At 50.8% G+C, this 105,142-nt stretch overlaps 45 protein-coding genes across 45 annotated transcripts; 26 read left to right on the top strand and 19 right to left on the bottom strand.

Moving 5' to 3' along the window:
- Positions 1-1,725: 1,725 nt before the first annotated feature.
- ALTATR162_LOCUS5696 (uncharacterized protein) lies at positions 1,726-3,208 on the top strand (the record flags this gene model as incomplete). The annotated part of the gene is made up of 2 exons (XM_043313315.1): positions 1,726-1,786; positions 2,037-3,208. The coding sequence occupies 2 exons, from the start codon at positions 1,726-1,728 to the stop codon at positions 3,206-3,208; spliced, it is 1,233 nt and encodes a 410-aa protein (XP_043169250.1).
- An 824-nt stretch (positions 3,209-4,032) lies between these two features.
- ALTATR162_LOCUS5695 (uncharacterized protein) lies at positions 4,033-5,258 on the top strand (the record flags this gene model as incomplete). Its single annotated transcript, XM_043313314.1, has 3 exons — positions 4,033-4,068; positions 4,159-4,262; positions 4,319-5,258. 3 exons carry the CDS (start codon positions 4,033-4,035, stop codon positions 5,256-5,258), a joined length of 1,080 nt encoding a protein of 359 aa, XP_043169249.1.
- A 762-nt stretch (positions 5,259-6,020) lies between these two features.
- Positions 6,021-7,480, top strand: ALTATR162_LOCUS5694 (uncharacterized protein; the record flags this gene model as incomplete). The annotated part of the gene is made up of 2 exons (XM_043313313.1): positions 6,021-6,164; positions 6,758-7,480. The coding sequence occupies 2 exons, from the start codon at positions 6,021-6,023 to the stop codon at positions 7,478-7,480; spliced, it is 867 nt and encodes a 288-aa protein (XP_043169248.1).
- Positions 7,481-8,326: 846 nt separating this feature from the next.
- On the top strand, positions 8,327-10,147 carry ALTATR162_LOCUS5693 (uncharacterized protein; the record flags this gene model as incomplete). The annotated part of the gene is made up of 3 exons (XM_043313312.1): positions 8,327-8,621; positions 8,668-8,916; positions 8,970-10,147. The coding sequence occupies 3 exons, from the start codon at positions 8,327-8,329 to the stop codon at positions 10,145-10,147; spliced, it is 1,722 nt and encodes a 573-aa protein (XP_043169247.1).
- Positions 10,148-10,211: 64 nt separating this feature from the next.
- On the bottom strand, positions 10,212-10,662 carry ALTATR162_LOCUS5692 (uncharacterized protein; the record flags this gene model as incomplete). The annotated part of the gene is made up of 2 exons (XM_043313311.1): positions 10,212-10,427; positions 10,504-10,662. 2 exons carry the CDS (start codon positions 10,660-10,662, stop codon positions 10,212-10,214), a joined length of 375 nt encoding a protein of 124 aa, XP_043169246.1.
- A 431-nt stretch (positions 10,663-11,093) lies between these two features.
- Positions 11,094-12,314, bottom strand: ALTATR162_LOCUS5691 (uncharacterized protein; the record flags this gene model as incomplete). Its single annotated transcript, XM_043313310.1, has 4 exons — positions 11,094-11,312; positions 11,362-12,090; positions 12,142-12,224; positions 12,272-12,314. 4 exons carry the CDS (start codon positions 12,312-12,314, stop codon positions 11,094-11,096), a joined length of 1,074 nt encoding a protein of 357 aa, XP_043169245.1.
- A 1,531-nt stretch (positions 12,315-13,845) lies between these two features.
- Positions 13,846-15,642, top strand: ALTATR162_LOCUS5690 (uncharacterized protein; the record flags this gene model as incomplete). The annotated part of the gene is made up of 1 exon (XM_043313309.1): positions 13,846-15,642. The coding sequence occupies one exon, from the start codon at positions 13,846-13,848 to the stop codon at positions 15,640-15,642; it is 1,797 nt and encodes a 598-aa protein (XP_043169244.1).
- A 2,767-nt stretch (positions 15,643-18,409) lies between these two features.
- ALTATR162_LOCUS5689 (uncharacterized protein) lies at positions 18,410-19,511 on the bottom strand (the record flags this gene model as incomplete). The annotated part of the gene is made up of 2 exons (XM_043313308.1): positions 18,410-19,273; positions 19,320-19,511. The coding sequence occupies 2 exons, from the start codon at positions 19,509-19,511 to the stop codon at positions 18,410-18,412; spliced, it is 1,056 nt and encodes a 351-aa protein (XP_043169243.1).
- An 889-nt stretch (positions 19,512-20,400) lies between these two features.
- On the bottom strand, positions 20,401-21,147 carry ALTATR162_LOCUS5688 (uncharacterized protein; the record flags this gene model as incomplete). Its single annotated transcript, XM_043313307.1, has 1 exon — positions 20,401-21,147. One exon carries the CDS (start codon positions 21,145-21,147, stop codon positions 20,401-20,403), a length of 747 nt encoding a protein of 248 aa, XP_043169242.1.
- Positions 21,148-22,448: 1,301 nt separating this feature from the next.
- Positions 22,449-24,966, bottom strand: ALTATR162_LOCUS5687 (uncharacterized protein; the record flags this gene model as incomplete). The annotated part of the gene is made up of 2 exons (XM_043313306.1): positions 22,449-24,381; positions 24,434-24,966. The coding sequence occupies 2 exons, from the start codon at positions 24,964-24,966 to the stop codon at positions 22,449-22,451; spliced, it is 2,466 nt and encodes an 821-aa protein (XP_043169241.1).
- A 1,571-nt stretch (positions 24,967-26,537) lies between these two features.
- On the bottom strand, positions 26,538-27,949 carry ALTATR162_LOCUS5686 (uncharacterized protein; the record flags this gene model as incomplete). The annotated part of the gene is made up of 3 exons (XM_043313305.1): positions 26,538-27,291; positions 27,339-27,817; positions 27,875-27,949. 3 exons carry the CDS (start codon positions 27,947-27,949, stop codon positions 26,538-26,540), a joined length of 1,308 nt encoding a protein of 435 aa, XP_043169240.1.
- A 643-nt stretch (positions 27,950-28,592) lies between these two features.
- On the top strand, positions 28,593-29,057 carry ALTATR162_LOCUS5685 (uncharacterized protein; the record flags this gene model as incomplete). Its single annotated transcript, XM_043313304.1, has 2 exons — positions 28,593-28,862; positions 28,929-29,057. 2 exons carry the CDS (start codon positions 28,593-28,595, stop codon positions 29,055-29,057), a joined length of 399 nt encoding a protein of 132 aa, XP_043169239.1.
- A 324-nt stretch (positions 29,058-29,381) lies between these two features.
- On the bottom strand, positions 29,382-30,996 carry ALTATR162_LOCUS5684 (uncharacterized protein; the record flags this gene model as incomplete). The annotated part of the gene is made up of 2 exons (XM_043313303.1): positions 29,382-30,053; positions 30,106-30,996. The coding sequence occupies 2 exons, from the start codon at positions 30,994-30,996 to the stop codon at positions 29,382-29,384; spliced, it is 1,563 nt and encodes a 520-aa protein (XP_043169238.1).
- Positions 30,997-31,864: 868 nt separating this feature from the next.
- Positions 31,865-36,874, bottom strand: ALTATR162_LOCUS5683 (uncharacterized protein; the record flags this gene model as incomplete). The annotated part of the gene is made up of 2 exons (XM_043313302.1): positions 31,865-32,762; positions 32,811-36,874. 2 exons carry the CDS (start codon positions 36,872-36,874, stop codon positions 31,865-31,867), a joined length of 4,962 nt encoding a protein of 1,653 aa, XP_043169237.1.
- A 1,110-nt stretch (positions 36,875-37,984) lies between these two features.
- On the top strand, positions 37,985-39,094 carry ALTATR162_LOCUS5682 (uncharacterized protein; the record flags this gene model as incomplete). The annotated part of the gene is made up of 1 exon (XM_043313301.1): positions 37,985-39,094. The coding sequence occupies one exon, from the start codon at positions 37,985-37,987 to the stop codon at positions 39,092-39,094; it is 1,110 nt and encodes a 369-aa protein (XP_043169236.1).
- A 6-nt stretch (positions 39,095-39,100) lies between these two features.
- On the bottom strand, positions 39,101-39,893 carry ALTATR162_LOCUS5681 (uncharacterized protein; the record flags this gene model as incomplete). Its single annotated transcript, XM_043313300.1, has 3 exons — positions 39,101-39,518; positions 39,576-39,684; positions 39,770-39,893. The coding sequence occupies 3 exons, from the start codon at positions 39,891-39,893 to the stop codon at positions 39,101-39,103; spliced, it is 651 nt and encodes a 216-aa protein (XP_043169235.1).
- Positions 39,894-40,447: 554 nt separating this feature from the next.
- ALTATR162_LOCUS5680 (uncharacterized protein) lies at positions 40,448-41,515 on the top strand (the record flags this gene model as incomplete). The annotated part of the gene is made up of 1 exon (XM_043313299.1): positions 40,448-41,515. One exon carries the CDS (start codon positions 40,448-40,450, stop codon positions 41,513-41,515), a length of 1,068 nt encoding a protein of 355 aa, XP_043169234.1.
- Positions 41,516-41,842: 327 nt separating this feature from the next.
- On the top strand, positions 41,843-43,144 carry ALTATR162_LOCUS5679 (uncharacterized protein; the record flags this gene model as incomplete). The annotated part of the gene is made up of 1 exon (XM_043313298.1): positions 41,843-43,144. The coding sequence occupies one exon, from the start codon at positions 41,843-41,845 to the stop codon at positions 43,142-43,144; it is 1,302 nt and encodes a 433-aa protein (XP_043169233.1).
- Positions 43,145-43,769: 625 nt separating this feature from the next.
- ALTATR162_LOCUS5678 (uncharacterized protein) lies at positions 43,770-44,489 on the top strand (the record flags this gene model as incomplete). Its single annotated transcript, XM_043313297.1, has 1 exon — positions 43,770-44,489. The coding sequence occupies one exon, from the start codon at positions 43,770-43,772 to the stop codon at positions 44,487-44,489; it is 720 nt and encodes a 239-aa protein (XP_043169232.1).
- A 565-nt stretch (positions 44,490-45,054) lies between these two features.
- On the top strand, positions 45,055-45,775 carry ALTATR162_LOCUS5677 (uncharacterized protein; the record flags this gene model as incomplete). The annotated part of the gene is made up of 2 exons (XM_043313296.1): positions 45,055-45,248; positions 45,301-45,775. 2 exons carry the CDS (start codon positions 45,055-45,057, stop codon positions 45,773-45,775), a joined length of 669 nt encoding a protein of 222 aa, XP_043169231.1.
- Positions 45,776-46,031: 256 nt separating this feature from the next.
- ALTATR162_LOCUS5676 (uncharacterized protein) lies at positions 46,032-46,512 on the top strand (the record flags this gene model as incomplete). The annotated part of the gene is made up of 2 exons (XM_043313295.1): positions 46,032-46,405; positions 46,458-46,512. The coding sequence occupies 2 exons, from the start codon at positions 46,032-46,034 to the stop codon at positions 46,510-46,512; spliced, it is 429 nt and encodes a 142-aa protein (XP_043169230.1).
- A 615-nt stretch (positions 46,513-47,127) lies between these two features.
- On the top strand, positions 47,128-48,054 carry ALTATR162_LOCUS5675 (uncharacterized protein; the record flags this gene model as incomplete). Its single annotated transcript, XM_043313294.1, has 1 exon — positions 47,128-48,054. The coding sequence occupies one exon, from the start codon at positions 47,128-47,130 to the stop codon at positions 48,052-48,054; it is 927 nt and encodes a 308-aa protein (XP_043169229.1).
- A 110-nt stretch (positions 48,055-48,164) lies between these two features.
- ALTATR162_LOCUS5674 (uncharacterized protein) lies at positions 48,165-49,858 on the bottom strand (the record flags this gene model as incomplete). Its single annotated transcript, XM_043313293.1, has 2 exons — positions 48,165-48,351; positions 48,402-49,858. The coding sequence occupies 2 exons, from the start codon at positions 49,856-49,858 to the stop codon at positions 48,165-48,167; spliced, it is 1,644 nt and encodes a 547-aa protein (XP_043169228.1).
- Positions 49,859-51,670: 1,812 nt separating this feature from the next.
- Positions 51,671-52,657, bottom strand: ALTATR162_LOCUS5673 (uncharacterized protein; the record flags this gene model as incomplete). Its single annotated transcript, XM_043313292.1, has 1 exon — positions 51,671-52,657. The coding sequence occupies one exon, from the start codon at positions 52,655-52,657 to the stop codon at positions 51,671-51,673; it is 987 nt and encodes a 328-aa protein (XP_043169227.1).
- A 1,784-nt stretch (positions 52,658-54,441) lies between these two features.
- On the bottom strand, positions 54,442-56,083 carry ALTATR162_LOCUS5672 (uncharacterized protein; the record flags this gene model as incomplete). Its single annotated transcript, XM_043313291.1, has 2 exons — positions 54,442-55,614; positions 55,673-56,083. The coding sequence occupies 2 exons, from the start codon at positions 56,081-56,083 to the stop codon at positions 54,442-54,444; spliced, it is 1,584 nt and encodes a 527-aa protein (XP_043169226.1).
- Positions 56,084-56,476: 393 nt separating this feature from the next.
- Positions 56,477-57,013, top strand: ALTATR162_LOCUS5671 (uncharacterized protein; the record flags this gene model as incomplete). The annotated part of the gene is made up of 3 exons (XM_043313290.1): positions 56,477-56,613; positions 56,665-56,771; positions 56,817-57,013. The coding sequence occupies 3 exons, from the start codon at positions 56,477-56,479 to the stop codon at positions 57,011-57,013; spliced, it is 441 nt and encodes a 146-aa protein (XP_043169225.1).
- Positions 57,014-57,291: 278 nt separating this feature from the next.
- ALTATR162_LOCUS5670 (uncharacterized protein) lies at positions 57,292-58,353 on the bottom strand (the record flags this gene model as incomplete). The annotated part of the gene is made up of 1 exon (XM_043313289.1): positions 57,292-58,353. The coding sequence occupies one exon, from the start codon at positions 58,351-58,353 to the stop codon at positions 57,292-57,294; it is 1,062 nt and encodes a 353-aa protein (XP_043169224.1).
- A 211-nt stretch (positions 58,354-58,564) lies between these two features.
- On the top strand, positions 58,565-60,233 carry ALTATR162_LOCUS5669 (uncharacterized protein; the record flags this gene model as incomplete). The annotated part of the gene is made up of 2 exons (XM_043313288.1): positions 58,565-58,642; positions 58,692-60,233. 2 exons carry the CDS (start codon positions 58,565-58,567, stop codon positions 60,231-60,233), a joined length of 1,620 nt encoding a protein of 539 aa, XP_043169223.1.
- A 1,388-nt stretch (positions 60,234-61,621) lies between these two features.
- ALTATR162_LOCUS5668 (uncharacterized protein) lies at positions 61,622-63,184 on the bottom strand (the record flags this gene model as incomplete). The annotated part of the gene is made up of 1 exon (XM_043313287.1): positions 61,622-63,184. The coding sequence occupies one exon, from the start codon at positions 63,182-63,184 to the stop codon at positions 61,622-61,624; it is 1,563 nt and encodes a 520-aa protein (XP_043169222.1).
- Positions 63,185-63,519: 335 nt separating this feature from the next.
- Positions 63,520-64,576, top strand: ALTATR162_LOCUS5667 (uncharacterized protein; the record flags this gene model as incomplete). The annotated part of the gene is made up of 2 exons (XM_043313286.1): positions 63,520-63,628; positions 63,675-64,576. The coding sequence occupies 2 exons, from the start codon at positions 63,520-63,522 to the stop codon at positions 64,574-64,576; spliced, it is 1,011 nt and encodes a 336-aa protein (XP_043169221.1).
- A 504-nt stretch (positions 64,577-65,080) lies between these two features.
- Positions 65,081-66,784, top strand: ALTATR162_LOCUS5666 (uncharacterized protein; the record flags this gene model as incomplete). Its single annotated transcript, XM_043313285.1, has 1 exon — positions 65,081-66,784. One exon carries the CDS (start codon positions 65,081-65,083, stop codon positions 66,782-66,784), a length of 1,704 nt encoding a protein of 567 aa, XP_043169220.1.
- Positions 66,785-67,418: 634 nt separating this feature from the next.
- ALTATR162_LOCUS5665 (uncharacterized protein) lies at positions 67,419-68,961 on the top strand (the record flags this gene model as incomplete). The annotated part of the gene is made up of 5 exons (XM_043313284.1): positions 67,419-67,597; positions 67,651-67,656; positions 67,718-67,744; positions 67,803-68,507; positions 68,559-68,961. The coding sequence occupies 5 exons, from the start codon at positions 67,419-67,421 to the stop codon at positions 68,959-68,961; spliced, it is 1,320 nt and encodes a 439-aa protein (XP_043169219.1).
- Positions 68,962-69,414: 453 nt separating this feature from the next.
- Positions 69,415-71,106, top strand: ALTATR162_LOCUS5664 (uncharacterized protein; the record flags this gene model as incomplete). The annotated part of the gene is made up of 3 exons (XM_043313283.1): positions 69,415-69,799; positions 69,863-70,095; positions 70,147-71,106. 3 exons carry the CDS (start codon positions 69,415-69,417, stop codon positions 71,104-71,106), a joined length of 1,578 nt encoding a protein of 525 aa, XP_043169218.1.
- An 84-nt stretch (positions 71,107-71,190) lies between these two features.
- ALTATR162_LOCUS5663 (uncharacterized protein) lies at positions 71,191-72,333 on the bottom strand (the record flags this gene model as incomplete). Its single annotated transcript, XM_043313282.1, has 1 exon — positions 71,191-72,333. One exon carries the CDS (start codon positions 72,331-72,333, stop codon positions 71,191-71,193), a length of 1,143 nt encoding a protein of 380 aa, XP_043169217.1.
- A 721-nt stretch (positions 72,334-73,054) lies between these two features.
- On the top strand, positions 73,055-78,215 carry ALTATR162_LOCUS5662 (uncharacterized protein; the record flags this gene model as incomplete). Its single annotated transcript, XM_043313281.1, has 7 exons — positions 73,055-73,160; positions 73,222-73,301; positions 73,358-74,093; positions 75,088-75,520; positions 75,573-76,186; positions 76,238-76,455; positions 76,503-78,215. 7 exons carry the CDS (start codon positions 73,055-73,057, stop codon positions 78,213-78,215), a joined length of 3,900 nt encoding a protein of 1,299 aa, XP_043169216.1.
- Positions 78,216-78,304: 89 nt separating this feature from the next.
- ALTATR162_LOCUS5661 (uncharacterized protein) lies at positions 78,305-80,109 on the bottom strand (the record flags this gene model as incomplete). Its single annotated transcript, XM_043313280.1, has 5 exons — positions 78,305-78,397; positions 78,453-78,698; positions 78,749-79,370; positions 79,419-79,846; positions 79,897-80,109. 5 exons carry the CDS (start codon positions 80,107-80,109, stop codon positions 78,305-78,307), a joined length of 1,602 nt encoding a protein of 533 aa, XP_043169215.1.
- A 1,421-nt stretch (positions 80,110-81,530) lies between these two features.
- ALTATR162_LOCUS5660 (uncharacterized protein) lies at positions 81,531-82,820 on the top strand (the record flags this gene model as incomplete). Its single annotated transcript, XM_043313279.1, has 1 exon — positions 81,531-82,820. One exon carries the CDS (start codon positions 81,531-81,533, stop codon positions 82,818-82,820), a length of 1,290 nt encoding a protein of 429 aa, XP_043169214.1.
- Positions 82,821-83,031: 211 nt separating this feature from the next.
- Positions 83,032-85,121, bottom strand: ALTATR162_LOCUS5659 (uncharacterized protein; the record flags this gene model as incomplete). The annotated part of the gene is made up of 2 exons (XM_043313278.1): positions 83,032-84,936; positions 84,987-85,121. The coding sequence occupies 2 exons, from the start codon at positions 85,119-85,121 to the stop codon at positions 83,032-83,034; spliced, it is 2,040 nt and encodes a 679-aa protein (XP_043169213.1).
- A 2,447-nt stretch (positions 85,122-87,568) lies between these two features.
- ALTATR162_LOCUS5658 (uncharacterized protein) lies at positions 87,569-89,258 on the bottom strand (the record flags this gene model as incomplete). The annotated part of the gene is made up of 2 exons (XM_043313277.1): positions 87,569-88,970; positions 89,032-89,258. 2 exons carry the CDS (start codon positions 89,256-89,258, stop codon positions 87,569-87,571), a joined length of 1,629 nt encoding a protein of 542 aa, XP_043169212.1.
- Positions 89,259-89,471: 213 nt separating this feature from the next.
- ALTATR162_LOCUS5657 (uncharacterized protein) lies at positions 89,472-90,937 on the top strand (the record flags this gene model as incomplete). Its single annotated transcript, XM_043313276.1, has 3 exons — positions 89,472-90,029; positions 90,103-90,466; positions 90,783-90,937. 3 exons carry the CDS (start codon positions 89,472-89,474, stop codon positions 90,935-90,937), a joined length of 1,077 nt encoding a protein of 358 aa, XP_043169211.1.
- Positions 90,938-91,670: 733 nt separating this feature from the next.
- ALTATR162_LOCUS5656 (uncharacterized protein) lies at positions 91,671-93,581 on the top strand (the record flags this gene model as incomplete). The annotated part of the gene is made up of 5 exons (XM_043313275.1): positions 91,671-91,775; positions 91,821-92,007; positions 92,071-92,275; positions 92,327-92,776; positions 92,825-93,581. The coding sequence occupies 5 exons, from the start codon at positions 91,671-91,673 to the stop codon at positions 93,579-93,581; spliced, it is 1,704 nt and encodes a 567-aa protein (XP_043169210.1).
- A 586-nt stretch (positions 93,582-94,167) lies between these two features.
- On the top strand, positions 94,168-95,721 carry ALTATR162_LOCUS5655 (uncharacterized protein; the record flags this gene model as incomplete). The annotated part of the gene is made up of 3 exons (XM_043313274.1): positions 94,168-94,609; positions 94,659-94,996; positions 95,158-95,721. The coding sequence occupies 3 exons, from the start codon at positions 94,168-94,170 to the stop codon at positions 95,719-95,721; spliced, it is 1,344 nt and encodes a 447-aa protein (XP_043169209.1).
- Positions 95,722-96,072: 351 nt separating this feature from the next.
- ALTATR162_LOCUS5654 (uncharacterized protein) lies at positions 96,073-98,049 on the top strand (the record flags this gene model as incomplete). Its single annotated transcript, XM_043313273.1, has 1 exon — positions 96,073-98,049. One exon carries the CDS (start codon positions 96,073-96,075, stop codon positions 98,047-98,049), a length of 1,977 nt encoding a protein of 658 aa, XP_043169208.1.
- A 579-nt stretch (positions 98,050-98,628) lies between these two features.
- Positions 98,629-101,064, top strand: ALTATR162_LOCUS5653 (uncharacterized protein; the record flags this gene model as incomplete). Its single annotated transcript, XM_043313272.1, has 1 exon — positions 98,629-101,064. One exon carries the CDS (start codon positions 98,629-98,631, stop codon positions 101,062-101,064), a length of 2,436 nt encoding a protein of 811 aa, XP_043169207.1.
- Positions 101,065-101,474: 410 nt separating this feature from the next.
- ALTATR162_LOCUS5652 (uncharacterized protein) lies at positions 101,475-103,638 on the bottom strand (the record flags this gene model as incomplete). Its single annotated transcript, XM_043313271.1, has 8 exons — positions 101,475-101,613; positions 101,678-101,718; positions 101,783-102,091; positions 102,147-102,691; positions 102,747-103,104; positions 103,169-103,264; positions 103,336-103,505; positions 103,560-103,638. 8 exons carry the CDS (start codon positions 103,636-103,638, stop codon positions 101,475-101,477), a joined length of 1,737 nt encoding a protein of 578 aa, XP_043169206.1.
- Positions 103,639-105,142: the final 1,504 nt, after the last annotated feature.

The following is a 105,142-nucleotide window of genomic DNA, read 5'->3' as shown; positions in this document are numbered from 1 at the left end:
CTCATCCCCTACAGCCTCTAGACCTAGCTCCTTTTAGCGTACTCAAGTCAGAGTATAGAGCTAGGATCAGAGCTCTATCTACCCTTGATGACGCAGCTCCTATAAAGAAGGAGCGCTTTATATCCTCTTATCATCAAGCTCGAGAGAAAGGCCTATCTGAGCGCGTTATTCGAGCTGGTTGGAGGGCTACAGGCCTCTGCCCATACAACCCTTCTATAGTCCTCAACTCCTCTCAGGTTTCTGCTCGTCCTATTACTCCTCCATCGCCTGCGCAGCCTCAACCTCCTGCAGATCAATCCTTCTCAACTCCAAGGAGGGCTCAGGATCTATATAAAGCTCAGCAGCAGCTTCTGCAGTCAGAATCTCTCTCACGGAGCACACGCCAAGTGCTTAGCAAAGCAGGGAAGGCTATATCTCTATCAACTACTCTCACAGCTCAACTACAAGCTGAGAATCAACACTTAAAATATCAACTAGAGCAACTTCAGAGTAGGCAGACGAGAAAGAGAGCCAGGGTTGATCAGAATGAGCGCTTCAGCAATGCTGAGAGTATTAAGGCTGCGATAGACAGAGCAGCAGCTCAAGTTGCGCAGTCATCAACAACGGAGACAGAGAAAATTGCAAAGGCTGCAGCAGCTCAAGCTGAAGCTCTTACTCTAGCATCTATGTGTACACAATTTCAAATATAAGCGTTGTTGTTGAGTTATCGCGTGTTGAGCTGGGTGGGCGCATTCACGCACGGTGGGCGCAAACTAGGGGTGGACGCAAACTAGGCCCCCGAGCTTATCATCAGCAACCTTATGAGATTTAGGCGTCATTCTCGGGAGCCTTGGAACTGGAAAGGGTCGGCCCGACAATTGTTGTTACGAAGGCGTCCGCGAAGATAGTGAACCTAGACGGTATGGAGTGCATAATCTGTGGCTCTGACCTCAGTTCGCACGGTGTACTGACTGTTCCTTGCCATCACACCTACTTTAAGATATGTTTATAGCATTGGGGCTAGCCGTAAGTGCTCATACTGTCGAACCAAGCTGTTCCTAAACCCGAATATCGTCCTAAGCATGTTGACGGTCTGCGTAACTACGAAGTAAAGATGAACTGTCTTGAGTGGATCATGCTCCGGAGACGCTGTATTGAAAGGTTAGTTGCTTGGTTCGACATCGAAATGACGATGTAGCAGCGGTATGAATTGGAGACAAGAGACTCATCTCTATCCGCGAACGAAGTCGGTATCTTGTTTCCTCTTAATCGGTTTGTTGACCACATGATCTGCATTGAGTTGAGGGTTGATAAAAGTCCAGGAAAGCCGTCTCTCTCACCTGCATCCGAAACATGCATGATGAGATGATTTGAGAAGCATAATGTAACATGTTTGGTCTCAGTTTGTTACTATAGAGAAGCTTTAAACTGCAGGCGTAGTTGGTTCGCGATCTTCTCAGATATGGCTGGAGAAGAGTTTGCGGGTTACTGCCTGACCTAGACGTGAATTTTAGTACTAAACAAAGATGCTTGAGCTTCTCTTATCCTTGCTCCTGCCTGATGCGTATTAATCACGTGCGGGGTGCAAACGGGCTGCCCCACTCACTCGCTTCCACCTAAGTATACTTGCAGTTCAGCAAACGCCATGAAGCTGATGCACCCCCAATCTCGACCCTCTCAACTCCACTCCACTGTCAAAATTACCGACAGCAACATATCGTAATCAATCCCTGCGAACGCGCAGTCATGTCCGCAGAATCTGGCGAGTGGGTGCCACTGATAAGCCATGCGCCTGCAAGCGCAGAAGGTACGTTATAGACTACAGAGAATCTTGTTCCTGATGAGTTGTATCCCAGCTATACTGCACCCTGGAGGTATAATGAGTGATATAAGTTGATAATTTATTAAGAAAGTTACAGCGTATACCTTCAGGGTAAGTTTGGTATTCAGGGTACAACTTACAAAGAACGAGCTCACTCATACCTGAGTCTCTGAACGACGCAGGAACCAGTGCAGACAGGCTTTCAGATCTCTCGAAATTCGACTAACAACCGCAGTATATCAACGTGTGCGTTCGCGAATACGTAACCTGCAAGACTTGCGCAAGTTCGGACAGGGCCATAAGAACCTCAACGACGCACTTCCCAGAGCGCCTGTAGAACTCCGCGAGCTTGAACAACAGCATTTCCCAAGTCAGTCTCACGCCTCCCGTCTCGCAAGCATGAGCGATGGAGATATTGATCAAGAAGCCGAGGCAGCACGACTGTGGCTATTAGGTATGCTCGAATACCGGGACAGAGCCATGAGCCGGGAACACGAGTTAAGGATGTTCAGAAGCGCTGTAGAAAAGCAGGAGAATGGTCGACAAGAGGACTGGAGTGATCTGGAACGGCTCTACATGACACTTACAGACAGCAATCTCGTGTCGCCGGAAGCGCGATTGCGAGCAGCGTTCATGGTTGTGTTTCACCTTAACTATGCTGAACGTCAGGAACATGTTAGCAAAGCAGGTGCAGAACTTATCGAGCGTCTGCAGCGTTCATCTGGCATGGATGCCGAATTATTTGAGACGCGTGAGAATATCTTTGAAAGGACTCAATCTACGAACGTCGACCATTTCGCATGCGCCATTCCACTTTCTCTTCTCACTGACACGGCTAACAATGCCTCCATTGTCGATGACAACGCTGGCTGCTGTCCCATCTGCCAAAACCCATACACTTCCCTCATAGATCGCCCAATCGAAGAGCTGTTAGCTGACTATCCTGTACGAATAAAGCACTGCGGCCATATCGTTGGCAAGGCATGTCTTGAGCAGTGGATGAGAACACCGAAGATTGAAGAAGCGAAATATCCGCACCGCACGTGTCCATTATGCCGCATCAAGATTGAAGGTGTGGAATCGCCTCCGGTACCTACGGAGCTGTTGGGTCATCTGAAGACCAACCGACGAGCCATGGAAACAGTGAGAGAACTAACGTACGGTTATGACATGGACCGGGAAGAGCGCCTCAGCACCATCAGCGCTTGTATGAGCGAGGAGATTGCCTGCACACAGCTACTATCTGAGATAAGATGGATCGAGAGCGAGAAGAAGGACGTTGGTATGTTGGAGGATAAGCTCGCGAGTCTGGAGAAAGAAAGGTGGGCTTGGGGATTCAGAGGAGACGGCATCTGGGCGAAGCTGAGAGAGGAGTGGATGAACAGCGGTGTCGTCCGAAGGGGCTGAGGAGAACGATAGTAGCGTGTCTGCATGTCGCCGAGCATTTTTCGTTCCCATCTACAGTAATGTTCAGCGGAAAACACCTCAGTATAGGCCCCGACGAGAATATGAGAACCTCGTAGCGATCAATAAAGGGCCGAACAAACTACCCGTATCTACTAGCTCTTGGCTCTTGAGGCAGTGCAAGTTGATGAGGCATTTTCCATCAACACATCTGAGCCTCTTCCGAGCATTTATCAGGCTTCACGAGGATACTCGCTCGACAGCCAAGGATTGATAGATCGACATACCAAATGTTAAAAACAACGCATCACGAGGACGGACATCCCCGCATGTTCGAATATCGCGCATAAGGTCGGATCTGTCAAGCATAGCTCCACTGAACCCAGACGTTTCGTAAAGACGCTGCGACAACTCTGTCCTACGGGTACACAATTGCTTGTTTATATATGATTTCTGGGCCGAACGCGTTCTCTATGCAAGTCACGACGTCACGTGCCCCACTATGACCCTTCTTTTCTCCACGCTCCCCACGCTCTAGACCCCTCAACAGTTGCACATTTGCGCATCACAATGATCTAGGCAATTGAGGCTGAGTGCATAAACCAATAGTATGTGGCACGGGCAGCCCCTTGATTGGTTTCACTTCATGCACGTTGAGAGGGCAGATGACGTAGTGGCTGTGATGGTCGCGTGTGCCGCCGCTTATGGCCATGCTGGGCATGGCTTGGCCTATGACGATGTACAATTGATGCAAAAACAAACATAGGGTGCTCATCTTTCACTACTACATCCCACGCGGAAACCCATTCTTTCACAAAAAATCAACAATGAGCGTTAACATTATTGACGTTGGCGTCAGCAGGGTACGTAGTGTGTCCCTTGCATACTCCCGTCTTGTAGATGCCGCTTGTCCCGAGCAGTGACGAGACTCTTCGCTAACACCTTCCCCACAGATCCTGGGAGCTCGAGCGGATCAAGAAGACCGTTACATCACCTTGACACCGGGTTCGCTGAAGTCACGGAAAGAGCTCGCTCTCTTTGCGGTATATGATGGCCAGTAAGTAGCATCGAGTAACACCGAGTTGTGGCTTTAGGCTAACGGTTCGACCACAGTGGGGGTACGGAGACTGTAAACCACGTTGCACAGCATCTTCACACACACCTGGAACAACATTTCAGCAACCCCAAGGCATCAAATGCGGCTGAGTACAAGCATGCGATACAATGTGCCCTGCGAGCTTTAGATCGCGATCTAGACCGTGACAACCTTGACGGAGGCTCAACCGTCTCTCTCGTACTCATCGATACCAAGCAAAACTTGCTCATACAGGCAAACTTAGGCGACAGCCATGTATTCTTCGCAGATCACGAGCCGCGATCTCCGCAATCGTTATCGCCCGAATCTCCCACGCGGGTTGACTCCGGCACGGGTTCCATGAGCTGGAATGTGGAGGCACTAAGCGTGGAGCATGCACCAGACAGCCCATTGGAGAAGAGAAGAGTGGAAGAAGCAGGTGGCGAGATCAACTACCGGTCCGGTATTGCACGCATCGGCGGCGTGAGTATGTCGCGCGCACTAGGCGACTTGGACTACAAGAAGCCTCGCGTTAACCGTCTAGCGGGCCACGACCTTTCCGATCTAGTTGGCGTAGAAACTGGCCTTGCACCAGGAAAGACTGCGATTCATGATTTGGTATCAAACAAAGCGCATTTCACCGTTCGGACTCTCCATGGCCAATCCCTTATCCTCCTGGCGTCAGATGGTGTCGGTTCAGCGAAAGAGGCGGAGGAATGCACAAGGCTAGCAGTTGACGGGTGGCAATCTGGGAAGGAGGCGAAGGAAATTGCCGAAGAGCTGACTTCTAGAGAGGGGGAAATGAAGGGTGCAGACAACTGTACCGTCATCGTGGTTGTGCTGGATACGGAGAGTAAGGGACGCCGGAGCATAGACAGCGGGAGGAGGAGTATGGACATCGGTATGGAGGGAAGCGGATCAAGAAGAAGGAGACGATCAAGTATTGCTAGCCTGAAGGACTGGATACGAGACCGCTAGGTGTTCGACATGATCCTACAACTTCGGGCACAAACTGGGAAAATCTTCAATTTCCTTGGACAAGGATGGAGTAGGTAGGCTCGATTGGCCTGGTATGATGCAGCACAGGCGTTCCGATTGAGAAACGGGGAACTTCGTAGCGCTTTACCATCATGGTACCAAAATATCGGCATTATTAATAGTACGCTGAGAAGTGGGCAGAAGTGCGCAACTTTACAACACCGCAGCTAGTCATTCAAACTGATTCAAATACCAGCTGCCCATGCTGACCAATTTTGCTCATGTACCAGCATATCGCGTTTTCGAACTGATCATCCGTCAAGTCGTTGCTCTCTTTCTCCGACCTTATCGCTGCTCACGTCAAACTTTCTCCTAGCCCCAGCCTCTTCGATAAGCTCTATATATCAATAAGTATGAGTGGTGGAGCAAGATTCGGCTACGCAAACAGTATTGTGTCGACACTTGATCCACAGGTGAAGCAAACTGAGTTCTTCACCTACAACTCTCGCTCTCAAACGTGAAAGTGACGTTACGAAAAACCCTTCTCTTTTACCTTCCACTCATAACTCTTCGCTCCGTTATTCTCAGATTCCTCCCCGCTGTCATCACCCTGCAACGGCAAAGGAGCAAGACTACGAAGCGGCTGTAGAGAAGGGCGCTAGGCTGTTGCAGATACTAACTGAACTGACAAAGACATCCCTTCAAAGCGCATTCAAGCACCCGGAATAATTGGCTCAACATAATTATCACCTTGAACTCCAAATGTATGACTTTGAGATTGGATGTGTCGCCGAAACGCTCCGTGACCTGAACGTAGATGACAAAATGGTGTATGATGGTGGAAAGAACGTCAGGATACACCATATCCACAAGAGGTTTAGGAAGTTAGAAGAAGAAGAATACGCTGTACGCCAAGGTTCATCGCAAGACTGAACATGTGCTAGCAAGCCATCAGACAGCATGTGGATACTTCTTCCAAGTCAGCAACCTGCATGCTGGGAGAGAGAACAGTTGAGAAGGTGACCATCTTTCATGCACCAAAAGGGGAATCTGTTTTAGATGGCCGAAAATGCTGTTCTATATCGTGTAGAGTCAGAGTCAGGTGAGGAAAGTGCGCTTACGATCACTTTTCATGGACCTCTCCAGGTCGGGGCTTAGATAGCGCGTGGATTGTTGACAGGTGTTTGGCATCATCAGGTCGGTTCACACGTCACGCATGCTTGTTTGTGCCCAGTGTATAAGAAGCTCATGCCTACAGCTAATCAGCATCACTTTCGGCAACACCGCAACCCGTTTCTGAAATGCTCACAATTAATTATCCGTCGTTATCCAACCAATCGCCTTCAGCCTTGGACTGCGCTATGGCTTACGCTACGGCTCGCTTCAAAGGCCGTGAATTGTTAAGATTGATGCGAGCCAGCGACAAGGAAGCCGGTCGATATCGCGGGAATGCAGACGAATCGGTTCAAAGCGAGTATCTGACTTAAAACGCATTCCAGCAAGAGGGGTGGGCCCCGTACCCCGACGATAACTACAACAAGGACGATGTTCTTAACCGGTTATCAGAGGCTCTAGAGATAGACAAGTCTAGCAATATTCATATTGGTCATCACCACAAGGGGTCTGACGTCCAACAGGGAAAGCCCACAACAAACGCACATTTTGACACTGTGATCAATCCTCCTGCTGGCATTATCGTAGTCGTGAACAGCCGCAGCCCCACGAAAAGCGTAGAGAGCGGAAGGGCGGACGAGTGGAGACAGGGAGATCAGCTACCTGATCTGAAATTCTGGTCCGATGTTGCCTACTTGCAATGGACCAGCGTCACAGATGAGTCCTCCGATTTACGCTACGTCATCCGATTGAACATTACGAATGAACGCACGAAAGCCGTTATCGGGCACATCATGACCCAACCCTCACTCATAGATCGGTACCCTATGTTCCCAGGTATCTCGTGGTCCTTATATGAAGATGAGGAAGTAGCTGCATTGCTGGGAACGCCAAATGGTATCGGGGTCGCATGGTTGCTCATACAGCATAAAGCGCAACTGGGTCACAAGATCGTGAAGAAGGTGACGCTAGTGTATAAAGACTGGTTATACCTTAAGGAAGGAAAGGTACCGACTCTGATATTCGAATTTGGTAATGTGGTTGCTGCTGAGAAGACGAAAGGCGAGGAATCGGCGGAAGAGAGGCTGCAACACATGAGAATTGAGTGAAATAGTTTCAAAGCTAGAATGAGAGTTGCTTGAGTTGCACGTCGTACTTCACTTCTGCTAGTTTCAGTTGAAAGCTAGCGCAGGGTAGCCTAGATTAACAGGTACATATAATGCACATGAACTGACGATGTGCTTGACATGATGACTGGAGGGTGAGTGCGACGGGTGCCGGTCGGTGTAGTCGAAGGTCCATGGGCTGAGTTATTCGTGGCCATGACAACATCAATTCAAGCGATTATAATCAGAGAGCATCTTAAGGCGATTTAGGTGGTTGTCGATATAGGTGAAGAGGAATGAGCAAAGAAGCGCTTTGTTGTTCCGCCCGATGGATGGCGAGGCTTGCTGATGACAGGGGGTGATCGGAAGCGAGATGCACCCCGCAAAATGCCGCGTCGTCATATCCCGGGGAAAGCTTCACACTTCTCTTCTTTTTGCATCTTTATCTTTCGTTTATACCCATTCTCTGGGCGCTTGTACTTTACCTGCTGCTCTCATCATACGGAACCTTCGATATCTCTCGCAAGCAATGCCTGATAAGCCGCACACTTCCACGGTACGAGCTGCATCGCACGCTCAATGTAAATGCATACACGGGATGGCTATGACGCCCTTACGTTTCCTAGCTGCGGAGGTGGGTTATATGCCTCGGCTTCGCGTACTAAAAACCAACTCTGTTTGGGTGAAAACCTCATGGATGCAGCAGCGAAATGCACGCCAAGCTAGACATGGCTTGCGGCGAAAGTGACTACTATTTTGACCTCGGGTTCGCGCCTGTCAGCGGTCAGAGTTGTATAAAGAGTATGGAAGACTACTATTTGTTCATGGTAAGGTTGTAGTACCATCAACATGTTTTCATCTTCTATATCCATTCTCGTTGGTCTCCTGCTTCTGTCGCTCGGCGCAACGTCCACCTGGGCAGACTATCCTTCCGGAGATGAGGTACCAACAGCGACTATTGATGCTGGAGTATTAATCGGAAAATCCACTTCACTGCCCTATGCACTTGGGCCAGTGTATCAGTATCTCGGCGTCCCGTTTGCATCACCGCCCGAGAGATTCTCTCCACCACAAGCTACTGTACCTTTCCGAGAACCGGTCAATGCCACAGCTTTTAAGCCAGCATGTATCCAACAATTTCGATGTACGTGACATCAGATGAACTTGCGAATATACGCTAATGCTTGTAGACCCTCTGTCGAGTTCACAATTCACACAAGCTGTCTTCAACAACCCACCACCCGAGGAGTCGGAGGATTGCTTATACCTCAATGTCTATGCCCCAGCGACTCCAGCAGGTGGTGCTGGCAGAGCTGTGATGTTTTGGATTTACGGTGGCTCACTTCAATTTGGCAATGCTGGTCAAGACACATACGATGGAAGTAGTTTTGCTGCTTACGAAGATGTCATCGTAGTGACAACAAACTACAGAACGAATGGTAAGCTGCTATCAAGGCTTCAAGTATAATATTGAGTTTCTAATAGCGCACAGTGTTCGGATTTCCTGCTTCACCAGAGCTGCCATTAGCGGAACGCAATCTCGGCTTTCTTGACCAACGTTTTGCTCTTGACTGGGTTCAGCGAAACATCCACGTCTTCGATGGCGATGCTTCCAAAGTTACCATCTTTGGAGAGAGTGCAGGTGCCTTCTCGATCGATGCATTACTGACAAGCTTCTCGAAAGATACGTCGCCGCCATTCCGGGCTGCCATTCTTCAAAGTGGGCAGTATAGCTATCGTGCTGCTCCTCAGACATCAAGCTTGCCCGCTTGGAACAACCTAACAGCGACCCTTGGTTGCCCAGGTACATATGAAAGCAACTTGACTTGTGTACGGGCGGCGAACGCAACAGCTGTGCGCAACGTCATCAACCAGAACTCGCTCGTGTTTAATCCAGTTACCGATAACACCACCCTGGTGACGAATCCAGCAGCGCGTCGCCTAAGTGGAGATATTGCACATATACCAGTGCTGGGAGGTACGAACGCCCAAGAAGGTCGCGTCTTCCAGGTCGGACAAACAAACGTCACTGCTTACCTCCAGGCGACCTTTGGTGTTGCTGCACCTTCTCTCATTCCCGCGATTAAAGCTGCATACCCAATCGGTAGCAACGGCCTTGGGAATGATTACGATGCAATCTCGCAAATTTTTACCGAGATCACTTTCCAGTGTCCGCAAGCACTATGGGCCAACGCGACCGCGTCCGTCGGCATTCCTACTTGGCGTTACTACTTTAACGCTTCTTTCATCAACACGCAAGCCTATCCGCAGCTTGGCGCATACCACGCCTCTGAGATTCCTCTCGTCTTCCGTACATACGAACGCGCAAACGCGACGACACAGGAGTACGCTCTTGCCCAATTCATCCAAGGCACATGGGCCAGATTCGCCAAGAATCCGTACGCTGGACCGGGATGGAACGCGGTCGGTACTGGGGCCGAAGGCAATGTTTTGGTCGGCGCCTACGATCTTGTAACGGGTGGATTGTACCAGAACCTTAACGCCACTGTGGTAGAAGGGGGTTGGAGCTTGGGTGTTCTCGGTGACATTGGGGACGTGAGAGGAAGTGGTGTTACTGTGTTGCCGCAGTCCGGTCTTGATTACAGATGCAGCCTCTTCAGGCCCATCTTTGAGGCTAATGTAGGTGCACAAGGCATGCCTGCTCTCTAGGGTAGAGCCTATGCTTTCGGTCTAAAGCAATGTCTAGATCCGTCAAATACCCATGTCACTCAACTTATCGCCCAGTGCTAACTTGTCCAACATCCACACCACTCCGATCCGACTCACCACCCTCATGCACACTCTTCTCTACACTATCAATCAAGCTCTCGCTGCCAGTTTTCGTACCCACACTGCTGCTTCCTTCGTACTCTTGCTTGGTATTCTGCGTCACATCTTCTCCGCGGCGCTGCTCCGAAGTACCTGAGGCGTTTTGCTGACCGGGTGCGGACTGCAATCGTAAGCAAGGTGTTGGCAAAACATAACCTCTGATAAGGGAAACGCTTCATGAACGACGATGGGCTTACCTTATCCATAGAAACACTCAGACCCGCAGGGTCTGCCGACGCACCAGTCTTGAACGGAACGCTCGAGTCACCCTTGAAGGTACCTTTGGTATCCTCGCCAGGGTTGACAGGATTCTTTGGCTGAGTGTTGGAAGATTCTTGGCTGGTTAAGGAGGACATATTCGGGCTATCTTTAGTGCGGCTTGTGGGAAAGAGTTTGTTGTGTAATATAATTGTTTAGTAAAGAATTCACTTTTTGATCAAGTTCTGAGTAGAAGCGTAGGGTATCCGATTGACTGTGATGGTTGGCTGAAGAGTAGTCTTGTAGGATAGCCTACTTATGAGCGATGGTGTAGATTCGACGTCATAGTGACTCAGGATAGGGATGTGGGTCGCAGTGGCGAAGGGGTCTCTGGTATGAACACGAAACATACGCGTGAGCTCGACTCTTTGTTCAATCAATCTCCCTTCCTTAGAACCTCATGTCATTGCTTGATTACCTCACTGCTGCTTGCCTTGGGCATGAGCTTCGATTTTGCCAGCATATAGTTCTGTCCCATGCACAATGGTCTATTACGTTCGACCCAATATTCTATACAGTCTACCCAAGTCTACAGCTTGCTCTTGCCGATTCCCCAGACCTCAGCTTGAGGGTTGTTCGACTTCTTGTTTATTGTGGCGCCCTCAGCGACCGGCTTCTCCCCGTCCTCGATGAAGAGCGATTGGTTCTGCTTCATTGTCTCAATAGCCTCTCGTTCGATACGGTTGATGAGCTCCTCATTGGTGGGGATATCGTGGATGAGGCCAATGACTTGGCCAGCGGTCCATACCTAGGTTTGTCAGCTAGCTGCACTCAGGAGAAGAATGGTGGCAACTTACACCAAAGTCCTTGTCTCCATTCAAGAAGACTTGACGTCCTCGCTTTCCGCTTACAAACTCAGCGACCTCCTCGAACTTGCCGGTTGTGCTGGTCTTCTCGACGTCGACAGCCTGTAGCGCGACCTTGTTTGCGAAAAGTCGCGATGTGTTCTTCCATCGCCTAAGTACGAGAGCGGTGTCTGTTTCTTGCGCATCGACGATGGCCTGCTTGATGTTGTGGTGGATGGGTGCTTCGATAGTGCACATGAAGCGCGTACCCATGTTGATGCCACAGGCTCCGAGGGCAAGCGCAGCGGCCAAACCCTGACCATCTGCAAAACCTCCCGAGGCAATGAAAGGAACGCCCAGCGACTGTCTGGCTCTGCTGAGCAGGATGAAGTTGGTAATGTCTGTCTCGCCAACGTGTCCAGCGCACTCGAAGCCATCGATGGACAGGAAGTCAACGCCAAGTTTCACCGCAGACTGTGCGTGTCTGATGGTGGTACACTTGTGCAGGATAATAGTGCCAGCGGCCTTGAGTTGCTTGATGACCGGTCCAGGACTGTTTCCTGCCGTCTCTACGATGTTGATTTTCTCCTCGATGATAACGCGGGCGTATGCGGCATAATCCGGGGGAACCATGGCAGGAAGGAGGGTCAGGTTGACGCCGAAAGGCTTGTTGGTCATGGTTCGGCATCGACGGATTTCCTTGCGCAGGTCTTCGGGTGTGGGTTGGGTGAGAGCGGTCAACTATGCTATCGTAAGAATGTGAACAACTGCGTGATAAGGTGCAACACGTACTATGCCCAAGCCTCCCGCGTTACTGACAGCGGAAGCAAGCTCAGCATATCCTACCCATTGCATACCACCCTGAACAATAGGCACTACAGACGTTAGTTGCTGGCTTTCAAAGTTGCGCTGATGAAGTTACCTCTGATGCCAAGGGCCCTCGTAAGCTCTGTGTTGAAAGGCATCTTGATTGTAGTCTATGGAAAACGGGTATTCAGAGGTGGGTGTGTGAGTGAGAGCTACACCTAAGCCTCAAGATGAGAAGATATCTGACACTCGGACGCGCGACGTTACGGCCGTTCGCGCCGGCTGGGGCATGTCATTCGTGTGGGGAAGCCATGTGCCTCGGCAACTCCAGCGCCGCGACACCAAACGCAGGTGCGCGTCGGTCGGCTGATTAGTCCTGCACCGACTCGTTCGCCGAATGATTCGATATCGCCGAGTCGCTCGTGATTGTCTGCTGGAACGCTGGCGTGCGTGGAGCTGTTGGCTTGTTGTTGCGAACGTGTCGGTAACGAGACTCAGTGCCGCGACGGGACATGCCGTTCCCCAGGCATTTTCACATGCATCTCGGCAGTGAACGATCACTCCAACACCACCGCCAACTTCTGCGTCCAAACACTCTTTCATCAGAACCAAACATCGGTGAAGAGGTCAGGCTATTTGCCATAGCCTACTTGACCTTCGGTTCTATCTTGCAATCAAGGACAACAACCACTATCTCTTGTGCAAATACCTTAGGTGAGGCTTTCACTAGATCTCTTGCGCATCCTTTTCAGTACCCAGTCTCCGCCTATCGCCTGCAAAGAATTAGATTGTGGCTATCGAGCCTTGCAATCTTGCGACGACTTCAGGTATGCTGCGGATGATGCAGTCGTCACACATGGGCGCAGTAACATGAGCAGATTCATTCATCTTGCGTTGCTTCACAGCGAGTGCCATCCTGTTTATATCCAGCCACATCCGAGCCTCAGTTTGGCCATTATCAACATCTTTCGATACTAATACTAGAGGTGAAGCGGACATGCGATGCAGCCTTTGTGTGGACCCGAGTTCATAGCCGCTTCGCGCTCATGGGTGGCCTTGTATTCGACAATAGCGACATGCCCGTGGATATTGATTCGCTGCAGGACATCCATCACAAAAATGCCATTGACTGTCACACCCGCCGGTGCAGGATAGCCTAGTACAAGCTCGCGCTTCTTTGTGAGATGAGAGATGAGAGACGGCAATACAAGAGCAGAGCAAAGGCAACGGTTCCGCAAAGATCTTGGTATGATTGCAGGCCACGTGGTCCTTGGTTCAGACTATTAAACATCTCTCAACGCACCTTCTAATCAGCCTATTGGACCTTAGCACTGCTATCCGAATTGCGGCGTTAGGTAGGACTAACACATTCTTCATCCGGACCTTCCTCAGTACGATACCATGCCAATCGCATTGTGATCGGTGTTAAGCCTTCGCTTAGAGTCGAAACTCCGCATTAGAAGAGTACATAGCAGTGCTGTTCAACCCGACGATTAGGCAAGTCCGTGCTTGGCAATGACGTAACGAGCCAATGACATACCCCGAGATCCACTGCATCGACAGGACTCGCTGCGGAGATTTTGGGAGGCCTACTTCCTTGGGGTCTCCACACACGTCACATATATGGACTACGATGCCGCGTCTGGGGCACCCAGGTAGAATTTCGAGTTCCGACTCCTACGATACACCATGTGTTGGCCCCTTCTTTTCGCTGCCCTGACCCAGGTCGTACGCGCTGCCTGCGCATCCGAGACATATGACTACGTTATAGTTGGAGGAGGTCCAGCAGGACTTATTGTCGCAAATAGACTATCCGCCGATCCCAATATCACTGTTGCAATTATTGAAGCTGGAGATTCAGCATATGACAACCCGAACGTCTCGTATGTGCCGAAGTCAATTACCGAGTATGGCCTATTCATCGGGACATCAATCGACTGGGGTTATATGACTGCTCCTCAGAAGTATGTGGGAAACACAAGCTTGAACTACTGGGCTGGAAAGGCATTGGGAGGCAGCACTACGATCAATGGAATGACGTACCTGCGCGCTGAAAAGGATCAAATTGACGCGTGGGAAGAATTGGGAAACGAGAATTGGAACTGGGATAATTTATTGGAGTATTTCCTGAAACAAGAGGGGTTCCAGGAGCCGAACGAGGTATTACAGCATGAAGGCGCCATCTTCAAGGATGATGCGCATGGAAGGACGGGAGAGCTTGCTGTAGGCTTCACACCATACCTAGTTGGCCAAGGGTTTGTCGATATCCTCAAAGAGACTTCCGAAGCCATAGGCTATCCTTACAACAAGGATGCGAACGACGGTAACATGCGTGGCTTCAACACCTGGCCTATGACGCTGAACGAAACTGGACCAACAAGAGCAGATGGAGCAAGATCGTTCTACTTTCCTGTTGCATCACGGCCGAATCTCCAGGTTTTCTTCAACACTACAGCTGCACGCATCATCTGGGACGACGAACAATCAGCGACGTCTGGAGTGGTTGCCTTAGGTATTGAGGTGATCGATGCTAGAAACGTGACTGATACTATCAGCGCTTCGAAAGAAGTCATTGTTGCAGCTGGGGCGATCAGATCACCAGCATTCCTTGAGCACTCTGGCGTCGGTAATCCTGCCATACTTGAGCCTCTTGGTATCAAGACTGTCAACCCGCTCCCCTCTGTTGGGTCGAACTTACCAGACCAGCCACAGAATGGAATAGTGTACAACTCGTCCACAAATTGGACGGGTTACCCTACCTTCGTTACATACCCAACAGCTTCCGACCTGTTCGGAGACGAGCTACCCGCGCTCGTGAAAGAGATTCGAGCCAATCTGAGCGCATATGCAGAAACTATCGTCGCAGACTACGCATCCAACACCATATCCGTCGAGACTCAGAAGCAGCTCCTGGAGCATCAAGTAGACCTGGTCTTCGATTCTGAAAGCACCGTTCCGTTAGCGGAAATTCTATGGGCGCCGACAGGCAATCAGATCATCGCACAACTCTGGAATCTGATACCACTTTCCCGAGGCTCAATACACATTCAGTCGACAGATGCAAACTCACCGCCGAGTATCGATCCAAACTTTCTACAGTTGCCCATCGATATTTATGTGCAAGCTGCTGCAGCAATCAGTATACGCAAACATTTTGCGACCTCACCGCTGGCCGAGCACACTGTAGGTGAGGTTTCGCCCGGTTTCGAAGCAGTGCCTCAGCATGCGAGCTGGAGGGATACAGCTTGGGAGACTTGGATCAAGAAGTCTTTGGGCGGTAACTCACATCCTGCGAGTATTTGCGCGATGATCAGTAAAGACCTGAGTGGCGTGGTAGATACGGAAGGCAAAGTTTATGGAACTGAGAATGTTCGGGTTGTCGATGCCAGCGTCTTTCCAACGCAGATTTCGGGGCACCTGAGTGCTTCTGTATACGCCATTGCCGGACGCATCGCGGATATCATCATCAGGGGGAGGTCAGGTTGATAGACAACGGTAATTACGAAGGCAATAAATCTTCCTGGCGCTTGCATACTTGAGACGGCAGGCGTTGTTCATTCGCGATTAGGCGTGCTGCAGCACCCCACTTTTCTACCCCAGGCAGCTATCTCACGTTATTGCCTGCCACAAGCAAGAGTTGTGCCGAAATCCGTACCTTTTGAAGGAGCAGCCCTGCTGCACATACCTGCAGTCATCATTTTTTTCAACATGTATCTGCATTTCCCGAGCTTGGTCTGATAGCATAATGTCGTCGTCGTTCATGACCATACCGCGTGAACTACGTGACCAGATATGCGAATACATCATTTTTTCGCCAGCTCAGCAGCCACGACCGCTTGATCAAACATTCGAAGAGTTAGTTGACGGGTATGTGACCTATGAATACCCAAAACAACGCATGACGACAGGCGCCATGTATCAACCACAGGAATTTGTGTCAAATGTGGAGAAGTTACTACTAGTCAACCAACAGCTGAGAGCGGAAACACTAAAAACGCTGGAACGATTGCGCAGCATCACCTACGATCTTGACATCATAATGGTCGATGATGTTGCGTTGGTAGCCACGTGGACCAACATTCCGGTTTTGACGACCAATGTCGAGCAGCTGAACGTTACATTGCGCATGACGGGCAAGTATAACTACAAGAAAAGGGAGGGAAGAGGCATTACGTGGCGAGAAATACCCCAGGATAGTAAGAAAAGCCCCAGGATACATTTTCACGACATACCAACCTAACCTTGTTCTTGTAGTCGACCACCAGATGTATAGTATATTCGATCGATTCGCCCAAGTTGGGCCACTCAGCGAAAGGAACGTGAAGAGTAAAAACAAGCATTTCACCATCAAAACTATCAATATCAACGTCGAGACACCGTCTCATATCGATCCTCCACGGTTCACTCGTCGTCAAGGTCTTGATCAAAATGAGGTTGGTCGGACCCTCGTAGACTACTTTGTTTGGTTTCTCCGATCTCGTCTGAATGGTAGTTGGCCATACGACACTGGTGTGGTATTTTTCGAGCACGTGGACGAGATTGTGATATATCATGATAGAGTTGAGATGGATCGCTGGGATGTAGCTGTACACCTTGCAGAGTATCCGGAATTGCGAGCGTCTCAGTGGAAGCCAGATTGTAGGAGAGAATCATGGCGGCTGAGGAAGTGCAGGGGGCTGAAAGTGCCTGAAGAGTATAGCCATATGGGCAATTCTTGAATCCGCGACTGAGATAATGTGCAGCAGATATCGTGATGACTCAGTATGAGATGGCGCTTTCATGTGACCATTCAAGACTGCACTTGAACGAGAATAGCTTGTACATAGGGGAGGGGAATGGATGGAAGCACCGATCATTCGGTTGCACAGCTGGTGATTGCTGGGGCTTCGAGCATCTGCAAGATGCATTTTCAGCTGGAGCTCATCTTGTAGCGAGACTAAGGCTCGAAGTACTTCTAATCAATATTAGCCTCTCAAACGAACTGCACCAACTACACGATGCAGTCTCAATATCATAATGCCATGATGCCATGTGATCCTCCTTCGTACCAGAGTCACTCTTTTGAGAGGCCGCACCATTACCGAACAATGTATCTCAATCGTCCGGCGAGCTATTGCGTTTAGCGATAGATTGGATCCCAAGAGCACCAACCACAATTCAGCTAAGAAAGCGAGCCCTTCAGGTGAACCAGACCCCCAACATCATTGACGAACGCGTCTTATTGACTCGTCTAGAAACCTGTCGTGATTCCGAGATTCGATGCAAGTGGTTTACTAGGAACCCCGTTTTCATTCATACGTGCGTACAACCCTAAGCTTCGTTATTTTGATATCCACGAGAACGACTTCGTCGCCTTCATCGACAATCTCAGTTTCGCTCAAGCTCCACCAGTTCCGCTCCAGGTGATGGACACAGCAGGATATGTAGTAGGTATTGTGTACGTTGACCTCTCGTTTCGATCCTTGAAATATTCTTACAGAACTGGTAGACCACATCATTGGACGATGCTCGCAGGGGCTAGCATGAACGTGGTGGCCGGTGTTGGAACTGCTGCTACAACCAAGACACGGACCCAGCGCTTTCTGGAGACGATAAACCGTGAGTACTTCGCGCCTCGCAGTCTAAAAGCTTCCATCTGTAAAAACATGGAACTGGAAGAGAAGCTTCAATACAATCTAGATAAGTCATCGTTAGCGTAAGTACGCTCTTACTGCATTGAGCGTCAACCTCTGACTCTGCAAAGGCCACTGGAGAGCAGCTCTTTACCCCAGACAACAGCACCACTGTCGTTCGATGTTCCTCCACCGATGGAGTAGCGCAATGCTCTCGATAAAGTGGCTGCAAAACAGATTGAACGGCGCATTAAGAAGAAAGAAGAAAATAACCACAGCTCACACTCCAGCATGAATTCTGTGTCTAGCGCCTCTAGCATAAGCTCCATCGAAGATTCCACATCAAAACCGCGCACTGCGCTTAACTGTAGACAAAAAAGGAAAGCTGACAAGGCGGAGCGCGAACGAGCAAAGAAGGAAGAGAAGAGATCCAGAAATCAAGACAGGAGAGAGGCGAAAGCTCATGGCAAACAAGGAAAAAGGGTGGGAAAAGACCAAAAGACGGTCGAAAAGGTGAAGTACATTGTCGTTGAGCCATTACATGCGCAAACGTAATAGGAGAGAGCAGAAACCTATATGATATATATCCGTTATTAACAACGTGATGAGGTGGCGTTATGACCTTTTTGTTTAACGACGCTTCATTTACCGATTTCAAGAAGATTTTTGGCCGATCTCCATAGCCCCCATTTACCAACCGATATGTCTTGCATGACTGACTGTAACCATGCCCTCACCACAGTTTCTTTCTCGCCGAGCCCGTCATACGCCATGCGTAGGGGGAAAAGTAAGGCAAAAACACCCTGCTCACCCCACATATCTTGCTGATGGTAGTTAACGCTGCGGCATATGGAAAGCGCCGCTACTGATATACGCTCTTGTCGCATTTGGTTTTCGTACGATGACCTCGAACCAACGTCGATGCTATCGGAAAATCGAAGAGCCAATATGATAGCGCCGTTGTATATCGTCATAGCGTTCGCATGATAGAAGGATTGGTAGTGGAAGACGGTAGACCAGGCAGGATGTAACACGCCGCACTCATCTTCGATTAGTGGTGTTGTTCGTGGCGCGGCAATCTCGTCTGGGGTGTGAGACGGATCAGATGTAAAACGCTCTGCCCAGTCATCCAAGCCGGCGACAATTCGATCGCAATCGAGAGAGAGATTTTGTGCCACAGCATTCCTTGTTTCTTCATTGACGTACGACGGTAGCTGATCGCGCACAACGAAAAGTCGAGGGCAGTCTGCGAGAATATCGAACAGAAGCTTAAGCCAGTCAACGCGCTCTGGATGCAAGCACCAAGGATCGTGTTTCCACTCAGCGTTTGACATTATCGTCGGCTTGCGCAGGACAAGAGCGGCGAATATCAGTGACGGGCGCGTCCTTTCCAGGACCATAAGACATGGGAGTGATGCCATAGCTTCAGCCCCTCGAAGTTCGAGGAGTCTCTCAAGTCCGCGAGCATGTTTTATCCAACCACCTTCGCTGTCTGAGACAAGAAACTGATAGCTGTGAGAAAAGGTGTACGCTGCAAAACATGCGACATACCTCAATGAGTGACATGACCATGACCGCCTCAAGCAGATCAAATGAAGGTGAAGACATCGATTCTTCCAAAGCTGAGTGCACGGTGTTGAGTGCACCACTGTACCTCTTGAACCCAAACTGGGTAATGGCTCTATCCTGGCGCTTGATACCAAAAAACAAGGTAGCGAGTGAAAGAAAGGACTCAGTTGTCATGATCCCAGGAGCAACACCTAGGACACCTGATTTCGGTAGAAAGTGTAAGAGAGTGAATGCAGTGAAGACATCATCGCGAGGAAGTGACAGTCCTGGATGAATCCGAGAATCAGGTTGCTGAACATTCGCTGGCGCCGTCGTCCTGACTTCGAGAGCAGAAGAAGCCGCGAAATCACGATCCTCAGGCAGAGTGGTATTGCCATGTCCGTCGAACTGGATGATTGCGATACCGCGAGGGCCACCACATGGTAGTCGCGCTTTGATGCATCGTTCGCACTGCGGCTTCGAAAGATCTCATAACGTCAACAGGCGCGTCAGAGCTGAGGCAGCTGGGACAGACCTACCACATTTTATGCGCCGCCTTTTGCAGTTATCGCACGCCTTAGAGCGACCGCCGACTCCGACCATGTGCAAGTTACATGTCAAGATTGGTGAGGTGATGAATGTATGAGGTTGGGAGATGACGAGTCACCCTTCGGATGGCGCGTGCGCGGCGCCATTTTGCCCCTCACCATCCGACGACGCGCCTTAGAAGATATACATACCCATTTCGGAGCTATCGACATAGACAAGCTACGCTGGTATTGTCATTCCCTCCTTTATCACCGGCTCCACTATCTGTTGCTACTACGTGAAAGGTACTTCGTACCCAGGCGATTCTATAATCTTGTACTCTGTAAAGAGACAACCATTTAGGCTCCAGAGCGCGGGCTGGACTTTCCGCCAAACGGGTTACAGCTAAGGATGCAGTTCCCTATAGAGGAGAAAAAGCTAGAAACGATTGGTGGAAGTAGTTGGTATATTAGTTTATCACTGCCAGCGACACTCCCTCTCTCCTGGACTGTGTACACAGCCCACGAACACCCTCCAGACGTCATTTCATCATGATTTAGACAGGCCCCTCCGCATCTTGGAAAGGTAACTCGATCTTGACGTCGAAGCCAAACATAGTGCTTTCAGCTCCATCAACCATGTTTTTCCCAACCCTGTAGCGTCCATACCGTACGAATCCAGCATCAACCGGCTGGCACGGGCCCCAATACACAATCTTCATGATCCACCTATCTTCCAGAGGGTCTTTGTAAAAGATCAGTTGCTTGCCCTGTCCAGAATCGCCTGTCATCTCGAGAAACTTTTGCCCACATCTTCTGATGAAGATATGGAAGAAAAGACACTCAGATGCAAGACATTCTTCAGGACTGTATCTGCCGCCCTGAAGTTCGTATCCCATCGGGTGAAGAAGAAGACATACAGCCAATATCTTCGTCCGTTTTGCGTGCTTTCGCATAGTGTGAGTGACTCGGGCCTTCAGGGTAGTGTGCTTGGGCTTGCCAGGTATAGAAATCGTGACTTGGGTAAGCGGTGTGCCATAGGCGTGTTCGGGTGGGAGCTCAAAACGCAGATTATCCTTTAACATACTGCGATCGAGTTTCCAGGCATGCTTGAGATTAAGGACTACTCGAACCGTCGATACCAGCCTCTCCATCTCGGAGTTAGTAGTGCGACAAGCAAGATATAGACCGCCGGCATCGGGCATGCGTCCATCAGCCAAAGCGTCAGTGAGGAGGTGACGGTAGACCTCGCGTCGTAACTCTGTGGGTAGATCGAAGAATCGGAAAGGGTCTTTTCTGGCCATGTCTGCAAACGTCTTGTCTGTGTTGAGTTGAAAAGTTTCTGTTAGGGATTTGGCATGGCGCTTTAGACCGAGAGAGTATGATTGCCGAGGAACCAGTGAAGGGCAAGTGAGTACACAACAGCTGAGGGCGATGCAGTGAATTTCACTTGGTAGTAGCGACCAATGTTCGTCACTCAGCTATTCTCAATGACTTAGCCATCGATCAGGAATATATTCCACCAGCATTGACCGTAGCCCCTTTCCATTCACCAACGGCGGTAACCCCTCCACAAAATCAAGGCAAATCGTCCATGCAGGATTCGGAGTCGTTCGACCAATGCCAATCCACCATCTCTTCACCTCGTCCCGTAGTTTCTCTTTCATCCAATGGCCTTCATTCATTTGATTTGCTCCAGTTCCGTACATTGGACTCGGAGGTGCTCCAAAAGTACCCAGGTCGATCATCAAACGATCGAGGTTGAAACGAGGTCGTCGGCTATGGGTCAGTGCATACGTATGTCCCAGTAAAATGCTTGAAATGTCGATACTAGCAAGCCACCATACGTCTCTTGTGGGAAGAGGGTAGTAATACCTTATGGTGAGAGTTGAGAGTTTTCGTATATGAAATGTTGCGTCGGAGATTTTCGACGGTACGAAATCATGTGTAATCTGGAAGCTACTCTTATTGCAGCGCAAAGACAAAGAAGGAAAACATGCCAAGTCTCGTTTATCTGTAGGGATACTTAGATTCGTAGACTGAACCATGGTTGCGTTTGAGAACCCTCCCAATCATCGTTCCACAATTCATCACTAACCCCACGGTCGCCAAACCTCCGGTCAAGCGCGCAATCGCATCCAAAGATGGCCAATGGACACCAAAGATCAAAGACCAAAGACCAAAGACTGAACAGTAATTCTTATACATTCAAAAAAAAAAGCCATCTATATCTATTCGAAGGATCTGTCAACGAGGTGACGATGAGTGTAAAACGCTGATGCCATAAATTCCCAATTGAGCGCCAAATAGATGTCCAGCAAATGCCCATGATCCCTACGATGTAGTATCCAGCAGACTATCTCGAAGTCTGGTAAAACGAAAAGAAGTAAAGTAAACAGGTATCAGTTGAGAAGGTACAAAACAAAAGGTAAAGCATGCTTATGCTCACTCCGCCCATGCTTGGTATGAAAGAAGTCGCAATAAAATGGCGCTCATCCCTCTTCTATACACGCCAGAAATACTGGTGTTCAGATATATCGTGTCAACACGCGCTTTGATGGTCATTGGTCGTGTGAGACCTTGTTGTTCCGTTTCGTCGTCTCGCTCAAGGCTTTTCCTTGTACTTGGCCATCCTCTTTACGGGATGGAGTAGCATACCCGGTATGCACATTCTCTTCTGCTCCAGCTCGCCGTCTGAGCCTGGCCCGCCGTCAATCTTTTCCGACTCTCCCCAGTTTTGTTGTACAATGGGCCAGTTGAGCCATCTTCGGTATAAATTACGTGGGAATCGCGATGCGTAGTACCAACTCCAGCCTTGGAAGTTGAACTCACGGTCGTGGTTGTATGGTGAGTCGGCTTCTTCGGTCCAGGCGCCTTGGCGGTGTTCCAATGCTTCGCCTGTGTCCTCGTCTACGGTCGATGCGGTATCGAAGATGGCTTCGGTGTAGGCAGCAGGCCAGTGACGGTCGTTAAAAATTGGGTGAGGCGCGTAGACGGCCTTCAAACCGTGTTGGAGTGCAACCGTTGATGGCCACATCTCAGCTTGCATACTGCGTCCAACCAAGTTCTCTTCGTGCATAGCCTGCAACATCTTCTTGCTAAACCGTACAACCGTGTTGATAAACGTCCGGCGATCAATCTCCTCGAAGATGGGATGTGTGAACCAATCGGCCTGGCCATCTTCCGGTGTGAAGATTGGTCGGATGTGTGGGAGGTAGTTCCAGATCTTGTCTTTGTAAGACCAGGTCGTGTTCCTCGGATCCCACATCGGAAGAAGGGTGATGAAGTCCGCAGGCTCAGCGACACCCCACTCAAAGTTGTCTTCCTCCATGGTTGTTGGTGGTGTAGGACCCAGTGGTTTCTGGGGAGGAATGGCCAGCCTCCATGGCCGTGGCCCCCAAACAGGTGGTGGGATGAGCGAGTTTGCTGATGCGTTAAGGACGTCTTTGTGCGTCTGCTCGACGAAAGATTGGTAATCGCCATGTACGCTCGGAAGATAGTAGCGCTTGTTGCGTTCCCACAATAGCTTCCTGGGTTGCTTGTCCGCGAACTCGCTAATCTTCTCGAAGAAATGATAGTGGTGTCCAGTGTATCTTGCGTCGGTTTCCCAGTTCCAGACGTAATCAAACTCGGGATGGGTAAGGCTGAACCATTGTAAACACATAAATTGTTGCCAATAGACCTGCCAGTCCATGACCTTGGGATACCATTTCGGAAAGATGGACTCTGACCACAGGATAGCGATGTCGCGTAGTTCCTCGGGGACGTTCTCTTTTAGAATGCGATCGTATTCATACTGGCTGTCGAAGATGGGCGCATCTCTGTCCTTTACGTGGACGTAAAGGTAGACCTGGTATTCACCGCCGGACTGAAGGGAGAGCTCAGAGACCATGGCACGAATAGCGGTGATATCGTTCTCTTCGTAGTTGTATCCAGTCCATGCACGGATGAGGATGGCTGTGCGGTGGTGGTACTTCTTCTCGCCCTCGTCGCGGTTCTCCAGGTTGCTTCGGCTCGTGTCTGTGGGGATCGCGAATGCAGATGACGCCACAGCGGGCTCGGGAAGGATGGTGCTGGGAATCTTTACAATTGGCGATCGAGCCTTTGGCCGGTAACGCTCCTTGTTGCGCTCGAGACAATCGTCCTGCAGCGCGCCCCAGTTTACCTGGGGCCACTCTGGAACTGTCTCTGGCGCCTTCCAGTCCTTGACCTCCTCTGGAAACTCATCGTCGCCATATCCGTACGGGCCGTATCGGGAGTATCGGTCGAAGCAAACATCGTCGTCCAATCCAATGACATCATACCCACCAGCGTATACGGGGGGAAAGTCCTCGGGGATGCCGCGGTAGACTTGGACCTCATCGTCAGTGCTCTCATTGAGCATCTTTCCTCGTGGACCCAGACAAGCTACATGTTCGCCGTGCCACTTCTTCTTCCATTCCGGAGTGTTGTACTTGGGAAACGGTTTGTATGCGATCGGATCAGACGCAATCGTGTCATTAAGCTTGTTATGGCTAGACTCGTAGATGCGGTAATCCCTACATATGGTTAGAACCACCAACGTTGCGCGCACAAGATACAAGCACTTACAAGTCGAATTGCTCCCATCGGTTGGGGTCGTACTTCTTGTCGACGTAATCGCCAAACGGCGGCCAATGACCGTTCCAGCTCGGTCGCGGCCAGTCCAGCATCTTCGTCATGTACTCTTTCCAGTTGGTCGGTTTCGGGGTAGGAGGGATAAAGGAGCCAGTTCTCGAAGGTGCTGTCACCCATGGCGGGTAGGATTTGGTGGGCTTTGTCGCGTCCACCTCAGGCTCGCGCGTGGCCTCCATTGGCGGCGGAATGACCTGTGCTGCGCCAGTTGGCAGTTGCGCATCAGTGGTGCTGGGCTTCGCGCCAGGTACAGGCACGGCATGTCCCCATGCATCTTCAGGATGCGCTTGCGACTCGCCTAAGCCTTCGTTTAGGAGCTCCTGTTCCTGTGGTCTCCTTCCCGGGTTGAAGAGCGGCATGCGCTCGTAAACCTGGTCTTGCGCCCATGGACTCTGATGCAGTACGGCGAAGATGAAAACCAAAGCGATAAAAGAGAGTATCGCAAATCTGCGGGGTGATCGGACAAACATGATGTCGGTGTTGTTCGTATTCGTATCGATCTAGTGGTATACACTAACCTTATGCCGGTATGGTACCTATTGTACTGGGGTAGTCGTATCTTTACCGATAGTGTAAAAGCTGCATCGCTTGAAGGTTGCTAGGGTGTAGCGCGAATGAAGGACTAGCGACTGATGGCGAAGAGGAGTGGTGAAATGGTAGAGGTGGTAAGGACAGTGGTGTTTAAGGATGGTGGCGATGATCTGGGTGAAGGCGCCGCCGAGCAATGCTAGCTTGAATGCAAAGGAAAGGAAGGCGGGGCCGGCTTGGGTGAAGAAGGCAAGAGAGATGGTCAATCTGTTTATCTTGCTCGGTGGTTCCTGCCGCACGTGGACTGGTCGGGAAGATGGCAGTGCAAGACTGAAAAGAGCGTACGAGGTTTCTGGAGGAGAGCAAGCATCAAGAGAAAAAAAACAGACAATGATTAGACGGAAATGACGATACCCAGAGCGCGGGACAAGACGACTCGACAGGGTACGAAATTGCACGAGCAGAAGAAGCGTCGAACACTCTCAAACGGCAGTACGCGGCCAGAGCCTCGTCGATCTGGGTGTCCCCATCGGTTTTGGCACCAACACACCTTAACCCCCAACTCCCGCACCGCCACCCGCTCCGTGCTGCAAGGTACTCCAGGGGAGGGCTGACGCGTTGCACACATGTTGATCGCCTAGCGACGAGTAGTGGTTGCGTCTGAGTGGTGCCATGTCTTCCTTCACGTCGGTGCTTGCGCGTTTCGCAAAATCTTCCGAGCGGCAGAGCCGTCGCACCATGCTCGCGACTCATCTATCCGGAGGAAGGATGGAACTAGTCTCAACGACTGATATGGCGACTTGTCCATTTCACCTTGCACATTTGCAGATATTTGGGGGCGCACGCAAACAACAGCACTCTCACTAATGGTAGCACGCGGCGCGGCATTGTTCGATGACGGCGGTCGAGACACTGTCGCATTGTCGTTGGTGGTATAATCAAAGATAAGGAAGGCGTCTATTACCCAAGCGAAACGGAACGACTCTGAGGTCGTCATCTTATTCAGCCGATCCCACGGACATGTGCACCATCAGTCCCATAGTAAACCCTGCATCAGCGAACACATACCCTGAGCAATGAACAGATAACGTTGAATGGAGAAAACCCTCTCTTCGGCCCTTCTGTCCAGACAAATTAAAGATTTGCAAACACAATACTAAACGTTCCGCCAATCGTGAGGCGACCGCCAAACAGACGGGCTGCAGTGCAACGACGCGTACACTGTCAAGCTTCATGCAATGCAATGCACCGTGCCAGACAACGACGGGTAACACATTTGGCAGGTTGTGCAACTTGTGCATCCTGCAGGATCGATATTGTCATGAATGCTATCTAGCTACCGTTCCCAAGTCTATGGTGCATTTTGCCATAACGCCCTCTGCATCTGCGTGCAATGATATTGTCATGATCAGCGTAACCCTTCGTCCTCCGAGTCTTCCATTACCCGCACCCCGCACTATCTGCTATGGCCGGCAATTCTGGACTCGAGGGCGCACCGACGTACAGTACGTCCTCACTTCCACTTCTGCACCACTACACCACCACGTTTGAACTCTGAAATGTCACCCAGCACTTGGGCCTTGTCCGTCAGCTCTTTGCTGGGGAACGTGGTCATGAGCGCCCAATCACGATCCTGACTGGCGGGGCTAGCTCTGTTGACAAAGTCGTAGACGTCGCCAATAGTGTGTGTAGTGTTGAACCGCGACGACAACCGTGTACCGTCACCGAGGCGAACTTGCAGTGTGAGGGTGGGGGCTGATGAATCGATGTCGACTGTAGGTTGCCCAGAGGCTCCCGGAGTCGAGGCTCCCGTACTGCTTGAAGCAGCAGCAGCCGGCATGGGAGCAGCCGCTGAGCTTACACCAGGGGTGGGGCTACCCAGACGGTTTCCGCTACCCGAGAAGGGAACGTACTTTTTCTTTGGCTTTTTGTAGTCCTCGTCCTTGTGCGCATGCACCTCGACATCCACCTCCTGGCCATGTTCTACATTTAGGATATGTAGTGGAGCGTGACCCGTGTTGATCATCTCCAATGTGCGTGCGTTTGCCGGATCATCGTAGCGGAACAGGTCGCCGTCATCTACTGAGAAGCCGTCACGCCAAAGGTGAAGTTCACGATGGGCGCGCGGGGGCGGTGCGGGGATGTTGGCGGTGGGGTCTGGAATGGTCCGGGAAGGAGCATCGTCGCCTCCAAGGGTAGTACCTGCACCACGAAAATAAGAGGAGCTTGCTGGCTGCTCTTCGTCACCGCCTGGTCGGGGAGCGTTCCTACGTCTGTTAGTTGGAGCGGCGCAAGCAATGCTTGGCTGACTTACTGTCGTGCCCGTTTCAAGATGTTGTTGATCTGGTCGCGCGGATTGGACTGGTTCGGGTTCTGAACAGCAAGACCTGATTTCTCACCGCCAGCGAAGAAATCCTGGTTCTCGTCGTCGGGGTGGTCCTCGTCATCATCATCGTCGTGGGCGTGCCCATGTCCGCCACCCGACGACTGAAGGTCCCTCAGCGTGCGCGCACCTGCCACACCCCTCTGCGTTGGCTGTCCGCGAGCTGCAGCTGGCTGCGATGATGAAGACGATGCTGCCGGCGTCGGCGAGGGCACATATGCGCCTCCAAGGGTACGTCCACCACCAGCTCCGGTAGGCGGAGGGTTCTGGGTAGGGTCTGTGTTTGACTCGTCACCGGCCATGTCGACGTCTGGTTCCGAAGTTCCCTCTTGTTGCTCGGCGGCCTCGTCGAAGAAGAGAGATGCAGCGAGAGTGAGATCTCCGTTGGAAGCGTTCAAGTAGCGTTCTGCCTATTGTTCGTGTTAGTGAGCAGCTCTAATAGCTTCGATGAGCTTCTATCGACGCACTGTTGCAGGATCAAGGCCAGTCAGGCTAGCAAGCTGGGCGATCAGAGCGTCGTTGTCGGGTACAGCTTCAGACATTACAGCTTGGTAGTGATGTAGTTGAAGATGAGTGTGTTGTTGGGGTTGGGATAGTTTGAACGCGTTGACTGGTTGCAGTGGGGTCTATGTACACTGTCAGAGCGGCGAGCTTTGTTAGGTACAGCAGGCGGTAGCTGGTGACGTCGCTTGCTCTTGCTGTTCCACCTTCACCGCGCACTGCAAACAAGTTCGTGAAATATATGTCTTGTCTGACCTGGAAACACGTCTATTGCTCAAGTTAGGTATTCTATGTCTTTGCCTTTCACAATACGTGAGGCGAATTGAGCTGCCTAGACAATGCACCAGCTTCCGACGTGCATCAACGTTCCGAGAAATGCCAAGAGAATTAATGTGAGCCTCACCAACACCGACGAGCATCTACCTCGGGGATATCGCGCGATCTCACCCACACGCGCTATCAGACTTCATCTGGCGCCATAGACAACAACCCAGGTCAATTGAGAAGGGTTGAACTTACACGTTACCATCCTTCAGCTCAAGCCAGACTTGCGCCATCTCCGCATCACCTCCGCGTGGGGCTCCTCCTAGCACTCGTTCAACATCTACCACCCAACACCGCATACCCGGAACACCCTCCCACCACCACACTTGTCTCGCACCCAATACACGCACGCTCTCCGAAATGGCGTCCGACGCAGCCAACCTCACCGAATCCGGCATAACCATCCCCTCGGATAGCGAAAACTACGACGCAAACAACGAACTTAGCTCTTCCTCCCCAGCATCCTCAAGTTCCACTCCTTTGATTCTGTACAAGCCCCCCACAATCTGGGGCCTACTCCGTGGCGCAGCAATAAACCTCTTCCTGCCGTTTGTCAACGGATTGATGTTGGGCTTTGGAGAGCTAGTCGCGAACGAAGCTGCATATCGGTTGGGGTGGAGTGGTACAAAGGTACGTCAAAGCATTGCAGATAAAGTATTTCATGGTGGGGAAACATGCTAACAATGTGCGATGCAGATATTCCCGTCGCACCGCTCCGGATCCGATTCTCGACGCGTGGGTCCTGGTGTGGAAATGCGTGCTGATCCCGTGGAGCGAAGGCGGAGGAATGGACAGGAATTGGACATGTACACGTCTCTCGAGTAGACAAGGGATAGAGTGTAAGGAATCCTGGGACACATCTGTATATACAAGTGCGATCGACGGCATGGCGTTTGTAAACATAACGAGCGAGATTTCGATACATTCAACAGTGCAAACACCGACATGGCAAGTTTGATCCGGAGCATATGCATATGCAGTATTTGTACAAAATCTCCCACTATGCGTACTGGCCAACTCCTATTCACCCCGTACCTGCTTCAAGATGCACGTACTAATCCTACTACTAACACAAGGTCGAACACCTTTCACGTCAACGCATATATCATACAATTGCCTTCACGTCTCTACCACGTCTCTTGATAGTCTCTAAGCCCTGTTTTGGAACCTCCGCCTCCTTTCAATCTCGTAGTCCTCAGCCTTCTTCTTCCTCTTCGCCTCCTCAGTTGACATCTTCTTGTCTCCGAAGCCCACCTTCCGAAGTCCGTCGTCAGTGGCATTGGTCATTCTCCTCCATATGTAGCTAAGGCGGTAGTTCCTGCGGTAGTAGTCCAACTTCTCGTTGATTGGCTTGCCCTTGGCGCCTTCCTCGTAGTCCACATCGCGGTCAGGGTATTCCGTGTTGATCTTGGGTGCCTCCGGCTTGAGATGCGCAGGGAGCGCAACTCCTGGCTTGACGTTGATACCAGACAACTGACGACGGTTGTTCGGGACAGCTGTGCGGGTAGGAGGCTGGTAACGAACTCTGCCGTCTGATCCCTTGATGTCTTTCAATTTCAACTCGCCCTTGGCGACTTTAGTGTAGAGCTCCGTACTCGCTGGACTGGGTAGTGTTTTGATACCAATCATACGTCTGAAACCGTTCTGGCGGAGGAGCCAACCCGTAAAACCGCCCATGATACCGGACACAAGGAAGTAAAGTTGGAGAGCGGAAGGCTGGAACGCTGTGACGAGACCGAGGAAGATTGAGAGACCAGTGAACATGTATTGGCGTGCAGCGGCTTTACCAACATCGGCTTGGATTCCAGTTTCACCTCCAGTCTATTCGATCCATCAGCTTAAGACAAGAAATTGTTCGAGGGGATAGACTTACCTTGAAGACAGTGTACATGATGGCTGAAGTGGCAAAGGGTAGAACGAAATAAGGATCCCGAGCGGTCAGATCAGTAAACCACAGGAAACCGTCATGAGCCATGCCAGGGACAGGCAACTCGCCCATAGCTCTCAAGAATCTGAAGGCCGAAAATCCAATCCAGGCTTGCATGAACATGAAACCTCCAGTAGAGAGAATACCTCCCATATAAGGCCTCATGATTTCGGCCTGCTGCATCTTGTACAGGTCGACTTGCTGCTTATCGCCTCGAGCGATGGCAGCCTCCATCTTCTCTTGAATAGGCTTGGTGATGGGTCCCAAAGAGGCCATGGCTGCCATCTTGTCCGAGCTCATAGCCTGAAAGACGAAGGTCGAGCAACGAACAACAAGACCAGCAGCAACGATGGACCCAGCCCAACCCCAGCCTGATTGTAGGTAGATGGTTTCGATGGTCTTCTCGAAAAGAGTCGTCATACCCCAGCCGTAGTCGAGACCCAGCTCCTTCAGTTGTCCTGCATGGTCGATTAAGCGGGTAGGATCAATTTCAGCCGTGGGGAGAGTGTCCTTGACAGGCTCGGCACTGAAGACGCCATCGAGTGTTTTGGGTTCAGTGTAGGTAGATGCGGTTTCCACTGCCGCTTCGGTGGACACGGATGCTCCGTCTACGACGGCAGGCTTATCAATGGCTGCAGGGGCGAGCTCGGGTGTAGATGTGGTGACGACAGGCTCGGCATGTTGTTGCGCGAACTCGGAGACGGGACGATTCGAGAATTCGGCGATTGGCACTCGCTCGGCAGGCGTAAGGGAACTGGCGTCGACAGGACTGCTAGACTTGCCCCAGCTCCAAGGAGCGTACCACGAAGCGTTTCGGACAGATGTCGCACTCAGCATGACATTATGAGTCCGGTTCGCGCCCGACTTCCACAGCGCCGACTGGAGCGGGCTCGCCCGACATGATGGGCCTGAGAGGTTGGCAGTTCGGGGAAGGGAGGAGAACTGCTGCAATTAGTACATAGAAAAAGCCCGTTTTCAACCTGAGCACAGCTGTGGTAGAGTCTTCATGGAAAGGAAGCTGTGCGGCTTGGGTATGGGAACGCGAATGTGTGAATTCAATGAGGTGGGTAGCTAAATTTGTAGGTATGCGCACCTTCCTTGTAGCATTGGATCGTAGCACGGTCGATTGTCGTGAGGCCAAGGGCGCGAATTGGGCCGGCCGCAGCCCTCTACTTGGAAGCATTGCGATGTGTCGTCCGACATCATTGAGCATCAGAGTCGGCTTTAGAAAAGTCGTGTGCACGGGCCTCGTTCGTAGCGCATTTCGAGCAAACCTCCGAGATCCCCGCATCACGCGCACAAACTGGCCTCAGCTCAGACATCACCAAAGGCCTCAGTTCTTAAATTGTTGCACCATGCGATTACTATCGAACTTTGAATTAAAACTTCGACTCCTTCACACGCCATTGTGGGTATGCTGGCTGGTGGCCCTCTCGTGCTCCCTAACACCCATCTGATGCAAAAAGCAGCGCCATGCTAACATGAACACCGAACCTTGCAGTAGCTATAGGAGCAGCTACTAAGCATCGATGAATCGTGAAATGATAAAACAATGACAACGCTGAATACAACACCCGTGTAATCCCAAACCGATACATGAGAACGAACCGTATTGTACAACGGTCCTTGCCGTACGCCGCCCTAGAATGCTTATAGGAAATTATGCGCCATCGTCTGGCAGTCGTGGCGTGTAGCCGTCGGAGTTCTAATCCATGTAGTTATTGCCCTCGGTGACAGCCAGTGCTTCTTCTGCCTGGCCACCACCCATCTCCATCGCTTCCCCAAACATCTCGTGTCCACTACCGGAGCTCTTGAACGGGTCTTGCATGGGACTAGTCGGAGCGGCTGGGCCTGAACTCTCAAAGAGACCTGGATCGATAGGCGCAATAGAAGAACCTCCACCAAAGCTGAGTGGAGCCGTCGTAGCGAATGTAGGAGAGTTGCTGAATGTAGATGTGGTCGTTGTGTTAAAGTACTCGCTGCTTTCACCAGCACCTTGACGAGGCTCGCCAGGGGGAGTATGCGATTGCTCACCAGCATCAGATTGTTGGCTCGATGTCTTTAGACCTTCTCCATCCTTGCGCTTAAACTGATGAGTCTTGGTCTTGAGGTGCTGCGGGAGATCATCCGGATTGGTGATGCCCAGCTGGCTCATAAGCTTCTGTTGCTTCGTCGGTCGAGGCTTACGCGTAGACAGAGACACTTGTAGAATCGGCGGCGGGGTTGGTGCAACCGGTGCCCACTTGTGCAACTCTTGGCGGAAGAAGTTGATCTCATTCGAGAGAAGAATCTCAGCGCCCTCAAGCTTTCGTAGGTAGAACCGTTGCGTAGTGAGTTCATCGGGGCTTGACATCAGCGGGTTGATGTACTGCGCAACGTAGTCACGGAACTTGGTACCGTGCTCGATAAGTGACTCCAATGTGTCTTCTTCTTCAGGTTGGAACGGCAAACCAGGGACTTCGTCTTGCCAAAGCTGCAGGTCCTCTAATTTAGGGCGAGTCGCATCGCGTGGGATCTTGACACGGTAATCGCAGATGGGACATGTGTATTTGTCGTCCTCTTTGACTTTTCCGCGCGCAATCTTTAGGCACTTGCCGTGGTACCTATCTTTGTTAGCGCATGTCTTCTTGCCCTGGAGTGGACAATCTTACCATTCATGACACAGTTCACACTCGATCATCATGCCAGCTTCAGGTTTTCGACAGATACAGAAAACATCTCGACTAGATCCCGAACCGTCCACCTCTTCCCCATCAGCTGGGCTCTGTTCACGAGAGGCGGGCTCCACAGGCATTCGAGGCTGGTCAGACAAGTCGAAGCAGGAACGATTGCGCTCGTCAACCTGCTTCATGTGCGCATGCAGGATATGTAGGGGCGCATTGGCTTTGCCAAAGAGCTTCTTTCCTCGTCTCATCCAATCTTCGTGTCGCTTTTGCTCCTTTTCAAGGTCATTCGTGCCATTGGGCTTGCCGTTCAGCGCATTCAAGGACTCCATGGCATTGCGTACCTCCATGTATTTTGGTCGCTCAGAGAAGTCAGGGTTTTTGCTTCGCTCGTACAATGACATGATAAGCTCTTGTGCATCCCGTTGTTTCTTCAAGATGGCGTCCATCGCGGCGCGGGTCTCTGGTGTTACGGGCAGGTTGGTCGCTTGCTTGGAGAAAGCGTCGAGTTGCTGGTAATGCACATTCTCTACTTCCATGAGTTCCTTCGCCTTCTTCTCCCAGAATTCGCCTTGGTCCCGTTTGTCCTGCAGGAAGCGAAGATCGGGATGGTGCTCTGGCATGCCGACTTCAACACCACTCTTAATGAGCTCGCCGACTTCTTGAAGCGTCGGTGCAAGCTTCACCTTGAAGTCCTGCGCTTCTTGGAGCCATTTCAATTGCTGTACCACTTTTTCAAGAGATTCAAGCTCGGGGAGGTCGACGTTGAAACCTTTGCCTTCCTCCAGAAGCTCATCAAGCCGAGCAATACTTTGCTCTGACGTGCGTTCGCGTAAAGCAGTACGCGCTCTAGTCTGAAACTCGACAATGCTCTCAGCGCGTTCTCGGAGCGTAGTTATTTCCGGGCTATCGAACCCTAAGTCTTTTGCTTGATTGAGAAGTTTCTGTATGTTCTCCACATTGCGGTATTCGCGATCCTTCTCGTCTGCCTCGGCGATGTTCGCCTTGCTTGGCCGTCCTCTCCCGGGGCGTTCTGCTTTTCGGCGGGCTTGTTGCTTCCGAGTGGTATAGAGAACAGCTTCCTCAGCAACTTCCTGGCATTTGTCGACGAATTCTTTCAGGTCCTGAAGGCCATTGAGATCCCAATCAATCTTCTCGCCCTCGTTTAAGAGCGCGCGCAAAGACTTCAGTTGAGGTCGGGGCCCTTCAGCAAGCAGAGCCTCCATCTTCGATTCCCAAGCTTCTGGCGTGCCTGCTTTGTCGACGATCTTCTGAACCAAAGTAGTGAGAGCATCCTTGGGCATGCGATATACTAGCTTGTGTTGACCTTGGGCTCCAAAGTAACGCTCAGATTCCGGAGTCTCTGGGCAGCACTCAAACCATCCGGCATGCTGTAGGCACAAGACCTTCTTAGTCTTGCTACAGTAGAATCGGGACAGGTAGCCATAGGACTTGCAGAAGGCGCATATCAATTCATCCTCATGCATGTCGGCATCATCGATGACGAATTCAAGCTCACATGGGTTTTCGCTATCACCGGTACCGTCGATCTTGCAAGTATGAGGTCTAATAGCTTTGTGCTTCTCGAGGAATTCGGCACGTATACGCGATTCTCGTTCGAGCATTCGCTCCATCGCAGGACCAAGCCATTTGGCAGTCTTAATGGTTGTATCTTTACGCGATGCCGCCGCCAAGAGTAGCTCGTCGTGAGAGAAGCATGGCTGACGTCGGTAATCCTGAAGGCGTTGGACTCCGTGCTCACCAAATGGCTCCCAATCACTCGGCGCGAAATTCACAGCCTCGTTCAGGTTAAAACCGTGGTTAAAACCGGCATGATAGGCTTCCGGGAATGTTATCACGAACTCGCCAGCACGTTGATCAATCGCATAAACTCTGACACCAGCTTTCAAGAGTTGCTCCGGGGTCAAAAGCGTCACGAGCTGAAACAGAAGGTCTGGTTGACTCTCAAACAGTTCTGGTACCGCCTCACGCATGGCTTGCTCGAATTTGTCGGTGTCCTCGGCGGGTACACCGTACCAGGTTTTGGTCGCGCCAAAATGCTGGTAGTTTGCCGAGTAGGTGTAATGATCTTCCGCATGCCAACAAAAGGTCGAGAACACCATGCCGACATATAGCCAAGGTACAGTCATGCCCGAAATGTCTGACTTGATGTGACGGAATAGAGAATCTGGCGCGTAGGGAAGTACAGTCAAATTCCATGGATCAGTGGAGTAGGGATCGCGTGGATTCTTCTCAATAGTAGGAAAGCCACTGCCGTGTGTTGTGGAATGTATGTCTGCTCCATACTCTACTTCGACAGTCTCTGTCACGTTTGCGACCGAATGCCAAAATTCGCGTTCTACATCATCCTCTGTGACTGGCTTTGGCGCATTGGTGATGGGATCGAAAGGCATCTTATTGGCGAAATGGCTCTGCTTGAACTGATGGGCTCGTTCCTGGAACTGTTTAAGCGAGTAAATACCTCCTTCCTCGAACCCAAACTCGCCCGTGCCAACAAGACACCTGGGGCAATGCCAGTCGTATGCAGGAATACCCTTGATCGGTGGGTCCAAACAGTAACCATGATAACCAGCGTCGCAGCTGTCGCACAGCAGAATGTTCTGTGGATCGTTGTCGGCACCGCAAGTCTCGCAGCGATCACCAGGTCGTTCGTCAGCCGCCCGAACGCGTGGGAAAGACCGACTGGGCGTTGACTGGCGAGGCTGAGTCATGTGCGAGCCTGCAACCGTGGGAGGAGCATCTTTCTTAAGTCGCTTGCTCCGTCGTCCATTTGCCTCATCCACATCGTCATTCGCGCTGCTCTCTGGGTCCTGGGAGAAGGTTCGCTTCAGCTGATTGAACTGATGTCCGTTGGCTAGTGGGGTCAGTCCGTTTCCGGGCGGTCGTAGATCGGGTGTATTGTCGGCTGAGAGCATTGGGCTACCGGCATTGCGTAAAGGTGTTGATGTGCGCGACTCCAGCACATCCCGATGCATAGCGCTTGGTGCATTAGCCGCAGCAAAAGTACTGGGTGTCGAGGGCTGCGTAGACGGCTTTTGTGATGAGAGTGCATTAACCGCTGTAAAGCCTCCAGAGTTCACTGGCGTGAAGCCTGTCTGCATAGCAGGCCGCGACAGATCAGGTGGTGTGGGCACAGAATCACCCTGCAGTGTCGCGTTCAGCGCTGCTGAGGCTCTCATGGCAGGCGAATCCGTGGCATTAGCGACGGGTGTGCCCTGTAGCGATTTCTTCACGGGCGAATGCGCAGGCGATGGTGTGAAGGGTCCGCCGTGCTCGTACTCCAACATCTGTTGCACGCCGGGTTTGACGAGGCGCAGATACTCCTCATACGGGTGCAGCCATTTCTGATATGAGTTCTTGAGTGATGTAGACAGCGAAGACATGATCTTGCCACTATAGCCGAGGTCGCGTCCAATCTCAGCCCACTTCTTCTGCTTGCAGACACGTTCAAACCCGCCTCGCTTCTCAACAGCCTTCTTGAGCTTGTAGAGGTCCAAGGGTCGTTTATCAACGCTAGGAAAGCGAGTGAGACTGTGGCCGTGTTGCTTGTGGAATTTGGCGAGCTGATCGAGATAGTTTAAATTGGCACGTGTACCACCCTCAACCGAGTTGAGTTCTTGCCTTCGTGTACGGAAGTGGAAACGCTCCGTATCAATGGCGAATGGCGGATTCCAATTGTCTGGCGGGACAATCTTGACAATGCCGTACTTCTGTGCCTCCTCTCGGATACTCTGAATGTATTGTACGGGGTCCTTGAACTGCTCGGCTGTCGGTCGATATGTTGGAGACTCACGCAGGCCGAAGAGCCGATTCTGTTTGGGCGGTAGGTTGTTCGGCGCTCCATGTCCTCTGCGCTCTACAGTAGCGAGATCCAGCGGTGCTGCCTTACGCGCGCTTAAGGGAATCGTGCCAGCCCCGTTCAGCTGGGCGCCATTCGTTGCAGGCACCGCAGCACCGCCCATTCTTGATTTTGATGCGCCAGCTGCTCCGTCAGGCGTTCCGCTGTCCGTCGCGACCCGGAAGGTGGTCATAGTGGCGCCTGTTGGAGGCCCATTGGGGGGCATGAAGTCAACCATGGCCCTCTTGCTCATACATCCAGGGTTGTCGCGATTTCTGCCCTACTCGCAGCCTTGTAACGAGATACAAGATGGTATAGTAGGTATAGCGATTGTGATTGGGAGTGAATCGGTCGGTGGTGGGCACTATCGAAGAGATATAGGCGTAGGCATGGAGCCTCTATAGCGGCAGGCGACCGCTCTCGACCCGCTTGGACCGTGCAATCCAGTCCTAGAAGAATTAAATGTGAGTATGATTGTACGTCTGCCTGTTAGCGATCGACGTCGTTGAGGTAGCAGTTGTGCAGTCTGGTTGTGGAGGTGAGGAGATATGGAGAGGATGAATGGGGCCCGCTGAAAGGTGCGAGATTCCCGCTAGCGGCGGATGCACATCTAGCCAAAGGTACCGAACCCAGAACGTCAACGCTTGTTCAGCAGGGCACACGGGAAACATAATAACACGATGACTTCGTCTATTCCAAAGGAAACTCTGGAGAGTTGTTAGACAATTTCATCCAAGACTTGCCTCGCATTGGTGCAACATGAAAGTGCCGTCTTCGACTGCAGTCATGGTGAGGTATGAGAGCTACATCATGCCGATCTGGCGACTGCGCGCAAGGCTGCCCAGATGCCGACCTCACCTCGCCAGCTTTCTTTTGCGCCGCGTTCTACCATCTTGGCGACCAAAGAACTGCATTGGCTCGCATAACAAGCACATATCAGCCTGACTCAGATATTTTTCATCGATGTTTACTTTTTCTTCTTTTCCAGCGTGAACGCCTGTCAGGCTAAACTCGCCACATGCTTGCATCATCACATCGGGTCTCGAAACAGCGAGCGTAACATTAGCAGCACTGCGCATTCGTATCACAGTGTCGCGGAGTTTTTACTTATGTGTTCATTCCATATCCAAGCCTGAACTGCTGCAGGTGAGGTCGGCAGCAAGGTTGTCTCATCGGGAAGCGCAACAGCCCACCAATCACAACACACTCCATCTGCATCATCCCGTCAGCCCTAACTGGCCATTGCACGCTTTTGGATGCGATCAACAATAACATCAACTTCATCTTTGTCATGAACCCAATAATGACCGATTCGCTCAAGATCGAAAGCCGGCCTATCCCAGCCTTCTATTGCTGTTACCTCCTCCGCTCCAAGAACCGAAAGGCCTTTTACATCGGTAGCACACCCAATCCGGCGCGCCGTCTAGGACAACACAATGGCTCGAGCAAGGGCGGCGCAAAGCGTACATCGATGCAGGGGAAGCGGCCGTGGGAGATGACGTGCATTGTTACCGGATTTCCTTCCAAGTTCGCCGCGTTGCAGTTTGAATGGGCGTGGCAAAACACGCACGCGACACGACACATTGAGCGAGATGTGCGCGACGCGAGGCTAGAGGAGCTCTCAAAGGGCAGAAAGAATACATCACCTGTAAAGAGACCAAGACCACCAATGTCACTAGAAGCGCGGCTGAAAAATCTACACCATCTTTTGGGTGTCGGGAGTTTCAGCCGATGGCCATTGCACATCAGATTCTTTGCCCAGGATGTGTTTAAGCAGTGGGAGAAGCATACTTCTAAGATGAAGACGAAGCTGCGGAAGGACATTACTATCTGGGTGACGCCAGCTGAGCTTCCAAAGCTTGCGGCGGACGTACAAAGCGAGATGCGAACTCATTTCATACCGGAAATGATACGAGCGATTCCCGTTGCGTACGAGGATTGTAAAGCACATGTCGAAAAGTCAAGAATGATACTCGGAGACAACCAGAAGCGACTTTGTGGTGTTTGCAGCCAAGACGTGAGCTCTGACAAATCGCTTGTGCTAGTCTGTCCCTTGGAAACATGTTGTGCAGTATCGCACATGGCCTGCATGTCGCAGAAGTTCCTAACAGAAGAGAGCAATCCAGATGCGTTCGTTCCAGTTCAAGGGACGTGCCCAGGCTGTCATAGCTCTTTGAGATGGTCCGACCTGGTGAGAGAGCTCAGTCTACGCATGTACGGCGAGGAAGAGCTGAAAGCCATGTTCAAAACAAGACGGAAGAAGAGAAAGTCAGATGGAACCATCGAGGACGATGCGGAAGAGTTTCCAGATATAGACGAGCTTGATGTCGACCTTGACGAGGACCTCGATGAAACATGGGTCGAGAACATAAACGACGATGAAGATAAGCTACCAGGCTCCAACACCGGCTGAGAATATCTACCACTCCTCCACAGCCCTTAGCGGTAGTTGGCCTTTCGCGACTCGCTCAATACACCTATCGACTTCTTGTCTGATCTTTGCCGCCACATCCTTCATACTCTCACCCGCATCGATGCGCACGAAGTCCTCGCCCTCCTTCTTCTGCATCATCGTCTCGAACAGCTCGCGCACGCGGTCCTGCATCTCCTTCTTCTCATACTTCTCGGTACCATATCCACCTCGCTTCGCTGCATCTTCAGCGGAGATATCAAGGAAGAGACACAAGTCAGGTCGTGGAAGCCCGACTTCTGGTTTTCGGCACCATTCAAGGCTCATGCTGGGATTCTGCTTGGCAGCAGAGTACACGCAGCCGCTGTAGTAATAGCGATCTACGATGATCGTCGTACCAGCCTCGAGATCGGCTTGTATAGAAGGTCTAGGCTGAACGTTAAGCGAGTCATAGCTGCATGCGACTGAGTATCGTTTGGCTTACACTGCCTCCCATCGGTTCGCAGAGAACAAGAGATGTATAACATGGTCGTCTTGCTCGCTCTGACCACTCAAGTAACTGTTGATCATTTGACCGATTGGCGTGGTCCTGTCTGTTTTGTTGATCAGCCTTTTGCTTTGTACAGCCTAATACCAACTCATATATTGCGGGATACCCTTCTAAGTAAATACACGTACCAGGGAACCGCATGTGGCGCACTTTGATGCCGTCATTCTGCAAATCTTCAACTAGTGTCTCGCATTGTGTTGATTTGCCTGCTCTGTCCAGGCCTTCGAATACTATGAGTTTGCCTCGCGCCATCTTGTTGGAATTGTGATATGAGAGGTGGTCGTCCTGCAGCGGTTGATGCGCAGTTGAAGCGAGGTCTTGGTGGGGCCGTGAACATCTTAGTGGCGGGGCACTAACAAATGGGCTTCCAAGGCTTAACTACCTTACCATCGCTCTCTCCACATTCAACCTTCTCAACTACTTCCAGGTGGGGTATGCGGATGTTGGTCGAAGGAAAGTGTGCTGTACAGTGCTTGAGCTGCGCTCATAGACGCAGTCAGCAACCGGTGAAGCACAGCCGTTCGAACCAGGACTCTAACAACTTACTATTTATCGGTACGGAATTGGTGAAGGAACATGCTATGTCACTCTGCCTCGTATTTACAGGCCTATATCATATGATTACTGACACGTATATCAGCTCGTGCACATGGATTGATTGGCATGAGTGTGCATAAGATGAGGGGAACCGCACGAGGCTGTGGCAGGCTGCCACCTGCTCGTACATACCTTCCTCCTCTCCTAAAAAGCAACCAGCAGTCAAATCGTGTCTATTTACAGATAGCCACACACTACTATACACCGCAATGAGCGAAACCATCATCGAGGACCTTTCCGCGCAGTTCAAGAAGGGCCTCCAACTGGAGACCATGGATGAACATGGTTCCGCTCTGGGCAAGACCTCTTACAGCACGATAGCGATTGTACAGCCTTTCGATAAGCCTACTGAAGACGATTACGCGCCTAATATCGCCAGTCTTACGCTTTTCGAAGACACCTCCCTTCGGCGAGTCGATTCCCACGAGGGAGGTACAGACAATATCCTTTCCTTGAAGTCGCAACTTGCCCGCTCAGAAGAGCAACTGCAACAGATCACATCCGAATTTCAGCAAGCGAAAGACCGAAACGACAGATTGCAGGTTCAAATCGAAACTTACAAGGCTACAACTAGGGGGGCAGAAGACGCGCTACGAACTGGGCTCAAGAAGTTCAAAGAAGAGTTGTTACGGATCAAGCATCGAGACAGCCCCCACGAGATGAAGTTGGACGGAAGAGGTTCTAGGAACCCTGACACAATACGCTTCGAGAAGTCGTTTTATGACGATTGGTCGACGGAAGTTGTTCTTTCCCGAACCTTTACTTTTCCGGAAAAGCAGTGGCGGGACGATGATGGGATAGAGTGGAGCTATCACGATGACGCGGCTGTTGGTTGCTTGAGATTTGATGGACGCTTATACATCGCCAAAGCTGGAATGACGCGAGGCGACGTTGGAGATTTCATCTGGAGTGAACACTGGAGGAGCAAGGCTATGTTTCTTGCCGAGCACGTTGGTTCTAATATGACGAAGGATTTTGCGATTCATGCGGAGCCACAGTTGATAGCATTCTACATCACCCGCACTCTGCAGAAATCAGGTTATACGCTAAGCAAATTTGGCGGCAAAGAAACGTTTCCAGCTAATGAGAGCCAGGCAAAACTTGCATCGATCGTCATATATGTCAGTCAGCGAATTTGTACCACCTGTACAGATTTTACGTCCAAAGTGAATGAATACGCGACGGGATATGGGTATCATTTTGAGCTTGAAGCGGTGGGGAAGTATGCTACAGCGGATGAGGAAGATGATGAATGGGAAGACCAAGAGGATTGCTAGAGGCATGGGATCTCTCAGCAAGTTCAAACATTATACTGAGAGGGTGCAGCGTTTGTAACACTAGCTGTGCACGGAGGAAGTATCTGTGGACACCAGATGTCACCATCCAGTCTCAGCGCTCTGTTTTGTACATGTGAAGATTTATCAAGATCATAGACACATCCGTTCTTAAACTGATGTATGCTCTCGTAGTAGGCTCAGTAAACTGCTGATTGCACCACAAGATCGATCGGAATAGTCACGCATATCGACGGCAAACACGACACCATAAACCCTATATATTACTATGTACCAGAGAGATTAATGGCACTCATACTTACAAGTAGCATGACATCTACCCCAGACAGTACAACGGCAAATTTTATGCTCGAAGAGCTGAAGAAACCATGGTCCGCTGCCAGCATCACGGAGAACCAGAAACAACGCCGAGGCGATGTAGCCAGAGCCAAGAGTATATGGGACGGTGTATTGATCGACTTTCGCGAGAAGAAAGCTAAACGGAATGGGAAAGCCGCGCCTGGAGGTAACGATAGCGACGGTAACGCGGAAGCGAACTCCGTCAAAGACCCATTTCCTTTCCCAGATCTTCCAGGGGAAATTCGCAACACGATTTACGACTTCACACTGCAGAACGATAGAGTCGAGCGTAGGCAGCGAAGTCGTGACAGAAATCTCCGATACCGCCGCGGCTATGGTAGTAGAGTCTATCCGGTGATATCCACAATCACGAAGCGCGCCATCGAGAGACGTATGATATCGCCTACTCGGAAACAAAACCAAGAGGAGGGGCAGTTACGAAAACTCCGCAATCGGCTGGCCAAGTGGCACCTTGAACGAGCATCGGCAGAAGCTCCGCTTACTCCTCGCTGCAGTGAAGCCTTTGAGAAATACAGATTGGAGCATGACATGTATACTTGCCGATGTCCGCATGAAGCACATGACGACGACAAGTTGGTTGTTCCAGTCAACGCCAGGAGCAATCTTTGTGATGATCTGCCATTGGTCTCTCTTGTCAACCGACAAATCTTTCACGACACCTTTTATCTTTTCTACTCGACCAAGAGAGAGGGTCTCTGGTTCAGATGGACGATCAGGAATCCTGACTTCTTCCCCTTCCCATTGTGGGGTTGCCTTACTGGCTTTACCGACTTCGAGGAAGACCGAGGTCCGCTCTTCGATTGGATGTACTCCGTTCGTCAGATAGTCGCGCTCTATCGGATCGATCGCCAAAAATGGAGAGAGCAGTCCATGGTGTACCTCCAAAAGTGCGAGTCAGACGATACGGATGAATCAGCCCCAAACGACTTCGCTGCACTACCCGACCCCAACCTTGTAGAGGCAGTCATCGATATTCTATGTAAAGCAATTGAATACAACCTCGGATATGATGGCAACTTCTCGACTGTTGACCGCGATGGAAGAGACTGGGACGAAGACGTCTTCAAGGTGTTCCGGTACAAACGCAAACATCGCAAGACTGCAAGTAGGAGGGAGCATATGATTGTGCTCATCATCCGCCAGTATCGTAAGAAGGTCGATACACTATTGAGGGAGCGGCTTCGAGATGAATACAATGAATGGGAGAGACTTCCGGACACGATGGGAATTCCGGAAGGAGTGGTTCCGTAATAGCCTAGGGGATTCGTAAAGCATCGCATGAACTTTGCCAAGTAGTTCACGTCTGTGTTACCCGCAGTACAAGCCACGAGCGATCAAATGAAAGGTGGTTGAAAAGTTGATGCCTGTTTACTGAACAACCACTAGATGTATGGAATCTCGGAGGTAACAACGGTCCAGTCTTTGCACGCCCGCGAGCACGATGTACATATTGCGCTAGGTCCGCAAAGTCCACTTTGACGTAGTAGATCATTCCGTAGGATCATAACTGGCGAATCAGCGTTGGTACTGACCGGCTTCGGCCGAACAACACGTGACTGCGATTGTCAGCATCCGAATAGTCTACCAATCTGGGGTTACAGGGCGAAAATACTGACAACACAGATTGTGGGTGCCTGGAATCTGGACAGACATAAGAATCAACGTTTACCAAGCAGAATGGGGTCCACAAGCCCACTATCTCCACTTCTTGAGCTACGAGTTGCCGAATCAGAGTCAGCGGAGCTTTTCACCTACACTATCTGCCGGATCTGTCGATCACCGAAGAACCGAAGAACCGAATACATTTGGAATACAAGAATAACTCAGAGCGTCCAACTCTTCCATACGAACCTTCATCTCAATCTCAAACCACAAGATGTCATCCCCAAAGCTTATCGTCCACCACCTACAAGTCGGCCAAGGCGAGCGTATCCCATGGCTTCTTGAGGAGCTCAACATTCCTTACGAGTTGAAGTTGTACAAGCGATCACCTATGCTCTCACCGCCTGAGCTCCAAGCTGTTTACCCTCTCGGTGCTTCACCTGTCCTGGAGGACCTGACCGAACCATCCAACCCCATTAAAATCGCTGAATCTGGAGCCATCTGCGATTACATTATCCACAAGTACGCCAACGGGCGATTGGCCCTGGCGCCACAACATAAGAACTTCGCAGACTACCTTTACTGGTTCCATTTCGCAAATGGTACACTCCAGCCTGGGATGTTTAGAAGGAGCATGGCGCGTGGTATGGTCGGCGAGCAGGATCCGCGTTACAAGGGAAACGATGCTCGTGTCCACAAGGCGCTGAGTCATATCGACAACCGCCTTCAAAGCAACAAGTGGCTTGCGGGCGAGGAGTTCACCGCCGCAGAGTGCATGACGGGATGGTGCTTCACAACAATGCGAACCTTTGAGCCGGTGGATTTGAGTGACTATCCAGGAATCTTGGCGTGGCTGGGCCGCATTGGTGAACGCGAAGCATATAGGCGCGCTATGGGTAAATCCGACCCTGATCTCGACATTGACCAAGGGCTCAGCGCAAAGGGACCCCCGATGATGGAGATGTTCGCAAAGGCCATGGCGATGAAGCCGTGAGTCCTGTAGTGTGGTCAGGAAGATGCGCGGCTGATAAACACAGGCGTCGCCAGAAGCTGTAAGCAGTAGTAATAAAGAGCATGCTAGCTCCAGTCAAGGAATGGAAACTCTTCTCATCGGTTCTTTGTTTGAAGCTTGTAGTGATGATGATGGTACACAGCTATGCGACGAAGATGCCCCGGGTCCACTTTGAAGCGAGTAGTCAGGTACAACAACACGCCATTCCTTCGACCTCATCATGGCCACCTGATTTGTCACACCACTCTTCTTGGTCGCAGGTACGCGTCGCATCATATTTGGTATGATCTTGGAGTTACCAAAAACAGGTACCATAGCATGAGCGTGACCTGAGAGGATTGTAGTCATAGCGAGCGGGGTTGCATGCCAACCAGGACGGTGGTACAATGAGATCACATAAAGCTTGCTGACCCCTCACGAGGGCATCTCCGCACCTGAGTATAGCTACATTGCTTGCTTTGAAGACACCCAACAGTCATTCACACAGCTCAATTGCACTCTACTTACTCTCCAATTACCACTACAGCTCCAGCTCCAGCTCCTCGTTATGGCAGCCAAGTACTCTCGTCGACCCAGCTACCTCGACGGCCCACTCTCCCCTTCCATCATTCCCGAACTCGCAATCCTACCTAAACCCCTCCCTGCCGACAAGGTTCCCTGTGGACAACTTGTCTCAAAGACGTCAAAGTTCACACCCAAAGTCCTCGAAGACCGCGACTACGACGACATCGGCACGCGATGGTATGTCAGATTTCATACATATAACTCGCGTACTGGGTACTGACCTCTTCAGGTACAAGGATGTCATCTTCTTCGACGCAGAGAACGGAGACTTCGTCGAGAGCTTCGGTGGCACGCATCTAGTGCAGAAACCACTTGACAAAGGCACAGAGGCTGGAACAATCGAGGCAGAAGAACAGAGCGTGAGGCTGCTAAAGGACGCTGATGCAGCACTCCAGAAAGTGTGGCAAGATGAGGAAGCTAGGAAGTGGATCAAGGAGCAAGATGAGGCTGGTTTCGTAGTCGCCCAGCGCCAGGTCTCCAACGCGAGCTATAAGCGTGCTAGGCTTATCGACATTGGTAACAACAATTGGGAAGTTGTACGCGAGGTTGGCAATGAAGACGCTGCGGGTAAACGCAGGGACTCTGGCTTGCCTGTTGAGACGAACAGCAAGTGGGATGTAGTGGGAGTAGTGGTTAGGAAGATTATCGTTGAGGGCGATGATGTGAAGCTTGGAGACGAGCTGGGAGCTCAATACTGGAAGTAGTAATATGTACAAGAATCCCATGATGCATTCATAGTTTCTTCAATTTGGCTCCTCACGAAACATCTACATCTACATCTATCCGATCAAACTGAGAAGCCTAGACATCGCAGTTCGGAAAATTTACCTACTGCATGTGCTCATCGGAGCGAACGAAGATGCTACCCGTGGCCCCTGCACCGGTTAGAACTTTCCGCTGGCGGCCTGACTTGCATCTATTGCAGAATTCCATCAAGTCGCCGAGTTACATGCAACCACCATGTACCGGCAAGCGCATAGGCTCGGTGGCATTGCGCATGTAGCTACATCTCTCCGCATCGCATCTCCTCTCTGTCGCAAGTCGGTCCGGTTTTCAGGGCACGATTTATCGTCGAGACGCGACTTCCAGAGTTTTCACGCTCACCAACAGATTGCTTTCAAGTCCGACGAGGAAGCAGTAGAACATGCCTGGAGGGAGCAGTTGACGGATCCATCCCTCAGGCCCTTCGTCTGCTGCCGTGATGACCCTGACAAACCCGATTGTTGGTCGGAACAATTTCGGAAGAGAACAGCGGAAAGAGCGCAAAAGCTTAAAGCCTTGGGTGCTCCAGATACACTGACTAGCTGGCGGGACGTCAATATCTTGGAGAAGTGGTATGCAGCTGGACCGCCGCCACTCTCCGAATACAAGCTCACGTTCGGCAAGCACAAGGGGAAGCGCCTCGATCAAGTACCGGATACTTATCTCGTCAAGTATCTGATCCCAAGGCGGCATGAGGGGCATTGTCCCATTGTTTCTGAAGCAGTGGAAGATTATCTAAAGAGAAATCCGGATGTTAAGAGCCAGGCTGGTCCTGGGAAGACGAAGGTGCGGGAAGGTGGCATCGCGGCACCAGTTGTGAAACGAAGAGGGCGACCACCGAAAGAAAGAGTTGATGCGACAACACCGTCTAAGCGAAAAATATAGGGATTGAGCGCGTCTCGATGTGAAGCGCGCATCGCAAGATGTTTGAGGGTTGAGACCTTCGCGTTGTGCTCTTAAGAAGCGCGGGTGCTCTGATTGGCCACTTTGGAGACATGCCATTGTTGCCGTTAGGCCTTCCATGACGACACATCGATCAGCTTCTTTTGTTGACTGATAACATTGTTGTTGCTGTGGAAGCGACGTATAGGAAGTGTGTACGACTGATTATTGGAATTCTGCTGTGAGGCGCACGCGTCAATCGTAGTAGCAATCAAATCAGCATGGGCTGCGACAGCCTCACACGAGATACATAAACGGGCTCACCCCCCTCTACTATCATCTCTAAATCATTAGCTATCCATATTACAGCACGACAACTCTTTTACGCTTTCCTATCATAATCTCTACCAAGATGTCGCAGTCATTCAGCGACCCAACCACCCTTGACAAGACATTCCACCTCGACGCCTCAACACATACCTTCGATATCAAATGGACCTCACTCGGCTCTCCATCCTCACCACCACTCATCTTCATACACGGCACTCCCTGGTCCTCTCGGGTCTGGGCACCCTTCGCGTTGGCTCTATCGCATAGGTACCATGTTTACCTTTTCGACAACCCCGGGTTTGGAGATTCGCCCATCGAGCAACCACTGCCCAATGTCAACTTCAAACCAAAGAAGCAAGTCGAGAAATTAGACAGCAATCTCGCCCGCCAAACCTCAGCCTTCGCCGCCCTTTTTACTTACTGGCAGGCGACCGAGGAATGGAAGACAGATCCACACGTCATCGCCCATGACCACGGGGGGTTGATGAGTCTTCGTGGCTACCTACTGCACGATCGTCGGTACAAGAGCCTCTGTCTTATAGACGTTGTCGCTATCGGTCCTTTTGGCCAGCCCTTGTTCAAAAGCGTCGCGGAGAACCCTGAGGCTTTCGAAAATTTGCCCAACATGGCATTCGAAGGTATCCTCGAATCTTATATCCGCAACGCCGCGCACACTGAGCTGGATGGTGAGACGATGAGGATGCTCAAAGAACCATGGCTGACGGAAGGTGGCAAGAGAGGCTTTGTTCGGCAACTATGCCAAGCTGCTTACCGGAGTACGGAGGAAGTTGAGGGACGGTATGCAGAGGTGGGGAAGAATCTGCTTGTGAAAGTCATTTGGGGAAAACAGGACAACTGGATCCCTGTGAAAGATGCACATAGGCTTGGAGAGGCGCTGGGTGCGAAGGAGATAGTGGAGGTTGAGGGGGCTGGGCATCTAATCATGTACGATCAGCCTGGGCAGTTGGGAGTTGAGCTGGGTATGTGGTTAACTTCGGCCGATACATGATCAGTGTTGGCAATGTGGGGAAAAAAACAACAGAGTCCGCGCCCATACGATAGCTTGACACAGTGATGATGACCATAAACATTTCTTGATATAGATAGTGATTGTGGTTTTCAAGAGGTGACCTCCGGTGTCCACGCACTCTTCCGGCGCCGAACCTCGATTGCTGCTGGAAGCGGAACTTGGAATCTGATAACCCACATCTTCTTGGGCTTCTCCGCAAGTGGCTTGATGTCGTAGTTAAGTAGCAATTCAGCGAAGATCATCTTGAGTTCGTGAGAAACAAAGAAGCGTCCCGGACTGCCATGTTGTCAGTAAAGGCCGCTATGCAAAAGAGCAAATTGACTCACCAAGCATGCCTTCCATGACCGAAAGCAAGATGATGCGCGGCTGTGGTGACAAGACCCGTCTGCTTCAGCTTCAACGCATCAACCTTCTCCTTCTCTTCAGCATTCATCGCCTCATACTCTTCTCTGGGTCTTGAGTATCTGAATGCATCAAACTCTTCTGGCTTATCGTGAATGTCTATATCACCCGCCAATGGCGTCCACGGACATGAGAGGAGTGTCCCATACTTCAAGTGTACGCCCTCGGGTGTTGTGATTCCTTCTTTCGCTATCACCTTACGATGAGAAAACGTGAGTGAGATGGGCGCGACACGTTGTGACTCGCGGATAGCAGAGTCGATACGATACATGCGGGTAAGACCCTGCTTTGTCCACCCGCCCTCTTCTTGAAGAATGCGATACGCTTCTTCACGCAATTGTTGGAGGACTTCTGGTCCAGCGCTCATGATATTGATCATAGTTTCGTAGGCCGTGAGAGAGGTAGTGTGTATGCTGGCGAAATTGATGGGCATGATGCGCTGAGCAATGCGAACTGGCTGCATCTCGTCACGTCGTCCCTCAGCCTGCGCAGTCCGGTAGCTCCAGTTGATGAAATCGTTTGGCTCCTTCCAGTTCTTATACTCTGGATCTCCTGCGTCTTTCTTCTCAAGGTCTGAGATGCGCTGCTTGATCATAGGTAGTGTAAATCTCGATGACAGCCAATAGTGGTACTTGGTAGTCAGACTCAACAATGTTCCAACGATTGGATGCAGCGCTTTAGGGAAAAGGAACATGACGCCCTGGGTACGGATACAGTCCATGGTGAAGCCCAGTACTGCGTCCAAGAATTTGCGCTCGCGACAGAGCGACTCTCCAAGGAGCATGCGGTTGGTCAGGACTGGAATCATCTTCATGAAAGACTCCATAATATCCAGCTTTTTCCAATTATCTGCATCCATCCCATACACTTCGGAAATGGCGTGGGGTACTTCCTCCTCTAACTCCGGAAGGATCGCATTGAGGTTTCGTACGAGATTCTTGTGAATGACATGTTCATGATAAGGATCCTTCAGTATCGCCGGCTTGACAAACGCGTAATCGCCCTGGAGGAAATCGTAGTGCGCTTCACTTACACTCAGCACAGTATCCGGTTGGTCAAACATCCAGTTCAGTTGGCTTCGTGGTATAACAACTTCCGCCATCATACCAAGTGTTGCAGGTAACACAAAGATCTTGCCATCCCGGCTATACTTGTCATAACCAGCCAACAACCATTCCTTGCTCTTAGTCAATGCAGTAAAATTGCGGAAGTCGGCGATCCAGCCTTTGCCGTAGCCCATCCATGGTATGCTCGATGGCGGTGTTGGCGTTGTGAGCAAGTTGTAGGCAGTCGCGACGATCCAGTAGGTGACAATTGCAGCGGCAATGTGTGGAAAGGTAAAGAGCTTGTGCGGCTCTGCCACTTCGCTCGAGCCTGTCATGGTGAGCGTAGTGGGTAGCAAAGGAGAGCTGTGATTGATGACATGAGATGTTAGCACAGTGAGCGTCATATATCTATTGGTGATGTGAGACAAGGGTAAGCGCTAAGTACGGTATCGCGTGGAGTTGCCTCCGCTTCCGCGGACCCAGCCTTCTGCAAATGCCACGCCACACAAATCTCCATCTCCACATCCGTCAACCTCACAAATGACCTGCCACACGCGGCTGTTTATCATCATTTCATCTTTCGCGTAGCGCTAGCCTCGTACTAAACGCGGCTGGACATATTGCCGACTAATCTAATGGTTACCAGCACCCCAGAAGACAGAGATCCTCAGCGCTACAGTCGGATAAGACACTTCCGAATCAGGGGCGGAGCAACAATAGGCGGCCACGTCCTCATCAAACGACCAGCCCTCTTGATTCCAATGGATCCGTTTATGAGACGCACCCTTCGATATAATAAGCTGTAAATCTCTAGTTGGCCATTTGCATACGAAGAAAGCTGCTTCGTATTTAATAAAGAGGGTTTGCTCGCTACCTGGAATCATAAACAGTGTAATATCTGCAACTATATGAAGATCTTGCATTCGTCGGGTATACTGCTCAGCTCGCTTGAGACGGCAGTCTGACTTAGCATGACGGCTTACACATAGTTTCAGGAGAGCTAGGGTATTAACAACCTTTTAGAAATGTAGTCGCGCACTCTCTTGAGTTCAAGAGGCATTCTCAGATATACGTACTGACTGTGAAGCATCGCTCGTCCTGAGTAATATGGTCGTACTTCGAGGTGACCGTACGGCGCAGAGGGGGTTCCTGAACCTTGAGATTTGGCTTAATCAGCTTTGGACAGTGTCTTGCCATTACCTTGGCCTAACGACACCGTACGGACACTGTGTTGACACCGTACGGACACTGTGTTGACACCGCTCAACACTATACAGACACTTAATTCGTCACAACATAGCGACATTTCTGTGAGTCAATTACCCCTTGTCGCGCAACGGGACGTCATGAGAATATTCCCTGCCAGCCCTCAAGCCGTTGGCACCACAAATCATGTTGCAAGACCAATGTATACGTTCATGGACGTGTAGACGAGTCCATTTCGCAGCGTAAGGATCTTAGTTGGCATGTATTATGCGGATGTCACTCCAGGATACCGTGGTTGTTCGGACTTTGAGCAGGAAGTCGATAAGAGGGAGCACACTTGCGCCATTTCATCTGAATCTACAAACCCGTTCGAGGCGACATACTTGATGTATATTCATCATTGTATTGCGAGGCCCAGGATTAGAATTCAAGAGCAGGCGCTCGGCATTTACAATGCCCTCATAGATCGAGAAGACCAGGTAATCGACGTCTAGTTCTCCTATATGAAACTGTGCAAATGCCTTTCTAGAAGCGCTTTTGATTGGAAAGTGCCGATTGCTGAGAGTAGACGCGACGTTTGAGGGTCGATGGAACGGTTATTGTCTGAAAACAAAGGCACAGGCAAGAGTACAGTGACCTCCCCAAGTCGAGGGTGTGTCGTTGGGACCGTCGTACGCACTGCACCCCTATGGTTCTACTGACACCTTGTGATTATTAGTAATACGCATCAGTACCGAACTTTGGGAATAAGAATAATATGTTGCGTTTTATTGCTATGATACAGACTCGCACCACATCCACCGGGCAAACAGAAAGTTAAAGGTGTTCCACTATGAGAACAGCGCCTAAGAAAACAATGCTATGCTAATGCAACGCCTCGCTTCCAGACACAAAGAATGGGAAATATACACAAATCTTCAACCAAGTCCTAGCGAACAGGCTTAGTTGGTGCACTGGGAGTACCAGTCGTTGGCAGCCTTGCAGGTACCGGCAGAGCAGCACTTGGCACCAGTGAAACCCTTTCCACCGCACTGTCCGTAGAGGGCAGCGCAGCCAGCACCACCAGCAGCCTTGGTAGGTGCGGCAGGGGCAGGAGCGACAACAGTGGCCATGGTGGTCTTAGCAGGTGCGGCGGGTGCGGCGGCAGCGGGGGCCTCCTCCTTAGCGGGAGAGGTGGCACCACCAGCGCTGCTAGCACCGCCAGCCCAGACAGCAGGGCCAGGGAAGGGGAAGTCCTTCTTGCCGTTGTAGATGCTGAAGTTGGCGTAAGGGTCGGTGGCCTTGTAAGCACCGGGGAACTTGACCATGGGGCCGGGAGTACCGCTACCACCACCCTGGACCTTGACCTGCATGCAGGAGACGTAGTGCTCGGGCTGGTTGACGTGGGAGCGGTGAACACCGATGTGCTCAACGCGGACGAGGTACTCTCCGTTGGGAGTGTCCTTGGGGATCTTGGCCGCGACCCAGTCACGGTTGTAGGTGCACCAGGCGTCGCTGGTGAAGTCACCGTTGCCGCAGACACCCTCCTGGAAGATCTTGAACCAGTCACCAGATCCATCGTATGAGGTTACGCTGCTGGGAGCCTTGGACATGTAGACCAGGGCAGGGCCAGGGTGCTGGAACTTGGCTCCAACAGCCAACTTGAGGCGGATCTCCTCGCCAGCGTTAACGGTCATGACCTGAGTCTTGCCGGCCTTGGAAGCGCCCTGGTTGCACACGATGTCGGGTCCATCGGCGGTAGAACCATCACGGATATCGGCAGCCGGGTTGGAGGAGAACTTGATGGGGTTGTACTTGGTAGGACGAGTGGACTCGCGGACGTATTTGAACTGCGGCTGCGCAACACCGCCAACGATGTTGGTGTCGAAGAAGTAATGGGCGGAGGCCACTTGGGCGACGGCGCTGAGGACGAGGGCGTTGAACTTCATTCTGGCTAGCAGTAATGAAACTTGTGTATTTGGTAAAAAAGAGTGTTAATGAACGAATGTAAAGGCTGAAGAAGCGAATGTAGAAAGCGACTGAAACGAATGTATTGCTTGCTGGTGAGTTGTAAATGTTGGAAATCGCCTTGCGTCTTATATCAGAACTCTGAATGCATGATTCGAAACAGCTTCATGCTACCGGCGCCTAGCTACCGGTGCCCTGGTACGAACGGACATTAATTTCCCATAGAAGACAACACAGGAGATAGCAATGCAGGTTCCATCGACAACCTCAGTCTTCCTTCCGTGATTATGGGCGTTCTGGATCTCTTGGGAAGTGGACATAACCTTATTCCTTAAACCGTTCTGAGCGTAGTAGCGCCTGTGAAAACGTCCGGATCATCTAAGGAGGCAAGGAAACTGCTTGTTTGGTAAACAAAGTCAATGCAGTAGTGATTTCTTCGGGTCCTGCCAAGGTCGTATACCAACATTCTGTTCCAGTTCACGAAGTGGCGAAACGCTGGTGTCCTCGTTATACGCTTGACAGACGTAGCGCCGTTTCGTTTAGAAACTTTTGACGCCTGGTTTTCCGCAATAAGTGCTAGAATGTGGAATTCAACGGTTGTGATTCGACAATAGTGGTGCACGGACTGTGTATAGAGAACCGGTGGTTATAACGGACGGGCCGCTGTCTGACAACACCAGATCCACCAAACCCGAGCCTAGCATGCCGTATGAAAGTTTGCGCGACCGCCGTCGTTGCCATTGTGTCGGACCCGCCAGCGGAACCGCCTGTGGATATCGTGATAGGCGCGCAAGCCTTGTCATGGCCGGTCTTTCAGAGACTGACCGTTGCGCATACTGCCAACATACGAACACCTTGTGTAGTAAGGCATATCCACATCCTCTCATACCATCAGACAAGACAAGGGAGGATTCGGTTTTGGCTTCTGGAGGGGATCTCTTGTATAATATACTCTGCTGCACGTTGAATTCAGATATAAGGTAAGTCGGAACAGCCGAATCGGACAAGCCTCAATTGGGAGCAAGACGGAACGGGGTGGAGACAGCGAGTGGAGCAGACGCTAGTATGACATGTAACGACGTTCATGTCATTGATAAGGGGAACAATCTGTTGGGTGGTTTGCCGTCCTCGATGTAGAGGTTTTTCGGAACCAAGTGCCGAATGCGAGCTCTCGCTTTCGTACAGCTTGAATGTTTGGCTCATGGGACTCCAAGAAGACATGTCCCGGTGAGCAACGCGCTGTGCCACATCAAGCGTCTCGTCGCTCTCCTCGGGATATGAGACAGAGGTGAGATGCTATTACAGTAGCTTAGGCCAATTCGGAAAGGGGTAGGCTCTAGCATGATCGCACAATCTCTCCAGAAGATAATGTGCAACAAGTGTCGGGTGGTGAAGGATTTCCGTGTGGGTAAGCTGGTAGTTGATGAAGAGTTGCTATCCATGTAGTTGGCTGCTTCCGGACGAGGAACTCGCTAGGCTCTACTGGGCTAGTCCATCCATGTACGACCAGCAACCAACGACGACAACCGCATTAACCGAAAGTATAGCACAGTGCGGTACTCAATTCAGCAGCTGACAATGTTGAATGATTCAGAAAGAGGCCAGAAAAAATAGATCAGATACGAAATGTGTGGTTATCAACGCCAGCTAAGAGTGGTGTATATAGCATCGCCTCATATACGCAAATAGAAATCGTAACAAAACAACATAATCTAACAAGCAATAACGACGCTTGTATGTCTCACAGTTCTCTTACATTCTCGACCTAGAACTCGCCACCACCACCACCAAGGGCAGCAGCGCCCCAAATTCCCACTAATCCCCAAACACCCACTCTCCATCCCCTCCACAGTCCATGTACACCCTGCCCCTTCCTTGTGCGCGGTGGCCTGGAGAAGCCCATTGCCTTTGCACTCGCGGCCTTGGCAGCATTCGCAGTCTGGACGGAAATGCCTTCTTCACGGGCGATGAACCACATGGTACCTAGTACGCCCCTGTACTGACCCGGTTCCACGATGGTTTTGAAGCTCTGGTCAGAGCTCGGTTTGTCTAGACCGTATGCTGGGCTCTTAGCACGACTGGGCGGGGTCTGGTACTCAGAAGCCAGACGTTGGGTTTCGTGGTCCTGGAGAGCAGCGACCTGACCGCGGCGAAGGACAGTTTCGAGGGGCAGGCGGATGAATAGTTCGGCTGTGGAGGAGAGGAATGTGCTAAAGGAGTATGTGGTGGGTGTGAGGATAGGGTCGATGCTCAATGTTGAGCGGAGGAAGAGGGGTGTTGAGGAGGAAATCAACGTGGGCACGCAGGCGTGCATTATGGTTGCCGGGAGGAGACTGGGAGAGACGGAGAAGGAGGGGAGAAGAGACAGGCAAGGGTATATCGATCGTGGAGAAGAGGAGATGGGTGTGATGATAAGGCGGGTGCGCACCATGTCGAGGGGTGCGAGGAGGGTAGCCGCGATGGCTGTAGCGGCGACAGCAACACCGAGCGAGGTCAGTGGGCTTGGGCTATCCAGGATTTCCAAACCTCCCATGCCACTTCCTGCTGAGCCCACGAGGCCTGGGTCTGGTATGTTCAACAGGGCTGATATTAGACTTCTGAACCATCCCTCGGTAGTCTTGAGCAGGAAGTTGTAGATGAAAGTGCAATTTGTGCCCTTCCACACACCCCACGCCGATTCCTTCTGCCACAACTGTGCTATTACTTCGAGAAGTGAGTCTGGACGCTTGAGGTCTAATTTGCGTATGGCGGATGGTGGGGGTCGTGTAGGTGTTCGTGACCGTGATCGGCTATCAAGACGTCTCTGGCGCCTCCGTGGTGACCTCGATTGTTCGACAGAAGGGGAATACGGCGATGGCGATGTAGGGTTCATACGCGGTGCCGTGGATGTGAAGTATGATGGCGAGTCCTCGTCAGACTCCTCATCTGAGGGCGGATACTGCGTCCATTAGCCCACATTCACATGCCAACCACCCCACTCAGAGTACAACACATACGTCCTCGAACTTTCCGCTCGCGAAGCTCTGAGGCCTACTCTTGTGACCGAACGCATCTCCATCCAGGCCTGCTAATTGTCCCTTTGCTTCGTGTATCTGCAATATCGTCTTCGCAACCTCGAATGGCTGGGCTAGCAGGACGCTTGTGTAATTCCATAGAGCATGGTCGAGCAGCTTCTTTGCATGGCCAGCTACTGAAGGTGAAGTCTCTGGGAAGTACGAGTCATAGTCAAGATCGGAAAGAATGTCGCGTGCCTGGCTGCCCAGACTCGATTTACTACTGGCACTGGGCTTGAAAGCGGGCGGTAATGAAGACGATGTCTGGTTCTGCGGGACATCCGGGGGCGGACCAATGGATGGTGGGATATAGTAGGGTCGTAGGGGATTTGGGGCATCGCGAGAGGTCGCCATTATACCTATCGTTTCTTGGAGAAAGATTACGTGAGGCTGGGGATGTTTATCGTTTTCTTACCCGCGGTGGTGGATGCGCTGTGAAGATCGACCGGGGTTATACATGGTCTGTGCGTCAACATTTCTGACGTCTCACAGCATTCGTAATTATCGGCGCATTCACTCTTGGTGACACTGCAAACACTGCAAGTCATTCACTTCTGCACATCCTTTCCCTCGTCCTTCAAAGGTTCGGTCGGTTAGAGAGCTTCAATTCCTGCCATGGCTGCTAGAAGAGCTTGTTTGAGCGCTTTGGAGGGGAGGATAGCGGGCGCAAGAGGCGCATCGTCGAGCCCTCGAAGGTTCGCCAGCAATTGGACGACATCGACGTGTCAGAAGTCTGTACACAGACGGATGACGGCATCGCCCATTCTATCACAATCAAGTATCGTCAAAGCAACAAGCCCGTCATGGCTCCGAAACCGCCGCCAGTTCTCCTCCAGTCCCGCATCCCGCCACGGTCATCTGGACCCACCCCGACCAGGTGAAGAGTGCGTGAAATACGTCTCAACTGTAGCGATGTAGCCACTAATGCCATACAGACGCAAGGTCACCTTCATAGACAAAGATGGCCAAGCCACCACATTCGAAGTAGCCGACGGCGACAACCTGCTCGACATAGCTCAGGCCAACGATATTGAGATGGAAGGTGCGTGTGGCGGGTCCTGCGCCTGCTCAACATGTCACGTCATAGTAGAAGACGAAGCCTACTACGACAAGATGGAAGAGCCAGATGATGACGAGAACGACATGTTGGATTTGGCATTTGGTCTTACGGAAACCAGTCGCCTGGGTTGTCAGGTTAAGATGAGCAAGGAGCTTGATGGCTTGGTCGTGCGGTTACCGAGCATGACGAGGAACCTGCAGGCTAGCGATTTCGACAGTAAATAAACCAGCTAAAGAAGATGGACGTGTGACATTGAAAAGGGGATATAGCAGTGGTGAAAACCTGTTGAAGGAAGATATCTCACGCAGTCGCGTTGGATGGCATATATGGGTCATATCGCATACTGAGCATTTGAGACGACATGTATTATACGAAAACTCCGCTTGCAGATGAACTGGCGTTGAGTACGACTTTGAACTTATGTATAATATATGGTATCATGAACGTACTGAAACTACGTCTCTTTTGTCCGAAACGCCGAATTGTGCATACTGAAGTGTCTTCAAGCCTCCACGCTGCCCTCCTTCTTCTGTCCTCCAGTAATCATATCTAGGAAACCCTGCTTGCTCATTTCCTTGACTTTCTCCTCCCTCTTGTCCATGCCAACCACCATGCCCGCTTTGCTCTCCCTCTCCGCTTGTTCACCCTTGACTTGTGCCGCCCTCACAGCGTTGAACAACTTGATAACACCCTTCTGTGCCGTCCGCCTAAGTTCCTTCTCCTTTGCCGATGTAGCAGCTGTGCTGACATTCGGGTCGTTGAGGCCCAAAACATCCTTCACGCGGCCTTTCTCTTGTGCCGCCTTGCGCTCAGCAACGATTTGTCGACGCGCTTTCTCGGAGAGTTTCGAGTCCGCAAGCTCGCGATTGGCGGTTGCGGCATCTTTACTGCGGGACAGAATAGGCTCGGAACGTTTCGAGGTTGTCAGTTTGGAACCCAAGATCTTGGATATCGAGTTGGCGAAGGCTTCAGGGTCGTTTCGCTTTCGTACTTTGCGCGCGGCGGTGGTTGAGGTCTCAGATACGGATGATGCATCTGATTCCGAGTCGGCGATGGAGAACTCATCCGCTTCAGGCTCAGAGTCGTCTTGGTCGTCTTGGTCGTCTTCGGCGTCGCTGGGTAATGGGGCTTCGTGATCGACGGGCGCAGTCTTCTTTAACGCAGACTTTGCTGGGGCCTTTGCAGGTATGCTAGCCTTAAACTTGGGCTCAGGCTTCGTCGGAGGCGCCGCTTCAACTTCGTCATCGTCGTCGCTGGCTGAAGACTCCTCTGCTGCCGCCGCTTGCTGTGCTGCTTTCTTGGCCTCAAACTTGGCTTGCTTCCTCAGCTGTTGCTTGGACAACTCTTGCTTGCCCGGTAGCATCGCATTGACTCCAGAAGGCTGGAATGGCTCTTCTGGCTCTTGGCTGCTTCCGCGCAAGGGAGCATCGCGCGCGGCACCCTCTTCTTCGTCGCTTGAACTGTGGTAGTGCTTCTGCTTCTTGACCTTTCTCTTCTCCTTCTTCGGCACCTTTCCGCGCAACTGCTCTTCGGTCCGTCTCCGTTTCAGCGATGTGTTGACCATTGTGGCTGTGAAAGTCGCGATATGTGAATGTTGGAGGTGAATCGCGGTCGCAGAAAAAAAGTTCCAGGCGATCGGCGTTAGTAGCCCAAATCACCGACGGCAAGCGCGCCCCGCCATACTGGATTCCCCACAGAACACCACGAGAGGCACCATCACCACCGCACACCCTCACCTTCGCCCCTACCCCTAATACTCCCTAACAACCGCCGCTATGGTGCTTCAAGATCTCGGGCGGCGCATCAATGCCGCAGTTACTGACCTCACGAGGTCGCCAAACCTCGATGAGAAGGTGCGCGCCACAAGAAAGCGACATGATGATAGGTGGCTAACATGCGCAGGCCTTCGAAGCCATGGTCAAGGAGATCTCCAACGCCCTCGTCGAAGCCGATGTCAACGTCAAACTCGTCATGAATCTGCGCCAGTCGATCAAAAAAGCCGTCGACTTCAAGCATCTCGCGCCGGGAGTCAACAAGAAGCGCCTCATCCAGAAAGCCGTCTTCGATGAGCTCGTCAAGATGGTCGACCCGCATGCCGAACCATTTAAGCCTCGCAAGGGCAAGTCGAACGTCATCATGTTTGTTGGTCTACAGGGTGCGGGTAAGACGACTACATGTACAAAGTTGGCCAGATGGTATCAGGCAAGAGGCTTCAAGGCTTGTTTGGTGTGCGCCGATACCTTCCGTGCTGGTGCCTTCGATCAACTGAAGCAGAACGCGACCAAAGCGAAGATTCCATACTACGGTAGCCATACACAGACCGATCCCGTCGTCGTGGCAGGCGAGGGTGTGGAGAAATTCAAGAAGGAGCGCTTCGAGATTATCATCGTGGATACCTCCGGGCGACACAGGCAAGAGAAAGACCTCTTCGACGAGATGGTGCAAATTCAGAATGCCGTAACGCCCGACCAGACAATCATGGTGCTGGATGGAACAATCGGTCAGGCTGCTGAGTCGCAAGCACGCGCCTTCAAGGAGGCTGCAGATTTCGGAGCCATCGTCATTACCAAGACGGATGGTGCAGCAGCAGGAGGTGGTGCCATTTCCGCAGTCGCAGCAACCCACACGCCCATTGTCTTCCTTGGTAACGGAGAGCACATGCTGGATCTCGAGCGCTTCGCACCGCAAGCTTTCGTCTCGAAACTTCTCGGTATGGGAGATGTGCAAGGGCTGGTCGAGCACGTACAATCACTCAAGCTCGACCAGAAGGATACAATGAAGCACATCACACAGGGTATCTTCACCATCAAGGACCTGCGGGATCAGCTATCCAACATCATGAAGATGGGACCGTTGTCTAAGATGGCAGGCATGATTCCCGGTCTCAGCAGCATGATGGGCGGTATGGACGACGAAGAGGGTGGCACAAAGCTCAAGCGCATGATCTACATCTGCGACAGTATGACCGAGAAAGAGTTGGAGTCGGATGGAAAGATGTTCGTCGATCAACCCACACGTATGACCCGTATCGCTCGTGGCTCCGGTACCTCAGTGCGCGAAGTCGAGGAACTACTTACCCAACACCGCATGATGGCTGGTATGGCGAAGAAGATGAAGGGTGGAATGGCAAACATGCAGAAAGCACAGGGCGCCATGGGCGGAGGCAACAAGCAACAACAACTTGCAGCTATGCAGAAGCGTATGCAAAGTATGGGAGGAGGCGCAGGTGGTGCGGGCGGCGGTATGCCGGATATCGGTGCTATGATGAAGATGCTCGGTGGAGGCGGCGGCGGCGGCGGCGGCATGCCAGATATGTCCGCACTTGGTGGCATGGGAGGTATGCCTGACATGGGTGCTATGATGAAGATGATGGGTGGTATGGGTGGTATGCCGGGAATGGGTGGAGGTGGTGCTGGCGCTGGTCAAGGGAAGGGAAGGAGGTAGTGTCAGAGTTAAGAGGATATCAGTTTGCGATTTTCGATGCATAGCCGCGGCGTTCGGGTTTGATATCACATCTGGAGGGTTCTCTGCGTTGAGGTACACATTGTATGTCACTACTTCCACCTGCTTCCTTCTTGAACCTTCTCCATGCCTAAAAGCTGTCCCTGTCATGTTTGATCCGACGAGATTTACCATGTCAGCTTATGCCAGAAGCTCGGTTTTTTGTTCTAGAATCCTCACGACAGCACCCTCAACAATATCGGTTTGTTGAAGCCTACATATATGAGCTAGGCTGAGCAATCCCCCCAGTATTTCCATACCCTACCCGCTATCAGTTACCTGTTCCCAAACATGCCATCACTACTCGACTTGGTGCGACGCTTTGCGACTTGGGTTGGCAGCAGTGCCTGCTCACTTTCAAGACTGATATTCCGCTATGCTACAGCCCTATCCTCCCATTCCTACCTACTCGACGTCCCCCGCGAGATCCGCAACAATATATTCCAGCACCACATCGCAAACTCACAAGATGGTCCGTCCACCATGCTGATGGTCAATCGCCAACTTGCTGCCGAATACAAGGAGGCAGTCATGTTCCATCACTACTATGGCTTTTCCCTCCTTCTTAGGCCTTGCTTCCGAACTACACTGCCTGATCTACAAATGCTACGCTTACACGCCGCCAACAGCAACCGATCCAGACTCAACCAATATGTCTGTACTATGCAAGAAAACGCACGACGAGTGTGAGTACGAAGCTTTAACATCACATCAAGGAGATCTCCAGAGCCTGCTAGCTTCGTACAAGAACTTGGAAATTACGGCATCGATTCCAGAATCATTCCCTGCTATGTGTGAATTTGAAATCGACTTGCAACTGACGAGCAACAACATCTCCGTCACCCAGACCGAGCAGGTGAAATCGCTAATTCGGCACCTCCTTCGAGAAACAACAGCACATCTGCACAGTCTCACTATCAACATACCCACACCATCATCACCTTATCAACCGAGCACAAAACAACTGCGAACTCACCCCATTTCCAAAATTGCTCAGGAGATATCTGGATATCTTGCTGATAATGACGAGAAGATGATGAAAAGGTCACCAAAAAAGGTTGTTCTTTCTGCAGAAGGTACCAGGAATGACTTGGGGATGTTTGCGGGACAACCGAGATATGTTCTAACGAATGATGAGGAAAAGAAGGCGGGAATGAGTGTGAGGCCATGGGAGGAGGATGGAGAGCAGGACATTGGACATGTACAAAGAAGTGGGGTTGTGTGGCGGAGACTGTAAGGGAGGATTATTAAACCGATACAACTTGGAGTATGAGTCTGCATAGGCCATACGTATGATGCAGGAGGTTGAATTTCCTGATGAAATCTATTCACTATATCAACTCTTCACCTTCCTTGTCCTCGACGCCATTCTTTTGCCTTGCCTGCTCTTTCTGGTATTCTTCGAAGTCGAAGCCTAATTCCTTGACATGCCTAATCTCTCGTCTCTTCTCCCCCATCTTCCCAAACGCCTGTCGTATCTTCGGGAAATTCTCACGACACCAATACTCCCACTCGCCCCAGATTGGTGGTACCTTTCCTTTGCCTTCATTTTCCAAGCCGTCCTTGGTTTCAGCGCTCAATGCCCATTTACTCATTGCGTTGATATAGTTTGCATCTTTGGGGAAGGGCAAGAGATGGAAGTTTCGCCCAGCACCCATTTCCTCTTCTACGCTCTTTTCCCAGTCGCGCATTTCTAAGAGTGGTGGGAGTGAAAGACGGCCGGAGTATACTCGTGCGAGGACGGCGGATTGTGCTTCTGCTATCGGAAAGGGGATGACGCGTTGGTTTAGGGCTAAGAAACTCAAAGTAGGTCGTGGTGCATAGAAGAGGTGTTGATATGTATGGTTTACCCTTTCGCCGGTTGTGATTAGTTTCGGTTCCACGTCCTGTAGGAAAGGTAGGCTGTAGAAATATCCGGTAGCAAAGACGATAGCGTCAATGTCGTGCTCTTCTGTTCCATCTTCGAACAGTACGCCTCTGTTTTCGGGAAGAAACTGTTTGATTGGCGGGACTTCTCGTCTCTTTTGGTCTTCACCTGCTGTTCCATGTGTGGCGCTGAACATGGACTGTGAACGTGTAGACCACAACAGCGGTTTCTGACAGAATTCAGCAATCTGGGCACTCACGTCCGCACCAGATGCCGAATTGCCCACGACGATCGCTTTCTTTCCGCTAAATTCTTCGGGTTTACGGTAGTATTTCGAGTGACTAATGCGACCAGGGTGTCGCGCTGCCCATTCCTCGATACCAGCCATAGGAGGGATGTAGGGAACTATGAAGTGGCCATTCGCTACAATGACTGCGTCATAGACTTCGGATGTGTCTTCATTCGTAATTAGATTCCGTGTTGTGACGGTCCATGAGCTGTTGATTTGATTTAGATCGGTTGGGTTGATACTGGTCACTTGTGTGCAGTATCGAACAAGATCTTGGACATCCGCAGAGTAGTCGCTGATGTATTTGAGTACCGTTTCGTGTGTAGGGAATAGTTGGCTATCAGATGGCCAATCCAAATCTTGGAAGCCCATTAATCCACGTGGAATATTTGTTTCCAGCTTCTCATACATTGGCGATAAGAATGAAGGGATCTTTGATGCGAAGTCGATTCCATTGGTATCGATGCTCCCGTTCGCTACTGCTTCTTTGGGCTGCCATTCCGGCTTTTGTACATCTTTATTCGGATTGGTCTGGGGTATGTCGAAGAGATTCTCGTCTCGCTGATGGCCTGTATATATCCATATTCCCCCCGGTCTACTTCGTTGTTCAAATAAGACGATCTCGTTGAATGCTTTCTCTGCCCGGAGATATTTTGCTGCCACCACACCCGACGGCCCCGCGCCCACTATTGCTATCGTCCTAGCTCTTACTGACGTTCTATCGCTATCGGAAGACATTGTAGATGATTCTAGGATGGCGAAGGAACGAGATAGACGAGATGATGGTGGAGTGCGCGCCGATCTGATGAAAAATCTAGATAGAGGGTATCTCGAAAACAGAAAAGAAACCATAGGAAATCAATGACAATATGAGATGACGCCGAGATGTTAACATGGGCATGATGCTAGATGAGCGAGATTCGGGCTGATCGGAATGGTCTTCCGATCGGAACTAGGCGAGGCTGCCGCGCATCATCGACAGCTTCATGAGCTGCGAGGCAAGTACCACCGGCCGTATATCGACAAGAGCTTCCCCCCATTGTGTCCCGCTGCCACTTGAAATACACACAGCAATGCTGCGCACACTAAGACTTGCACGTCTGTCATCAGCACCACGACCAGTCCGAAGCTTCTCAACCAACAGTGCAGCTATGGCGCCACTACGCATCGGATTCGTGCCAGGTAAGCGCGTCGTTATTCACGGTACATCTCAGGCTGACGTGAATAGAACATTTCTCCACGCCGCTCGAGTTCGCGAAGAAGCACTATAACCTCGATGCGAAGCTCCTCCCGTTCCCTTCTGGCACTGGCCACATGGTTACCGCCCTACAATCCAACGAGATCGACATAGGTGTTGGTCTTACCGAAGGCTGGATAGCGGCACTGGGCAAAGCACAGGCAACTAAAGAAGACGCTGGCTTCAGCGTAGTGGGTACATATGTTGAGACACCGCTCTGCTGGGCCATATCAACAGGCGCCCGGAGAAATGAGCTCAATGGCATACAGCATCTCAAGGGCAAGAAGGTGGGCGTGTCAAGAATTGGAAGCGGAAGCTACGTGATGAGCTTCGTGCTGGCCGACCAACAAGGGTGGCTGGACACCACTTCAGACTGCCCCCCGTTCCCAGTCGAGCCGCTGAACACGTTCGCAAATCTTCGCGATGGAGTCAATGACGGCACAGCAGACTTCTTTATGTGGGAGCACTTTACGTCGAAGCGCTACTACGACAACGGCGAGATCAAGCGCATCGGCGAGATCTACACACCGTGGTCCTCGTGGAAGATCGTCGCTGCAAACCATCTATTGAACCCGAAGAACTGGAGCTCTGCGCCCAACGCGAGCAAGCCAGTGCTGACTGAGGAACTCGAGGACGTCATGGATAAAATCAACAAAGGAGTTAAGCACTTTGAAGAGAACCAGGAAGAGGCTGTGCAGTACATCAGCACCAAGCTTGATTATTCGGAAGAAGATGCGAGGGAGTGGTTGAAGACCGTTCGCTTTGCCAAAGATGTGAAGGGCGTGGACAAGGAGGTAGTCGACAAGACCGTTGGCATACTGCAGAAGGCTGGTGTGTTGGGCGCGCAGGTCGATCAAAAAGCTATGATCGGACTCGAGCGACATCTGGCATGAACCTAATGTGCTTAGACCGCCAATTGTCATACCACGCAATTCGGAACATGGTTTGCGGGCCGTGTCCAATAGCTCAAGCTCCATCAAGCACTCCGTGTAATAGGATTACCAGCGCATGTTCAGAACCATGTCATAGCTCCGAGATTAAAGCATTATGCTTTTTGCTTGTCTTGCGCTGCATATCAATCACAGCAGCACCCGTCTGCAATCACGAACAACCAAGATGCCTTCGCCTGTACTATCACGTCAAGGTGTGACTGCACAGCACCCAGCAATGCATTCACCTGCGCTACCTCGTCAGAGTGTAACTGCACAGAACCGCGAAGTATTTATACTTGCTGGAAGGTTTTCCTGGAACCCTCTTGAAGACTCTCGCACTTCAACCACCTGCACTTCAACTACCAAAGTACCTATACAGCGGACCCTGAAGGCCTTCGTATCCGACAAGGACCAAAAACGAAAATCGCCCACTTTCGTGAACTTCTCCAGGCCTCTTTCACCAAAATGCCAGCCGGCACTACGAAAGTGCTAGAGTTATCTCACCTCGATCAGCAGCCTCATATCCGCGTATACGGCCGCTACTATATCATCTTCCCGTTTCCGGACATACGTTGCGCGCACGCAGCCAAAGAGGCGCTACACACCGGCTTCAAGGAAGTCCTGCGACGATTTCCATATCTTGCTGGCACGGTAGACATTCCCGATCCCTCTACCGAACGTCTCCGAGTACGCTACCCCGACCCCATCGATCTCGAAGCGGAAGCCCGTCGCGTTTTTACGGTTAGCTACGACGACACACGACATGACTACGATTCGCTTGCGAAAGATGCGTTTGCACCCGGAGAACTGCCCGCTACTATATTTTGCCCAAATGAGTTAAAACACCACACTGGATTGGGCAATGATCCGTACGCTGAAAGGATGACTTCTTTACACAATGGTCCTATATCTGCTTTTGCTGCACAGGCTACATTCATTCCTGGAGGTTTGGTGCTGAGCGCCTGGTTCTATCATGCTGTTCTCGACGGGACGGGAAATGCAAGGATCCAAAAGATATGGTCTGATGCAGTACGAGCTCTCCGTCTTGAGAAGAGCAAAATATCGCCTAGGGCCGCTAAATTCTACCGAGCACCAAGCTACAGAGATCAGCTCCAACCACTCCAGGCGATTGTCAAACAATGGAACAACATTCCAGACCCTTCATCAGCACGAAGCGCGCTCGCAACGCTGGTCCAAGAAGCCAACGTCGTAGACAAGTCCGCAGATGGTTCAGCGAACTCACTTGCAAGGCGCCATGAACTGCGTATAGGACCGGACGAAGAACCAAACAAAGCAGTTACGGAGATGTTTCGCTTCTCATCGCCAGCTATCAACAAGCTTCGCAACGAGCTATCTACCAAAACCAAAAGACGAATATCTCTTTTCACCGCACTGTCGGCGATTATCTGGGGAAATGTTGTGTGTGCTCGCTCGACATCGCTCGCTGCTTCAGGCAACACGCAGTCAACACTCGCCGTCGTTGTAGATCTCCGAAAATACCTTCCGCCTCCTTTCCCATCACCTGATTACCTTGGTAACCTGGTACTGTCTGCAATGCCCACCCTAAGCCTTGAAAATGGTGTACCCGATCGCATAATGTCGCCGCGAGAACAATCACCTCCTCATGCTCCAGGTAGTTTTTTTCCGGCCATGACCGTGGATCAGCAGAGCTTCTGTCTTGAGGACCTCGCAATCAAGATTACAGATGCTGTGCATGCTATAAACGCGACCTGGGCAGTCACCCAAATCAACAACGTTCTTACTAATCCCACCGAAGCTCAGCAATCTCTTCTGAAATTCCCCAAAGGTCCAGATCTATACATTACTAGCTGGCAAAGGATGGGTGCCGACCGGGAGTGGTACATTCCTGGAACTAGCACCCCAAATGCCACTGCTATACGGCGAGCGGCCTGGGTCAGCGAGGGTGGTATCGTGGTTCTACCCAGGGAAGAAGACAAAGAAGGGCAAGAAGGAGAACCGTACGAGATTATGCTCAGTCTTACAAAAACCGACATGGAAAGGTTTGAGGACGGGTTGAAGAGTGGGGGATGGTTAGTAGATTTGCCTGCTGGGCTCGACACCATGGATAGCATTATCCTCCCTACAACTGAGGGAGATGAGGGAACGGATGCGAAGCTGCCTGTTGGGCAAGCGAGGGCGTCCTTGTAGCCTGCATCAGGACGTTAGACGACGGTAGTTCTATAATGGTTCATGTAACATTTCATCCCTTGTACATAACTTTCGCAAGGGACTTCCTTCGGTACACTAGCTACGGTACTCTAGTTGGAGAAGATGGTAATAATTCAGACTTGTGAACTCGCTACGCGTGTGCCAACCCTTTCATCGCCAGACTTGTCAACAATCAAGCCAATCAAGCTATAGGCTTCAGATTGGATTGAATTAATAGCTTTTTTTTTTATAAAGAGTAGATTGACTTGAAGAGCTTGAGCAAGGCCACCTTCTTATATAGGTAATAAGCTAGCCTAATAGAGTAAAGATCGTGAAAATGGAGTGAATTGGCTTGATTTGATTCAAGTTTTTGATAAAAAATTCCTGAGCTTGGCTTGATTAACGAGCGTGATCTGGCTTGATTGTTGACAACTCTGTTCATCGCTCGGACCTTGTACCTGCAGATTCATGACTAAAAGTGACGATCACCCGCGGCAACTACCCACTAGCGCCCATCAAATATCGTTCTGAGAAAAACAAGTACCTATATGGCGCGTCTTACACCCCAGCTTCCCCAACAAATTGGCATTGTTACTCACAGACCTCACAAAACTCCAGAGCTAAAACAATAAAAATGGCGGACGAGAGAGAGCCGTTGCTTTCTTACCATGAGGTGCAGCGTGAAAGAACGGAGCAGCTGCTCGCGCACGAGATCACAGCGAGTGCGCAGGCTAATGAAGACTACCCTATTGATCATGGGAAAGTGGCTTGGATGCAGGTGTTGGGTGGATTTATTTTGTTTGCGAATAGCTGGTGAGTTGTCCTCAAGCTCGGTCAAGGATTTAGAAAGACACTAACAGCTGTAGGGGTTTGTAGGTATTCCTGTATCAACTGCATGTGAGGCATACACTAATTCCGTACACGTACATTTAGACCAAATGCGTTCGGAGTTTTCCAGACGTACGTGAATGCTGGAATGAATTTGAGACATATACTGATTTCATACACCAACATTTAGTTACTACGTTGACAGCCTGATGCCAGAACAAGATGCAGCGCGTATCGCATGGATTGGCTCAATACAGTTATTCTTCACTACCATCGGTTGCTTACCTGGTGGTATGCTGCTTGATCGGGGATACCTCAAGTCTACGATTGCCGTGGGCACGGTCTTGGAACTACTTGGTTTGATCCTGACTTCTTTCTTCAAGAGCTATTGGCCCATCTTCTTCGCCCAGGGAGTGTGCATGGGTATCGGGAGCGGTCTGATGGCGATAGTGCCTGTTGCTGTACTAGCAATGTTTTTTGAAAAGAAGCGGATGCTGGCTACCGGTCTTGCGTCGACGGGCGCTAGTGTGGCTGGTATTGCGTATACGCTCTCGATGCGCTCGCTCTTCCTCAGCGTGGGTTTTGCATGGGCTGTCCGTATCTTCGCGCTCATCATACTGGTTACCAACGTCATCGCTTTTGCGGTGATGCGGTTGCAGCTTCAGTACGGATCCAAGGGCTCCAGCTTCGGCTTTCACCATTTCAAAGACTTGCCGTACACGGTATTTGTCATTGCGTTTACGCTGTTTGTCGCTTCATCCTTCGTACCCTTCTTCTTTATCCAAGAATATGCCATCAAACTGGGTGTGTCGAAAGACATGGCATTCAATCTACTATCCATCATGAATGCGGCAAACATATTCGGACGCTTTGTACCGAATTTCATTGCTGATCGGTACGTTCGCATCATGTCACCTTCATAGCGACTGGACACTTACAAGTTTAGATATGGCGGTGTGAATACCCTGCTTCCCCTTACAATCGCATGCATCATCACCCTCTGCATGCTTCCTCTCGCCCAAGAAATCAACGGTCTCATCGCCATTAGTATCGTATACGGTTTCCTCTCTGGTGGCGTGATCATCATCCCTGGCCCTACCATCACCGACCTCTCGCCCAGCAAGGCCGAGATTGGTGTTCGCCTAGGCCTTGCCTACCTCGTTGCTGCTTTCGGCGGACTGCTCGGCAATCCCGCTACAGGGGCTATCAAGGGGGAGGGCAATGGCGCTGTAGAGAACTTTCAGGGTGTATGGTTTTGCGCGGCAGCCGTTATGGGTGCAGGTGCCGTGGCGCTTGTTGCCACGAGGTGGCTGAAGTTTGGTAGCGCGTGGGCTGTAGGAAGAGTATGAGATTTGGCTGAAAGCATTGGTCTAGGCCTTGGTAAGACATGTCGCTTTCGACAAGGACTCACAACATTATCAGAGCTAGCGAGTTTTATCTACCACCAACTAGTAGTTCAAAAGAGGCTGGACTACAAGATGATTGAACGACAGCTGGTAGTGTGCGAATGCCAGCTTAATGTGGCTTATTTAATCACGACGAATCTTCCACTTCAGGCAGAACTTGCACAATGCAGCCAATGAGCTGTTTCCACCGATCAGATCTCCAATCGTGGTTGCGCATTAGGCTGTATGCTGGAGATCTGCATTAGTCGGTGGCTGCCGTGTAACGTAGCATACGGATCAGGAAATTTTCCCATTACGACTAAGAAGAACAACCACATATCATGAAAAATTGCCCTCAGCTTTCTCAACACCGTCTCCTTCCTTCAGCCAGGCATATATCTTTCGGCGGCAGCTACGATGATTCCATCTGTTGTACTCTCGCTCATCTCCATCCTTCCGCTCACGTATGCTGCTCTATACCACCCTACGCCAGCTCTCTCCTTCCTAGAACACATCCTCGTTGATAACTGGGGCGCATACGCGTCAAACTTCTCCTCCGCAATCACTCCTTGTACACGCTACGTCTCTCAAACCGGTACCATAGGATCGACAAGCGGCCGTACGACAGCGGCACAATGGATGCGCGTCATGTTCCACGACTTCGTCACTGCGAATGTGAGTGCAGGTACGGGAGGTATCGATGCTAGTATTGGTTTTGAGACGGCCAGGGAGGAGAACAATGGGAGTGCTTTCAATGATAGCTTTGCGTTTTGGAGACCGTTTGTTGGGGCGGGCGTAAGTAGTAAGTCCACTTTCGTTGTCGGTGGATGTGTGGTCATGGCAGGTGATACTAAAACGTTGATAGTGGCGGATCTCATTGCGCTGGGCACGGTTATGTCGAATAACTTGTGCGGAGGTTCGCAGATGTCTTATCGTGCTGGGCGCATGGATGCGACAGAGGCTGGAAGTACCTCTGGAGTGCCTGCTCCCGAGACTAATCTCGAAGAGACTTTGCGCTTCTTCGAGCGCGCGGGATTTGATAAGGTAGATGCCATTGGTCTTACAGCTTGTGGGCATACAATGGGATCTGTTCATCACGTACGTACAGAAAAGGCAATTCGGTTGGCTGTCCATTACTGAACCCTGTAGGGCGGTTTCCCTGAGGTTGTAGATGAGAGTTTCGTTACACCCGAGAACACGAATGGCGGTAGCAACTTCGACAGTACACGTGGCGTGTTTGACCCTAATGTCCTCGGAGAATACCTGAATGGAACAAGAAGTAGAGGAGGGCCGTTGGTAACGTCGTATAACGACACAATGAACTCTGACCTCCGGTTATATGAAAGCGACAAGAACGCGACTATGCGTGCCCTCTTCGCTCAAGGAGCAGGTTTTCTTGATACATGTGTCGAGCTTATGAGTCGGGCCATTGATACGGTGCCTGCTGGTGTCCAACTCAGCGAGCCAGTTACAGCAATGCCTGTCAAGCCCATCAATATAACCTACGACTTTGGTGAAGATGGGAGGTTGATGCTCTCCGGAAAGATCAGGATCCTCACACCAGCGAGTACTTCTCCGCCGCCATCTCTGAACCTTCGCATGAACCAATACGAGACGAAACTTGAGCCGGAGGTCGACACTGGAAGTTCAGTCTTTGGCCGCAGCAGCAGCGGATACGGAATTACGTCATACTATCCGCTTTCGTTATCTGGGCGTACCGTTCAATATGCAACGTCTTTCTTGGTGTACGGTCCGAGCATATCACAACAGGCTTTCTCGATCACTAGCCAAGTGTTTATCGTGCCTAGTATGACAGCATTGAGGGGTTCTTCGATCCGTGTCACGATCGCTATAGGTAACACGAAGTCGTGCGACGACCTAACGGTGCTAATTGCGGCACCTTTCGCACAGCATGGCACGTTAGCGCCGAAGATGAGTGAAACAAGCATGGTGATGAGCAAGGCGACAGCAGTGTTGGATGGGTACATACTTTGTCAGAGCCCTGCCGTTTTACAAGATATCCCCACTGGGCTGGTCAGAGTTCAGGCGCTGGTGGGAGAAAAGCCTGTTGACACGCTATTAATCAACGGAGGAACGGCCGGATGGTAAAGTGATTGATGGCATTAGATGCTCTACTTATAGATCAACGCGCGGATATATTCAGCTAGGATTTGTCTCATCATTGGCCTTATATTAGCAGGTCCGCCTCTTCTGCTTATGCTCCTCGTCCTCGGAATGTTCTTCATACTCCGACTGATCTTCGTACTCCGGGTCCGAAGACCTGTAGCCCATATCCCAAACGTCCGTATCTGAATCCACATCGGCACTGTTGTCAGTGACGGCCTTCACATCATCTTCTGATGAGTCCGAAACGTCCAGTACAAGGCTCTCATACTCGTATACATCCGTGGTCTCATCTTCACTAAGATCTCTCATAGGTAAATCGAGCACTTCGGGACCTGTAGGTGGGTTTCTGCAGTCAGCACTACCACAAAGACAATCACTATGTAGCCACTTTGGACCATAGTCTATCGTTAGCTCCTCGTTGATGGTAATGTCGCGTATTGCCACCACATAAATGACCCGGCGTTCCATGCCACATTGAAACTCATGCAATCGCGCATTCGGATTACAAGAGTGATTGATGAACCTTAATATCGACCCGGTATGAAGTGCGTCTAGCGTAGCCGTGGCCTGTGATTCTTGTTTTGTATTACACCCACCGATCGAGATCCTGGTACTATAAGCATCCTCTCCACTGGCTCCGTTGGTCTTGACAGGTATGATGCGGCCTGTATACTCCCCTACAACAGTTGAATCTTGAATCACTTTACGCGCGAAAACACCGTAACCGCAAGCACCGGCTCTTTGTAACAATAGATGGGTAGGCCAGTACTCAGGCCAGTAGTCCTTCCAGGAGCTGTATCCACACCTGCAGAAACCGTCTTCTACTTCGTTGCATACGTAACATTCTCTTACACAATCTTCCGTCTTATCGACATTACCAATAAGATCTTCAATTACTTTGGGCGGCCAGACCTTGCCTATGAAGCCTGGCGGCTTGAGTTGGTCTTGCCAGTCTTCCGCACTGAAGGCATTTTCTAGAGCGACGGAACAATAATGCTTTCCACTAACTATGTAGGTAGGTACTTTGGCGATTGGCAGACCGTTTTTGTCCTGATCGTAAAAGTATAAACGACCTCTCAAGCGTGGGTTGTATAAGTCTTTCAAATATTTAGTAATAACGGCTTGGGTCAAGACCGTGCCTTCCTCTTGCCTACGCTTCGCTTTATCCTGGATTGCGTGGAAGACTTCATGCTGTGTTGGTCGAGGCATTGCTGCTTGGTTCGGTAAAACGAGCGTGAGGAGGAGCTTCGTTGGATCATGGGTATGAGTTCCTTTTGAGTGAGGTAAACCTTTGAATATATATTCGAATCGAGGCGGTGCACCTGGGCACCGTAGGAGAGTAGTACATTATACAGCAATAACATCGTCTGCTCCATCGTGAGTCTTTATGGCTTCGAATGCTTTTACAGTGCTTCTGCACAATGACAACGCAACGTTGTGATGTTTGAAAGCGCGATAAATTGTGAACTCAATGTAGTCTTGATACCGTAGGAACAGTCGTTAGTACGTTTCTGGTATTTCTTTTCGCACGAACTAAACATACCGAGGCTACAGCCTGCAGCATGGGCGTTTCCGGATCTACGCTTGGTTCGGTATATGTCCAGGTGTTAGATTTGGGCGAGCGGGCGATTGGATCACACTAGCGGCGAATGGGTGCGGAGAAATACTGCAGGATAGATGCGGATTAATATATGCTCTGCTCCGTGTCGAAATGGGTATAGCCGGACGATCAATACGTCGAGTATGCTCGGATGTACGCCAAAGCGCGACATGCGACCCAGTCTACCCGGCGCGTTACCATCTGAAAACCGGGGTACAGAGTTGATCACCGTGCTAGGTGCTTCCGTGAAAGTCTGCTTTTGTAATGCTATAAGAAGCCGCATGGTACAGCAAAGTAAAGTCCAGGACGATCAGGTTCATCTCAGTCGATATGATGTTCGCCTCAATTTCTATCTTGCTCTGCGCAGCCGTCGCATCCGCGCAGCTCACCTCAAAACTCACTGAGATAACCGACTTTGGGCCTAACCCGCGTAACAGTAGGTTATAACTGTACGACATGTATGTGAGATACACACTGACTCGTATCCATCTCTGCAGTCTCGATGTTCATTTATGTACCTGCCAATCTTCCACCGAATCCACCGATTTTGGTGTCACCACATTGGTGTCACGGCACGGTTAGTAATATCCCTGCATGATTTGTATATGATACAAATACTAAGTTTGTGAATAGGCACAGCAGGTTTTCGATTATAGACCCTGGGCTTCGCTTGGCGACGAGTATGGCTTCATCTCGATCTACCCCAACACTTCAACATTGAACACGGATCAATGCTGGGATGTTAGTAGCCAGCAATCGCTCACTCACAACGGCGGAGGCGACGCGCTGGGCATTGTATCGATGGTGCGGTGGACTTTGGACAAATACCACGCAGACAAAGACCGCGTCTTCGTAACGGGTACTAGCTCGGGGGCTATGATGACCAATGTACTCATCGGGAGCTATCCAGATGTCTTTGCGGCAGGAAGCGCATGGGCTGGTGTGCCCTTCGGGTGCTTTGCCGGTGACGGCTTCGATGTCTGGAGCGACGCATGTGCCACCGGCCGGATCATCAAGACCGGCCCCCAATGGGCTGCTCTCGTGCGCAATGCATATCCTTCATATCGTGGCTTCCGTCCAAAGTTCCAGACTCTTCATGGCACAGCGGACACGACACTCTATCCACAAAATTTGCGCGAGCAAATCAAACAATGGACGAGTGTATTCGATGTGAGCCAGAAACCGACGGAGATTACAGAAGACATTCCTTTCAAAGGCTGGACGAGGTTTCGGTATGGCGACAAGTTCGAAGCGTATGAGGCGGGTAGTGTGACTCACGATATTCCGACTGATGCCGACACGGTAATGGACTTCTTCGACTTGAAGTGCAGTGGGCCGAGCTGCTTCTCGAGGCCTAGGTCGGGTAACAGTACGTGGTACCATGGATGAGGCGTTGGTCTGTATATACACAACTTTGTTAGCCGCCGGAGTAAAGCTCGCGACGTTCACGAAGAATAGCTCTTAGATATGTACTGGTGCGATGCCGCTTACAGGTCGCAGTGCAAACAAAACGCGAAACAAAGTCAAATAAAGTGAAGACATTACAAAGACATGCTCAGTGACACTGTCGAGACATCGTTGTCGAGAGAGGAATTAGCCATGAAAGAGCGCGTTTGAGTTTCGCGAGAGTCAGGCGCTAGTGTCGCATGACGTCATCATCCAATAACACTTTCCCACCACAAGTGCATTGACACAGCCCAGGAACTGTCACGGAGGAATGCTTGTCAGTTCAGTTTTAATAATGCGAACTCCTATCTAATACAGATGAAGCTCAGTCAAGATACCTGTAGCACGTGAGATTGCTCCGTAGCAAGCTATCGAGCGGATCGCGATGCGGGGAAGACACGCTAGATTCGCGGCCATTGCACGACCACAGGCTTGCAACCCTCATGCATGTTCGGTCCAAAATACCTTACAACTTAAAAACAAAAATATGTTCAGATGTGGCGTCTGCAATCTGCGCTCCCTACAGTACGTGTTGAACGCGGATGGCTTTCACCCGAGCTCGTAGCTTCGACCGACATGCTGGATTCCATTATGGGCTTAGCGACCCCAGATGATCACCTCAGTTTCCTTAGCACGCATTTCAAAGAGGAGCAGGTTGATCCGCCGCATAGCCAAGAGTTGGCGAAGGTCGTATAGCGAAGCTGGAAAACCGTATGCGGTTATAAGCTTTTCTCCACAGGGAGGGATTCCAGTCTGGGGTACTTCCCCGCGCAGTCTTCATTACACCGAAGACAACGTTATAAGCTTTGGATCAAACCCCTTGTAGCTAAGGTAGGTACCTACACCAAGTTTCTAGTCTTCAGCGATGCGGGCCCTCAATCTTTTCGTGGCCGTCTGTGGCTTTTCGAAGTACACAGTGCATGCGCTACTTGAGGAGAGCTTTGTAGGCTTCGAACCTGGAGATCAAACCTTGGACATCGCTGGCGCCACCGTCATAGCTGATGCGGATGATTTTGTGGGTATTCATATTGCGCTCAAAAGCTTAGTGGAAGACTTCGAACAGATCACTGGAACCCGACCCGCGTTCAACAATGTCACAGCCAACTCCACGATTTCAACTTCAGCAACCGGCATCATCGTCGGCTCTGTGGAATCGAGACTCATTCGTCAACTGTCCGCAGAGAAAGGTCTCAGCATCTCAGATGTTGAGGGAAGATGGGAAGTGTTTAAAACGGCTGTTATTGCCAACCCAATAGCTGGGGTAGAACGGGCGTTGGTTATTGTAGGCAGCGATAAACGCGGTACTATCTTTGGTGTACACACGCTCGCCGAACAAAGTGGGCAATCTCCGTAAGTTATCTTCATTGTATGCGTCTAGATATCGATTGATGGGCTGCAACAGATACCATTGGTGGGCGGATGTTCCCACGAAGAAGCACGCCGCTATCTTCGCATTGCCAAAAGCCACTGTTCACGGGCCACCATCAGTCAAATACAGAGGACTTTTCATTAATGATGAAGCGCCAGCGCTGGTCACTTGGTGGGCAGCACAACACAACTCCTCGTACTATCCTCTCGACACCGAATTTTACGCCCACGTATTCGATCTACTTCTTCGACTAAAAGCTAATTACTTGTGGCCTGCAATGTGGGGATCAACAACACCAGCTCCAGGCCACATCTTCTTTACCGATGACCCAGGGAATCAGCAGCTTGCAGATGACTATGGTATCGTAGTTTCTACTAGTCATCACGAGCCTATGCAAAGAGCCACCAATGAGTGGAACGCGACTGAAACTGGGCCCTGGGATTGGAGACTGAACAAAGACAATGTTACTCGCTTTATGCAAGAGGGTATCCGAAGAATGGGAAACAACGAAAGTTATGTGACGCTGGGCATGCGTGGCCCGAGCGATAGTGCGATCGTCGGCGACGACGCTTTGGAAATACTTCGAGAAGTATTTGAAGTAGAGCGTCAGATTTTTAAGGATGTCTTAGGTGACAAGAAAGTGAACCGTAAGTAAAACCACTTCAGATCCAGGTGTATAACATGCTGACAAAACGTAGAGGCGTGGACGATCTACAAGGAGGTCGCGACGTACTACGCGGCAGGTTTGAGCCCGCCAGACGATGTCACAATCATCATGCCTGATGACAATCATGGCCAGATTCTGCGGCTGCCCACTGGTAACGAGACTACTAGGGAAGGCGGCGCTGGTGTTTACTTTCATTTCGAGTACTTTGGTAGACCGCGATCGTACAAGTGGTCGAATACCAACAGCTTGGTCAGTATGCACAATTTGCAAACGAGATCTTTTCCTGACAAGTGTAGCCAAAAGTGTTGAAAGAGCTTTTGCAAGCTTACTGGCGCGATGCGAACCAAGTTTGGGTCATCAATGTCGGCGATATCAAGCCTTTGGAGCAACCCTTTGGATTCGCTATGGATTTAGCTTGGGATGTCTCGAAGTTTGACTTCGACATGATACCAGCATATCTGCGCCTCTACGCCGAGCGAGAGTTTGGTATAGAACATGCGGATGATGTCGCAGCTCTACTGATGGAGTTCAATTACCTCATTGGAATGCGCCGCTTTGAGATGGTCCAACCAGACACATACTCAGTATTGAACTATCATGAAGCAGAAAGGATACTAGCAAGGTGGAACACACTCGCTGATCAAACCAAAACATTATACGACCGGATACAGGAGGATTACAAAGCCGCATTCTACGAGCTAGTGTTTTATCCTTTAGTATCGGGCGCCACATACTACTCGGTAAATGTTGGAACTGGATTTAACTATCGATATGCCATGGAGCGGAGGAATTCGGCAAACGCACTCGCTCACCAGGTCTTAGCCGACTTCGAACACGACTACGATCTGGTTGAAGGCTTCGACACCCTTCTTGACGGAAAATGGCAACATATCATGTCTCAGGCTAAACTTGAAACGTTCGATATCGGAAAGCCAAAGAACTGGATGAATCCGTCTCGCGACATACTCTCAAACCTTTCTTTTGTTCAACTGCGTCAAAACATGCAGTTCTCCGTTGGCAATCTTGGCATCTATGCGGAGGGCTCCAACAGCCCGCTCGATCAGGGTAGATGGGCTGAGTCAATCGATCCATCAATGCCTTTCACCAAATCTCCACCCAAACTTCCGGAGATGAGTCCTTATGGACCATCTATGCGGACTATAGACCTCTTCATGCGGGGCGACTACCGTGTTCCGCTTGACTGGCAGCTCGGCGATATTCCAGTAAATTGGCTGTCAATTACACCAAGTTCAGGCCGACTCAACCAGACCGTCGACGAGCAACGTCTCAACATCACCATCGATTGGACACAGGTTCCGGAAGGATACAATGACACAGTAGAGGTTAGCGTGACATCAACACCATCATTCTATCCGTACTTCGATATCTTGCGTATTCCGGTACAAAACCGCAAGGTACCCACTGATTTCCAGGGCTTCCCGGAAACGGCTGGTTACATATCGATTGAGAGTCCACACTATCAGCGTTCGTCCCTAGGCAATAGTACTACAGACGACACAGTAGCATTCGCTCACGTTCCATATCTTGGCACGCGTACTGAATCTGGTTCTATCGCGATACGGCCTTTCCACGCTGCTCGGGCTTCTCTTGCCGACTCGACCGCGGCATTTGTTGAATACGACATCTATCTCTTCAATCATACCAGTTCCCTCAACGCCACGATCTACATCAACGCTGGTCTAGATACAGACCCCAATCTTCTCATGGAATTCTCTCTTTCTCTTGATAGCACCCCTCAGAACTTCACACGTGTATTGGGTGATCCAAAGGATGCAGGCGATGTGCCACCAGAGTGGACAAATAACGTAATGAACCAGGTGTGGACGAAGAAACTCAGTCTCGGTGAGGCACTGGAAGGAAAGCACACGCTTCGTTGGCAAGTCAATAGTCCTGAGGTCTACTTGGAGAAGCTTGTTTTGGATACTAGAGGTGGGGTCAAGGACAGCTATCTAGGACCGCCGGAGACGATGATGGTTGGGTCTGAATGAGAATGCTATAAGGATGCTCGCATCTGGATATAGAGCGCAGATCGAATACTAACAGACGTCCTCAGATATCTGTTGATGTATAGCTCACCTTAATAAACACTACTTCGAGGCTGCTTTCGAACCTTCGAACGCTCCATGCGCTCAGCACCTTTCGCACGAAGTTTGGCACCGTATATGTATAGCTATGGGATGGGGTCAATCAAGTTTCCTCTAACAGGGAAAAGTGTCTGCACGTACCAGTAGTATCAGTGGTAATCCCACGGCCAAGACTGAAAAGCCCAACAACCCTACACCCCAGTCCAGGCCAAGTTTGGCAAACAATTTCTCTCCAAATAACGGGAAGGCGCCGGCGAACATGCAACGAAGGAAGGATATGGCAGCGACGGCAGAAGCGGGAAACTTGAAGGCATCGATTGCGTATAGTTGCAGCGCGAGCTGGATGTTCATGCCTCCAGCCATCATAAGCATGATAGCTACGAGTGGCTGTCTGGACGTTAGCTCAAGCCTGACATTGGTGTCTGTAGTATACGTACGACGATGAAGTGAGTTCGAGTGGCGGTGAACCCATACATGAACAGCCCACCGACCAGCAATGTCCCACCAACAAGGCAGCTAATGAGTCTCGACTCAGGCTTGTATTTCGTTTGACCGGATGCGGTGTCTCGCTTAAAGATGGCTTCCATGGCACGAATAGTAGCGAATGTACCAACAAGCATACCAATACCAGCGGCACGAAAGTCGGTACCCACAATTCCGACGGAGTGCCCATAGCCGACGCCAAAAACATCGGCGTATGTCACAATTATGAGGTACACGACACCAAATACCACTGAATAGAATAGCGATGCTAACAGCAATGCTGGATCAAGCACAAGGTATGCTAAGGGTCTAATGAACGCGTTGATAAGCGCTGCGGGGCCAGTAGGACGATGCTGAAGATCCAGTACGGTATACAGTTCGGCGCTGAGATTTGTTTTCCGTTCTCTTTGCAGCTTTGTTTGCAGAACCCTTGGTGCGAAGGACTCCGGGAGGAAAAAAAGACCGGCAGTCGAAAGTAGGGCGCTGGCGATCGCGGGTATCCAAAGAGTCCAGCGCCACGAAACGCGCTCCGACATCCAGCCCCCACACACAGGGCCCAATACAGGGCCTAAAACACTGATTCTGGTAAGTAAGGACACTGTGTATGTACCAATACAAACCTACGGGCCAAGCATCACAAGCCCAGATGCCTTTGGACGGGCAGCGAGGTCCCAGACATCCGTAACGAACCCACCAAGAACCGCAATAGAAGCAGATCCACCGAACCCAGCAAACAAGCGGCACACTGAGAACTGGGCAGCAGTTTGCGAGAAGCCACCTCCAAGGGAAAATGCAACGAAGAAGAAGTTGCCAAAGTGTATAGTAGCTGCTCTGCCGTACTTCTCGCTAAGTGGGGCAATGAAGAGCGGGCCGAGAGCCAATGCGAAGAGAAAGATCGAGACTTGCAGAGCACCGACAGTACTGTCAGTGATAGCCAGATCTTTCATGACCAGGTGGATGGATGGTGCGAATATGGTGCTTGCGAATGGGGAGAGGAAACAACAACCTCCCACAATTGCGGTTGCGCGGACTTTCTTAGCGATCGGCCAGGACTGAAGCATGGTGTTAGCTCTCGAGTCGGCACGCGTGTAAGTAAGATTACACGGGGATGTTCTTGTGTATCTTCATCCAGCGCTACAAAGTTGGGATCGAGATGCTTGAGATCGTGGCTGCCGATGAAAATCTTGTCCGGCTGAGAGGCCTGATCTACGAGTAGCTCTTGGTAAACTTGGGCGACAGCCTGTCTTGAAGTTATCCCAGAAAATTCGATATCAGTGGAGTCGTTCGCTTTCGTGTCCCGTTCGGAGAGAGACATGTTGGCGAGAACGTAGTCGATGCTAATGAAGCGATGAAGGCGAAGATGGTAAATATTTGGAGAAAGGGATTTACAAGTAGTTCACAATCTTATATATCCATAACGTTGTGAGTTCCTCTGCGTCTTCTTTCATATAGCCGACAGTCGCCTATCGGCGTTACTCGGCCGCGTTCGCATGGTGTACAGATGGAAGGCAAGACAGTGGGAGGCTAGGTTGGCAAGAAAGAATGATCGAGTTAAGCCGGGGAAGTAATCTAGAATCTTAAACAAGGCCATCTTTCCAGATCGTCGAAGCTCTGCACGGGTTGTTAAGTTATATTCACGCCGGAGGACACGACGAGAACGATTGCTCAGTTAGGTGGAAGGTCTAGCTCGATTGTCTCCGCGGTACGTCTACTGTACATACGCGTCTCTGTCTCATCTTAGCAAACTGGAATGTATCCTTTCCATAGTAATAGATGAGCTCAGTTGCTTCTGTGTATTGCGGTGCAGTACACGTTTGTATCCGCGGGTGTAAGTCGTGTTGAGATCAGGAGGCTGAAGAAGGCTGACTCGCTGATCTTGGATAGCGTTAGCGTGCGGCCCACGCTCAAGTCAACACCGATTATCGCCGGTCGCCCGCATCCTCCTCCTCCACTTTCATGCGTCAACATTGGAGAACCATAAAGATGCTGCGGCCGCATCTACCTGCTTACGTCCGACAGCCTCTTCCGCGAACCTTGAGACCACCATGACGCATGCCCGGAATGTGCAGACATGCACCCGCTGCCATTCAGCCAAGCGCAAATGCGACAAACTCGGACCAGCGTGCTCGCGCTGCAACAAGGCGAAAGCCAGTTGCATCTACGAAGGATCGGCCTTAGAGTTGCCATCACTCGGATCTCCCAGTGGCTCAGAGGAAGCTCTCGATACCACATCTACAACTTCCTCATCTCATTCGTTTGTAAAAAGACGCGCTCGAGCCTGCTTTTCCTGTACAAGATGTCATCGGCTTAAGATCAAGTGCGACAGAAGATCTCCTTGTAGCAGATGCGCACGCTCTGGATTCGAAACAACATGCATCTATACGCATAGAGCTAAGAGGATTGAGAAGGTAGTTTTGCCGTCTTCTATCCTCACCATCGAGGATCCGGAGTTTGTTGTTGCTACCTGGTTTTTACGAAGACGAGGTTCAAGTCATTTTAAAACTCTTTTCGACCGGGTGCGTTTTCCCTACGTTGCTGGCCATAATGTTGCCGAGGCTCTCGGTGGCTCTGCTGTGATCTTCAAATCACGCCTAGATGCCTCCAGATAATGGCGCTGAGAGGAGCAAGCCAGAGTCAGGCTCATTATGTACATGCATGATGCTGTCCATCAACTTCACAAGTGCTGATGACCTTTAGTTAGAGACACTACCTGGCCTACGGGCACCCCCATTCACCATGGCTATGCGAGAGCACATTGCAGGAGACTGTTCAAGTGACTTTGCGTTAGCTGGCAACTTTCCGTTCGGAAGTCCTGAGTCTCGGCCGTACGCTTCGCGTGAGAGAGTGCAGAGCATCTTGCAAACCTCGACTCCAGATGCCGCCCTCTACGTTGAAGCATACTTCAGAGTGTACAATCCCTCTCTGCCAGTCCTGGATTTATCTGCATTCACGTTGAAGATGAAGAGTTTTTACGATTCACAAGATATAGCAGATCCTAGTTGGCTCGCGCAATATTTCGTAGTACTTGGTCTCGGAGCGTATGCCACAACTCGCAATGATGTGGCTGCTTCAGAATACTTCTATGCCAGCGAAGCTTGTTTGGCGAAGACATCATACATGTATCGACCACTCACCATCCATATCAATACACTTTGTTTGATGGTCATGGCGAAGTCAGTAGCATACGCAACTTGTTGGGCTCTGGATACCAGCTGGAATGTCATGGGTCTTGTTGTCCGCTTGTCCATGACGATGATGCTCCACAAGGACTGGATGCCGGGATTACAGGAGCCAGCGATTGCCTGTGAAAGACAAATTCGGCGGCTTTTGTGGGCAGCGGTGGTGTATTTGGACATACAAATGTCCCTGATCACTGGCCAGCAATCGCTACTCCCACAAGACGTCATCCCAATCGGTACGGAGCGACGCGTACCAGTCATACTCGAAGACTGCTTCGAATCCATTTTGCCTCAATCCTTCTCAGTCATATGCCACTTCCTAGTCCGGATCAATTCGCAACTCGACCAGATCACTTACGAGGAAGCGATGCAGTATGACCTTGAGTTGCGCCAGCTGATGCGCCAAACTTCAGGCCTGCCTGGCAACGAACACCTGCGTTCAACGCTCGATGTTTTCTTCCGCCGCGCACTGTCAGTTCTCCACGGACACTACGCGCTAGCTCGCGACGCTGCGCTCATACATCCTGTCTCGTATTGGTCATCTCTCGAATGCAACTTTGCAATGATGAGGCATCATCAAAACCTAGGATTGTCACCAGAGCAGGGCTCAGATCTAAGGTTGGTCGCACAACCATACATGTTGGACTTTTTGGCGGCCGCACTAACGGCCTGTGTACACCTGCTCTCTACGGCCCCACCAGCTAACTACCCGTTGCCAGATCGCCAAACTATATTGGGCACTCTGAAGGATTGTGTAGAGCTCATCGGAAAGGAAGAGAGCAAATCACTGTGCTTTCGCACAGGGTACCACCTGCTCAGTGCTGTGTTTGACCTGACGTGTAGATAGAGTTCAACTGGCTGATCTGCAATAATACATAAGATTTTACGATAGTACTGTGGCAGCAAAACAATACTCGAAGAAAGTCTGACCTAGACTCAACCTTCATGTTAATAGCTTCACTCATAGCAATGCGCCTCACGTTTGGAAATCATTGTAGTATTATCGGTAACTGTTTCATTCATAAAACTTTACTAAGTTTTAATTCTAGGATAGACCTCTACAACCGTCTTCGGTAGTGGCCAGTACTGTTTCCGCCGGAAACCTCAGTGTCCAATACCGCGACACTGAGTTCGGGCAGAGTGAAGTGAAACGCACCATCACTTCCGGCGGTGACCATCATGTTGGTGGTGTTGACGATGTTAACTCCAGTGAAGGGGTCATTGTACATGTATGGGTCGCCAACGGAGTTGGTAAGGTAAGTGAGGTTGGCCAAAGTACCCGGAGCAACACCCTGGAACTGAACGCTTACAGGCACGTCGGCATGGTTGGTGGTGTTGTATACTGCGCCCTTCCATACCATAGCACCGTCGCGCTTCTCATCGTAACCAGCACCCCAGTAGAGGGGACCGTAGGAAGAGTTGGAGTGCGTGGGGAGAGTGTGGGAGATCGGGTGGTGGGCAAAGAGACTCCAACAGTACCAGGTAACGGCTTTGGTGGTGCGCTTCGGGTCAGCATCGAATTGGATGAGTGTGATAGGCCACTGGAAGCGGTTGTTGTTCTTCAATACGGGTGCGTAGAAGGTACCAGGAATGCGGTCAGAGTTGCGCTCGTAACCGATCAGAGAAACGGCTTCACCGACGGCGCCTTGCCACCATGGGAAGGGGTACAAGTCGCCTTCCCAGCGGATACCGCCGTTAACGTGGGTAGCTGCAACCTCACCGACAATGTGGCCAGCGTCGTTGTCGAAGCGATTGAACTCGTAGACCAGCTCATCAGGCTCACGGTATGGGTGGTAGTCACCAATCGCATCAAGAGGCAAGACCTGTCCGTTCACGTTGTTAGGTCCGAAGATGGGCGCCTCACCAGCAGGGTCGCTAGAAGCCGCAGAAGAGATGACCTGAATGTTGGGGTAAGCCTTGCTGATGGCGTTGTAGAAGAGCGGGAAGCGGTATGTGCGGTAAGACTCCCAGCCACCGGGGTAACCAGCAAGCCAGTCCTCGTTACCAACCTCGACGTAGTTGAGCTCAAAAGGCTCAGGGTGCCCAAGTTCAGCGCGACGAGCACCCCAAGTGGAGTTAGCGGGACCGCACACGAACTCAATCTCGTTGAGAGCATCCTCAATGAAGGGTTGGAGGTCTTCTTGGGGTGTGACACCACCGTCAAGGTCGAGACCGGCCCAAACACCCAAGACAATCTCGAGACCCATGTCCTCAGCCCACTCAAGGTACTCCATGAGACCGAGGCCGTGGGTCTGTTGGTATCCCCATACACCCTGGAAACCAGGACGGTACCTCAGAGGGCCAAGAGAGTCCTTCCAGTCCCAGTAGGAGTCATTTCGGAGACCCTCAAGCATGTTACCACCGGGGAAGCGGAGGAAGGTAGGGTTCATGTCAGCAAGAGCCTCGGCAATGTCGACACGGAGACCATTCTTGCGGTTCTTGTAAGTGGGTGGGAAGAGGGAGATGAGGTTGAAGTCGAGTGCGCTGGCTGCGGCACCGTCAAACGTGATGGAGAAAGTGTTGTTGGAGTTGGGCGCATCCTTTTCGGGAACGAGCTCGAAGGTATGCTCGGTCCAGTCGTCTGCAACGGACTTGGAGGGCACTTCAACGGATCCGAAGACATCGCTTGTCAAGTTTGATTCGAGCGATGCGGTGAAGACGCCATCGTATGCGCCCTTGACCCAGAAAGATCCGGTATAGGTCTGCACGCGGACGTCCATACCCCAGTATCCTTCGTTTTTAAATCCGATCTTGCTGGTGTTGGAGGTGCCATTGCCAGCAGAAACACGCATGGATGCTGGCAGTTGCTTGGAAAGCGGCTCATCCAGCATCTGAATGCTGAGAGCAGCGCCATTGACAGAAAAGTAGTGGTCGGTTGAGACGCTATAGTTCTGGCTGTACTGGAAAGCACGGTTTTGAATCAACTCAGCGTAGATTCCACCATCACCAGAGTTGTTGATATCCTGAGAAACAGTCAGCACACGACATGTAGATACAGGTTTCGATCACTTACCTCATGAAGGAAACCGTAGCCGTAAGAGTGTCCAAACTTCCCAGTCAAGTTGCCGCCTGACGACTGGACGATAATATCAGCAGCAAGCGCAGAAGTAGCGCAGGCCGCAGCTACAATTCCCTTGAGAAACACCATCTTTGCGATCAAAAGACGATGGATTGCTGGTCATCTCAACAAATGTCCCATTTAGCCAACCTTATACTTTCAGCCATCTCCCGGTTCACTAACCGTTTCCCAGAATCACGGGTTTACCAGCCACGCAGGTCTTGGCGACAAGAAGAATCAATTGTAATCTCCACACCTGGTCCGGTACAATCGTCATGATATTTCCCGGTTGCATGGCGTGTAGGCGAGAGTGCTTGAGGTGCGCCACCCGTCATTGGAGGATTCCGGCGTCAATGAGCGGAAGAATTGGATGAAGTCGAGGATTAGTTCCTGACGATCCATGCACCCATGTCGGCGGATGCAGCGACCCCTCTCGAGTGACGTGATGCGATGTCCGACATCTTGGCTCGAGGAACACCGGGCGATGTGCAATACTTCCACCCACAATGCGCGGAAGCTGTTGCTAACGTCCAGTCGCTGTGCCCGAGATAGTACTGGTATCATCTTCGACTACCGTTCATCTTGTGGAGTTTGACTGGTGCCATAGGGCGTCTCCACTTGCCGAGGCTACGGAAAGAACCTGGGGGATGCTGGGGTCTCCGCTTCATCGCGGCTCGGTGCTTTCGCCGTCAAAGGTCGCATCGGCCTTATAGGCGGCTAAACTGCTACTCCGGTATTAGCACATGTTAGCCTCCGAGCGGTACGATACCTAGGTATGGCACGATTTGGCGCCCAGGAAATTCGTTCCTGTGTTCGCTCTCGAGAGATGCTCACGATAGCAACGCGTGGAGCCTGATGCTGATTTCCAAGGCAAGACGGTGAAATAATATGAAGTGGGGCAAGTCAGTGCTTGAACGGCTCGGGTGATCAATTTCCGCTGCGGAAAAGTCGCTTTGTGAGGAACTCTCCATCACTGCCAAACCAACAGTAACGGCTGACTCTTTGCCTGTCAGTCACGAGCAGGTCCCGCGAAAGAGCAAAAACTATGGCCAATGTACCTAGGCAGTGAAGAGTCTGAAGGCTTAGTTGATACCTGATCTCAAATACCGCGCTATCGAAGAAGATCAATGTTTTGATGCGGCAATCCAGTGCTGCATCGTTCCATTAATTACCTGTCTAAAAGTCCACTCTTCTAGCCTTACTGCACACTGAAGCCCTCCGCCTTCTATACATTGTCATCTAAACGGATCAGCCTCTTGCGCACTGTCTCTTTTGATTTGGTTCGCTTTCTCAACCCAAGCGGCCGTTCCGCTGACGCTTACCACGATGCATCCCAGTATTTCGCTTTCTCGTATATCCAACCCGACAATTGCATTTGCACCTTTGCTTATCGCCTCTTTCACGAGCCTATCAATTGCTTGGTCGCGCGCTTGATACACGATACTTGTTACGCTCCTTGCTTCTCCCCAATTGGTGTTGAAAGTGCTTGCGATGTTCTTGATGAAGGATTTTGTGTCTTTGCGTGTGGCGCTTGTGGTTCCGTGAACAGCACCGAGAACGCGTATGATGCGATGGCCGGGCAGGTCGGACGCCGTGGAGGTCAAAATGGCGGGTGTGCGGCTTTGGGGTGCTTCAGTATCGATTGCGAGAGGCGCAGATGAAGGCTGTTCGGGCATCGTGCCTTTCGAGTGGGGATGCCAGCTGGGCATGCGGTTGGGAGGGACCATCATGGTCGAGCGACGGTTTGTCAACATCTCTTCGGCTGGTTTGGCAATACGAACGTATTCGATATGCAATCTTTATTCAAATGCGATGAGCAGCGGAGGTATTGATTGATTGTCAATGTGGATATAGTGTGCGTAAGGTGTGAACTGATCTGCGAACGACAGGACGTGATAATCGATCAATATATCTGAACAAGACCCATGATGGCATCCATCGGATTTCGAAACACCTTAGGATCATGCCTCACGACGCGATGTTCCTCGGCTGCATTTCTTACAGGTCTAAGCCTCGATAAGAGCTGCTAAGACGGGCGGGAACGCCGTACAACAATGTGCCTGCGTGTGACGGAGACTAAACCGTCTTTTGCGACTAAATCATGACGGTAGAGACGCGGAGTGGCATTCCGCACTTGAGTTCGAGACGCTGTCTCGGTAGGTCGAGTCGAGGTGTTGAAACATGCGAAGTTGCGGGGCTGCACTTTGGGTTTCAGGCCTACAGCTGATACATGAATGGTACGTGACCACCACTATTGGCAATAGCAAGATGTTTTCGCACCACAGAGTGCAATGCAATTGCGTGCGCATTGATGTGATCGGGATCGTTGTAAGCGGCACATAGATGTCGCCCTTGTGTGGCCATTTTTGAAGCTTTTTCAGACATTCTCAGCCTGATGACATCGATTCTACGTGTGCGAAATATGACTTGGTTACCATGGTGTTAAAAAGCGGTTTGCATGGCGGGCGTCATGGATGGTTCCATATCTTCGTTTCTCAGATTCCTCAGTAACTCTTCTGCCCCAGCAATACCAACATCTAAGCATTGTACACCTGCTTCCCTTCGAACCACGTTTCTAACACCTTGGCTTTGAGTAAGTCTTCCCCTTTCCAGTCCATTTCCACCACACAAAAGTCCGCCATCTTTCCTACCTCCAAACTGCCTACACGACCTTCGGCGAAGGAAGAATACGCTGCCCCCTCTGTTACAGCAGCTACCGCTTGCGTCAGCTCAAGCCTGAAGTTCTCATTGACAGGCGCGTCGCCGGCGTGCGGTTGTCTCGCCGATCTACGGGTGGTTGCAACGTATAGATTTGGCAAAGGCGCGTATGGAGCTGTAGGTGTATCTGAACCGATAGCGAGCGGTGCGCCGTGGTCTGCGAAGTCAGAGTATGCGAATGCTCGCTTCACGCGTTCGGGGCCAAGAAGCTTCGGCCATGCACGGAGGATGGCTGGGTCGGAGTGAACCGGTTGTATGCTTGCTGTAATGCCGAGCTGACCAAGTCGCTTTGCATCTTCCGGCGCGGTGAGTTCAAGATGCTCAATGCGATGCCTTTGGCCTTGTTTCCCATACTTCTCAAGGACGTTGACAGCGTTGTGAACGGCTTGATCTCCAATTGCGTGCAATGCGCATTGCAACCCACCCTCAGTTGCTTTTTTGACGACTGGATCGAGCATTTCAGGTGTCCAGATAGGACCCTCGAAATGCCCGTTGGAGGTGTAAGGTTCTGCCAGCGCTGCAGTACACGCATCAATAACGCCATCACTGATGATCTTGATACCAACAATCCTCAAATCTGGGCTGGTCTCGTTGTTGAACTCTTGGCTCAGCTTGATAGCACGCTCAACTTGCCGCAAGCGATGCTCCTTTCCATTGCCTGGCATAATGCACCAGTGCGCAGCCACTCGTAGCGGTAGCCCTTCGGCAGATCGTAGAGCAAGGATAGCTTCCCAGGCATTTTCATCCATTGCCATGTCAATACATCCCGTACAGCCAACTGCATGATATGCTTTGATTGCAGTTCTCAAAGCCGCCATTTTCTCATCGAGCGGTGTGACCTTTGCCAGATATGGCCATACGATCAAAAGCACACAAGCTTCGCTCAAAAGACCCGATGCATTGCCATTCGCATCCCTTTCGATTGTCCCACCAGCTGGCGCCTCCATGTCCTGAACACCCATCTCTCTTAACGCTGCGCTGTTACACCAGCACGAATGAATGTCCTTGGAGTCTATGTAAATGGGTCTCTCGTCCAGATCGTCCAGCATACTCGCCTTGGCCTCGCCATTGGTCATTGAGTGCATCCAGCCTTTGCACAGTATGCGAGGTTTATCTGGGTTTGCCTTTGCATATCTTGAGATGCGCGATCGAATTTCATCCAAATCCTTCGCGTGATCCAAATCAACTTTATGCAGCGACTGGCCCAGCATCAAAAAGTGCCTAGGATTCGGTGTGCGAAGTCAGTATCTGTCTCAGATGCAGTGTGTAGGATGTTACTTGCATGTGTGCATCGATGAACCCGGGAAGAACATGCTTCCCGCCAAGATCGGTCACTTTCGCGCCAGCGTCGTGGTATGATTGAACAATTGGGTCGTCCGAGCTGCCGATAAAGCTGATCTTGCCATTCTGAGTGACCAACGTCGAGTGGAACCGTGCTTCCGATTGCGCTGCGCCGCTATTGAAGAAGCGACCGTTGGTGATAACCGTGGTGTTTGGAGTATCAAGCATGATTGGGGTTTGTGGGCGAGGAGTTTGGTGTTGTGGGCGAGGGGTATCTGATGGAGGTGCATGTGGAGTCTTAGATCCGGTCCATCGCCGATACCCCCACTTCAGTATACGTTTATCAGCCTGCGCCCTACGCCTTACAGAGACCCTACCCTCCGGTCTCGCTTCGAACTTGGAGAAGTAGGCAGGTCAGCCGAATCAGTCATGGCAGCGACTATGGAGCATGCCACGGGTGCACCAGATAAAACAACATACGATGAAGCCCGGAATGGCGCCGCCGCATATCTACAATCGAGACTTTCGGCAAAGGATCCTGTCGCTGATGAGAACTTTAAGATACCCATAATTGATCTGACACCCTCCTTCTCCGTGTCTCTTGAACACCGTAAAGCAGTTGCAGCCCAGATTCGTCAAGCATGTACAACCTCTGGGTTCGCCTACGTCACCAATCACCAAATACCCGAAGCAGCCTGTAACGGAATCTTGCGCCAGGCCGAACGCTTTGTGCATGAGCTTCCGCAGAACAAGAAAGGAAAGCTACATGTGAAGAATAACAGGTTCGGCCTGGGGTGGGAGCCAAGCGAATACACATCTATTGCTGGTGACAAAGAAGAGAAAGATGTGTTCAACTTCGCATACGAAGCAGCGCTTGATCCAACCGGTGGCGATGGAAAGTACAGGAACCTTGACGGGTCGGCAGGTAACGGCAATATGTGGCCAAACGAGCAAGATTTGCCAGGATTTTACGATAGCGTCAAAGATTACTATGGCGCTGTAAGTCACTTCCACCACCTAGGTACTTGGTTCATCAGCGTGACATGCGGGTATGCTAATTTTTGACGTACAGGTCCTCGGTCTCGCCCGTCATTTATTCCGGCTCTTCGCGCTCTCGCTCGATCTACCCGAGGACTACTTCGACTCCATGACCACGCACCCCGGTGGCATCGCACGACTCCTCTACTACCCACCTCCTAAAACCCCTCTTATTGATGATCTTACACCAAGTCAAGAAGACCAAATCGGCCTCGGCGCGCATTCAGATTATGAGTGCTTCACCTTGCTCCTCACATCCACTACGCCAGGTCTCGAGATCCTCAAACCTTCAGGTCAATGGCATATTGCTTCGCACATCCCTGGTGCCCTCATCGTCAACGTTGCTGATTTCTTGATGCGCTGGACGAATGGGTTGTATAAAAGCACGGTACACCGAGGTAAGTTGTGACTGTACGAAAGGCATGTGAGACATAGACTAACTTCGTATCTTCACCTCTGCAGTCGTGAACAGAAGCACGGACGCTAGATATAGTGTGCCATTCTTCTTTTCTGGGTAAAGTAGCCGCCACAAACACTGTATAAGACATTTAGCTAACTGGTTAATAGTAAGTCCGCAGTTAATTTAGCCTTAGCGTAGGCAGGGAGAATTAGTAACAGCGTCTAACATCTTCTTGCCTACGCAGCGAAGACAGCTCTAAGACAATGCGTTTTAGAACCTACCCTATGGTTTTATTTATGCTAACAGCTTGATAGTCAACTATGACACGATGATTGAGACATTACCGACGTGTCTGAAAGAGGGTGAAGAAAGTCGATGGAAGCCGATCCGGGCGGGAGAGTACATTCTTGAGAGGCTGAATGCTACGACGGAATATGGTGCAGGCTTTCAGCATCCCAGATCATTGTAAAAGGAATAGGCAAGCTGTATACCGGAGTTTTGCATAAGGTAATTATATTAAGAGATGTTGCTTGATGCCGTACATGGTTGGAGTAATAACAGAAGCTTGATTTGTAAAGAGAGAAAAGCGCGACGCGACTAGTGACATCATCGACGCGCCACGCTACTCGCGCGGCTTCCAAGCGTCCTTTCCGCATCTGAACAACGTAACCATCTTCGTTTCATCCGCCATGACGAAGCTGTCTGCTATCCATTATCCGGAACGACAAGACATATGAACCCGGAGCGCAGCTCGGTCTAGAAGACTCACCATGCTCGTGGTAGGCACATCCTGCCCTCTTTCGTTGTTCGAGTCGCAAACGCCATACGACGAAAGATATTTATAGATTTATGACTTGTAATGTCCACGACGTTTACGGTGTACTGCTTGATGAGGTACGTGGGAGAATTGCACTGAACTGCATACGCGGGATCTGATTCACAGGTTGGGCCAATCCTAACCTTCCCTATCGACACCGAGATGAACACGGCATACTACAACTAGGTTGGTAGTTACCATGTTGGTATCTTTCGCGTTGTCGACGAATGGCATGCGTTGCTTTGGTGCTGATGCGATCTAGCCATCGAGGTGCTCAATTGGTCGAGCGCACAACGGCAACATGACAGATACAAAAACCGTTCAAACAAATCCTAGGCAGGTTCCAAACGTTTGAACACCTTGCAACGACCATAACAACCCCCCTATGCCACCTGCAAAGCGTAGAAAGACCAACGGTGCGAAGATGAAGACGAGGAACAAGACCAGTGAGCGAAAGCCACTCCCAGTGACTATTCTGTCTGGATTCCTGGTACGTGACAGTGAGACCAATTGAGCCATGTACTGACAATAGTAGGGCAGTGGCAAGACGACGTTACTCAGGCACATCCTGCAGTCACCGGACCATCGATTGCGAATTGCTGTTATCGTTAACGATATGGCTTCTGTAAACGTCGACGCGAACCTCATCAGCCGTGGAAACAGCAAGGATACCAAAGGGGAGATCCGTGTCAAAGAGAAGATGATTCAGATGGAGAATGGTTGTAAGCAAACATCTCTGTACGAACTGCATGTGAGACATATACTGACTTGTACACGTAAACTAGGTATTTGCTGCACGCTTCGCAGCGACTTGCTGGTTGAACTTGCACGCCTCGCTTGGAATGAACAAGAATTTGACCATGTGGTTATAGAAAGCTCCGGTATCAGTGAGCCACAACAGGTTGCGGAGACCTTCACGACAGAGCTTACTGAGGCGATGATCGATGCCGAGGGAATGGAGCCTGACGAGAAAGAGGTATTCGCCAAAGTGTAAGTCACCAGCAGACGTCGCTTCAAGATCATAGCTAACTTGCATTGAAGCGCGAGGCTCGGCGGTTTGAAGACTATTGCCACCGTCGACACCATGGTAACCGTGGTAGATGCCTTCCGCTTCTTTTCTGAGTTCGATACGGCTGAGTTCCTACAGGACCGTTTCGGAAAAGAAGAAATACCAGACGAGGACCAGCGGACCATCTCCGATCTCTTTGCTGACCAGATCGAGTTTGCCAATGTCATTATTGTGAACAAGATTGACAGGGTAGATGCGTCAACCCTGGGCCGTGTCAAAGCCTACATCAAGTCGCTCAACCCAAAAGCCAAGGTCATCGAAGCCAGGTACTCCAAAGTAGATGTCTGCGAGATGCTGAATACGGGCATTTTCAACTTCGGTGAGGCCGTCGCAAGCGTTGGATGGTTGCAGAGTCTACACGAGATGACGGTAATGGATGTTTCTGGCAAGAAGCGTATCGCACCTAGGCCGGAAACATTGGAGTAGGTCACTTTCTACTTAACGTCGTGCTTTGGCTAATCTGTATCCAGGTACGGCATCGGATCTTTTGTGTATCGGGCCCGAAAGCCGTTTGATCCATTAAAGCTGTACCGGCTCATCGAGGGCAAATTCATCCTTTTGCAAGATGAGGCTGAAGACGTGGACGGCGGCGAGGATGAAGAAGATGATAAAGACGAGAATAAAGTTGACTGTTCATCTGAATCTGGCAAAGATAGCGTCTCGGGGGACGATTCCGATAGGATGAGTGATGACGATGCAGCCCCTCCAATGGATGACAAGCAGATCTTGGCCAACAAGAAGGCGTGCGCCTACTTTGGTGGTCTGCACCGGAGCAAAGGCATATTCTGGCTTGCAACGCGTCCCAACCAGATGGGTTCGTGGAGCACGGCAGGCGCAATGCTGACACTCGGATCTGAGATGCCGTGGTTCTGCTGCGTATCCGAGGAAGACTGGGGCGCTGATGAGGACACACTGAAGGCTATCAAGAACGACTTTGAGGGTGACTGGGGAGATCGCAGGCAAGAGATGGTGTTCATTGGGGAGAAGCTCGATGTTGATGGGTTGACGAAGAAGCTGGACGCCTGCCTTATTTCTTCATCTGAGATGAAGAAATGGGACAAGATAATGCACAACAACGAGTTGGACGATGATGAGAAGGAAGAGGCTCTGCAGGAGATGTGGGATGATAGCTATTGGGCAGAATGGCCACGGGCGCACGATGAAGAGGAACACGATCATGATCACTCACACGAACATGGCCATGATCATCACGGCCACAAGCACTGAGCGGCAGTGTGTGTGTGTGTGTGTGTGTGTGTTGGTGGTGCTAAGATGCAGAATGTAGGGGAGGAGGCAGACGCTAATCTTGATGTCATTCACGCTAGGGGAGCCTCAGCCGAAGATCCCGCCAGCCCAGTTGATCATCACCTGGGCACGCTTCTAGTTTCCCTCATACATCAATTTCTACATGAGTATTCCGAATGGGGTTATTCGATGCAGAGAATGGATTGAATGACTCTGTACAATTGCTTGTGAAGAGCAAATAGCGCGTTTATAGCTCCATTTGACAGACAGACTCGATTGCTTGAATTGCTCAGGCCTCGAATGCAATGCCCTTCAACAGCTGGCTGTTGAAGTTCGGTTAACGACTTCTCAAGATCTCGGAAAAACTATATTGGATTCTCCACTAGTCGTCGATCCTGCAATTATCACGCCGGTCACTACGGTGCTTGCCCAAAGCGGTTGCGGAGGCAAGTCCCGCTTCAAGAATGGTAATCCTTCCTCACAATCCTTCGAGTATGGTGCATGTTATATAGGCCGTTATACCAGCAACCTCATATTCAGAACAAACTGTCTTCTTATTACCACAGACATGGCGCTACACTCCATGTTCGTCGGGCTGGTACTGTTTGGCTCTAGTCATGGACTAGTGTCGAAAGACGGGACAGGCCGTCTACCCGCTATGGGTTGGAGTAGCTGGAACGAGTATGAATGCGCCATCAACGAAACCGTCTTCCTTGATACTGGTGAGCTCCTTATCTCTCTGGGATTGAAAGACCTTGGTTACAATTACGTAAACATCGACGATTGTTGGAGCGATAAAGCATACCAGCGCGATAATGTGACGGGGAAGATTCGTCCAGATTACATCAAGTTTCCAAACGGCATCAAACATACAGCAGACCAGATCCACAAGCTTGGACTGAAACTTGGAATCTATGGCGATGCGGGAGACAAAACATGTGGTGGATATGCTGGTTCTCTAGGACACGAACAAGTAGATGCAAAGACCTTTGCTGACTGGGGAATCGACTGTGAGCCACCTGTCTTCATCATTAGGTTTCATCCACTGATCCAATGCAGATCTCAAATATGACAATTGCGCCGTACCCGATGAATGGGACGATGAGTATCGATGGTGGCCAGAGAACTGGCTGGGAGGCCCCCCAGCTGAGGACCAAACCGCTGGCGGTGATGGAGAGGCGAGACCCGTTGCAGCGCCCGCGGGCTACGACTGGATGACATCCAAGAGCTTCGCGCGTTACAAGATCATGAGCGATGCTCTACTCGCCACGAACCGCACGATCGAATACTCACAGTGTGCCTGGGGCCATGCCCACATCGAGGAGTGGGGTAATAGTACCGGGCATAGTTGGAGAATGTGGGGTGACATCTACCCTGAGTGGTATGACAAACACCAAGTAAGTCTTTCGTGTATACAATGCAGGCAATACGCACGCTGACTTCGTACTCTTGCCTTTGTAGTACTCTTGGGGAATCAGCCCGATAATCAATCACGTACGTAACTTTCATGTACGAACTGCGCGTGAAGCATTTGCTAAATTCGTATAATGAACTTTAGGCATCCTTCTATAACAACGATACCAACTTCTGGGGACATGGCGACTGGGACATGCTCGAGGTGGGCAATGGAAACCTTACGATTCAAGAGAGCCGCTCCCATTTTGCTCTCTGGGCTGCTCTCAAGTCGCCTCTAATCATCGGTACCCCACTTCATGGCATTAAACCGGAGATCTTGGAGATTTTGAGTAACAAGGAGCTCATCGGTTTCAACCAAGATCCAGTCGTTGGTGCAGCAGCCAGGCCCTACAAATGGGGTGTCAACGCAGACTTCACTTGGAATCAGACCCATCCGGCTGAGTATTGGAGTGGATTATCTTCCAAAGGGGTACATGTCTTCGCGTTGAACACACTGAACACAACTCAAACTAAGGTTATCGATTTCGCGGAGGTACCAGAGTTGGAAGCTGACGGTGAATACACCATCTTTGACTCGTGGACTGGAGAAGAGCAGGGAAACTTCAAAGGGCAGTACGAGGCCGTTGTTGAACGACATGACACTATGGCCATCAGACTGGTTAGAACGGACGGGTCTAGTTTTGTCACGTCGCACCAGCAACTGTGAGGTGTAAGCGTAGAACAAAGGAAGGTGTCGTTGATGCCATGGAAGCACGGAGGTCTACGCACCGTGGACGTGACATGAACGCGTCGGAGTTAGCCATTGTTAATCCCGAGTAGATACGTGTTATTACCGGGCAGAACCTGCTTCGCACCTCGTTTCCCAACTACCTTTCTCTCTCGCATCCATCCGTGCACTGCCGTTGATGCGCATACTCCTTGTCGTGAGCATTAATACCTGTGACTGATCAATAGCGCGTCATGACATGCGCAATACGGCACACCAGTATCTGTTCATTGCCGCACTGGTGCTCCGCTTCAACGATGCTCTTCTGATCACCCGATGATTACTGGTCCAATGGTGCTCATGGAGGCCTATAAGTACCAGCCTTTAGCTCACGCCAGCGATATAAGGTTGCTCCGTCTGCATGCAGCTACACAATCGAGGGACCCGATACAAATCAGCATAGAACACCACGAGAGATTGCCAGCGGTTGCCAGGTCAAGGTTCGACCTTGACGCTGCTTATCGCGATGCTCGAACCGAATTTGAAAGAGTACGGAATGATCTGGAAGCCGACAAAACTCTTCAGCATTATGTAAAACGCGATCTCGTGCGATCGGATACCGATGCACATCATGCCGATTTGAGTGAGGCTCGGTCTCAAATGCAAATACGATATAAGGTCGCCAAGACAGAGTTTGAAGAACAATCTGCGAAATACTGGGCGCGGCGCCAGGAAGAAGCTTCAGCGCCTGATGCACCCCCACTCTGGTCTTTGAGCTACGAGGCCCTGTCGTATGCTTGGGGCACTGACCCAACGACTGACACAATCTCTGTCCTCGAGGCAGGAAGTGCTCGGTCGCTTGAAGCTCGTCGCAACGTGGCTGAGATGCTACGAAATTTGCGCAGACCGAGGAGTGATCGTCAACTTTGGATTGATTCCATTGCCATAAATCAAGCTGACTTACATGAGAAAGAGAGTCAAGTCAAACAAATGGGGGTCATATACGCGGACGCAAGCCGCGTCCTCATTTGGTTAGGACCAGAGTCAGATAGCGAGGAGTCGGTTCAGAACGAGAACGATGACAATATCATCCACTCTGCTCTTGAGCCTTCCATTGAGCTCATTAAGCGTTCTTGGTTTCATCGACGCTGGGTTATTCAGGAAGTTGGACTAGCATCAGAAGCTGTCATGGTGTGTGGTACAAAATCGGTCGAGTTTCAGGAATTTGTGTGTCGCATTGAACGCTTACAGCGACTATCTGAAACTTCTTCGATCGCCTTCATCCCCACGGACAAAACCGTCATCGAACGACTTCGGGCCATGGCGAACCTGCAACTCTCTTGTCGAGGGCAATTCCTTCCCAGGAGGTTACTAGATCTCTTGCTCAACTTTGCCGCCGCAAAGTGCTCCGATGATCGCGATATACTTTACGCTTTGAACAGTCTCAGCATGTCACCACTCTCTATCAGTTATCGAGTGCCTACTGAAGATCTCTACATGAGTTTTGCTTATTCGGAAGTAATGCAAACCCCTTCGATTCTGTTAAGTGTTGCTGGCGCACATCCTACGTCGTCGAAATCACTACCTTCATGGACACCAGACTGGCGTGTAACGCCTATCTACGAACCCTACGCCAATCGCAATTTCGATAGCGCCTATCGATCCAAGATTAAATGGAACCAGATCATAATGCTTGATCAAATGACCTTGACCGTTATGGGAAAGCAGATGGGCAAGGTCGCCTTGACAAGCACGTTCCATAATCTGGAGAACTGGGTCAAACTTTATGTTTCTCACAGTAGTGAACTTCCGCATAGTGAGAATTTATCTGCTCTTGACCTACTGAAGGTGCTCACACGTTCGCGCGGTGGTCTCCATAGGCTGTCGTCGGACCAGCATAGCATACTTCTTAGATTTCTGACTCGAGACCCAACCCTAAACGAGAGACCAGCGAAATTTGTGCAAAGATTCTTCGGCGAAATTGACGAAACTATGCGTGGAAGAACGTGCTTCGTCACTGACGGTGGTGCTATTGGCATGGGGCCAGCGAAAATACGAGTAGGTGATGTTCTCATTCAGATTTCTGATAGCCCAGGCGTCACTGCTCTACGTCCAGTGCGTGAAAGCGCGTCAATACCGAGCAAATACGCATCGGGGCCTGAACCAGGCTTGGGGAACGCGCTTGTCAACGTCCCGCGTCCCAGTGATGGGGGTTCAGCCTCTGCGAAATATATTGTGGTGGGTGATTGTCACGTCCCTCGGCTCGTTCGTGGTCACATTCAGCCTACACTCGCTCTAGAACACCTTAGTCCCTTCACCATTGTGTGAACTTCCACTCGGCAATAGGAATGAGAAGTAGACGGTTTTCTCGATGTGCGGGACCAAGATTCTTCATGAAAGGTGATAGAGTGACATTCAGTGATATTCTTTGTGGGTCTGAGACTAAGCGCCAGATCCCCACTGCGTCATTTACATCAGAACTGCGGTCATCAACAACCGAAACGTTTCCCGCCATGTGAGCGGGGTAATATGCATCTCGTGTTGTTACAACCTGCTTGTTGCAAGGACCTGCATCACGATGCAGATCACATTCTCCGAGGCTAAATACAACAGGGTATTCTCCGGATCTACTCCGGACTAAAATGCTGAAGAAAAGCTACCCGATATGCAAGACATCAAGCGATGGGCCCAGGATCTACATAGCGCAGGTCGAACATAGAATGTGGGGTGCGGCGCACTTCATCTTCATTAGGTGCAGGCACAATGTGATCCATCAATGAGAACCCGGATCGACGCAGGCTTGGAGCCATGGACTTTGGTACATAATCGTAAGACGTCTATAATACTATCAGTACTCGCATTCTGATTTCATCAACACTGCACATTCAGGAGGAAGTATCAACCCAAATGTTGATCGCATCCACCCTGATAGTTATTTCGGGGTTCGTTCCCTTGATAGCAGCGAACAACACACGGCTTTGGTACAAGGCCCCTGCCGATTCCGATGCCTGGACGGATGCTTTACCAATAGGAAACGGCCGTCTTGGTGGCATGGTGTTTGGGGTACCTGTACAGGAGCGTATACAGCTCAACGAAGAGACTATCTGGTCGGGTAGCCATCAGGACCGTCTGAACCAAAACAGCTCACAGACAGTCTCAGAGGTTCGGAACTTACTCGCACGAGGTCGGGCCGGGGATGCGGAGAAGCTGGCAAATCTAGGCATGATGGGCACACCCCAGAGTTGTAGAAACTATCAACCACTGGGAGATATGGACATCTTCTTTGACGGCACTAACGAGTACGACAACACGACTTACGAACGTTGGCTGGATCTTGAGACTGCTGTGGCTGGTGTGAAGTTCACTGTCAACGAAACACTCTACGAACGAGCAATATTTGTGTCAACACCAGACGACGTTCTCGTACACCATTTCCGAGTCACCGGATCTGAGAAACTGTCATTCCAGATCCGTGTACACCGACCAGAGGATGGAGGGAACGAGGCTTCCGACCAAGACTGGAACGCGAATAGTGTCACGTACATGACGGGAGCAACTGGTGGCGTTGATCCTATTGTGTTCACAACAGCTTTGGCCGTAAACACGGATGGTAATTTGAAGACGCTTGGCGAATTTATCGTTGTCGATAATGCCACGGAAGCGACAGCTTTCTTCGCGGCTTCTACCTCGTATCGACACAACGATACGCGTGCGGCTGTAGAGGACACTTTCCAGCGAGCTCGCCAGTACACGTACGATGAACTTCTCCGACGCCACATTGACGATTATGCACCACTCTACAACGCCAGTATCTTGGAATTTAGAGGGTCTGACGCGAAAGCTAGCAGTCTACCAACCGACGAGCGCATCAACGCGACACGCGAAGGGGCTATCGATCCTGATCTAACCGCTCTGTCGTATAACTACGGCCGCTACATGCTGATCGCATCATCGCGCATTGGAACACTACCAGCAAACCTCCAGGGTATTTGGAACAAAGAATTCGCGCCGCAATGGGGCTCGAAGTATACCGTCAACATCAATCTCCAAATGAACTATTGGCCTGCAGAGGTCACAAGCCTTTCAAGTCTCCACACACCTTTGTTTGACCTTCTGGAGCTTATGCGCAAGGATGGTGCGCATACTGCTAGTGGAATGTACAATACCTCCGGATGGATGAGCCATCATAACACTGATCTTTGGGGCGATACTGCACCTGTAGATCGTTGGCTTCCTGCTACATATTGGACCTTGTCTTCCGGATGGCTTGTCACTCATATACTGGAGCATTATTGGTACACAGGTGATAAAGACTTTCTAGCTTCGAAGTTGGAGACAGTATCCAAGGCCATTGAATTCTATCTCGACATACTGCAGCCATACAGTGTCAATGGGACGGAATATCTTGTTACCAATCCATCGGTATCTCCAGAGAACACTTACATTGGCGCGGACGGGAACTCCTACCATTTCGACATGGGGCCAACATGTGACATTGAGATCCTTAACGAACTTTTCACGAACTACCTCCGTGCAGTTGCTACTCTCACCAATGCCACCACCGATTCGTCTTTCCTAAGTCGCGTCCGAGAAACCCAAGCCCGGCTCCCCCCATATCGCTACTCAACGCGCTATCCTGGTACACTCCAAGAATGGATGCAAGACTATGAACAGGCAGAACCGGGCCACCGCCACGTCTCGCATCTATACGCTCTATACCCCGGTACCCAAATCCTTCCGCCTGGTGCCCCAGGCTACGATTCTAAGCTCTTCAACGCCGCAGCTGCTACTCTCGAAGACCGGCTTTTCCACAATGGCGCCGGAACGGGATGGTCGCGTGCATGGACGATCAACTGGTATGCGCGGTTACTAAATCGCACAGCGCTGGCCGAGAACACGTACCAGTTCTTCAACAGTAGTGTGTACAACAATTTGATGGATGTCAACGAAGGTGTTTTCCAGATCGATGGAAATCTAGGCTTCGTCAGCGGTGTTGCGGAAGCGTTGCTCCAGTCGCATATCATAGATGAGGAGGGCGTACGGGAGGTATGGCTTTTGCCTGTACTTCCTGAGCAATGGAGTACCGGGAGTGTGTCTGGGCTTGTAGCTAGGGGCGGGTTTGTATTCGATCTTGAGTGGGCAGGAGGCAGAATCAGCAAGATGAAGATGCTGAGTCGAGTTGGTGGGGCTTTAGTAGTCAAGTACGACGGAGGTTCTGGAAATGGTACAGTAGCCGATGAGACTGCTACGGCCAGACCTGGAACGATTCGAGCGGTATCTGGTGGAAAGATAAGATTGGACACAAGGGTACACCAGACGACGGAATTTGAATTCATCTGGTGAGCTTTGCCGTCGTGATCCTTTTACGAAGTACGTCCACCGTAGCAATATCCAATGCATTTTGATTTGCGCAACTCCTAAATATAGCATGGACTGGTTCACAGTATCAAGGAGCATTGTACGTGAAGCATATATACGAGTTCCCAAGCTGACAGCGCACCCCTCAGATGAGTTCAAAGACTAAGATTACACTGAGTACAAACAGCTCGCTCTTCCCCTCTTGCAATGCCTAGTCATGTCGAGCGAAAAATATAATGAAGTAAAAGTCGATTAATAACACAATCTAGTAGCGCACAACGCTGGTATCAGGCTAGAGGTCAACATCCGACAAGCTTTTAAATAGCACCATCATCCTCAGTCCATACCAACATATGCGTATTAACTCGCATCGTCTCGTTCAATCACCCAGGGATCTACACACCGTTACCCCACCTTGGCGCATTTAGGATGATACCCATCAAGCATCCGGAGATAATACCAGCACAAGGGAGAGTGATGATCCAGCCCATGTAGATCCAAGCAACCATGCGCCAGTTGATCGTCCTCCAAGTACTGCAAAGGTGAAGATGAAAAGTCAGTGTATGTCTCGTATGCATTTCGTACAGTCACAACTTACCCATTGCAGAGACCGACACCAACAGTAGCACCAGTAATACACTGCAGATAGGGAGGTACAAAGTCAGTTTATGTCCCACATGCATTTCGTACAGTCCCAACTTACCTGAGTAGTCGAAACAGGAAGCGAGAGCTTGGTAGCCAAGATCACAGTAATCGCTGCGCCTAACTCCATCGAAAATCCACGCGATGGTGAGTGCAGAGTGATCTTGTTACCCAGCGCGCGCATGATGTTGTAGCCGTAGGTCCATAGACCGACAACAATGCTGGCACCTCCGAAGGCGAGAATCCAGAGGGGAACTGGTACCTTGCTAGAAATCTTTCCCGTTGACCAGATGAAGTAAATGGCGGTGTATGGTCCGATAGCGTTGCTAACGTCGTTGGCACCATGAGCGAAAGAAGCGGTTGAGGCAGTCTGGAGGATATGAAGTAAGTACATGCGTTTTGTGGTATCCCCGCTTTTCACTTACCATGATTTGTAGGAAAGAGTAAGTGTATTCAGCCCTATTGTCGTAGTGTTCGCCAGTGGCATGGACCTTCTCGATGTCACCAGATAGGAAATCCTTGTGGCTTTGCTGAGAGACGACGTCTTGTTCGACACCGTGAAAGATAGCGTATTTGGCCCACCAGAAGGCGACGGCAGGTGTGTACCACGGACCAGGAGGAGGCTGCTTCTTAGGTGTCGAGAGTTGCCTCGCGGGAGTGGCAGTAACCGGGTGTGCAGATTCGATTGGGGTAATATCGGAGTCGGAGCTAGTCGCCTTTGCATTTACCGAGTGGATAGCACCCTTCTCGATGTCGTCGTGTATGGGTTGGCCTTCTCCAGTGCGCTTTGCTTCAAGTTCCTCCGCCGTAAGATGTCCGGCATAGAAGTCTGGGATGTTGCCAGCGGTCATACCCTCTGGGCGTGGGGTGGGCTCAGGGCGACGGAGAAGAAGAGGACCCTGGACTACCTGCCAGTTCCTGAGCTCCCAGTCACCCTTGATGATGCGACGATACAGGAAGGGGATGAAAACTCCAGATCGCGAGTCAGTAAGGTTACTAGTGCAGCGAGGATGTCATGAACTTACATGTTGCAACAACAAGAGCGACTACTACACCGACGACGATGGAAACCCATACAGCTTGGATATCGGTAAGATCGATCTTCGAAGACCCACCTTTCCAGCAGATGAGAAGGGATAGTAGGAACGAGGTGACGAAAAAATAGATCGGCACCATAATGAAGGCCTTGTATACCGGGTTGTTGCGACGCATGACACCGTATTTGGTGATCAAGAATACGATGGCACCAAAGCCACCTGCTATACCAGGAGCGATACCCCAGGCGGCGAAAACCTGAGAGACACCCTTGAACGACCAGTTAATGCCCTGCGGGCCAGAGGCAGCGATACCGACACCGATGACACCGCCCATGATCGAGTGGGTCTACATGTTGGTGAATGAAATCAGTGTGTGTTTCACATGAAACTTGTACATACAAATTACTTACTGTGGATACGGGCATTGTGAACCTGGTAGCAATTGTAAGGTAGGTGGCGGATCCGACAATAGCACACATCATGCCCAACATGAGCACCGATGGGTCCTAAATTACGGTGTGCGAGGTCAGCCGATGTTTCACATGCTGTGTTTCTTTTTTTAAAAAATACTACTTACATCTTCGAACAGTTTTGTGCTGATAACCTTGGTTCGGATGGTATCAGTGACGCGGGAACCGACTAGCATCGCTCCGGCGAACTCCATCACGGAGGCGATGCACATGGCTTGCTTAAGAGACAAAGAACGACTGGCCACGGATGTGGCGAAGGAGTTAGCTACATCATTGGCTAGAAGTTCCGGTCAGTGAAGTTCACTCATGTGCTTGACGTATTTGTATATACCTCCAATGTTCCACGCGTCCAGGAATGCGAAGATGGTGCCAATAGCAAAGATGTAATCAAACTGTGGAAGAGCCGGCATCTTGATATATAGTCCTGTACCGTTCTTGGTTTTAGTGGACTACTTGTGCTGAACGAGTACTGCTTGAGTATCACCTTGATGAGATGCGACCCAATCTATATACTTATCATGCCAACGCATGTGAATATCTCGCCATTCAGCCATGAAGAACCTTGTAACGCCATACTTTAGACGTCTGTCCAACCAGCGCTCGCAGTGGTCTCATGTGTGCCTCTAAACACTATCTTCGGAGAGGCACAGTCATCGCAAAAGCCTTGTTAGACATGACCAGTCTCTGGGCAGCTTGGAAGATACAGTTCTCACTGCGATCTAGAAAGTCGTTAGGGTCCAGACAACTAGTGTTGTCCCATTTGGCATCTCCACCGACTTGTAAGTGTGTAGGATGGGAGGGTTCGCTTGGCGCCAGGATTCCGCTCGAGATTATTGTCCGCTTTGGGTTAGCCGTAGTGGGCACTGAGAGCCAATCGCGACTACCACCTGCGGCACGCGTTGCTCATAATACTCGTGGATGGTGTGGAGTGGGAAAGTAATACCACAGCGGAGATTTTGTAGCCCAGAGCCTTTTGAAACTGAGGAGCCACTTAGGTGTCTTGTCCTTGCCGAACTTCCGTGTTTTCAATACTAGATTCAGGACAACGACGGCGAATACCAAGGGAAATCCATCAGATCAATGCATGGAAGATGTCTGGAACCGAATCGCATGATTTTTGCTCCACATAGGCCACCACGACGTTACCATACCACCGACGTGCTCGAAAGTTGGCCAAAGGATCACTCGAGCTGATCGGTGACTATTTCTACAACAGGAAGGCCGTATTTTCTGCTCGAGTATCAAAAAAAAACTTCAGTGTTCTCCCCCGCCAGCTTCGAAGAGCTGTAGAGCGGGTTCCTGATTGGAACGAGGCTGTGATTCGCGTATCAATCGCCTGGCTTGTCTTGAGTATGACCACGGGCGTCTTAAACCTAGAGACCGATTTAGTGTACGTCCGAAGCACGCGAGCTCTGAGAAATTCTGATAAAGATTTCAACAAGAGGCCAGGAGCAATCAGAGGCATGATAAAGTCCACGTGTATACGCCTGGCCACTCATACGGACACACAACAAGGAACAAAAGGTGCCAATGTGGCTGTCTCGTCGGCACAAGCGTGCTTGGTAGGAACGCCCCACTGGAAACGATACCTAGCCAAGACCTAGTATGTGCCCACTCAGTGGACCGGCGCTCCAGCGTCGGGAACCTGTGGGCCCTAAGGCGCATGACGGGCAAAGCGTATATGTCTTGGCATGTTCAATGGCTGCTGATACTCGGTTTGGTGAGGGCTTAGCCCTATGCGAAGGGAATAACGGTGGCTGAATGTGATGATATCGAGCCTTAGATGCGTATCGTGTCGAATGATCCTGCGTCTCCCTAGCTTCATTTACACCAACGCAGAGAATGTGAGGTATCTAGCATACAGCGGTTCAATCAGATGTATGTGCTCTTTAAGTACTGTACGTACACTTGTGT

Source organism: Alternaria atra (genome assembly GCF_907166805.1).
Source record: "Alternaria atra isolate CS162 genome assembly, contig: 25, whole genome shotgun sequence".
NCBI classification, from domain to species: Eukaryota; Fungi; Ascomycota; class Dothideomycetes; order Pleosporales; family Pleosporaceae; genus Alternaria; species Alternaria atra.
This window is presented reverse-complemented; position numbering and strand designations above follow the sequence as displayed.